The 138,960-nt window shown below is 45.7% G+C and overlaps 6 protein-coding genes and 1 long non-coding RNA gene across 9 annotated transcripts; 5 read left to right on the forward strand and 2 right to left on the reverse strand.

Moving 5' to 3' along the window:
- The first annotated feature begins 11,033 nt into the window (after positions 1-11,033).
- LOC116968186 (hydroxylysine kinase-like) lies at positions 11,034-32,456 on the forward strand. Its single transcript, XM_033014829.1, has 6 exons — positions 11,034-11,414; positions 13,594-13,731; positions 26,862-27,192; positions 27,354-27,493; positions 28,920-29,132; positions 32,124-32,456. The coding sequence occupies exons 1-6, from the start codon at positions 11,034-11,036 to the stop codon at positions 32,454-32,456; spliced, it is 1,536 nt and encodes a 511-aa protein (XP_032870720.1).
- Positions 32,457-38,286: 5,830 nt separating this feature from the next.
- LOC116968187 (hydroxylysine kinase-like) lies at positions 38,287-45,557 on the forward strand. The gene is made up of 5 exons (XM_033014830.1): positions 38,287-38,305; positions 40,060-40,396; positions 40,558-40,697; positions 42,021-42,204; positions 45,181-45,557. Exons 2-5 carry the CDS (start codon positions 40,060-40,062, stop codon positions 45,555-45,557), a joined length of 1,038 nt encoding a protein of 345 aa, XP_032870721.1. The 5' UTR covers positions 38,287-38,305.
- Positions 45,558-51,400: 5,843 nt separating this feature from the next.
- LOC116968285 (hydroxylysine kinase-like) lies at positions 51,401-59,187 on the forward strand. 2 transcript variants are annotated; one of them, XM_033014999.1, is made up of 5 exons: positions 51,401-51,418; positions 53,292-53,628; positions 53,790-53,929; positions 55,249-55,432; positions 58,356-59,187. In XM_033014999.1, the coding sequence occupies exons 2-5, from the start codon at positions 53,292-53,294 to the stop codon at positions 58,829-58,831; spliced, it is 1,137 nt and encodes a 378-aa protein (XP_032870890.1). In that variant the 5' UTR covers positions 51,401-51,418; the 3' UTR covers positions 58,832-59,187. The 2 variants fall into 2 exon arrangements, with proteins under 2 accessions (XP_032870890.1, XP_032870889.1); XM_033014998.1 differs by lacking the exon at positions 51,401-51,418 and having other exon boundaries at positions 53,236-53,628.
- A 4,812-nt stretch (positions 59,188-63,999) lies between these two features.
- LOC116968188 (hydroxylysine kinase-like) lies at positions 64,000-68,593 on the forward strand. The gene is made up of 4 exons (XM_033014831.1): positions 64,000-64,012; positions 66,574-66,910; positions 67,072-67,211; positions 68,531-68,593. The coding sequence occupies exons 2-4, from the start codon at positions 66,574-66,576 to the stop codon at positions 68,591-68,593; spliced, it is 540 nt and encodes a 179-aa protein (XP_032870722.1). The 5' UTR covers positions 64,000-64,012.
- Positions 68,594-69,789: 1,196 nt separating this feature from the next.
- On the reverse strand, positions 69,790-96,682 carry LOC116968282 (hydroxylysine kinase-like). Of its 2 annotated transcripts, none has more exons than XM_033014995.1 (5): positions 96,529-96,682; positions 77,850-78,343; positions 77,565-77,704; positions 74,972-75,155; positions 69,790-71,481 (listed from the first exon to the last, which is right to left on the reverse strand). In XM_033014995.1, the coding sequence occupies exons 1-5, from the start codon at positions 96,597-96,599 to the stop codon at positions 71,006-71,008; spliced, it is 1,365 nt and encodes a 454-aa protein (XP_032870886.1). In that variant the 5' UTR covers positions 96,600-96,682; the 3' UTR covers positions 69,790-71,005. The 2 variants fall into 2 exon arrangements, with proteins under 2 accessions (XP_032870886.1, XP_032870887.1); XM_033014996.1 differs by lacking the exon at positions 96,529-96,682 and adding an exon at positions 80,598-80,704 and having other exon boundaries at positions 69,791-71,481; positions 77,850-78,186.
- LOC116968288 lies at positions 78,648-97,713 on the forward strand. The gene is made up of 3 exons (XR_004410448.1): positions 78,648-78,661; positions 85,132-85,135; positions 97,540-97,713. It is a non-coding gene; the product is annotated as an uncharacterized LOC116968288 (long non-coding RNA).
- LOC116968284 (hydroxylysine kinase-like) lies at positions 92,354-99,265 on the reverse strand. Its single transcript, XM_033014997.1, has 5 exons — positions 99,254-99,265; positions 95,908-96,244; positions 95,607-95,746; positions 94,470-94,653; positions 92,354-92,980 (listed from the first exon to the last, which is right to left on the reverse strand). Exons 2-5 carry the CDS (start codon positions 96,242-96,244, stop codon positions 92,505-92,507), a joined length of 1,137 nt encoding a protein of 378 aa, XP_032870888.1. The 5' UTR covers positions 99,254-99,265; the 3' UTR covers positions 92,354-92,504.
- Between the last annotated feature and the right edge of the window lie 39,695 nt (positions 99,266-138,960).

Genomic DNA, 138,960 nt, shown 5'->3' on the forward strand with positions numbered 1-138,960 from the left:
AACAATCTAAGTTCTAAGATGGCGGATGTGCGGGAGTGAGCGCCGTCTGTGTATGGCAGCCTGCCCGCAGTCCGTCTCTACACCTTTTTTTATTTTGAGTCCTGTTGGAGAATGTTGGTGGAGGTCTTCTGTGTGGGGGGTGGGGGTGGGGAAGGGGGAAACTTTATTTCTTAGTCACCTACCTGGTCGGAGAGGCAGCATCCCTCCAAGCTGCTTCTTCGCCCCGTCCTCATGGCCTACCATCGAAAATGGAGCGGCGTTTCCTGTCGGAACCGGCCGGGACTACAGCTTCGGCGGCGGTGGCGCAGCGCTGGGATGCCAACACGGAGCGGGCGATTCCTTGCCGGGTCGCCGTGCGGTAGGCTCCGGAGCATTGTGGCTGTCGATCCCAACATCGCGGAGCTGGGGCTGCGGGCGTCCGGCCGCGGGCGGCGCTGGATTTGGAGCGCCGCAGAGCCAGGGATCGAGTTCACCGGGGTCGGAGCTCCGGCCGGCGCGGCCTGAGGACTACGAGTGCCCCGGTCTCCAGGGAGGAGGCAGCCGCTCCAGACTTCTCCAAGCCGCTGAGGAATGTTTCACCCGACGCTGAAGTTCCATCTTCGCGGCAAGAGGGCCCTGAAAATCGTCGGACTGGCTGCACGGCCACAGATGGGCCCCGGCCTCGGGTGTTTCACAGAGGAAGAGGACTTGACTTTCTGGTGCCTTTCCCCACAGTGGAAAGTTTTGATTCTGCTGTGGGGGGACGTTTGTGTTGAACTCTATAATGTGTTGTGTCCATTTTATTCATTTTTTTTTTAACCTTTTTCTATGGTTTGTAATGGAACTTATTATTTAATTTATGTAAAGCACTTTGGTGTCAATGCGAGTTGACTTAAAATGTGCTATATAAATAAAACTTACTTACTAAGTGCAAGACCATTGAAGTGTGAATATTGACAAGTCTTCACTTGCAACCTGGCAACTTTTAGCATTTCTTGTTGTAGCTGAGCTAGTTTCACCTTGTTCTTTCTTTTTAATTGAGGTGAAAATTCTCCCAAATCCTTGTTCTCTGTCATCCTCTCTCCATAGCTCACACTGACCTTTCTATCCTGGGCCTCCTCCATTGTCAGAGTGAGGCCTGAACTATTGTAGCTCATATTTTGCTTGGGCAGCTTCACCCCAGCAGTATGAATATTGACTTCTCAAACCTCAAGTAACCCTTGCCTTCCCTCTCTCTGCACCCATTCTCAGTCCTCCGACTAGTCTCATTGTCCTTGTTAACATTTTGTTTCTGTTTGTTTTGTTGCTACCTTCTTCTAGCTAACCATGATCTATTCCACATTTTCCTTGATCTCCATCCCCTTTGTCTCGTTTTCACACCTTATATTTTCTGATCTTTGTATCTCCCGCTCCCCTGACTCAGTCTGAAGAAGGGTCACAACCCGAAACGTCACCCATTCCTTCTCTCCAGAGATGCTGTCTGTCCCGCTGAGTTACTCCAGCATTTTGTGTGAATCATCACCATCTGCTCCCTGCATACCCCATCGCACTCTTTCCGCAAATACAACCTTCAACTCCCACCCTCATTCCACCTACTTCCCTCCAACTTCCAACACGAAACGATGGATTTCCAGTTTCCTGACAAAACGTCTTCAGCGTGTGTGTGTGAAAGGAAAGAGCTCCAATTGGCATCCAGTGTTGAGTGGTACACCTCAGGGCACAGTACTTGGCCCACACCTATTTTTGCTTTACATAAATGACATCCATGAAAAAGTCGCAAGTACGACCAGACTTTTCGCTGATGATTGTTTGCTGTACCGTCCAATTAAGTCAGCTGATGATGAAGATGCTCTCCAAAAGGATCTCGATACTATGGTTGAGTGGTCACAACAATGGCGCATGCAGTTCAACCCTTCCAAATGTGAAACTATGCGTGTCACCAGAAAGAGGAATCCAGGCGAAACATCTTACAATATACTTGGTGCCACCCTTGAAGAATCCAAACAAACCAAGTATCTTGGCATCAAATTGCAGAATGATCTGCGTTGGAATGGTCAGACTCATCATGCAACGGTGAAAGCAACAGGTGTCCTAAACTTTCTGAGGCGCAACTTTCATCATTGTTCAACTTCTGTCAAGGAGAAGCTATACTTCACCCTCGTTAGACCTCATTTGGACTACGTAGTTGCAGCAGGGACCCATACACAAATAAAAACATTTCTTCCATCGAACGTGTCCAAAGACAGGCAGCTCGATTTGTTACTAACACCAATGAGAGAGAAGCGAGTGTCACCAAACTTCTGAATTCTCTGGGGTGGAACCCTCTCCAAGACAGACGTGAAGCTCACCGTTTGACCTGTTTTTACAAAATGTTAAATGGCCAGCTCGACATGGACTACAAGACCTACACCAAACCCAAACCAGTTAGGAGCAGATGAGGGCATTCGATCCAATTTGTGATCCCAGCTACAAAGACAGATGTGTACAGCAATTCGTTCTTCCCCCGCACAAATAAAGCATGGAATAATCTCCACCCAACTATAGTTACCCAACCAGATGCAACTAAATTTAAAGTAGCTCTTTCTTCCCAATAACCCTTTCTGGCTTAAGCCCTCCCTCCACAACCTCCAGTTTAAATTCCATTTGGAATATTTTGGGGACCAAGAAACCAAGAACCAAGAACAAGAACTTACCACCAACTGCCCCCCCCCCATTCCACCCACACAGGCACAGCCTTGCTCTAACTATCCTCTACACCTTTCCACATCACAACTTCCCAACCTCCCCTCTCTCAGTCCAAAGAACAATAGAGGGGAAAACTAACGGATATCATACTGAAATCATTTGCACGCCAATGTTCTTCAGCATGTTATGAATTCCAAACAATCCTTTTGCAATAAGATTGAAGAGTGGCATCGTTAATTCAGTTCACTCGCAGAATTTTCAAATGGATCAAGATGGTGAAACAAAGAAGTGCAGATGCTGTTTAATACACAAAAGAACACAAAGTGCCGGAGTAACTCAGCAGATCACGCAGCCTCTCTGGAGAAGGTATCGACCCGAAACATGGAAGAAGGGTCTCGACCCGAAACGTCACCTATTTCCTTCGCTCCATAGATGCTGCCTCACCCGTTGAGTTTCTCCAGCATTTTTGTCTACCTTCATCTGCACCTGCAGTTCCTTCTTAAACAATCCAAAACATCACCTCACCTTGTTCTCCAGAGATGCTGCCTGACCCACTGAGTTACTCCAGCATTTTGTGTCCTCTTGTGGATCAAGATGATTGCTGGTGTAAACTCATCATTGCTCCATACAGACTTCAATAACTTAAATCCCATCTATTTTAGATGGGTGGGCTAGTTTAAAATTACCCTCTAAAATTCTCATTATTTTCAATTAACGAATAAAGAAGGGATAAATGCCCTTATATAAAGAATTAATAGCCCCTGTCTGTCTCTATGTATGGACTTTGCTATCTATCCACTGATTCAATGATCAATCTTTATTTATTAATTCTCGAGATTTAGTTTAATTTAGAGATACAGTGCGGAAACAGGCCCTTCGGCTCACAGGGTCTGCACCGACCAACGATCCCCGCACATTAACACTATCCTACACCCACTTGGGACAATTTTTATATTTACCAAGCCAATTAAGCTGCAAACCTGTACGTCTTTGGAGTGTGGGAGGAAACCGAAGATCTCAGAGAACACCCACGCAAATCACGGGGAGAACATACAAACTCCGTACAGACAGCACCCGTAGGCAGGATTGAACCCGGGTCTCCGGCGCTGCATTCGCTGTAAGGCAGCAACTCTACCGCTGCGCCACTGTGACCACCCTCTATGGTAGGGCTGAGGTCCCATTGCCTGGAGTGCGGTGAAGCAAGCAGGTAAGTACAGAGAATGGCTTCATACTTCTGACCAAGATCTATGATCTTTGCTTCTGACGTGCCCTGTAGGGGGTAGAAAGGCTTTGGGAATCAGATAGATCTTTCAAGTAGGAAGCTATTCCTCTAGTAGGAAGCTAAAACCTGAACTTCTTTTAATAGAAACATAGGAGGAGGCCATTCGGCCCTTCGAGCCAGCACTGCCATTCACTGTGATCATGGCTGATCGTCCCCAATCAATAACCCGTGCCTGCCTTCTCCCCATATCCCTTGATTTTACTAGCCCCTAGAGCTCTATCTAACTCTCTCTTAAATCCATCCAGTGATTTGGCCTCCACTGCCCTCTGTGGCAGGGAATTCCACAAAATGCCGGATTCAAGTACAAAATTCAGTACAGTACATTATGGAATACATCCAATAATGTTGTTAATTCTCATCTCAGTAAAGAATAGCTGAAAGTCCATTGCTATTAAACATCATAAAATCATCCTTACTCATAAACCACGATGACTGAAAATAAAAAGGCTTCTTTCAGCTGCTGCACACTTAACGGTTTCAGTTTACAGTTTAAGAATTCATTGATGCTGACAGCTCAGTTCAAACACTTGTGGGAACGCATTCATTACTGAGCAAATGCAGCAAGATGTTATCCAAGTGAGACGGCTGCTTGGTTCTTCCAATGCCCTGAAGCAGTGTGAACTCTACTGACAGTTATGCACTGTGTAGCGATGCATCTTTGTGCTGAAGCCCAGTGTCCTCACCTTTAAATCAGAGGGGCGAGAGATCGGGCTGCACTCCAGAAGTTGAGTTTAAACTCCTAGCTCTTGCTGGAGGATGTGCAGTGTTGTCAGTAGTCCAGTTGTTGGGATGGAACCTTAAAGTGAGAGAACATCAGCGTGAAGATTAAAAAATCCGACAGTGCCTTTGAAGAAGAACAGGAGGATCCTCACCAATCCTCATCCTCGCTCTATCCGGTGGCGCTGTTGAATGGCTGCCTCCGCCTACAGTCTGTTTGTCTTTTTATCTTTTTTATTTTTAGTATGTTTTTGGGGGATGTTTTTAAATATTTTATGTGGGGGAGAGGGGGTAGGGTAAGGGGCCTTTCCTGCCGGGACCGGACCAGAGCTTCAGCAGCGGCAGTGCAGCGCTGGATACATCGTGGAGCGGGCGATGCCTCACCTGGGTTCGCCGTTTGAAGCTCCGTAGTGTTGGGCCTGCTGCATCGACATTGCGGAGCTGTGGTTTGCGGAGCTCCCAACGCGGGCGGTGCTGACCAACATCGCGGAGTCCTGGGGCCCTTTGCCGGGGGCCACCAGCGTTGAATATCCGCCCAGCTCGGCCTGTGGACTTCGGGAGCCGCGGACTCCGGTTGGAGGTGGCCGATTCAGAGTTCCAGGCCGCTGAGGATGTTCTTCCGTTCGACGTCGGGGTTTTATCGAGAAGGCTTGAACATCGGGCTTGATAGTTCTTTCAAAGTGCTTGCAGCATTTGTAAGTGAACCTAAGTACATAAGTTATGGGAGTTAAGAATGATCCATTCTGCCCATCAAGTCTACTCATGGCTGGTCTATCTTTCCCTCTCAACCCCATTGTCCTGCCTTCTTTCCAATACCCTGACACCCACACTAATCAACAATCTGTCAATCTGCACCTTAAAAATATCTAATCACTTGGCCTCCATAGCCATCTGCGTCAATGAATTCCACAGATTCACCGCCATCTGACTAAAGAAATTCCTCCTCATCTCCTTTCTAAAGGTATGTCCCTTTTATTCCGAGGCTGTGCCCTCTGGTCTTAGACTCTCCCACTAGTGAAAACATCCTCACCACATCTACTCTATCCAGGCCTTCCACTATTCGGTACGTTTCAATGAGGTCCCCCCTCTTCTTCCAGCGAGTACAGGCCCAGTGCCCTCACATAACATAGAAACATAGAAATTAGGTGCAGGAGTAGGCCATTCGGCCCTTCGAGCCTGCACCGCCATTCAATATGATCATGGCTGATCATCCAACTCAGTATCCCGCACCTGCCTTCTCTCCATACCCTCTGATCCCCTTAGCCACAAGGGCCACATCTAACTCCCTCTTAAATATAGCCAATGAACTGGCCTCGACTACCCTCTGTGGCAGAGAGTTCCAGAGATTCACCACTCTCTGTGTGAAAAAAGTTCTTCTCATCTCGGTTTTAAAGGATTTCCCCCTTATCCTTAAGCTGTGACCCCTTGTCCTGGACTTCCCCAACATCGGGAACAATCTTCCTGCATCTAGCCTGTCCAACCCCTTAAGAATTTTGTAAGTTTCTATAAGATCCCCTCTCAATCTCCTAAATTCTAGAGAGTATAAACCAAGTCTATCCAGTCTTTCTTCATAAGACAGTCCTGACATCCCAGGAATCAGTCTGGTGAACCTTCTCTGCACTCCCTCTATGGCAATAATGTCCTTCCTCAGATTTGGAGACCAAAACTGTACGCAATACTCCAGGTGTGGTCTCACCAAGACCCTGTACAACTGCAGTAGAACCTCCCTGCTCCTATACTCAAATCCTTTTGCTATGAAAGCTAACATACCATTCGCTTTCTTCACTGCCTGCTGCACCTGCATGCCTACTTTCAATGACTGGTGTACCATGACACCCAGGTCTCGCTGCATCTCCCCTTTTCCTAGTCGGCCACCATTTAGATAATAGTCTGCTTTCCTGTTTTTGCCACCAAAATGGATAACCTCACATTTATCCACATTATACTGCATCAGCCAAACATTTGCCCACTCACCCAGCCTATCCAAGTCACCTTGCAGTCTCCTAGCATCCTCCTCACAGCTAACCCTGCCCCCCAGCTTAGTGTCATCTGCAAACTTGGAGATATTGCCTTCAATTCCCTCATCCAGATCATTAATATATATTGTAAATAGCTGGGGTCCCAGCACTGAGCCTTGCGGTACCCCACTAGTCACTGCCTGCCATTGTGAAAAGGACCCGTTTACTCCTACTCTTTGCTTCCTGTTTGCCAGCCAGTTCTCTATCCACATCAATACTGAACCCCCAATGCCATGTGCTTTAAGTTTGTATACTAATCTCTTATGTGGGACCTTGTCGAAAGCCTTCTGGAAGTCCAGATACACCACATCCACTGGTTCTCCCCTATCCACGCTACTAGTTACATCTTCGAAGAATTCTATAAGATTCGTCAGACATGATTTACCTTTCGTAAATCCATGCTGACTTTGTCCAATGATTTCACCACTTTCCAAATGTGCTGCTATCCCATCTTTAATAACTGACTCTAGCAGTTTCCCCACTACCGATGTTAGACTAACTGGTCTGTAATTCCCCGTTTTCTCTCTCCCTCCCTTCTTAAAAATTGGGGTTACGTTTGCTACCCGCCAATCCTCAGGAACTGCTCCAGAATCTAAAGAGTTTTGAAAGATTATTACTAATGCATCCACTATTTCTGGAGCTACATCCTTAAGTACTCTGGGATGCAGCCTATCTGGCCCTGGGGATTTATCGGCCTTTAATCCATTCAATTTACCCAACACCACTTCCCGGCTAACCTGGATTTCACTCAATTCCTCCAACTCCTTTGACCCACGGTCCCCTGCTATTTCCGGCAGATTATTTATGTCTTCCTTAGTGAAGACGGAACCAAAGTAGTTATTCAATTGGTCCGCCATATCCTTGTTCCCCATGATCGACTCACCTGTTTCTGACTGCAAGGGACCTACATTTGTTTTAACTAATCTCTTTCTTTTCACATATCTATAAAAACTTTTGCAGTCAGTTTTTATGTTCCCTGCCTGTTTTCTTTCATAATCTATTTTTCCTTTCCTAATTAAGCCCTTTGTCCTCCTCTGCTGGTCTCTGAATTTCTCCCAGTCCTCCGGTATGCTGCTTTTTCTGGCTAATTTGTACGCATCATCCTTCGCTTTGATACTATCCCTGATTTCCCTTGTTATCCACGGATGCACTATCTTCCCTGATTTATTCTTTTGCCAAACTGGGATGAACAATTTTTGAAGTTCATCCATGCAGTCTTTAAATGTCTTCCATTGCATATCCACCGTCAGCCCTTTTAGAATTAATTGCCAGTCAATCTTGGCCAATTCACGTCTCATACCCTCAAAGTTACCTTTCTTTAAGTTCAGAACCATTGTTTCTGAATTAACAATGTCACTCTCCATCCTAATGAAGAACTCAACCATATTATGGTCACTTGCCCAAGGGGGCACGTACAACAAGACTGCTAACTAACCCTTCCTCATTACTCAATACCCAGTCTAAAATAGCCTGCTCTCTTGTTGGTTCCTCTACATGTTGATTTAGATAACTATCCCGCATACATTCCAAGAAATCCTCTTCCTCAGCACCCCTGCCAATTTGATTCACCCAATCTATATGTAGATTGAAGTCACCCATTATAACTGTTTTGCCTTTGTCGCACGCATTTCTAATTTCCTGTTTGATACCATCTCCAACTTCACTACTACTGTTAAGTGGCCTGTACACAACACCCACCAGCGTTTTCTGCCCCTTAGTGTTTCGCAGCTCTACCCATACCGATTCCACATCTTCCAAACTAATGTCCTTCCTTTCCATTGCGTTAATCTCCTCTCTAATCAGCAACGCTACCCCACCTCCTTTTCCTTTCTCTCTATCCCTCCTGAATATTGAATATCCCTGGATGTTCAGCTCCCAGCCTTGGTCACCCTGGAGCCATGTCTCCGTGATCCCAACTATATCATAGTCATTAATAGCTATCTGCACATTCAACTCATCCACCTTATTACGAATGCTCCTTGCATTGAGACACAAAGCCTTCAGGCTTGTTTTTACAACACTCTTACCCCTTATGCAATTATGTTGAAAAGTGGCCCTTTCTGATTTTTGCCCTGGTTTTGTCTGCCTGCCACTTTTACTTTTCACCTTGCTACCTATTGCTTCTACCCTATTGCTTCTACCCTCATTTTACACATGATTGTTTTAATACTTATAAGCATTCTTTTCATGCAAATATGAAATTAGACTATTCAGGAAAGAACTGCAGATCCTGGTTTACACCGAAGAGAGACACAAAATGCTGGAGTAACTCAGCGGGACAGGCGGCATCTCTGGAGAGAAGGAATGGGTAATGTTTCGGGTCGAGACCCTCCTTCAGACCCTGGTCGAAACCCTTCTTCAGAATTAGACTATTCTTTTTTAGGACTGAGAGTATTTTAAATTTCCAACTATATATATCTGACCAGATGATGGCGCTGTAGTTCCCCTCCCTATCCTGATGCTGATGAAAATCAAAAGACTGCTTGCTAAAAATCTAAATAAAAAAATAAAAAAGCTGGAATCATTCAGCATGTCAGTCCGCATCTATGGACAAAGAGACAGTTAACTTTTCAGTTTGATGACCCTTCATACATCATTGGAACTAAGAACATATTTGTGAATATGTGACTATTTCCTTTCTTTCATTTGATGGAACATTTGATACAAAGAAATAAAACAAGAATATTACATTTGACGATTCAGGTTTCCTTACCTTATAGAAGTATTTCCATGGCATCGAGGACACTGATGATGCACGAATGATTGTACAATAAAATTCCTTTAATCCGGACTGCTCAAGACCTCAAGTGCTGTCCATGTGGTGAATCTCTGGAATTCTCTCCTGCAGATGGTAGTTGAGGCCAGTTCATTGGCTATATTTAAGAGGGAGTTAGATGTGGCCCTTGTGGCTAAAGGGATCAGGGGGTATGGAGAGAAGGCAGGTACAGGATACTGAGTTGGATGATCAGCCATGATCATATTGAATGGCGGTGCAGGCTCTAAGGGCCAAATGACCTACTCCTGCACCTATTTTCTATGTTTCTATGTGGAGTTTGTATGTTCTCCTTGTGACCACATGGGTTTCGGGTGCTCTGGTTTCTTCCCAAAGACGAGCGAGTTTTCAGGTTAATCGGCCTCTGTAAATGCCCAGAGCATGGGAGTGGATAAGTGGGAGTGGCCGGCATGGATGTGATGGACCTAAGGGCGTGTTTCCACTCTGTATCTCTAAACTAAACTAAATTACCCCACCACACATGTAATTCTATTTTTTTATAGTACCTGTACATGATTTTTTTTAGTGCATGTACTATCCAGTAAACTGTGGATATTTAAAGGGAACATGCAAACTGCCATCTCACTGTGTGGGAAGGAGAGTGACAATTATCATCTGATGAGCCAGATGTTAAATCATCAGGATATACAAATAGTCAGCGAGTGGATTATTAGACTTTCACTGTAATTTCTTTCTAGCCTTTCGTGTTCGTTTTCTAGGTCTGCACAAAACTTGATTTTACTTCGGAGTCACGTGAGTCACTACGTGAAGACCCCGCCAGCACGCATGCGCGACATAGCGTTTCACACAGTGCAACAGCGACGGGCGGGGGAAGAGCTCTCCCGCGGCAGAGTTTAAAACGGGACCTACAGGTAAGTTAAGCTTATTCTGAGGTTGTTTATTTCGAACCCTTGCTGTGTTCTGTGTTTCAGCGAACATGGACAAGGGAAGAAAACTAAAGAAGGTCGCGCCCCGTACAACTGTGGTGGACCAAGAGGGTTCCAGCAGTGGGGGGCGACCGGCGGCACCTGGACTGCACTCGCTGCGGTCCACAGTCACCGACTCAATCACTGCTCAGCCAAGCCCAACTCCGCAAGCTGCTCAGCTCCAACCACCGCAGCGGGTTGGAGGCAAGGCAAAGCAGAAGTCGGTCCGGCCGATAGACTCGGACGAGTCCGGTCAGGAGGACGCGCTGCCCGAGAGCGGCAAAGGTGACCGTTTATCCCGCATGGAGCGGTTGATAGAGCAGATGCTCCAGCGAGACTTGCTCCGGGAGATGGAGCAAGCTCGCCATGGGAGTGCTCGCACACCCACAACAGCACCGTATTCAGCGCTGTCCATCACATCTCCCTCGACAGAGGGGAGCGTTGGGGGCCAGGGCTGGGCTGGCCTGGAAGAGGGGCTCGTGACTGAAGATACCAGCAGTGTGCTAGGGTTGCAGGACCAGGAGGAGCTGCTGGGAGTGGTCAACAGGTTTGCGGTATCACCACGAGCGGGACAGCCGTTGCAGTCGAAACTGGCGGCCAGTATAGACTACCTGTCCTTCCACTCGCTGCAGGAACAGGTAGTCAATGAGACTATGGACAAGTATACATCTCCGGAGAACTGCATCTCGCTAAATGTACCGGCCTTTAACAGCCAAATCTGGGGGTACATTGGGCTGGGCATAAGGACCCAGGAGGTGAAGCTCCAGAAAGTATTAAAAATTCTGACGTCCGCAATAACGTCCTATGCTCGTTCAGTTGATGGGGTCGAAATGACCAATAACCAGCAGGACACACTGGCCCTACTGTGTAACACACAGTATGAAACAAACTGCCTACAGAAGGACGCCATCAGACCTGCCCTCAATCCCAAATTCGCAGGGTTGTGCAAAACTGCAACTGCACAACCACAAATACTGCTGTTTGGGAAAGACTTGTCGAAGCAAGTCAAAGATCTGGATGAAGAGTCGAAAGCCGTTGGGCTTATGAGGGCAGTTCCAGGAACGAATAAAACCACACACCCCAGGCAGCAGCACCCCTATGCATCCACCAGCAGGCGTCAACACCAGGGTGCTGGTGAAAGCATGGGGGCCGCACATCATCCCCGGAGGTCTTTTTTAGGCCAGGGCCCAGAGCGGCCCTCATGGAAGATGTGCCAACCCCACACTCCGGCGCCTCGACCAGTGAAGAAACAGAGGCAGAAGAAATGAACACACTACCGGTAACCATGGAGGTAGGTGGGTCTGGTTTCTTCCAGAACATAAAAGGTGTAGGGCCTGTACTAACAGGGGGAAGGTTACACTTGTTTTTGGAAGCATGGAGGACTATTACACTTGATAAATATATACTACAAAGTATTCAGGAATACAAAATTGATTTCATCCTAAAAAGTATGCCACCAGTTCAACATGTACCTCACAGGGATTTTGTACTCTCACAACAGGAAAAATGCGAGGGACATGCAGAACTGGAGAGGTTACATGCCAAAGGAGTCATAGAGAGAACGGAACTGGACTCGCTGGAATTTGTATTGAATATTTTTACAAAAACCAAGAAAGATCGTGGATGTCGCATCATCATTGACTTAACTATACTGAATACTTTTGTTAGGTATATACATTTCAAAATGGAAACATTTGTTACTGCCAAACAATTAGTTTCCAAAGGATACTTCATGGCATGCATCGATTTAAAAGATGCATACTATTCAGTACCTATTCATAAGGATCATCGTAGATACCTAAAGTTTAACTGGATGGGGCAACAATGGCAGTATAAAGCGTTATCTAATGGTTTAACATCAGCCCCAAGACTGTTTACCAAGATATTAAAACCAGCCTTGGCAATACTAAGAAAACAAAAACATATTGTTATGGCATATCTTGATGATATTTTGATTGTGGGGAAAACCCTGGAATTAGCTAAATCAGCGGTATTAGCTACCAAACATCTGTTTGAAACACTGGGGTTTGTCATACATCCAGATAAATCTAAGTTGACACGATCCACAACTATGGACTATCTGGGATTCACAATTAACTCTATCCACATGTCTGTAACATTGCCAAAGGACAAAGCAGCAGTATTAGTGGAAGCCTGCAACAAATTGATTGTTACTAATCAACCAACTATTCAACAGGTGGCAAAAGTGATTGGGAAATTAGTAGCAGCATTTCCAGCTACTCAACTTGGACCTTTGCATTACCAAAACTTACAAAGGGCAAAGGTGCAAGCGCTAAAACAACATGCAGGTCATTTTGATCGACCTATGCAATTACCAGCCAAAGCAATTTCAGAATTACAATGGTGGAAAGAAAACATTTGGCATATTTCCAGCCCCATCGTTATCAGAAACCCAGCATTCACATTACAAACGGATGCCAGTGCTCAGGGCTGGGGAGCAACTAACATTATATCTAGTACTGGTGGCAGATGGAACATACAAGAATCATCACTACTACAGACACTGGGTATAAATTATTTAGAAATGTTGGGTGCGTTTTATGGGCTAAAAGCTTACTGTTCAGCTATGCACCATTTGCATGTCTGCCTACAAATTGACAATACCACAGTGGTGGCTTATATTAACCATATGGGTGGAATAAAATCGATATTGTGTGACAATCTGGTCAACACAATCTGGCAATGGTGTGTTGACAGACATATTTGGCTATCAGCAACTTACCTACCAGGTAAGCTCAATACAGTGGCAGACACCAGGTCACGAAAATTTAATGACAACACCGAATGGATGTTGAACCACAAAGTATTTGCTGATATTACTATGCGGTATGGTACACCTGATATCGATCTCTTTGCATCCAGACTGAATCACCAGTTACCAACATATGTCGCTTGGGAACCAGACCCTGAGGCAGCAGCGATGAACGCTTTTTTGCTGAATTGGGGAAAATTGTTTTTCTATGCCTTTCCCCCCTTCTGCCTCATCAGTCAGGTCCTACGCAAAATACAAATGGACTCAGCTTCAGGTATTTTGGTAGTACCCGATTGGCCTACACAGCCATGGTTCCCTGTGGTCCTCGACATGATCTCTGAACCACTCATGACCATTTCCAAAAGACCAGATCTATTGGTCCATCCTGTTACGGGCGAAAGTCATCCGTGCCATGACAGGATAAATCTGTTGGCTTGCAGAATTTGAAACGGCCTTTGTTGGATCTGGGATTATCGGACAGGACCATGAACATGATCACGGTGGCCTACCGAGAATCGACTAAGAAGCAGTACCTCTCCAGCATTCGGAAGTGGGAAGCGTACTGCTCGAGGACTGGGGTAGCATACAGATCAGCTACAATTACTAACGTCCTGGAGTTCCTATCCGGCCTTCACTTTGATGAAGGACTGAGTTACAGCACAATAAACAGTGCCAGGAGTGCTCTGTCAGCGTATTTATGGCAGGCACCAGGACAGCAATCCATAGGATCTCACCCTCTGGTTGCCAAACTGATGAGGGGTATCTATAACACCAATCCTCCCAGACCAAGGTACACCCAGATCTGGGACATCAGTGTCATCCTGACATTACTAAGGGGTTGGTCACCAGCTAAGTCCCTGTCCCTGGAACAGCTCACACTAAAAACAGTCATGCTGATGGCCTTGGTCTCAGCTCAAAGGGTCCAGTCCCTATACAAATTAAGACTGGACAATATGGTAACATCAACTGACAATATAACATTCAGAATCTTGGAGCTGGTCAAACAGAGTAGACCAGGAACTTCGGGACTGAGTTTGGAATTCCAGGCATACCCACCTGACCCCCGTTTGTGTGTCATGACACACCTACTGCTTTATCTTAGGACAACAAAAGCCTTAAGAGGAAGCAAAATGGCATTATGGGTTAGCTTCAAACAGCCTCATGGTCGGGTGTCAGAACAGACCATCTCAAGATGGCTTAGACAGGTTCTGGGGGCTGCTGGAGTGGATACTGACATTTTAAAATCTCACTCCACCAGTGCAGCAGCAACATCGGCGGCCAGAATATGGAGGTACCAATGGACCATATTCTGGCAACAGCAGGATGGTCTACGGAAAGGACTTTCCAAATATTTTATAATAAGCCGATTGCCAAACCTGCATTGTTTGCAGAAAGAATTTTAAGTTCTGCAAATATATAATTTAGCGCGCGGGAGCATTATTTTCTTTGTTTAAAAAATAAATCGTTATTGTTTTAAAATTGATTCATGTTTAATTACGATAACATACTTCCTCCCTTGGATGACTTCAGCTGTGAGTGAAGCATGGATTGTTCCACGGCTTGAAATCACAGATCTTTAAAATCTTCACGTAGTCAATCACGTGACTCCAAAGTAAAATAGTAAGATTAAACGAGAACTTACCAGTTTGAAGTTTGACCTTTATTTTATGAGGAGTTACGATGAGGGATTACGTGCCCTCCACTCCCACCCTCTATTATAAAGGTCAACTGGTATCCTAGTTCTTCTTATCTTACTGTTTATTTCAATTACTATTACTGTGATACCACACCGCTGCTTTGAAGAATGCCGCGCATGCGTGCTGGCGGGGTCTTCTCGTAATCCCTCATCGTAACTCCTCATAAAATAAAGATCAAACTTCAAACTGGTAAGTTCTCGTTTAATCTTACTATATCCCAAACATTGCCCTGTGTAGCGCCACCTGCTAAACGGGAGGATCAACGGGTCCTCCCACCCCACATAGTCCACCAAACATCACAGGTCTTCTTACACAAGGGATGGTTTTCTTTTCATGAACAGAGAGCAACAAAGGATCATCGGACTGATTCTTGGGACAGCAAGGCTGAGGAAGGAGGAGACAATGGTTAGGTACATATTCATTGGAATGTGGAAGAAATGAGAGGAGAGGATTTCACAGAAAGTTTTGGTTCTACCAGCTGTGCCACTAAAAGTTGGAATTGTCCACCAGAGACGGCATTGGAGGTGAAGTCATTAAATATATTCAAGAAGGTTGTAGACATATTCCATGTGGAAACATATTCCTTAATGCAAAGAGAAAAACATGGGAATGTGGTACTGAAATGGATGTTGAACCATGATTGTGTTGAATGGTGAAGCAGGTCTGAAGAGCTGGATGCCCTACTTATATTCCTAGTTTGTATCCTTCTGTGCATTCTAAAGTGGCATAAATAGCTCTCTACATCAGAATCATTAGGTAAGGAAGAAAAACGTTGAGGTAGAGATCGCTATGATCTTATTGAATAGCAGGGCAAGCATGAGTGGCAGAATGGCCCTCTCCTGCCTAATCACTGTGTTTGTTATGAAGTGTCTTGTTGCCCTATCATGCTAACTGGGTTTTTGTTCTGATTTTCGTCCTCTCTTCTTCCTCGATGGTTGGAATTCCAGCCTCATCTTTCCATTTTATCAGAGTGTAGATCTGTTTTCATGCCTTTTCAATGTTGAGGCCAAAACTGCGCATCCAGGTCACAGATGATATGTTGAAGTAGCAGTTCATCTGACAATGTTATAAGGTATTTCCCTGAGGATGTGCAACATACCACATTGGACTGAGAAAGCATCCAGTGGTAAATTCTGTACTGCATCTTGGTGGAACCAGTCTGTTGAGGGTGAGCGGTCTTGTCCACCAGCTGGGAATTTAGTTTAGTTTAGTTTAGTTTAAAGATACAGGGCAGAAACAGTGGTGCATGCAAAAGGACTCTTAGCTATGGTAGAGGGGAAGCCATGGTTTAAGAAGGAAAAAATCTCAGAGGCACCTGTGCAGAAAATATTGTCAGAACAGCTTTGAAAGAAGCAGCGGAATGGAGGGAATGGTACAATGCATCTACGTTCAATTGTTAATTGAGGTGGTTGACAACAACAGCCTTGGTGGAGGGCTGGGTGGAATAAAACTACTGGATGTAGGAATCTTGCTGGTAATACAGAAACTCTACCAACAGGCAGCCATATCGGACGTCCCTGCTCCCTTCGGAAAGACATTTAGCATGCTGGTTCCCAAGAAGAGCAAGGTGACATGCCTCAACAATTACTGAACAGTGACACTCACACCATTGTGAACAAGGGTCTCGACCCAAAACGTCACCCATTCCTTCTATCCAGAGATGTGGCCTGTCCTACTTTTGTTATTTTGTGTCTATCTTCAGTGTAAACCAGCATCTGTAGTTCCTTCCTACACACGCATTGTGATGAAGTGCTTCGAGAGATTGGTTGTGGTACAAAATCAACTCCTGCCTCACTGTTGACCTGGACCCACTTCAATTTGCTTACTGCCACTCTCAGAATAGGACTGCAGATACCTCTCTGACTGTGAAGATTTCACATTCGGTGTTACAGCCCACTGGAATCCATGGGAAGGCAACACCACCCTCTTTAGAGGAGTAGAATGTAAAGCTGGAGGGAACGATGGAAGGGGAGAGAGGGAGGGGAAAATTGAACTTTTATGTATTCTAATTCTTTCAGTTACAAAACCTGAAAGTGCAGACATATTTCTCCCACCACCTATCACTCTGTTCCTTTCCCCTCCTCTGTACATTTATCTTCCACCCCTTCCATCTTCCCTATTTCTATTTGTTTATGGTGGGATGATGGCCAAGGGAAGAATCCTTCTCTGGGGGCGCTGACCTGGGCGCGGCTGCCCAGCCAGCAGCTGTCCGTCATTTCATCTTTTTTTTATTTTTAGTTAGTTAAAGTGTTTTTTTTTCTGGAGTTCTAGACTTTTTTATGTGGGGGTGGGGGGGGAGGGGGAAACTACCTTTCAGGGTCCCTACCTGGTCGGAGAGGCAGCTTTTCTCCAGGCTGCAGCTGCGACCCGTCCTCGCGGCCCACCAGCGGGCCTGGAGCGGCGTTTCCTGTCGGGGACCGCCCAGAACCACGGCTTCGGCAGCGGCACAACGCTGGAGCGCTATCGTGGAGCGGGCGATGCCTTGCCTGGGTCGCCGCGCTGGAGCTCCGGTGAGCTGAGACCACCGGGTAAAACATCGTGGAGCTGCGGGACTGTGGAGCGGCCAGCTGCGGGCGGCGGCGCTGACTTTACACCGGGAGCCTGGGATCTCGCGACGAGATCGCCAGTTGTGGAGCTCCAACCGGCGCGGCCTTGTCGGCTTCGGAAGCCGCGGCCTCCAGTACGGAAGCGGCCGTTCCAGGTGTCCCAAGCCGCTGTGAGGATTCTCCCGACGCCGGAGCAACATCACCCGGAGAGAACGGCCAGGAACATCGGGCCTCCGTAGAGGCAACTGTGGAGGCCTCAATAGGCCCGACTATGGGTGAACTGGGGTTGGGGACTGGACTTTGTGCCTTCCCTCATGGTGGGAACCATTGTGGGGGGATGTTCTTTATGTTTAAATCTCTTATTAATGTTATGTCTGTATTCTTTCTTTATGTGCTGCATTGGCAAGAAGCATTTCACTACACCTAGGTGTATGTGACCAATAAATAACCTTTGAACCTTTCACTTAAATGTTTGGTTATGAGTTGTCAGCTTTGTGACACTGAATTAAATTACTGAGCTGGGGCCTGTTTATACAACATTCATCATTCTGCACACCCTTTTTTTCTGCATTATTTATCTATCCATCACTCCCTGATGAAGCACACTGTGGCAACTGAAGGTATTGGAGAAACCTGTTCTTTAAATTGGACGTATCTGACTGCCGGCGGACAAAATAACTCCCTGAAGTTGTTCTGGTGTTGAACAGTCTGTTTCATCCCAGGTGTTAGTACCTGTTTTGTTGGTGCTGTGCTCTTTCCAGAAAAATAAAGTCCACAATTCTACCGAAGATTGAGTTTATGACTCCTAGATTCCTTAGCTAGGTCTGCTCAGAGGGCTGCTCTGTAAAAATGCAAATATAAGCTGCGGAAATTCCATGCAGTCACAGTACTAACCTGAGGTGAAGCAGAGAACAACACCCAGATACGGCTAAAGAGCTAATTAAGCAACCCCAGCCAAACATACATTCTAGGCAACTGTATCTTCAATTGGGCAGAGCTGGTATGTTATGATAGTAAAATAATAATAATAATAATAATAATAATAATATCTTTTATTGTCATTGCACATAAGCGCAACGAGATTTTGTATGCAGCTTCCATCCGATGTCATAACTTAAATAACTAATGAAATTTAGATTTAGATACCCCGAGAACATGTTTTGTAAAAAGAACAGTAAAATAGTCGAAACAGTTCAAACAGACTAAAGTGCAGATGTGTCTGTGCGACGTGACCATCCGAGGGACAGTCCATGGGGGGTGGGGGGCACTCAGCAGGGCCGGTTCAGAGCCGCTATAGTTCTGGGAATTAAGCAGTTCCTGAGTATGGAGGTTCGGGTGTGTTCTGGAGGTTCAGGAGGTGCATGTGTTTAAGATCTATCATTACAAAACCAGACATGCTTGAAGCATTCAGCAGGTTAGACAGCATTTTTTCATGCGGGTGGTAACATGTGTACTGAATGTATTTATTCTCGTTACTGTGGTATTTACAGGTTTTGAGTGCATGTTGATTTGCGCTCAGAGTAGGACTGCAGATTAAAGCACACGGCATTGGGGGTTCAGTATTGATGTGGATAGAGAACTGGGTGGCAAACAGGAAGCAAAGAGTAGGAATAAACGGGTCCTTTTCACAATGGCAGGCAGTGACTAGTGGGGTACCGCAAGGCTCAGTGCTGGGACCCCAGCTATTTACAATATATATTAATGATCTGGATGAGGGAATTGAAGGCAATATCTCCAAGTTTGCGGATTACACTAAGCTGGGGGGCAGGGTTAGCTGTGAGGAGGATGCTAGGAGACTGCAAGGTGACTTGGATAGGCTGGGTGAGTGGGCAAATGTTTGGCTGATGCAGTATAATGTGGATAAATGTGAGGTTATCCATTTTGGTGGCAAAAACAGGAAAGCAGACTATTATCGAAATGGTGGCCGACTAGGAAAAGGGGAGATGCAGCGAGACCTGGGTGTCATAGTACACCAGTCATTGAAAGTAGGCATGCAGGTGCAGCAGGCAGTGAAGAAAGCGAATGGTATGTTAGCTTTCATAGCAAAAGGATTTGAGTATAGGAGCAGGGAGGTTCTACTGCAGTTGTACAGGGTCTTGGTGAGACCACACCTGGAGTATTGCGTACAGTTTGGGTCTCCAAATCTGAGGAAGGACATTATTGCCATAGAGGGAGTGCAGAGAAGGTTCACCAGACTGATTCCTGGGATGTCAGGACTGTCTTATGAAGAAAGACTGGATAGACTTGGTTTATACTCTCTAGAATTTAGGAGATTGAGAGGGGATCTTATAGAAACGTACAAAATTCTTAAGGGGTTGGACAGGCTAGATGCAGGAAGATTGCTCCCGATGTTGGGGAAGTCCAGGACAAGGGGTCACAGCTTAAGGATAAGGGGGAAATCCTTTAAAACCGAGATGAGAAGAACTTTTTTCACACAGAGAGTGGTGAATCTCTGGAACTCTCTGCCACAGAGGGTAGTCGAGGCCAGTTCATTGGCTATATTTAAGAGGGAGTTAGATGTGGCCCTTGTGGCTAAGGGGATCAGAGGGTATGGAGAGAAGGCAGGTACGGGATACTGAGTTGGATGATCAGCCATGATCATATTGAATGGCGGTGCAGGCTCGAAGGGCCGAATGGCCTACTCCTGCACCTAATTTCTATGTTTCTATGTTTCTATTTCTACACCTGTCTGACTGTGAAGATTACACATTCTGTGCTGCGGACCACTGGAATCCATCGTAAGGCAACACCACCCTCTTTAGGGGAGTAAACCACCAGGTGGCCGCGATGGCAGCCTCGCCAACATTCTGTCTGTCCTTTTGTCTCTTTTTTTGTTATTTTTAGTGTGTTTTAAAAGTTTGTGTTAATGTTCGCTGGTTTGTTTTAAATGGGGGGTGGGGCAAACTATTTTTTAATATCTTACCTTGCGACTGTTTTCCGGGTTGTATCTCCGGTCGCTCTGCATCCTAACATCGTGGAGCTGGCAACCTGCTCGGGACTGACATTGAGCCGCAGCACGGGGCGTGGACTTACCTTCGAGGCACATCCCTTGCCTGGGATCAATGCTCCAACTGCGGCCTGCAGACGTTAAGCTCAAGGGCTCACAGTCTCGGGAGAGACTGAGTCGGGAGCTTCACAGTCGCAGAAGGTTTTTTTTGGGGTTTTTTAAAATTATTTTTATTAGAAGTACGGTAAATTACAATAATACACAACACATATATCTTAATACATTTTTTGTACCGCTTCATTTTTTTGAGCTTTAAGAAAAATATAGAAGTAAGGAAAGTAAAGAAAGTGCGCAAGAGAGTGTTGGGAAAAGAAAGCCCCTTAGTAAAGAAGTTAGAGAAGGAAGTAAAGTAAGAAAGTAGACCCTAGAAAAGAAAGAAAAAGAAAGTAGGAACAATCGCTCTATTATAACATTAAACTCCGCAGAAAGGGGACTACCAACCAAGTCTGTTTTTGTTGTTTTACCTCCCAATGCCAGGTCCTGATACCATTTATTTATTTATTTATTTTTAAAATTACTATTGCACCTCATGCTTGTAATAGGTCCATAAACGTAGACCATGTCTTTTGGAATTGGTCTGCTTTACCTGCTAAGAGGAATCTCATCTCTTCCAGATGTAATGTTTCAAACATATTTGATGTCCACATTTTTATTGTTGGTGTGGGCGCATTTTTCCAGAATTTGTAAGGGTGAGTAAGGGTGGGGGAGACAGCCTACCTGGGGGCATCAACAGCGGCCGGGCCTCTGGCACAAAGACCGGTCCTGTTGCTCAGAAGGGTAAGGAAAAGAAGAGGAGGGCAATTGTAATAGGGGACTCTATAGTCAGGGGGTCGGATAGGCGATTCTGTGGACGCAGACAGGAGTCCCGGATGGTAGTTTGCCTCCCTGGTGCCAGGGTCAGGGATGTGTCTGAACGTGTCCAAGAAATCCTGAAATGGGAGGGAGAGGAGCCTGAGGTTGTGGTGCATATAGGTACCAACGACATAGGTAAAAAAAGAGAAGAGGTCCTGAAAGAAGAATTTAGGGAGTTAGGTAGAGAGTTAAGGAGAAGGACTGGAAAGGTAACAATCTCAGGATTACTGCCTGTGCCACGCGACAGTGAGAGTAGGAATGGAGCGAGGTGGAGGATAAATGCGTGGATGAGAGACTGGTGCAGTGGGTATGGATTCAAGTTTCTGGATCATTGGGACCTCTTTTGGGGAAGGTGCGACCTGTACAGAAAGGACGGGTTGCACTTGAACTCAAGGGGGACCAATATCCTGGCGGGGAGATTTGCAAAGGCTACTGGGGAGACTTTAAACTAGTATGGTTGGGGGGAGGGACTCAAATTGGGAAAGCTAGCAGTCAGTGTGTGAAGCAGGGGGCAGAGAATGGTAGCACTCTGACCCAAAATGTAGGGGAGAGAGAAGAAAAAGAAAATAATCAGAGAATAAGAGAGGGTGGGTTTCTTAAATGTGTATATTTTAATGCTAGGAGCATTGTAAGAAAAGTGGATGAACTTAGAGCCTGGATTGACACCTGGAAGTATGATGTTGTGGCGATCAGTGAAACATGGTTGCAGGAGGGCTGTGATTGGAAACTAAATATTCCAGGATTTCATTGCTTCAGGTGTGATAGAATTGGAGGGGCAAGAGGTGGAGGTGTTGCATTGCTTATCAGGGAAGATATTACAGCAGTGCTTTGGCAGGATAGATTAGAGGGCTCGTCTAGGGAGGCTATTTGGGTGGAACTGATAAATGGGAAAGGGGTAGCAACACTTATAGGGGTGTATTATAGACCGCCAAATGGGGAGCGAGAATTGGAAGAGCAAATATGTAAGGAGATTGCAGATATTAGTAGTAAGCACAAGGTAGTGATTGTGGGAGATTTCAATTTTCCACACATAGACTGGGAAACACATTCTGTAAATGGGCTGGATGGGTTGGAGTTTGTAAAATGTGTGCAGGATAGTTTTTTGCAACAATACATAGAAGTACCTACTAGAGAAGGGGCGGTACTGGACCTCCTGTTAGGAAATGAGATGGGTCAGGTGGCAGAGGTATGCGTTGGGGAACAGTTCGGGTCCAGTGATCACAATACCATTAGTTTCAATATAATTATGGAGAGGGACAAAACTGGACCTAGGGTTGAGATTTTTGATTGGAGAAAGGCTAACTTTGAGGAGATGCGAAAGGATTTAAAAGGAGTAAATTGGGACAGTTTGTTTTATGGGAAAGATGTGGAAGAGAAATGGAGTACATTTAAAGGTGAAATTTTAAGAGTACAGAATCTTTATGTCCCTGTTCGGTTGAAAGGAAATCGTAAAAATTGTAAAGAGCCATGGTTTTCAAGGGAAATTGGACACTTGGTTCGGAAAAAGAGGGAGATCTACAATAGTTATAGGCAGCATGGAGTAAATGAGGTGCTGGAGGAGTATAAAGAATGTAAAAAGAATCTTAAGAAAGAAATTAGAAAAGCTAAAAGAAGATATGAGGTTGCTTTGGCAAGTAAGGTAAAAGTAAATCCGAAGGGTTTCTACCGCTATATTAATAGCAAAAGGATAACGAGGGATAAAATTGGTCCATTAGAGAGTCAGAGTGGCCAACTATCTGCAGAGCCAAAAGAGATGGGGGAGATATTGAACAGTTTCTTTTCTTCGGTATTCACCAAGGAGAAGGATATTGAATTATGTGAGGTAAGGGAAACAAGTAGAGTAGCTATGGAAACTATGAGGATCAAAGAAGAGGAAGTACTGACACTTTTGAGAAATATAAAAGTGGATAAGTCTCTAGGTCCGGACAGGATATTCCCTAGGACATTGAGGGAAGTTAGTGTAGAAATAGCAGGGGCTATGGCAGAAATATTTCAAATGTCATTAGAAACGGGAATAGTGCCGGAGGATTGGCGTACTGCGCATGTTGTTCCATTGTTTAAAAAGGGGTCTAAGAGTAAACCTAGCAATTATAGACCTGTTAGTTTGACGTCAGTGGTGGGCAAATTAATGGAAAGAATACTTAGAGATAATATATATAAGCATCTGGATAAACAGGGTCTGATTAGGAACAGTCAACATGGATTTGTGCCTGGAAGGTCATGTTTAACTAATCTTCTTGAATTTTTTGAAGATGTTACTCGGGAAATTGATGAGGGTAAAGCAGTGGATGTTGTGTATATGGACTTCAGTAAGGCCTTTGACAAGGTTCCTCATGGAAGGTTGGTTAAGAAGGTTCAATGGTTGGGTATTAATGGTGGAGTAGCAAGATGGATTCAACAGTGGCTGAATGGGAGATGCCAGAGAGTAATGGTGGATGGTTGTTTGTCAGGTTGGAGGCCAGTGACGAGTGGGGTGCCACAGGGATCTGTGTTGGGTCCACTGTTATTTGTCATGTACATCAATGATCTGGACGATGGTGTGGTAAATTGGATTAGTAAGTATGCAGATGATACTAAGATAGGTGGGGTTGCGGGTAATGAAGTAGAGTTTCAAAGTCTACAGAGAGATTTATGCCAGTTGGAAGAGTGGGCTGAAAGATGGCAGATGGAGTTTAATGCTGATAAGTGTGAGGTGCTACATCTTGGCAGGACAAATCAAAATAGGACGTACATGGTAAATGGTAGGGAATTGAAGAATGTAGGTGAACAGAGGGATCTGGGAATAACTGTGCACAGTTCCCTGAAAGTGGAATCTCATGTAGATAGGGTGGTAAAGAAAGCTTTTGGTGTGCTGGCCTTTATAAATCAGAGCATTGAGTATAGAAGTTGGGATGTAATGTTAAAATTGTACAAGGCATTGGTGAGGCCAATTCTGGAGTATGGTGTACAATTTTGGTCGCCTAATTATAGGAAGGATGTCAACAAAATAGAGAGAGTACAGAGGAGATTTACTAGAATGTTGCCTGGGTTTCAGCAACTAAGTTCAGCAAGTTACAGAGAAAGGTTGAACAAGTTAGGGCTTTATTCTTTGGAGCGCAGAAGGTTAAGGGGGGACTTGATAGAGGTTTTTTAAATGATGAGAGGGATAGACAGAGTTGACGTGGAAAAGCTTTTCCCACTGAGAGTAGGGAAGATTCAAACAAGGGGACATGACTTGAGAATTAAGGGACTGAAGTTTAGGGGTAACATGAGGGGGAACTTCTTTACTCAGAGAGTGGTAGCTGTGTGGAATGAGCTTCCAGTGAAGGTGGTGGAGGCAGGTTCGTTTTTATCATTTAAAAATAAATTGGATAGTTATATGGATGGGAAAGGAATGGAGGGTTATGGTCTGAGCGCAGGTATATGGGACTAGGGGAGATTATGTGTTCGGCACGGACTAGAGGGGTCGAGATGGCCTGTTTCCGTGCTGTAATTGTTATATGGTTATTATATGGTTATTTAAGTATGAGCTTTTTTCCCATTATTAGCCCGTAATTGAATAAATTCTTCTGATACTCGTTTAATTCAGGGATACCTTCCGATATTCCAAAAATGATCCATTCTGGTTTTGGTACCAGTTTTATTTTAATTAATTTTGAAAAAATATCAAATATTTCATACCAGAATTTTTGGATTTTTGTACAAAAAACAAAAGAATGCGCTATGGTAGCTACTTGACACAGACATTTATCACAGATTGGTGAAACATTAGGAAAGATTTTATTTAATTTAGTTTTTGAATAATATAGATGAGCGTATGTCGTACGTTGATCGAACATTTATGCACCTGTAGTAAATGATTATCCCAGCTCTCTTTTGAAATTTTTATAGCTAATTCTTGTTCCCAGTCTCTTCTAATTCCATCTGTTGTGGATATTTCTATGTTTAAAATGATATTATATAAGTACGATATTAGATTAGCTGATTCCGCCTTTGTCTTCATTGCTTCATCCAGTAAGTCGGAAGGCATATTATTGTCTTTTGTGTATTTTTTCAGATAATCACGAATTTGAAGATATTTAAAATATTGGTTATTTTTCAAATTATATTTCAGTTGTAGTTGTTGAAATGATAGTAATTTTCCCAATTCATACAGACTTCGAGCGTTTTGATTCCCATTCTTTCCCATTGTATAAATGATTTGTCTATGATTGATGGTTTAAACGATGGGTTATTGACTATTGGTATTGAGAGAGATAGGTTTCTTAATTTTAGATTCTGTTTTATTTGTTTCCATGTTCTAATTGTGCTATGTATAATTGGATTTTTATTATAATTTTTATTATTCAAATTTATTGGTGAGAGGATAATCGCTCCTATATTACTCGGGGAGCAGTCCCCTTTTTCCATTACAATCCAGTCCGCCTGCTGGGCAGAATTGTCCAGCAGGTGAATCATATTTTTAATATTTACTGCCCAATTATAATACATAAAGTTAGGGAGCGCTAGACCCCCCAACTCTTTTTGTTTATTAAGGTGTGCTCTTTGTATTCTATGGGATTTATAATCCCATATAAAATTTGTAATGTCTGAGTACAATTTTTTGAAAAACTTTTTTGGGAGATATATAGGTATTGATTGAAATAGGTATAGGATTTGTGGTAAGAAAATCATTTTTATAGCATTTATTCTGCCTATTAAGGACATCGGAAGTGTTTTCCAGAATTTAATCAAATTATTTAATTTCTTAAGTAAGGGATTATAATTGGCTTTAAACATATCCTGGTAATTTCTAGTAATTTCAATTCCCAAATATTTGAATTTTTCTGTAGCTATTTTAAAGGGGAATTTCCTGAGGTGTGTTGAGTCTTTTGGTTTTATCGACATAATTTCACTTTTGTTCCAATTTATTCTATATCATGAGAAGGATCCAAAGTCCTCAATTAAATTTAATATATTCGGTATACTAATTTGTGGTTTTGTGATGTACAGTAGTACATCATCGGCATATAGGGATATTTTGTTATTTGAATATTTTGTATTATACCCGTAAATATCCAGGTGTGTTCTTATTTTTTCAGCAAGGGGTTCAATTACCAAAGCAAATAACAGCGGTGATAATGAACATCCTTGTCTATTGCCCCTTGGTCGCAGAAGGTTTTGACCAGCCCCGACCCGTTGTCGATCGCCGGCGAGGGGGAGCTGACATCCACCTGATGCAGGAGGTTGAAACATTCGTCAGCGGCTTGGAAAGTCTGGAGCGGCTGCCTCCATCCCGGAGACCGGGGCACTCGTAGTCCTCAGGCCGCGCCGGTTGGAGCTCCGACCCCGGCGAACTCGATCCCAGGCTCCGCGGCGCTCCAAATCTAGCGCCACCCGCAGCCACAGCTCCGCGATGTTGGGAGTTGGCAGTCACAGCGCTCCAGAGCTTACCGCACGGCGACCCGGTAAGGCATCACCCGCTCCATGATGGTGTCCCAGTGCTGCGCCGCCGCCGAAGCTGTAGTCCCGGCCGGTGCCGACAGGAAACGCCGCTCCATTCTCGATGGTAGGCCGCGAGGACGAGGCGAAGAAGCAGCTCGGAGGGATGCTGCCTCTCCGACCAGGTAGGGGTCTAAGAAATAAAGTTTCCCCCTTCCCCTGCTGTAATCAGACCCTCACTGAGTGAGGCCCAGGTGGTGGAGTTGGTCGGACGGTTGTACGGTCTGAAGGTTTCAAAAGTCAAACCATTGCCCAGTTACATGGACCAGAACTTCCACATCCTGGTGTGCGAGACCCAGGAAGGTGGAGATCACGGGGAGAGCTACGTCCTCAAGGTTCTGAACACTGCCGAGAGCCAAGACACTGATTTGATGGAAGTACAAACGCGAGTCATGATGTTCCTAAACCAGAAAGGTTTTCCTACAGCCACACCAATCCCAACCATTGATGGCAAGATTCTGTCCCTGGAGACAATCAGTGAGTTTCATTCATTAGTTTCTCTGCATTTTCTGATGTTTGATAATTGTGCACATTTTCATAATTCTCCGAAAATACTAAAACTAATCAGAAACATAATTTCAGCTTCAGAAGGATAAGACAGAGTACATGGCAAGAAAACTGTGTTCTTTATATTGAAGGTTGTGGTGAAGAATATAAGAACTACATGGTACGCTTGTTGACCTACCTGCCAGGAACTCAACTACTGGGGATCCCTGCAGACCCACAGATCTTGTACAAAATTGGCCGAACACTTGCTCAGATTAACAAAGCTCTGACAGTAAGTCCATTTATTCAACTTCCAGCCATTCTGTGAATAAGCCGTGTCTGAAACCAGTTTGCTTGTGTTGTTCAAATTAAATCGCCATCTTGTGGTGACAGATCAGAACTATTTTGCACCTTGAAACAATCAGTACATTTTGAAGCAGTTTTTTAAAAAGGCTTCCTTCTTATTTACACAAAAGGTTACAAATTGCTGGAGTCATTCAGCAGATCAGGCAGTATCTTTAGAGAAGATGGAAAGGTGACGTTTCAGATCGAGACCCTTCTTCAGATATTATGGGGAGGGGGAGTGGAGAAGAAAGCTGGAAAAGGGGGAGAGACGGGACCAAGTGTGGCAGGTAATAGATGGACACAGAAATAGTTGGGAGTTCAGGTGGGTACTGAGGAGAGACGGGGCAGGGAATATTTAGGGTATTTGGGTATTTGGGTATTGCAAAGAGATATAAAACAGGAAATGCTGAAAAGCTCAGCAGGTCAGGCAGCATCTCCAGAAAAGGAAACATTGCAGGTCAACGACTTGTGTCAGGGATAGAGTTTTGAACATTTTAGTATTTACCTATATTTTGTTTGAAAGATATATGGAAATTGTTCAATTAACCCCACATTGCTTTGGTACCAGCTGGGTGGGACATCTCATTGTCTAGACACAAAATGCTGGAGTAACTCAGCGGGACAGCTGCATCTCTGGAGAGAGGGTACACAAAATTGCTGGAGGAACTCAGCGGGTGCAGCAGCATCTATGGAGCGAAGGAAATAGGCGACGTTTCGGGCCGAAACCCTTCTTCAGACGGGATGGGTGACGTCTCAGGTTGAGACACTTCTTCAGACCTATCAACCTGAAATGTCAACCATTCCTTCTATCCAGAGATGCTGCCTGTCCCGCTGAGTTACTCCAGCATTTTGTGTCTATCTTCAGTGTAAACCAGCATCTGCAGTTCCTTCCTACAAATGTAATTGTTAAACTTTAATAGTCCACCACAAGCTTTTGCCTTATAATAGCATGCCACAGTAGATGCAGATACCTAATAAATAGACAATAGACAATAGGTGCAGGAGTAAGCCATTCGGTGTTGCGAGCCAGCATCGCCATTCAATGTGATCATGGCTGATCAATGTTGGGCCTTTGGGAGAAAGGACTTGCCAGAGGTAGGTGGCTTCGTACATTGAATTGTGAACATTTGTATTGAACTTCTGGTTGTGTACAATGAGTTAACCTCACATTTCCCATTATCTAAAGTGCATTGGTCTGTTCATCTTGATCCAACTTTAGAGATCTATCCTCTAAACATGACTAACTTTGTTAGTATCTGACACTGGTTGGTATTAAGTTTTAATAGAAAGACAGAATTTCTTGACAATTCTCTTGAAGTTACCCAAAACTGCACTGGTGATGGTTGAGCGTAATGGACTTGTCCAATCGTTAGGAATTCAAGCACACCAACATTAAGAGTCTGCAGCGAGATTCCTACATCTGGAACCTTTCAAACACTCACCAGCTGCACAAGTACCTGTTCGTAGTGAAGAACACCAGCGATCGCCAAATTGTGGAGCAAATTATTCAGCAATTTATGAAGAAGATACTTCCAAATATCAACAACTTTCATAAAAATAAGTGCCTATCTTTCTTGATCATGAGGGTAACAGAATGACATTTCATATCAGGTGGAGAGTTGTGAACAAGTAGAGGTATAAGTGGACCATGGTACACCCGCTTCACCTTCTGACACATGGTGCACAATGGAATGGAATATTGGCTGTGGTGCTCATAGAGCTAGCTGGTCGGTCATTTCAATCAACAACCAATACCATTACTATTATTTTCAATCATAACAGATCCCACTTCAAGATATAAGAAGGCAAAGGGAACTTTCCACAGTTGGATCTTGCTTATTGATTGATGTGTATTTTAATCACAGTTGGGGTATGGTGGTGGCACAGCAGTTAAATTGCCAAACAAGTGATCCAGAGAATGGAGCCAAGTCTAACTCCCCATTTACTGTCCCCGCTCAACTGATGAATCAGTGCTCCTTCATGTTGAACAACACTTGGAGAAGCACAGAAAGTAACAAGGGAATGAGGGCCTCAATGTCTATGACCAGGGACGGATTTACGTATAAGCTTCACAAGAAGCTTAGGGCCTCGAGATCTAGGGGGGCTTCGTCAGGGCTGGATTTACCTGTAGGCTGTCATAGACTGAAGCCTAGGATCTCAAAAGCAAGGGGGCCTCCGGCCAAGGTATTTTTTCCCAGAGTAAGAAAGATCCAGAGGAAAAAAAAATTGGAGCGCTATCAGCGTTTCCACTTTGATGGAAATTACCCAAAATTCTGATTCCGGCCCTCTGGAAGTTTTGGGGAAAAAATTTGCGGCCATCCGGGCGACACAAAATGACGCTGTCTCTCTGTGCGTGCGCAGTGGGGCCCCCGGCGGGTTTAGGAAAAATCTCGCATGTTGCACTCCACGACAATCACCATCGATGCCTTGGTGTCTACACCAAAGGTCTAGGGTCTATTCTATTGGAGAATATTGCGTTCGGGAGTGCCCGTTTCTCCGGGCCGGGGGTCTTGGGCTGCGGTGTCTGCGGCGGACAGAGTCGGAGGCCTTGCTTGCGTGAGAGTGAGATAGATGAGGAGGAGAGAGAGCGGGTGATTTGCTAAGTTGAACGGTGGGTTTAGCCAGAGTGGGGAGAGAAAGGGAGGGGGGGGGGGGAGAGAGAGAGGGGAAGAGAGAGTGAGGACGGGGGTTATGTTTTTAGATACTTCTTTTTTCGTTTCTTTTTCTTTCTTGATTTATTTGGTGTGTGTTTTTGTACAGGGTCTTATCTGTAGGAGATTGCAAAAAATTAGGTAGATTTTAGAGAAATTATATTTTCTACTCCATATGAATACGATGGTTTAAGAATAAGGAGTAAGCCATTTAGAACAGAGACGAGGAAACGCTTTTTCTCACAGAGAGTGGTGAGTCTGGTATTCTCTGCCTCAGAGGGCAATGGAGGCAGGTTCTCTGGATGCTTTCAAGAGAGAGCTAGATAGGGCTCTTAAAAACAGCGGAGTCAGGGGATATGGGGAGAAGGCAGGAACGGGGTACTGATTGGGGATGATCAGCCATGATCACATTGAATGGCGGTGCTGGCTCGAAGGGCCAAATGGCCTACTCCTGCACCTATTGTCTATTGTCTAATAATATCAAACAATTGGAACAGCTTTCTTTTCCTTGATAACAATACTGAAAAATATGTATTCCATAGTTTGCGACTTTCATTTTGCGTCATATTTTTAATGTGTATACCCTAACACAGTCGAACAGTAACAGGCAATCAAATCAACACACAAAACATTTTCTAAAAAAATGGCTTAAACATTTATTTACTGCAAAAACTTACGTTTTTTTATTTGCAGTGTTTGCATGCTCCTTTATAACATTTTACATAAAATTTTACAGTACAACTTGATTATTAAAACAAGGACAGCTTCAATTCTTGATTTAAAAAAATTTATACAACAATGACTCCAATCATCCCATTCCAACCATTCATTACTCTTGACTCAACCAAAATTATTTCTGAAATAATGGTCATACATTTGGTGCAAAAATGGGTGGGGGGGGGGGGTGAAGGAGAAGGGTGTATGGGCGGGGGTGGGTTGGTGGGGGGACGTGGGGGGGGGGGGTGTGTGGGCGGGGGGGTTGTGGGGGGGAGGGGTGTGTGGGCGGGGGCTTGTGTGAGGGATAGGTGTATGGTGGGTGTTGTGCGGGGAGGGGAAGTGTGTGGGTGAAGAGCGGATTGTGGGAGGCAGGGGGGTATGTGGTCGGGGTGGTTTGTGGGGGGAGGGAGATGTTTGGGTGGGGGGGTTGTGGGGGGAGGAGTGTGTGTCAGCGGGGGGGGGGGAAGGTGGGGAGAGAGCTCGGAGAAAAGATGGCGAAGAGCCATGGCGGAGAGGGGGTATCATGGGGGAGAGGGGCAGGAGCCAGCGAGGGGGACCAGAGGGGTAGGGGCTGGAGCTGGCGATGCGATCTCACAGCGGGCGCTGGGCACTGGTCGCTGGTCATTCTCCTCCGCCGGGATCAGAGTCTACGTTTTCCGTTTGGCGACATTGGCAACATCGTCGACTCCGCGCTGGCCGTGCTGGGCCAGGCCGGGCACGTGCCGTGCCAGCGATGTGCTGGGCTGGGCCGGGCCATTTACGGTCCGTCCGAAATTGCGTCCGTTTGGAGACCTCCGCCGGCCATCCAGAGTGTGCCTCAGCTCCAGTAAAGACGCGATGGCGCAGGAAGGAGTGAACCGTACCGGGGAGTGACAGGAGAAGAGACTAATCCGCGTGGCGCTGACTGGCAGGAAAGGAGATCGATCTGCGCATGAGCAATTTTTAAGATTTTTAAACCTCGCTAACTTTTACATTATGCCACCGATTGGAACGGAACGGTACACTCACAGCACAGGAGAACGGTGAGTGAGTTGGCGAAAAATCGTAGCACTAACGCGTACCTTTTTTGTGCAAATAGAAAGACCATGCAAACCGGAAGATAACAAGATTAGAGTTTTAGTTGTGTATAGATGGTAAAATGTTGCAACATTTGTATGTCCAACAGGTATTATTCACGGGGACTTCACTCACACCAACATTCTTGTGCAGCCTCTTCATTCATCAGCTGATTGCTGCAACGTAGCAGGTCACATGCAGCAGGAGCTGGAGATTTCTGGCATCCTGGACTTTGGCGACACGGCTTGTGGTTACTATGTGTGTGACTTGGCCATCTGCATAATGTACCTCATGCTGGACAGCGAAGACCCCCTGCATGTTGGAGGCCATATTCTCGCAGGTTTCGAGAGTGTGATCCCTTTAACTCTCCAGGAAAGGGATGCCTTGTATTTGCTGGTTCTTTGCAAGTTTTCCCAGGCGCTGGTTTTCGGGACATATAATATTCTGCGTTACCCAGACAATGAAGAGTCACCCAGAGAGTTGTGAATTTGTGGAATTCCCTGCCACAGAGGGCAGTGGAGGCCAAATCACTGGATGGATTTAAGAGAATGTTAGATAGAGCTCTAGGGGCTGGTGGAATCAAGGGATATGGGGAGAAGTCAGGCACGGGTTATTGATTGGGGACGATCAGCCATGATCACAATGAATGGCGGTGCTGGCTTGAAGGGCCAAATGACTTCCTCCTGCACTTATTTTCTATGTTTCTAGAGTGATACAGTGTGGAAACAGGCCCTTCAGCCCAACTTGCCCACACCAGCCAACATGTCCCAGCCATACTGGTCCCACTTGCCTGAGCTTGGTCAATATCCCTTCAAACTTGTCCTATCCATATACCTGTCTAACTGTTTCTTAAACGTTGTGACAGTCCCAGCCTCAACTACCTCCTCTGGCAGCTTGTGCTATACACCCACCACCCTTTGTGTGAAAAGGTTATCCCTCAGATGCCTATTAAGTCTTTTCCCCTTCACCCTGAACCTATATCCTCTACTCCGCGATTCCCGTACTCTGGGCAAGAGATTCTGTGCATCTACCCGTTGCTGCTCCGACATTATGGAACACTCTACCTTTGCACATTAGACAGGCCCCTTCACTGTCCATTTTCAAAACTAGTCTTAAAACCCTTTTCTATTCCTTGGCTTTCGCCCCTGCATGAGACTTTGCTCTTGTTTTAGTGTTTCTATTATTGTTTTTTATTGTTTTTACTATCTTTTAATGTTTTTATTGTTTTGTTTTATGTTTATGATTAGTTATGTACAGCACTTTGTTGCAACAGTGGTTGTTTTTAACGTGCTCTATAAATAAAGTTCAGTTCAGTTCAGTTCAGTACCCAATTTATTCCTCTCATGATTTTATACACATGCAACATTTGCAGCATTTAAATGTGTGTTTTATATAATTATGGAGAGACATGGTGATGAGGCAGATATTGAGTGGATGAACATGGTCAATGGGGCATATGTGATCATGGGATGGATATGGTGAACGGATGTTATAATGATTTGATACTGTGAGGATATGGAAGCCTAGCGAGATGCAGTGCTCCTGGTGTTATGACCCAAAACCCTGAAAGATAAAAATATAAATATTCTGACGTGAATTGTGTTTCAATTTTATGCTGAAATTTTCCTCACACTGGTTATAAACTGGTTATAACGGAACTATGTATACATTAAAACTCTCAACATGAAAATATTTAACAGTGGGCTGCACAGTAGCGCAGCGGTAGAGTTGTGAGCATACAATGCCAGAGACCTGTGTTTGATCCTGACTACGGGTGCTGTCTGTATAGAGTTTGTACGTTCTCCCTGTGACCATATGGGTTTTCTCCAGGGGCTCGGGTTTCCACCCACATCTCAAAGATGTACAGGTTTGCAGGTTAATTGACTTTGGTAAGTTGTTCAATTGTCCCTAGTGTGCGTAGGGTAATGTACAGGATCGCTGGTCGGCACAAACCTGGTGGGCCATAGGGCCTGTTTCTGTGCAGTATCTCTAAACGTCTAAAGTTGCTGATTTTAAATACATGGGAATTACATTTCAAGAAAGACATAATTCAGGATATTAGTAGGAATTGCACAGAACCACTTTGGTGTTCAGGGCCATTTTTTTGTTTCACCCTTCAATCAGATCAACATTTATTAAATGACTAGACTAGAAGTTGACTCACGGCAAATTCAAGTTGGGTCCCAGCTTCACACGGGAGGGCTGGTCCCCCAACACAATATTCCACCTCCCCACCTCTCCACCAATTCCAATATTGGTGGCCAGTGGGGGGGGGGGGCTTTCTGGAGTGCTATTATGGGTGTTGTGGGCTGAAGGGACTGGTTTCCAGAGGGCTAGTATGGATACTCAAGCTGTTGTGCTGGCAGCTCACTCACTCACGGCTGGTGGGCTGGAAGTTGACACGGCTATCCCTTGAAATTCCATTTCAAGCAGGGTGCAAGGCCACCAAATTCAGGTGCAATTTCCTGCCACATTAAGCAGGGTGCAAGGCCACCAAATTCAAGTGCAGTTTCCTGCAACTTCAAGTAGGGTGCAAGGTCACCAAATTCAAGTGCAGTTTCCTGTCACTTCAAGCAGGGTGCAAGGCCACCGAATTCAAGTGCAGTGTCATGCCACTTCAAACAGGGTGCAAGGCCACCAAATTCAAGTGCAGTGTCATATCACTTCAAGCAGGGTGCAAGGCCACCAAATTCAAGTGCAGTTTCGTACCATTTCAAGCAGGGTGCAAGGTCACTAAAGACAGAGAGTCATGAACTCTCCCTCCCTCATCTTGCAGAGACCGGGCCACGCCCACACTTCTGGGTTTTATAGTCCTTCCCCTTCTCCCACCGGAAGGGGCGTGGCCTTCATGGCGTGATTGACAGGAGATGGAATCTCAACATTTCTTAAACACAAATAACTCTTTTATTTTTCATCGATGGGAAAAATCCTCTGCACCTGATGAGTGGAGGGGGGTCTGAGTAAGATGCCCAAAAATCACAGCCGTATGTGGTAGCATGTTATCTAAAATCAATATACAGAGCAAAGAGGAAGTGGTCAAGATTAGACTTTTAATTATATAGAAGGCAAGGCACTTTTCAATAAGGCAAGGCCACTTTTCAATAAGGTCAGGCCATTTTTCACTAAAGCAAGGCCACTTTTCAATAAGGCCAGGCCACTTTAGCATTTTCAAACCACAGGCAACTTTAGCAATTTCAAACCACAGGCAACTTTAGCATTTTCAAACCACAGGCAACTAACTTTATCATTTTCAAACCACAGGCAACTTTAGCATTTTCAAACCAAAACACGCTTTTGCATTTTCAAACTTATTTTTCAAGAGCACTGACAGGTCAGTAAAACCACTTACAGTTTAGTAGACATGTGTTCAGTTTTATTCACAGCTCAGACGGAGAGCTGCGAACTCTCCCTCCCCCATCTTGCAGAGAACTGAGGCACCTCCACACTTCCGGGTTTTACAGTCCTGTCCCTCCCATCAGAAGGGGCGTGGCCTTCATGGTGTGATTGACAGGGGAGAGAATTTCAACAATTTTTAAACATTAATGTCTTTTATTTTTCATCGATGGGAAAAATCCTCTGGCCCTGTGGAGCGGTGGGGGACTCTGAGTAAGATGGCCAAAAATCACAGCCGTAAGTGGTAGCGTTATTTCTAAAATCAATATGTAGTGCAACAGGAAGTGGTCAAGATCAGAGTTTTAATTATATAGATGCTGCAGAAATTCCATGCAGTCACATTACTAACCTCAGTTGAAGCAGAGAACAACACTCAGATATGGCTAAATAGCTAATTTAGCAATCCCAACCAAACAGTAGCAACAGTATCTTTAATTCGATAGAGCTGGTATGTTATGATAGTAAAATGCATGTTTAAGATCTATCATAACAAAACCAGACATGCTTGAAGCATTCAGCAGGTCAGACAGCATTTTTTCATGTGGGTGGTAACAGATGTACTGAATATATTTATTCGCGTTACTGTGGTATTCACAGGTTTTGAGCGCATGTTGATTTGCGCTCAGAGTAGGACTGCAGATTTCTACACCTGTCTGACTGTGAAGATCACACATTCTGTGCTGCGGACCACCGGAATCCATCGTAAGGCAACACCACCCTCTTTAGGAGAGTAAACCACCAGGTGGCCGCGATGGCAGCCTCGCCAACAGTCTGTCTGTCCTTTTGTCTCTTTTTTTTGTTATTTTTAGTGTGTTTTAAAAGTTTGTGTTAATGTTCTCTGGTTTGTTTTAAATGGGGGGGTGGGGCAAACTATTTTTTAATATCTTACCATGCGACTGTTTTTCGGGTTGTATCTCTGATCGCTCTGCATCCTAACATCGTGGAGCTGGAGACCTGCTCGGGACTGACTTTGAGCCCCAGCACGGGGCGTGGACTTACCTTCGGGGCACATCCCTTGCCTGGGATCGATGCTCCAACTGCGGCCTGCAGACTTTAAGCTCAAGGGCTCACAGTCTCGGGAGAGACTGAGTCGGGAGCTTCATAGTCGCAGAAGGTTTTGACCAGCCCTGACCCGGTGTCGATCACCGGCGTGGGGGAGCTGACATCCCACTGATGCAGGAGCTTGATCGATCCGACGCGGAGGGCTCGCTGCCGGTTACTGGAGTTAAAATTATCCCGTCAACGGAAGGCTCAAGGCCCCCAACCACGGGAGAACCAAAAGGGAAGAGATTGAACTTTTTTTCACCTTCCATCACAGTGAGGAATGTGGAGGAGTCACTGTGGTGGATGTTTATGTTAAAATGTATTTTGTGTGTTCTGTTGCTTTTTATTAGTATGACTGTAGCAAATCAAATTCCTCGTATGTTGCAAAACATACGTGGCTAGTAAAGTAAGTATGAATATATTAGAATGTAACGTCGTGGGGAGGGATATGGTTGGAAGGGAACGGGGTGAAATATGAAATGTTAGCTAAATTGCCAGTTGCTAAACACTTTAATTCTCCTTCCCATTCCCACACAGACCTTTCTGTCCTAGGTCTCCTCCATTGTCAGAGTGAGGCTAAACGCAAATTGGAGGAACAGCATCTCATATTTTGTTTGAGCAGCTTACAGCCCAGTAGTATGAGTATTGATTTCTCTAACTTCAAGTAACCCCTGCATTCCCTCTCTCTCCACCCCTCCCCCCTCCCAAATCACACCAGCTTTCATTCTCACCCAGCTACAGCTAACAATGGCCTGTTTTTTGACATGCTGATTTGAAATTAGTTTTGGTTGATGTGGGGATACCTGACTTTAAACATATTGAACATGCGTTGAACCGTACAGTACAAGGTTCAACACTTTACAACACTTTAATTCTCCTTCCCATTCCCACACAGACCTTTCTGTCCTAGGTCTCCTCCATTGTCAGAGTAAGTAAGTAAGTAAGTAAGTAAGTTTTATTTATATAGCACGTTTTAAGTCAACTCGCATTGACACCAAAGAGCTTTACATAAAATAAATAATAAGTTTCCATACAAACCATAGAAAAAGGTTAAAATTTTTTTTTTTAAATGGACACAACACATTATAGAGTTCAACACAAACGTCCCCCCACAGCAGAATCAAAAATTTCCACTGTGGGGAAAGGCACCAGAAAGTTAAGCCCTCTTCCTCTGTGAAACACCTGAGGTCGGGGCCCATTTGTGGCCTTGCAGCCAGTCCGATAATTTTCAGGGCCCTCTTGCCGCGAAGATGGAAATCCGGCGTCGGGTGAAACATTCCTCAGCAGCTTGGAAAGTCTGGAGCGGCTGCCTCCATCCCGGAGACCGGGGCACTCGTAGTCCTCAGGCCGCGCCGGTTGGAGCTCCGACCCCGGCGAACTCGATCCCAGGCTCTACGGCGCTCCAAATCTATCGCCGCCTGCAGCCGGACTCCCGCAGCCACAGCTCTGCGATGTTGGGAGTTGGCAGTCACAGCGCTCCAGAGCTTACCGCACGGTGACCCGGTAAGGCATCACCCGCTCCATGATGGTGTCCCAGCGCTGCGCCGCCGCCGAAGCTGTAGTCCCAGCCGGTACCGACAGGAAACGCCGCTCCATTCTAGATGGTAGGCCGCGAGGACGGGGCGAAGAAGCAGCTCGGAGGGATGCTGCCTCTCCGACCAGGTAGGGGTCTAAGAAATAAAGTTTCCCCCTTCCCCACCCCCACCCACCACATAAAAGACCTCCAACTAACATTTTTTGACAGGACTTAAAATAAAAAAAAGTTGAAGAGACGGACTGCGGGTAGGCTGCCATACACAGACGGTGCCCACTCCTGCACATCCGCCATCAGAGTGAGGCTAAACACAAATTGGAGGAACAGCATCTCATATTTTACTTGGGCAGCTTACAGTGCAGTGGTATGAGTATTGATTCCTTCACTTCAAGTAACCCCTGCACTCCCTCTCTCCATCCCTCAGACAAAGACAGACATAACACCACACATTTCCTCAAATGGCTTCCATACTTAACAAGTTAAAATACAAGTTAAAATACAAGTTAAAATACAATTAATTTAAAAAAAAGTGCAGTTATTTATGCGCATTATATAACCTTATAGCAGCTGGTAAACAGGACTTCCTATGTCTCTCAGTTTTGCACATTGGTGCAATCAGCCTCTGACCGAAGATGCTGCTCTTGATCACCTTCAGGGCATGGAGTGGGTGAGTGGGGTTGGTCATTATTGAACCCAGTTTGTTCAGAGTTCTGGCCTCTGCCACCTGCTGGACCGTTCGTTGCTCAGCCCCGACCACTGAGCCGGCCTTCCTGATTAGCTTGTCCAGTCTGTTTTTGTCCGCTATGCGGGCGCCATCTCCCCAACAGGCCACAGCAAAAAACAGAGCACTGGCCACCACTGAATGGTAGACACTGCACAGTAGGGGTTGGCAGATGTTAAATGACCTCAGCCTCCTTAAAAAATACAGTCGGCTTTGTCCCTTCCTGTACACCGCCTCCATATGACACTTCCAGTTCAGCTCACTGTCAAGCTGCACCCCAAGGTACCTGTGGTTAGCGACCACCTCCACCTCAGTGCCCTTAATGGTGATTGGTGTTGCTTGAGTCCTCCTCCTCCCCCTCCTGAAGTCCACAACTATCTCCTTGGTTTTTTTGGTGTTAAGATGGAGGTTATTGTGTGCACTCCACTCCACAAAGTTACTTATTATGTCTCTATACTCCTCCTCATTGCCCCCTTTAATGAGGCCGACAACAGCTGTGTCATCCGAAAACTTCTGCAAAAAGCAGCTGTTGGTGTTATATTGGAGATCCGCTGTGTAGATGGTAAACAGGAACGGAGCCAGCACAGTTCCTTGTGGAGCCCCTGTGCTGCTCAAGATGGTGCCCGAGACACTGTTCTGTAGGCGCACGTACTGTGGTCTGAGGGAAAGGTAATCCAAACACCACAGTACCAGTGATGGATCCATTTTCATCTTCTCCATCTTCTCCCCTAGCAGTCGGGGCTGAATTGTGTTGAAGGCGCTTGAGAAGTCAAAAAATGTAATCCTTACAGATGCATCAGTAGTGTCCAAATGTGTGTACACCCTCTGCAGCATGTAAATGAGGGCATCATCGACACTGATGTTAGGCTGATATGCAAACTGTAAAGGATCCATTTGATTTGACACACTAGTCCTGATGTAGGAAAGGACAAGTCTCTCAAATGTCTTCATTATATGTGAAGTGAGCGCTACTGGTCTGTAGTCATTGTGGAGAGTGGGATCGGTCTTCTTTGGGACAGGTACCAGGCAAGATGTTTTCCACAGCCTTCCACGCTGATTTGAAATTAGTTTTGGTTGATGTGGGGATACCTGACTTAAAAATATTGAACATGCGTTGAACCCGGTGCAGTACAAGGTTCTTGAGTCATCCTTTGATGTGCAGCCAGCTATAACAACACATGACAAGTCCTCGAAAGTTCTCTTTACTAAGATAAAATACAAATAGAGGATCGAATATCATGTTTAAGAAAGAACTGCAGATGCTGGAAAAATTGAAGGTGCTGGAGAAACTCAGCGGGTGAGGCAGCATGAATGATTGCCTAAAGGTTGTTGTGGTGCAGTTTCCACAGAGTGTGACATTCACTTATTTAATGTGTTTCATTCTTCTCCTCTTTCAGATGACTGACTCCGATGAAGCTGCTGTAATCAGACCCTCACTGAGTGAGGCCCAGGTGGTGGAGTTGGTCGGACGGTTGTACGGTCTGAAGGTTTCAAAAGTCAAACCACTGCCCAGCTACATGGACCAGAACTTCCACATCCTGGTGTGCGAGACCCAGGAAGGTGGAGATCACGGGGAGAGCTACGTCCTCAAGGTTCTGAACACTGCCGAGAGCCAAGACACTGATTTGGTGGAAGCACAAACGCGAGTCATGATGTTCCTAAACCAGAAAGGTTTTCCTACAGCCACACCAATCACAACCATTGATGGCAAGATTCTGTCCCTGGAGACAATCAGTGAGTTTCGTTCATTAGTTTCTCTGCATTTTCTGATGTTTGATAATTGTCCACATTTTCATAATTCTCCGAAAATACTAAAACTAATCAGAAACATCATTTCAGCTTCAGAAGGATAAGACAGAGTACATGGCAAGAAAACTGTGTTCTTTATATTGAAGGTTGTGGTGAAGAATATAAGAACTACATGGTCCGATTGTTGACCTACCTGCCAGGAACTCAACTACTGGGGATCCCTGCAGACCCACAGATCTTGTACAAAATTGGCCGAACACTTGCTCAGATTAACAAAGTTCTGACAGTAAGTCCATTTATTCAACTTCCAGCCATTCTGTGAATAAGCCGTGTCTGAAACCAGTTTGCTTGTGTTGTTCAAATTAAATCGCCATCTTGTGGTCACAGATCAGAACTACTTTGCATCTTGAAACAATCAGTACATTTTGAAGCAGTTTTTTTAAAAGGCTTCCTTCTTATTTACACAAAAGGTTACAAATTGCTGGAGTCATTCAGCAGATCAGGCAGTGTCTTTAGAGAAGATGGAAAGGTGACGTTTCAGATCGAGACCCTTCTTCAGATATTATGGGGAGGGGGAGTGGAGAAGAAAGCTGGAAAAGGGGGAGAGACGGGACTAAGTGTGGCAGGTAATAGATGGACACAGAAATAGTTGGGAGTTCAGGTGGGCACTGAGGAGAGACGGGGCAGGGAATATTTAGGGTATTTGGGTATTGCAAAGAGATATAAAACAGGAAATGCTGAAAAGCTCAGCAGGTCAGGCAGCATCTCCAGAAAAGGAAACATTTCAGGTCTACGACTTGTGTCAGGGATAGAGTTTTGAACATTTTAGTATTTACCTGTATTTTGTTTGAAAGATATATGGAAATTGTTCAATTAACCCCACATTGCTTTGGTACCAGCTGGGTGGGACATCTCATTGTCTAGACACAAAATGCTGGAGTAACTCAGCGGGACAGCAGCATCTCTGGAGAGAAGGGATGGGTGACGTTTCAGGTTGAGACGCTTCTTCACACCTATCAACCTGAAATGTCAACCATTCCTTCTATCCAGAGATGCTGCCTGTCCCGCTGAGTTACTCCAGCATTTTGTGTCTATCTTCAGTGTAAACCAGCATCTGCAGTTCCTTCCTACAAATGTAATTGTTAAACTTTTATAGTCCACCACAAGCTTTTGCTTTATAATAGCATGCCACAGTAAATGCAGATACCTAATAAATAGACAATAGACAATAGGTGCAGGAGTAAGCCATTCGGTGTTGCGAGCCAGCATCGCCATTCAATGTGATCATGGCTGATCAATGTTGGGCCTTTGGGAGAAAGGACTTGCCAGAGGTAGGTGACTTCGTACATTGAATTGTGAACATTTGTATTGAACTTCTGGTTGTGTACAATGAGTTAACCTCACATTTCCCATTATCTAAAGTGCATTGGTCTGTTCATCTTGATCCAACTTTAGAGATCTATCCTCTAAACATGACTAACTTTGTTAGTATCTGACACTGGTTGGTATTAAGTTTTAATAGAAAGACAGAATTTCTTGACAATTCTCTTGAAGTTACCCAAAACTGCACTGGTGATGGTTGAGCGTAATGGACTTGTCCAATCGTTAGGAATTCAAGCACCCCAACATTAAGAGTCTGCAGCGAGATTCCTACATCTGGAACCTTTCAAACACTCACCAGCTGCACAAGTACCTGTTCGCAGTGAAGAACACCAGCGATCGCCAAATTGTGGAGCAAATTATTCAGCAATTTATGAAGAAGATACTTCCAAATATCAACAACTTTCATAAAAGTAAGTGCCTATCTTTCTTGATCATGAGGGTAACAGAATGACATTTCATATCAGATGGAGAGTTGTGAACAAGTAGAGGTATAAGTGGACCATGGTACACCCGCTTCACCTTCTGACACATGGTGCACAATGGAATGGAATATTGGCTGTGGTGCTCATAGACTAACTAGTGGTGCTCATAGACTAACTAGTCGGTCATTTCAATCAACAACCAATACTATTACTATTATTTTCAATCATAACAGATCCCACTTCAAAATATAAGAAGGCAAAGGGAACTTTCCACAGTTGGATCTTGCTTATTGATTGATGTGTATTTTAATCACAGTTGGGGTATGGTGGTGGCACAGCAGTTAAATTGCCAAACAAGCAATCCAGAGAATGGAGCCAAGTCTAACTCCCCATTTACTGTCCCCGCTCAACTGATGAATCAGTGCTCCTTCATGTTGAACAACACTTGGAGCACAGAAAGTAACAAGGGAATGAGGGCCTCAATGTCCATGACCAGGGACGGATTTACGTATAAGCTTCACAAGAAGCTTAGGGCCTCGAGATCTAGGGGGGCTTCGTCAGGGCTGGATTTACCTGTAGGCTGTCATAGACTGAAGCCTAGGATCTCAAAATCAAGGGGGCCTCCGGCCAAGGTATTTTTTCCCAGAGTAAAAAAGATCCAGAGGAAAAAAAAATTGGAGCGTTATCAGCGTTTCCACTTTGATGGAAATTACCCAAAATTCTGATTCCGGCCCTCTGGAAGTTTTGGGGAAAAAATTTGCGGCCATCCGGGCGACACAAAATGACGCTGTCTCTCCGTGCGTGCGCAGTGGGCCCCGGCGGGTTTAGATCTCCATTTGCACTCCACACAATCACCTCGATGCCTTGTGTCTACCAAAGGTCCTAGGTGTCTATTCTAGTGGAATATTGCGTTACGGGAGTGCCCGTTTCTCCAGGCCGGGGGTCGTGGGGCTGCGGTGTCTGCGGCGCAGAGTCGGAGCCTTGCTGCGTGAGAGGGAGAGAGAGGGGGAGGGAGAGAGAGCGGGTGATGTGAGAGGGGGAAAGGGGGGGTTGAGACAGAGGGGGGAGAGAAAGGGAGGGGAGGGGGGGAGAGAGAGAGGGGAAGAGAGAGGGGAAGGGAGAGGGGGGAGAGAGAGATGGGGAGGGAGAGAGAGGTGGATGGAGAGGGAGGGGAGGGGGTGGGGGAAAGGGGGATTATCTTTAGTGAGATTGCAAAATTAAGGTAGATTTTAGAGAAATTATATTTTCTCCTCCATATGAATAATATGGTTTAAGAATAAAGAATAAGCCATTTAGAACAGAGACGAGGAAACACTTTTTCTCACAGAGAGTGGTGAGTCTGGTATTCTCTGCCTCAGAGGGCAATGGAGGCAGGTTCTCTGGATGCTTTCAAGAGAGAGCTAGATAGGGCTCTTAAAAACAGCGGAGTCAGGGGATATGGGGAGAAGGCAGGAACGGGGTACTGATTGGGGATGATCAGCCATGATCACATTGAATGGCGGTGCTGGCTCGAAGGGCCAAATGGCCTACTCCTGCACCTATTGTCTATTGTCTAATAATATCAAACAATTGGAACAGCTTTCTTTTCCTTGATAACAATACTGAAAAATATGTATTCCATAGTTTGCGACTTTCATTTTGCGTCATATTTTTAATGTGTATACACTAACACAGTCGAACAGTAACAGGCAATCAAATCAACACACAAAACATTTTCTAAAAAAATGGCTTAAACATTTATTTACTGCAAAAACTTACGTTTTTTTATTTGCAGTGTTTGCATGCTCCTTTATAACATTTTACATAAAATTTTACAGTACAACTTGATTATTAAAACAAGGACAGCTTCAATTCTTGATTTAAAAAAATTTATACAACAATGACTCCAATCATCCCATTCCAACCATTCATTACTCTTGACTCAACCAAAATTATTTCTGAAATAATGGTCATACATTTGGTGCAAAAATGGGTGGGGGGGGGTGGTGAAGGAGAAGGGTGTATGGGCGGGGGTGGGTTGGTGGGGGGACGTGGGGGGGGGGGGTGTGTGGGCGGGGGGGTTGTGGGGGGGAGGGGTGTGTGGGCGGGGGCTTGTGTGAGGGATAGGTGTATGGTGGGTGTTGTGCGGGGAGGGGAAGTGTGTGGGTGAAGAGCGGATTGTGGGAGGCAGGGGGGTATGTGGTCGGGGTGGTTTGTGGGGGGAGGGAGATGTTTGGGTGGGGGGGGTTGTGGGGGGAGGAGTGTGTGTCAGCGGGGGGGGGGGAAGGTGGGGAGAGAGCTCGGAGAAAAGATGGCGAAGAGCCATGGCGGAGAGGGGGTATCATGGGGGAGAGGGGCAGGAGCCAGCGAGGGGGACCAGAGGGGTAGGGGCTGGAGCTGGCGATGCGATCTCACAGCGGGCGCTGGGCACTGGTCGCTGGTCATTCTCCTCCGCCGGGATCAGAGTCTACGTTTTCCGTTTGGCGACATTGGCAACATCGTCGACTCCGCGCTGGCCGTGCTGGGCCAGGCCGGGCACGTGCCGTGCCAGCGATGTGCTGGGCTGGGCCGGGCCATTTACGGTCCGTCCGAAATTGCGTCCGTTTGGAGACCTCCGCCGGCCATCCAGAGTGTGCCTCAGCTCCAGTAAAGACGCGATGGCGCAGGAAGGAGTGAACCGTACCGGGGAGTGACAGGAGAAGAGACTAATCCGCGTGGCGCTGACTGGCAGGAAAGGAGATCGATCTGCGCATGAGCAATTTTTAAGATTTTTAAACCTCGCTAACTTTTACATTATGCCACCGATTGGAACGGAACGGTACACTCACAGCACAGGAGAACGGTGAGTGAGTTGGCGAAAAATCGTAGCACTAACGCGTGCCTTTTTTGTGCAAATAGAAAGACCATGTAAACCGGAAGATAACAAGATTAGAGTTTTAGTTGTGTATAGATGGTAAAATGTTGCAACATTTGTATGTCCAACAGGTATTATTCACGGGGACTTCACTCACACCAACATTCTTGTGCAGCCTCTTCATTCATCAGCTGATTGCTGCAACGTAGCAGGTCACATGCAGCAGGAGCTGGAGATTTCTGGCATCCTGGACTTTGGCGACACGGCTTGTGGTTACTATGTGTGTGACTTGGCCATCTGCATAATGTACCTCATGCTGGACAGCGAAGACCCCCTGCATGTTGGAGGCCATATTCTCGCAGGTTTCGAGAGTGTGATCCCTTTAACTCTCCAGGAAAGGGATGCCTTGTATTTGCTGGTTCTTTGCAAGTTTTCCCAGGCGCTGGTTTTCGGGACATATAATATTCTGCGTTACCCAGACAATGAAGAGTCACCCAGAGAGTTGTGAATTTGTGGAATTCCCTGCCACAGAGGGCAGTGGAGGCCAAATCACTGGATGGATTTAAGAGAATGTTAGATAGAGCTCTAGGGGCTGGTGGAATCAAGGGATATGGGGAGAAGTCAGGCACGGGTTATTGATTGGGGACGATCAGCCATGATCACAATGAATGGCGGTGCTGGCTTGAAGGGCCAAATGACTTCCTCCTGCACTTATTTTCTATGTTTCTAGAGTGATACAGTGTGGAAACAGGCCCTTCAGCCCAACTTGCCCACACCAGCCAACATGTCCCAGCCATACTGGTCCCACTTGCCTGAGCTTGGTCAATATCCCTTCAAACTTGTCCTATCCATATACCTGTCTAACTGTTTCTTAAACGTTGTGACAGTCCCAGCCTCAACTACCTCCTCTGGCAGCTTGTGCTATACACCCACCACCCTTTGTGTGAAAAGGTTATCCCTCAGATGCCTATTAAGTCTTTTCCCCTTCACCCTGAACCTATATCCTCTACTCCGCGATTCCCGTACTCTGGGCAAGAGATTCTGTGCATCTACCCGTTGCTGCTCCGACATTATGGAACACTCTACCTTTGCACATTAGACAGGCCCCTTCACTGTCCATTTTCAAAACTAGTCTTAAAACCCTTTTCTATTCCTTGGCTTTCGCCCCTGCATGAGACTTTGCTCTTGTTTTAGTGTTTCTATTATTGTTTTTTATTGTTTTTACTATCTTTTAATGTTTTTATTGTTTTGTTTTATGTTTATGATTAGTTATGTACAGCACTTTGTTGCAACAGTGGTTGTTTTTAACGTGCTCTATAAATAAAGTTCAGTTCAGTTCAGTTCAGTACCCAATTTATTCCTCTCATGATTTTATACACATGCAACATTTGCAGCATTTAAATGTGTGTTTTATATAATTATGGAGAGACATGGTGATGAGGCAGATATTGAGTGGATGAACATGGTCAATGGGGCATATGTGATCATGGGATGGATATGGTGAACGGATGTTATAATGATTTGATACTGTGAGGATATGGAAGCCTAGCGAGATGCAGTGCTCCTGGTGTTATGACCCAAAACCCTGAAAGATAAAAATATAAATATTCTGACGTGAATTGTGTTTCAATTTTATGCTGAAATTTTCCTCACACTGGTTATAAACTGGTTATAACGGAACTATGTATACATTAAAACTCTCAACATGAAAATATTTAACAGTGGGCTGCACAGTAGCGCAGCGGTAGAGTTGTGAGCATACAATGCCAGAGACCTGTGTTTGATCCTGACTACGGGTGCTGTCTGTATAGAGTTTGTACGTTCTCCCTGTGACCATATGGGTTTTCTCCAGGGGCTCGGGTTTCCACCCACATCTCAAAGATGTACAGGTTTGCAGGTTAATTGACTTTGGTAAGTTGTTCAATTGTCCCTAGTGTGCGTAGGGTAATGTACAGGATCGCTGGTCGGCACAAACCTGGTGGGCCATAGGGCCTGTTTCTGTGCAGTATCTCTAAACGTCTAAAGTTGCTGATTTTAAATACATGGGAATTACATTTCAAGAAAGACATAATTCAGGATATTAGTAGGAATTGCACAGAACCACTTTGGTGTTCAGGGCCATTTTTTTGTTTCACCCTTCAATCAGATCAACATTTATTAAATGACGAGACTAGAAGTTGACTCACGGCAAATTCAAGTTGGGTCCCAGCTTCACACGGGAGGGCTGGTCCCCCAACACAATATTCCACCTCCCCACCTCTCCACCAATTCCAATATTGGTGGCCAGTGGGGGGGGGGGGGCTTTCTGGAGTGCTATTATGGGTGTTGTGGGCTGAAGGGACTGGTTTCCAGAGGGCTAGTATGGATACTCAAGCTGTTGTGCTGGCAGCTCACTCACTCACGGCTGGTGGGCTGGAAGTTGACACGGCTATCCCTTGAAATTCCATTTCAAGCAGGGTGCAAGGCCACCAAATTCAGGTGCAATTTCCTGCCACATTAAGCAGGGTGCAAGGCCACCAAATTCAAGTGCAGTTTCCTGCAACTTCAAGTAGGGTGCAAGGTCACCAAATTCAAGTGCAGTTTCCTGTCACTTCAAGCAGGGTGCAAGGCCACCGAATTCAAGTGCAGTGTCATGCCACTTCAAACAGGGTGCAAGGCCACCAAATTCAAGTGCAGTGTCATATCACTTCAAGCAGGGTGCAAGGCCACCAAATTCAAGTGCAGTTTCGTACCATTTCAAGCAGGGTGCAAGGTCACTAAAGACAGAGAGTCATGAACTCTCCCTCCCTCATCTTGCAGAGACCGGGCCACGCCCACACTTCTGGGTTTTATAGTCCTTCCCCTTCTCCCACCGGAAGGGGCGTGGCCTTCATGGCGTGATTGACAGGAGATGGAATCTCAACATTTCTTAAACACAAATAACTCTTTTATTTTTCATCGATGGGAAAAATCCTCTGCACCTGATGAGTGGAGGGGGGTCTGAGTAAGATGCCCAAAAATCACAGCCGTATGTGGTAGCATGTTATCTAAAATCAATATACAGAGCAAAGAGGAAGTGGTCAAGATTAGACTTTTAATTATATAGAAGGCAAGGCACTTTTCAATAAGGCAAGGCCACTTTTCAATAAGGTCAGGCCATTTTTCACTAAAGCAAGGCCACTTTTCAATAAGGCCAGGCCACTTTAGCATTTTCAAACCACAGGCAACTTTAGCAATTTCAAACCACAGGCAACTTTAGCATTTTCAAACCACAGGCAACTAACTTTATCATTTTCAAACCACAGGCAACTTTAGCATTTTCAAACCAAAACACGCTTTTGCATTTTCAAACTTATTTTTCAAACCACATTAAGAGCACTGACAGGTCAGTAAAACCACTTACAGTTTAGTAGACATGTGTTCAGTTTTATTCACAGCTCAGACGGAGAGCTGCGAACTCTCCCTCCCCCATCTTGCAGAGAACTGAGGCACCTCCACACTTCCGGGTTTTACAGTCCTGTCCCTCCCATCAGAAGGGGCGTGGCCTTCATGGTGTGATTGACAGGGGAGAGAATTTCAACAATTTTTAAACATTAATGTCTTTTATTTTTCATCGATGGGAAAAATCCTCTGGCCCTGTGGAGCGGTGGGGGACTCTGAGTAAGATGGCCAAAAATCACAGCCGTAAGTGGTAGCGTTTTTTCTAAAATCAATATGTAGTGCAACAGGAAGTGGTCAAGATCAGAGTTTTAATTATATAGATGCTGCAGAAATTCCATGCAGTCACATTACTAACCTCAGTTGAAGCAGAGAACAACACTCAGATATGGCTAAATAGCTAATTTAGCAATCCCAACCAAACAGTAGCAACAGTATCTTTAATTCGATAGAGCTGGTATGTTATGATAGTAAAATGCATGTTTAAGATCTATCATAACAAAACCAGACATGCTTGAAGCATTCAGCAGGTCAGACAGCATTTTTTCATGTGGGTGGTAACAGATGTACTGAATATATTTATTCGCGTTACTGTGGTATTCACAGGTTTTGAGTGCATGTTGATTTGCGCTCAGAGTAGGACTGCAGATTTCTACACCTGTCTGACTGTGAAGATCACACATTCTGTGCTGCGGACCACCGGAATCCATCGTAAGGCAACACCACCCTCTTTAGGAGAGTAAACCACCAGGTGGCCGCGATGGCAGCCTCGCCAACAGTCTGTCTGTCCTTTTGTCTCTTTTTTTTGTTATTTTTAGTGTGTTTTAAAAGTTTGTGTTAATGTTCTCTGGTTTGTTTTAAATGGGGGGTGGGGCAAACTATTTTTTAATATCTTACCATGCGACTGTTTTTCGGGTTGTATCTCTGGTCGCTCTGCATCCTAACATCGTGGAGCTGGAGACCTGCTCGGGACTGACTTTGAGCCCCAGCACGGGGCGTGGACTTACCTTCGGGGCACATCCCTTGCCTGGGATCGATGCTCCAACTGCGGCCTGCAGACTTTAAGCTCAAGGGCTCACAGTCTCGGGAGAGACTGAGTCGGGAGCTTCATAGTCGCAGAAGGTTTTGACCAGCCCTGACCCGGTGTCGATCACCGGCGTGGGGGAGCTGACATCCCACTGATGCAGGAGCTTGATCGATCCGACGCGGAGGGCTCGCTGCCGGTTACTGGAGTTAAAATTATCCCGTCAACGGAAGGCTCAAGGCCCCCAACCACGGGAGAACCAAAAGGGAAGAGATTGAACTTTTTTTCACCTACCATCACAGTGAGGAATGTGGAGGAGTGACTGTGGTGGATGTTTATGTTAAAATGTATTTTGTGTGTTCTGTTGCTTTTTATTAGTATGACTGTATAGCAAATCAAATTCCTCGTATGTTGCAAAACATACGTGGCTAGTAAAGTAAGTATGAATATATTAGAATGTAACGTCGTGGGGAGGGATATGGTTGGAAGGGAACGGGGTGAAATATGAAATGTTAGCTAAATTGCCAGTTGCTAAACACTTTAATTCTCCTTCCCATTCCCACACAGACCTTTCTGTCCTAGGTCTCCTCCATTGTCAGAGTGAGGCTAAACGCAAATTGGAGGAACAGCATCTCATATTTTGTTTGAGCAGCTTACAGCCCAGTAGTATGAGTATTGATTTCTCTAACTTCAAGTAACCCCTGCATTCCCTCTCTCTCCACCCCTCCCCCCTCCCAAATCACACCAGCTTTCATTCTCACCCAGCTACAGCTAACAATGGCCTGTTTTTTGACATGCTGATTTGAAATTAGTTTTGGTTGATGTGGGGATACCTGACTTTAAACATATTGAACATGCGTTGAACCGTACAGTACAAGGTTCAACACTTTACAACACTTTAATTTTCCTTCCCATTCCCACACAGACCTTTCTGTCCTAGGTCTCCTCCATTGTCAGAGTAAGTAAGTAAGTAAGTAAGTAAGTTTTATTTATATAGCACGTTTTAAGTCAACTCGCATTGACACCAAAGAGCTTTACATAAAATAAATAATAAGTTTCCATACAAACCATAGAAAAAGGTTAAAAATTTTTTTTTTAAATGGACACAACACATTATAGAGTTCAACACAAACGTCCCCCCACAGCAGAATCAAAAATTTCCACTGTGGGGAAAGGCACCAGAAAGTTAAGCCCTCTTCCTCTGTGAAACACCTGAGGTCGGGGCCCATTTGTGGCCTTGCAGCCAGTCCGATAATTTTCAGGGCCCTCTTGCCGCGAAGATGGAAATCCGGCGTCGGGTGAAACATTCCTCAGCAGCTTGGAAAGTCTGGAGCGGCTGCCTCCATCCCGGAGACCGGGGCACTCGTAGTCCTCAGGCCGCGCCGGTTGGAGCTCCGACCCCGGCGAACTCGATCCCAGGCTCTACGGCGCTCCAAATCTATCGCCGCCTGCAGCCGGACTCCCGCAGCCACAGCTCCGCGATGTTGGGAGTTGGCAGTCACAGCGCTCCAGAGCTTACCGCACGGTGACCCGGTAAGGCATCACCCGCTCCATGATGGTGTCCCAGCGCTGCGCCGCCGCCGAAGCTGTAGTCCCAGCCGGTGCCGACAGGAAACGCCGCTCCATTCTAGATGGTAGGCCGCGAGGACGGGGCGAAGAAGCAGCTCGGAGGGATGCTGCCTCTCCGACCAGGTAGGGGTCTAAGAAATAAAGTTTCCCCCTTCCCCACCCCCACCCACCACATAAAAGACCTCCAACTAACATTTTTTGACAGGACTTAAAATAAAAAAAAGTTGAAGAGACGGACTGCGGGTAGGCTGCCATACACAGACGGTGCCCACTCCTGCACATCCGCCATCAGAGTGAGGCTAAACACAAATTGGAGGAACAGCATCTCATATTTTACTTGGGCAGCTTACAGTGCAGTGGTATGAGTATTGATTTCTCTCACTTCAAGTAACCCCTGCACTCCCTCTCTCCATCCCTCCCCCCTCCCAAATCACCAGCTTTCATTCTCACCCAGCTACAGCTAACAATGGCCTGTTTTTTGACATTGATTGATTATACCTTTAATAATCCTTTACAGGAAATTACAGTGCCACGACAGCTTCAAGACAGACATAACACCACACATTTCCTCAAATGGCTTCCATACTTAACAAGTTAAAATACAAGTTAAAATACAAGTTAAAATACAATTAATTTAAAAAAAAGTGCAGTTATTTATGCGCATTATATAACCTTATAGCAGCTGGTAAACAGGACTTCCTATGTCTCTCAGTTTTGCACATTGGTGCAATCAGCCTCTGACTGAAGATGCTGCTCTTGATCACCAGGGCATGGAGTGGGTGAGTGGGGTTGGTCATTATTGAACCCAGTTTGTTCAGAGTTCTGGCCTCTGCCACCTGCTGGACCGTTCGTTGCTCAGCCCCGACCACTGAGCCGGCCTTCCTGATTAGCTTGTCCAGTCTGTTTTTGTCCGCTATGCGGGCGCCATCTCCCCAACAGGCCACAGCAAAAAACAGAGCACTGGCCACCACTGAATGGTAGACACTGCACAGTAGGGGTTGGCAGATGTTAAATGACCTCAGCCTCCTTAAAAAATACAGTCGGCTTTGTCCCTTCCTGTACACCGCCTCCATATGACACTTCCAGTTCAGCTCACTGTCAAGCTGCACCCCAAGGTACCTGTGGTTAGCGACCACCTCCACCTCAGTGCCCTTAATGGTGATTGGTGTTGCTTGAGTCCTCCTCCTCCCCCTCCTGAAGTCCACAACTATCTCCTTGGTTTTTTTGGTGTTAAGATGGAGGTTATTGTGTGCACTCCACTCCACAAAGTTACTTATTATGTCTCTATACTCCTCCTCATTGCCCCCTTTAATGAGGCCGACAACAGCTGTGTCATCCGAAAACTTCTGCAAAAAGCAGCTGTTGGTGTTATATTGGAGATCCGCTGTGTAGATGGTAAACAGGAACGGAGCCAGCACAGTTCCTTGTGGAGCCCCTGTGCTGCTCAAGATGGTGCCCGAGACACTGTTCTGTAGGCGCACGTACTGTGGTCTGAGGGAAAGGTAATCCAAACACCACAGTACCAGTGATGGATCCATTTTCATCTTCTCCATCTTCTCCCCTAGCAGTCGGGGCTGAATTGTGTTGAAGGCGCTTGAGAAGTCAAAAAATGTAATCCTTACAGATGCATCAGTAGTGTCCAAATGTGTGTACACCCTCTGCAGCATGTAAATGAGGGCATCATCGACACTGATGTTAGGCTGATATGCAAACTGTAAAGGATCCATTTGATTTGACACACTAGTCCTGATGTAGGAAAGGACAAGTCTCTCAAATGTCTTCATTATATGTGAAGTGAGCGCTACTGGTCTGTAGTCATTGTGGAGAGTGGGATCGGTCTTCTTTGGGACAGGTACCAGGCAAGATGTTTTCCACAGCCTTCCACATGCTGATTTGAAATTAGTTTTGGTTGATGTGGGGATACCTGACTTAAAAATATTGAACATGCGTTGAACCCGGTGCAGTACAAGGTTCTTGAGTCATCCTTTGATGTGCAGCCAGCTATAACAACACATGACAAGTCCTCGAGAGTTCTCTTTACTAAGATTAAATACAAATAGAGGATCGAATATCATGTTTAAGAAAGAACTGCAGATGCTGGAAAAATTGAAGGTGCTGGAGAAACTCAGCGGGTGAGGCAGCATGAATGAATGCCTAAAGGTTGTTGTGGTGCAGTTTCCACAGAGTGTGACATTCACTTATTTAATGTGTTTCATTCTTCTCCTCTTTCAGATGACTGACTCCGATGAAGCTGCTGTAATCAGACCCTCACTGAGTGAGGCCCAGGTGGTGGAGTTGGTCGGACGGTTGTACGGTCTGAAGGTTTCAGAAGTCAAACCACTGCCCAGCTACATGGACCAGAACTTCCACATCCTGGTGTGCGAGACCCAGGAAGGTGGAGATCACGGGGAGAGCTACGTCCTCAAGGTTCTGAACACTGCCGAGAGCCAAGACACTGATTTGGTGGAAGTACAAACGCGAGTCATGATGTTCCTAAACCAGAAAGGTTTTCCTACAGCCACACCAATCACAACCATTGATGGCAAGATTCTGTCCCTGGAGACAATCAGTGAGTTTCGTTCATTAGTTTATCTGCATTTTCTGATGTTTGATAATTGTCCACATTTTCATAATTCTCCGAAAATACTAAAACTAATCAGAAACATCATTTCAGCTTCAGAAGGATAAGACAGAGTACATGACAAGAAAACTGTGTTCTTTATATTGAAGGTTGTGGTGAAGAATATAAGAACTACATGGTCCGATTGTTGACCTACCTGCCAGGAACTCAACTACTGGGGATCTCTGCAGACCCACAGATCTTGTACAAAATTGGCCGAACACTTGCTCAGATTAACAAAGTTCTGACAGTAAGTCCATTTATTCAACTTCCAGCCATTCTGTGAATAAGCCGTGTCTGAAACCAGTTTGCTTGTGTTGTTCAAATTAAATCGCCATCTTGTGGTGACAGATCAGAACTACTTTGCACCTTGAAACAATCAGTACATTTTGAAGCAGTTTTTTTAAAAGGCTTCCTTATTTACACAAAAGGTTACAAATTGCTGGAGTCATTCAGCAGATCAGGCAGTGTCTTTAGAGAAGATGGAAAGGTGACGTTTCAGATCGAGACCCTTCTTCAGATATTATGGGGAGGGGGAGTGGAGAAGAAAGCTGGAAAAGGGGGAGAGACGGGACTAAGTGTGGCAGGTAATAGATGGACACAGAAATAGTTGGGAGTTCAGGTGGGCACTGAGGAGAGACGAGGCAGGGAATATTTAGGGTATTTGGGTATTGCAAAGAGATATAAAACAGGAAATGCTGAAAAGCTCAGCAGGTCAGGCAGCATCTCCAGAAAAGGAAACATTTCAGGTCTACGACTTGTGTCAGGGATAGAGTTTTGAACATTTTAGTATTTACCTATATTTTGTTTGAAAGATATATGGAAATTGTTCAATTAACCCCACATTGCTTTGGTACCAGCTGGGTGGGACATCTCATTGTCTAGACACAAAATGCTGGAGTAACTCAGCGGGACAGCAGCATCTCTGGAGAGTAGGGATGGGTGACGTTTCAGGTTGAGACGCTTCTTCAGACCTATCAACCTGAAATGTCACCCATTCCTTCTATCCAGAGATGCTGCTGTCCCGCTGAGTTACTCCAGCATTTTGTGTCTATCTTCAGTGTAAACCAGCATCTGCAGTTCCTTCCTACAAATGTAATTGTTAAACTTTTATAGTCCACCACAAGCTTTTGCTTTATAATAGCATGCCACAGTAGATGCAGATACCTAATAAATAGACAATAGACAATAGGTGCAGGAGTAAGCCATTCGGTGTTGCGAGCCAGCATCGCCATTCAATGTGATCATGGCTGATCAATGTTGGGCCTTTGGGAGAAAGGACTTGCCAGAGGTAGGTGGCTTCGTACATTGAATTGTGAACATTTGTATTGAACTTCTGGTTGTGTACAATGAGTTAACCTCACATTTCGCATTATCTAAAGTGCATTGGTCTGTTCATCTTGATCCAACTTTAGAGATCTATCCTCTAAACATGACTAACTTTGTTAGTATCTGACACTGGTTGGTATTAAGTTTTAATAGAAAGACAGAATTTCTTGACAATTCTCTTGAAGTTACCCAAAACTGCACTGGTGATGGTTGAGCGTAACGGACTTGTCCAATCGTTAGGAATTCAAGCACCCCAACATTAAGAGTCTGCAGCGAGATTCCTACATCTGGAACCTTTCAAACACTCACCAGCTGCACAAGTACCTGTTCGCAGTGAAGAACACCAGCGATCGCCAAATTGTGGAGCAAATTATTCAGCAATTTATGAAGAAGATACTTCCAAATATCAACAACTTTCATAAAAGTAAGTGCCTATCTTTCTTGATCATGAGGGTAACAGAATGACATTTCATATCAGATGGAGAGTTGTGAACAAGTAGAGGTATAAGTGGACCATGGTACACCCGCTTCACCTTCTGACACATGGTGCACAATGGAATGGAATATTGGCTGTGGTGCTCATAGACTAACTAGTGGTGCTCATAGACTAACTAGTCGGTCATTTCAATCAACAACCAATACTATTACTATTATTTTCAATCATAACAGATCCCACTTCAAAATATAAGAAGGCAAAGGGAACTTTCCACAGTTGGATCTTGCTTATTGATTGATGTGTATTTTAATCACAGTTGGGGTATGGTGGTGGCACAGCAGTTAAATTGCCAAACAAGCAATCCAGAGAATGGAGCCAAGTCTAACTCCCCATTTACTGTCCCCGCTCAACTGATGAATCAGTGCTCCTTCATGTTGAACAACACTTGGAGCACAGAAAGTAACAAGGGAATGAGGGCCTCAATGTCCATGACCAGGGACGGATTTACGTATAAGCTTCACAAGAAGCTTAGGGCCTCGAGATCTAGGGGGGTTCGTCAGGGCTGGATTTACCTGTAGGCTGTCATAGACTGAAGCCTAGGATCTCAAAATCAAGGGGGCCTCCGGCCAAGGTATTTTTTCCCAGAGTAAAAAAGATCCAGAGGAAAAAAAAATTGGAGCGTTATCAGCGTTTCCACTTTGATGGAAATTACCCAAAATTCTGATTCCGGCCCTCTGGAAGTTTTGGGGAAAAAATTTGCGGCCATCCGGGCGACACAAAATGACGCTGTCTCTCCGTGCGTGCGCAGTGGGCCCCGGCGGGTTTAGATCTCCATTTGCACTCCACACAATCACCTCGATGCCTTGTGTCTACCAAAGGTCCTAGGTGTCTATTCTAGTGGAATATTGCGTTACGGGAGTGCCCGTTTCTCCGGGCTGGGGGTCGTGGGGCTGCGGTGTCTGCGGCGCAGTCGGAGCCTTGCTGCGTGAGAGAGAGAGGGGGAGGGAGAGAGAGCGGGTGATGTGAGAGGGGGAAAGGGGGGGTTGAGACAGAGGGGGGAGAGAAAGGGAGGGGAGCAGGGGAGAGAGAGAGGGGAAGAGAGAGGGGAAGGGAGAGGGGGGAGAGAGAGATGGGGAGGGAGAGAGAGGTGGATGGAGAGGGAGGGGAGGGGGTGGGGGAAAGGGGGATTATCTTTAGTGAGATTGCAAAATTAAGGTAGATTTTAGAGAAATTATATTTTCTCCTCCATATGAATAATATGGTTTAAGAATAAAGAATAAGCCATTTAGAACAGAGACGAGGAAACACTTTTTCTCACAGAGAGTGGTGAGTCTGGTATTCTCTGCCTCAGAGGGCAATGGAGGCAGGTTCTCTGGATGCTTTCAAGAGAGAGCTAGATAGAGCTCTTAAAAACAGCGGAGTCAGGGGATATGGGGAAAAGGCAGGAACGGGGTACTGATTGGGGATGATCAGCCATGATCACATTGAATGGCGGTGCTGGCTCGAAGGGCCAAATGGCCTACTCCTGCACCTATTGTCTATTGTCTAATAATATCAAACAATTGGAACTGCTTTCTTTTCCTTGATAACAATACTGAAAAATATGTATTCCATAGTTTGCGACTTTCATTTTGCATCATATTTTTAATGTGCACACACTAACACAGTCGAACAGTAACAGGCAATCAAATCAACACACAAAACATTTTCTAAAAAAAGGTTTTATTTACTGCAAAAACTTACGTTTTTTTATTTGCAGTGTTTGCATGCTCCTTTATAACATTTTACATAAAATTTTACAGTACAACTTGATTATTAAAACAAGGACAGCTTCAATTCTTGATTTTAAAAAATTTATCCAACAATGACTCGAATCATCCCATTCCAACCATTCATTACTCTTGACTCAACCAAAATTATTTCTGAAATAATGGTCATACATTTGGTGCAAAAATGGGTGGGGGGGGGGGGGGGTGAAGGAGAAGGGTGTATGGGCAGGGGTGGGTTGGTGGGGGGACATGGGGGGGAGGGGTGTGTGGGCGGGGGGGTTGTGGGGGGGAGGGTGTGTGGGCGGGGGCTTGTGTGAGGGATAGGTGTATGGGGGGTGTTGTGCGGGGAGGGGAAGTGTGTGGGTGAAGAGCGGATTGTGGGAGGCAGGGGGGTATGTGGTCGGGGTGGTTTGTGGGGGGAGGGAGATGTTTGGGTGGGGGGGTTGTGGGGGGAGGAGTGTGTGTCAGCGGGGGGGGGGAAGGTGGGGAGAGAGCTCGGAGAAAAGATGGCGAAGAGCCATGGCGGAGAGGGGGTATCATGGGGGAGGGGGCAGGAGCCAGCGAGGGGGACCAGAGGGGTTGGGGCTGGAGCTGGCGATGCGATCTCACAGCGGGCGCTGGGCACTGGTCGCTGGTCATTCTCCTCCGCCGGGATCAGAGTCTACGTTTTCCGTTTGGCGACATTGGCAACATCGTCGACTCCGCGCTGGCCGTGCTGGGCTGGGCCGGGCCATTTATGGTCCGTCCGAAATTGTGTCCGTTTGGAGACCTCCGCCGGCCATCCAGAGTGTGCCTCAGCTCCAGTAAAGACGCGATGGCACAGGAAGGAGCGAACCGTACCAGGGAGTGACAGGAGAAGAGACTAATCCGTGTGGCGCTGAATGGCAGGAAAGGAGATCGATCTGCGCATGCGCGATTTTAAAGATTTTTAAACCTCGCTAACTTTTACATTATGCCACCGGTTGGAATGGAACGGTACACTCACAGCACAGGAGAACGGTGAGTGAGTTGGCGAAAAATCGTAGCACTAACGCGTACCTTTTTTGTGCAAATAGAAAGACCATGCAAACCGGAAGATAACAAGATTAGAGTTTTAGTTGTGTATATATGGTAAAATGTTGCAACATTTGTATGTCCAACAGGTATTATTCACGGGGACTTCACTCACACCAACATTCTTGTGCAGCCTCTTCATTCATCAGCTGATTGCTGCAACGTAGCAGGTCACATGCAGCAGGAGCTGGAGATTTCTGGCATCCTGGACTTTGGCGACACGGCTTGTGGTTACTATGTGTGTGACTTGGCCATCTGCATAATGCACCTCATGCTGGACAGTGAAGACCCCCTGCATGTTGGAGGCCATATTCTTGCAGGTTTCGAGAGTGTGATCCCTTTAACTCTCCAGGAAAGGGATGCCTTGTATTTGCTGGTTCTTTGCAGGTTTTCCCAGTCGCTGGTTTTCGGGACATATAATATTTTGCGTTACCCAGACAATGAAGAGTACCTACAGATCACAACAAGAACTGGCTGGAAGCATTTACGCCAACATTGGGATCTAGGAAAAGAAGCAGTGGAGAAGATTTGGTTTGAGACGGCCAAGTCCTACCTCACTCTGTGAAACCTCTATTGGTTCTCAGTGCCGGAGTATCATTGCCTCTCCCACAACATCCATATTTGAAAGAAAGATTAAAACACAATCGAGCAATATTCCTACCATTTGAAATTATATCCAGATGGATGTTAAGCCATTTTTCACTGGCATCCTTTAGTTTAGTTTAGTTTAGTTTATTATCACCTATGCTGAGGTACAAATAGGTAGATAGGTGTTCAGCACTGCTCTCTGGTTTATGTTTTTCGCTGGCCACCTTTCATTCACATTTCCCACTGTAACTGAATCAACAGTCCAAGTGTGAACCTCTCTACAGTCACTGAGTCCCAGTCCAGAGCTTCCCTTGCATGGGCCTGAAATGGTGCAGCCAACCATCATGAGATGTGATGCCTGGTAAATACTCAGGTAAATGTGATGCCTGGTAAATGCCTGTCTGATTGTCCTGCACATACTGGAACCCAAATCTTGGAATTAATCTCCAAACCTCATATCATTCTCAATTACATAGTGGGTAATTTTCTGTCAGGTTTGTGTTTGTAAATGATCTGCAATCTGTACATGAATGGTATTGAAATTGCACCAAAATTCCTCCACATGTTGATTTACACTATTATTTACATTGTCAATAGCTGAGGTTTGGAGCAAGCAGCCAACAACTAGGATGCATCACCCATGGTCAGTCATGAGCGATGGGGCCTACCAACAGCTGAATCATCACCCAAAGATCTGTTGTGAAATGCTCTTTGAAGACCAGTTCACATATGATGTACACATTGCAAAGCAGTTAGGAGAATTTCTTCTTCATTGCCATTTGGGCACGTTTTTCCTTCCTCATGTAATGTCAGAGTTCATTCATCTCCTTGCACTTCAACTTCACGCAGGCACTTTTGTCGTGCACTATACTTTGCCAGTCTCTTCCAACAAGCCCCATCACCACTTCCATTGTTTACTTCTTGCTGTCTTCCATCCTTCACGACTTTCTCTGCAGTCTAAAACTTATTCCAACTTCCCATTTTCAATTTTTAACAAAAGATCACCGACCTGAAATGTTAACTCTTCTTCCCTCTACACAATAGGTGAGAATTAGTCATAGAGTCATTGTGTACAGTTTGGGTCTATTGTGTACAGTTTTCATCTCCAAATTTGAGGATGGACATCCTTTTGTTTAAGGTAGTGCAGTGTAGGTTCACGAGATTGATCCCTGAGATGGCGGGACTGTCATATGAGGAAAGATTGAAAAGACTTGGCTTGGATTCACTGGAGTTTAGAAGGATGAGGGGTAATCTTATAGAGACATATAAAATTATAAAAGGACTGGACAAGCTAGATGCAGGAAAAATGTCCAGCACCGCCATGATCACAATGAATGGCGGTGCTGGCTTGAAGGGCCAAATGGCTTCCTCCTACACCTATTTTCTATGTTTCTAGAGTGATACACTGTGGAAACAGGCCCTTCAGCCCAACTTGCCCACACCAGCCAACATGTCCCAGCCATACTATTCCCACTTGCCTGAGCTTGGTCAATATCCCTCCAAACTTGTTCTATCCATGTACCTGTCTAACTGTTCCTTAAACGTTGTGACAGTCCCAGCCTCAACTACCTCCTCTGGCAGCTTGTGCTATACACCCACCACCCTTTGTGTGAAAAAGTTATCCCTCAGATGCCTATTAAATCTTTTCCCCTTCACCCAGAACCTATATCCTCTGGTCCGCGATTCCCCTACTCTGGGCAAGAGATTCTGTGCACCTACCTGATTTATTCCTCTCGTGATTTTATACACATGCAACATTTGCAGCATTTTAAATGTGTGTTTTATATAATTATGGAGAGACATGGTGATGAGGCAGATATTGAGTGGATGAACATGGTCAATGGGGCATATGTGATCATGGGATGGATATGGTGAAGGGATGATATAATGATTTGATACTGTGAGGATATGGAAGCCTAGCGAGATGCAGTGCTCCTGGTGTTATGACCCAAAACCCTGAAAGATAAAAATATAAATATTCTGACATGTGAATTGTGTTTCAATTTTATGCTGAAATTGTCCTCACACTGGTTATAAACTGGTTATAACGGAACTATGTATACATTAAAACTCTCAACATGAAAATATTTAACAGTGGGCTGCACAGTAGCGCAGCGGTAGACTTGTGACCTTACAATGCCAGAGACCTGTGTTTGATCCTGACTACGGGTGCTGTCTGTACAGAGTTTGTACGTTCTCCCTGTGACCGTATGGGTTTTCTCCAGGGGCTCGGGTTTCCTCTCACATCCCAAAGATGTACAGGTTTACAGGTTAATTGGCTTTGGTAAGTTGTTCAATTGTCCCTAGTGTGCGTAGGGTAGAGAGCAGGATCGCTGGTCGGCGCAAACCTGGTGGGCCATAGGGCCTGTTTCTGTGCAGTATCTCTAAACGTCTAAAGTTGCTGATTTTAAATACATGGGAATTACATTTCAAGAACCAGACATAATTCAAGATATTAGTAGGAATTGCACAGAACCACTTTGGTGTTCAGGGCCATTTTTTTGTTTCACCCTTCAATCAGATCAACATTTATTAAATGACTAGACTAGAAGTTGACTCACGGCAAATTCAAGTTGGGTCCCAGCTTCACACGGGAGGGCTGGTCCCCCAACGCAATATTCCACCTCCCCACCTCTCCACCAATTCCAATATTGGTGGCCAGTGGGGGGGGGGGGGGGGGGGGGGTCTTCCTGGAGTGCTAGTATGGGTGTTGTGGGCTGAAGGGACTGGTTTCCAGAGGGCTAGTATGGATACTCAAGCTGTTGTGCTGGCAGCTCACTCACTCACGGCTGGTGGGCTGGAAGTTGACACGGCTATCCCTTGAAATTCCATTTCAAGCAGGGTGCAAGGCCACCAAATTCAGGTGCAATTTCCTGCCACATTAAGCAGGGTGCAAGGCCACCAAATTCAAGTGCAGTTTCCTGCAACTTCAAGCAGGGTGCAAGGCCACCAAATTCAAGTGCAGTGTCATATCACTTCAAGCAGGGTGCAAGGCCACCAAATTCAAGTGCAGTTTCGTACCATTTCAAGCAGGGTGCAAGGTCACTAAAGACAGAGAGTCATGACCTCTCCCTCCCTCATCTTGCAGAGACCGGGCCACGCCCACACTTCTGGGTTTTATAGTCCTTCCCCTTCTCCCACCGGAAGGGGCGTGGCCTTCATGGCGTGATTGACAGGAGATGGAATCTCAACATTTCTTAAACACAAATAACTCTTTTATTTTTCATCGATGGGAAACATCCTCTGCACCTGATGAGTGGAGGGGGATCTGAGTAAGATGCCCAAACATCACAGCCGTATGTGGTAGCATTTTATCTAAAATCAATATACAGAGCAAAGAGGAAGTGGTCAAGATTAGACTTTTAATTATATAGAAGGCAAGGCCACTTTTCAATAAGGCAAGGCCACTTTTCAATAAGGTCAGGCCATTTTTCACTAAAGCAAGGCCACTTTTCAATAAGGCCAGGCCACTTTAGCATTTTCAAACCACAGGCAACTTTAGCATTTTCAAACCACAGCCAACTTTAGCATTTTCAAACCACAGGCAACTAACTTTATCATTTTCAAACCACAGGCAACTTTAGCATTTTCAAACCAAAACACGCTTTTGCATTTTCAAACTTATTTTTCAAACCACATTAAGAGCACTGACAGGTCAGTAAAACCACTCACAGTTTAGTAGACATGTGTTCAGTTTTATTCACAGCTCAGACGGAGAGCTGCGAACTCTCCCTCCCCCATCTTGCAGAGAACTGAGGCACCTCCACACTTCCGGGTTTTACAGTCCTGTCCCTCCCATCAGAAGGGGCGTGGCCTTCATGGTGTGATTGGCAGGGGAGAATCTCAACAATTTTTAAACATTAATGTCTTTTATTTTTCATCGATGGGAAAAATCCTCTGGCCCTGTGGAGCGGTGGGGGACTCTGAGTAAGATGGCCAAAAATCACAGCCGTAAGTGGTAGCGTTTTTCTAAAATCAATATGAAGTGCAACAGGAAGTGGTCAAGATCAGAGTTTTAATTATATAGATGCTGCAGAAATTCCATGCAGTCACATTACTAACCTCAGTTGAAGCAGAGAACAACACTCAGATATGGCTAAATAGCTAATTTAGCAATCCCAACCAAACAGTAGCAACTATCTTTAATTCGATAGAGCTGGTATGTTATGATAGTAAAATGCATGTTTAAGATCTATAATTACAAAACGATACATGCTTGAAGCATTCAGCAGGACAGACAGCATTTTTCGATGTGAGTGGTAACAGATGTACTGAATATATTTATTTGCGTTACTGTGGAATTCACAGGTTTTGAGTGCATGTTGATTTGCGCTCAGAGTAGGACTGCAGATTTCTACACCTGTCTGACTGAAGATCACACATTCTGTGCTGCGGGCCACTGGAATCCATCGTAAGGCAACACCACCCTCTTTAGGAGAGTAAACCACTGGGTGACCGCGATGGCAGCCTCGCCAACAGTCTGTCTGTCCTTTTGTCTCTTTTTTTTGTTATTTTTAGTGTGTTTTAAAAGTTTGTGTTAATGTTCTTTGGTTTGTTTTAAATGGGGGGTGGGGCAAACTATTTTTTAATATCTTACCTTGCGACTGTTTTCCGGGTTGTATCTCTGATCGCTCTGCATCCTAACATCGTGGACCTGGAGACCTGCTCGGGACTGACTTTGAGCCCCAGCACAGGGCGTGGACTTACCTTCGGGGCACATCCCTTGCCTGGGATCGATGCTCCAACTGCGACCTGCAGACTTTAAGCTCAAGGGCTTGCAGTCTCGGGAGAGACTGAGTCGGGAACTTCATAGTCGCAGAAGGTTTTGACCAGCCCCGACCCAGTGTCGATCACCCGCGTGGGGGAGCTGACATCCCACTGATGCAGGAGATTGATCGATCCGATGCGGAGGGCTCGCTGCCGGTTACTGGAGTTAAGATCATCCCGTCAACGGAAGGCTGGTGGCCCCCAACCACGGGAGAACAAAAAGGGAAGAGATTGAACTTTTTTTCACCTTCCAACACAGTGAGGAATGTGGAGGAGTCACTGTGGTGGATGTTTATGTTAAAATGTATTTTGTGTGTTCTGTTGCTTTTTATTAGTATGACTATAGCAAATCAAATTCCTCGTATGTTGCAAAACATACTTGGCTAATAAAGTAAGTATGAATATATTAGAATGTAACGTCGTGGGGAGGGATATGGTTGGAAGGGAACGGGGTGAAATATAAGATGTTAGTTAAATTGCCAGTTGCTAAACACTTTAATTCTCCTTCCATTCCCACACAGACCTTTCTGTCCTAGGTCTGCTCCATTGTCAGAGTGAGGCAAACCGCAAATTGGAGGAACAGCATCTCATATTTTGCTTGAGCAGCTTACAGCCCAGTGGTATGATTATTGATTTCAAGTAACCCCTGCACTCCCTCTCTCTCCATCCCTCCCCCACCCAAATCACACCAGCTTTCATTCTCATCCAGCTACAGCTAACAATGGCCAGTTTTTTGACATGCTGATTTGAAATTAGTTTTGGTTGATGTGGGGATACCTGACTTTAAACATATTGAACATGCGTTGAACCGTACTGTACAAGGTTCTTGAGTCATCCTCTGATGTGCAGCCATCTGTAACAACACATGACAAGTCCTAGAGAGTTCTCTTTAATAAGAGTAAATACAAATATAGGATTGAATAGCATGTTTAAGAAAGAACTGCAGATGCTGGAAAAATTGAAGGTGCTGGAGAAAGTCAGCGGGTGAAGCAGCACCCGCTGTGGAACGAAGGAATAGGTGACATTTCGGACCAAGACCCTTCTTCGGACTCTGAATGTAATTTTTTTTAGTGTTTTTAAGATCCAATTGTGAATGGTGATAAGGAATTAGAAAGTGGACAAAACTTCAATCGATCAATATCTGTGTAAAGGCAGACATTTGCGAGCTGAATTTTAGAGCAGTGCGGAAACTGGACTGTGCTGCTCACCTTGGGCACAAGTAATTAAAGTGTGTCTGGGGAAAGAATGCAAATTGTCAGAGTCCAGTTGCATGGTGGTGACAATGGGACGAGCAAAAGATACCTTGGTCAGCAGAGATGAATTGGGCTGAAGGGCCTTTCCATGCTATGACTGTGACTGAGCCTGTGAAAATGTAAAATATTAATAATACCAGAGTAGTCCAACAATTTCCAAACCTCAAATTCCAAATTCTGATTTATTATAGGACTTGGATTATAAAAACGGATCCCCTGCGGATTGACGTGTACGCTGTTGAAGGGGTGCCCGTGCTTCATGTTTAACTAGGGGGACAGATGGGGCAGATCGATCTGCAAATTACAAATTGTAGGAGTTTGCAGAGAATTGATGGGGTTGGTTCACTCAAAAATTGGCTTAAATATCTGAAAATAAGTCCCTTGAATGCGGTAAAGAACAGCGTGCAAACTCAAGGCCACAGGCAACAAGATCCCAAACAGAACTGTGAAAATCCCTTTATGACATGGAAGCACTTGATACATCCTAATCATCCCACACATCCCACCCTATGCGTGTTTTCTCAGCAGTGTGTTCACTGTGTTCTGTGTGAAAGTTAGCAGTTGAATTCCATAGTTTTTGTTTTGTTAGTTCTATTATGTTCAGTTTTTAGTGAAAGTCTGCAGACCCTTCAATACTCCGCTCCGATACCACACAAATACTGTGCCTGAGTAAAAAGCTTGAAACACTACCAATTCATCATAACTAATTAATACTACAATATTAGTATTTGTCTCGAGATTCTAAACTCCATAATTTCTGTTTGTAGCTGTTAGCGTCCCCTTGGGGAGACTGGGCCATTTTAGTTACAATCATATTCATTCACACTCACACTGGACCCAGTGCACAGATAGCTAGTCAAAGACTGGAAGCTCGACTCTCATGGCTCTGACAGTACCTTGATCCTTAACCAAAGTACCCGTCGCAATTGCTGTTCCCTTTCTGGCGCCGCATCTCTCTCAGCAACGAATGTGATGGCGTAAGGGCCTGTCCCACTTGGCGTCATTTGCGCTTCACGCAGATGACGCGGAACGATTTTCTACATGCCAAAATCCCGGGGCACCGTGCGCGACTGCGCTTCACTGCCTATGTCACCACATACCATGCACGCGTAATGCGCACCATGCGTGCGTCACGTGCGCGTCATGTGTCGTGACGCGTAAATGATGTAGCGTAATTGACGCGCAAATGGTGTCCAAGTGGGACAGGGTCTGTACTTCAACTACTCTACTCAGGAAGAAATCTGCGTTCCAGCGAAATCAGTCGTTCTCCCGTATAGTGAAACTAAAGGTAAACCACCACACTTTATTTACTTGTACACAAGGAGAGCAGCGCTGTCCCAGTCACTGTACTCTGAAATTACAATCAGAACGGTTAACTTTTTATACAGATTTTGACCCTTGAAATTGGGCGCACTTTCTAGTTTCTTATCATCAATGACAATATGTTCTCAAAACATTGATATACAAATGCAATAACACTACTACAAGTAAACCTACATGCTATTTAATCCTTTATTTAATTTTCAATCCCAAAACATTGGGGTGCGTCAATGAGTACCTATCAGGGACATTGATGTTCGTCAATGAATGCTTAAAGGTTGTTGTGCTGCACAGCTATCCTAACATTGGTCATACTGCAGTTTCCACAGAGTCTGACATTCACTTATTTAATGTGTTTCATTCTTCTCCTGTCTTTCAGATGACTGACTCGGAGAAAACTGCTGTAATCAGACCCTCACTGAGTGAGGCCCAGGTGGTGGAGTTGGTCGGACGGTTGTACGGCCTGAAGGTTTCAAAAGTCAAACCACTGCCCAGCTACATGGACCAGAACTTCCACATCCTGGTGTGCGAGACCCAGGAAGGTGGAGATCACGGGGAGAGCTACGTCCTCAAGGTTCTGAACACTGCCGAGAGCCAAGACGCTGATTTGGTGGAAGCACAAACGCGAGTCATGATGTTCCTAAACCAGAAAGGTTTTCCTACAGCCACACCAATCACAACCATTGATGGCAAGATTCTGTCCCTGGAGACAATCAGTGAGTTTCATTCATTGGTTTCTCAGCATTTTCTGATGTTTGACAATTGCCCACATTTTCATAATTCTCTGAAAATACTAAAACTAATCAGAACCATCATTTCAGCTTCGGAAGGATAAGACAGGGTACATGACAAGAAAATTGTGTTCTTTATATTGAAGGTTGTGGTGAAAAATATAAGAACCACATGGTCCGCTTGTTGACCTACCTGCCAGGAACTCAACTACTGGGGATCCCTGCAGACCCACAGATCTTTTACAAAATTGGCCGAACACTTGCTCAGATTAACAAAGCTCTGACGGTAAGTCAGGGCCGGATTTACGTATAAACTAGACAAGCTTAAGCTTAGGGCCTTGAGATCTAGGGGGGTCTACTCACCTCGCTGCCCCACCGGGACCTCCTACTCTTTGCCCGCGGACCCTCGCCACTCCACCGCCCTCCAGCAGCCCGCAGCCATCGCCTTACCTGCAGCCTGTACTCAGCACCGGGCCTGAAGATTCCACGCTGTAGATTTCCACTCCCCTGGGTTTGAGTGCGCTGGGTCCTAGTGCTAGTGCCCCCAAACCTGGTAATCTCAGTGGCTGTTCCACTGGGTCTTCCCCATCCCCCTCAAACCATGTGACCCCAGCTCTTCCCCACCCACACTACAGTCCTCATACCCCCCAACCCCCTGACCTCCCACCATCCCTCCACCAGACATCGCCTCGGCCTCAGTCCACTCACCTGCCTTCCTCCGGCCGCAACCCCCATCCCTTCCACGTGTTCACCATCCCCCCTGACCTCCCCCTCTGAGATACCGAACGGTCGGTCCTCACATTTGTCCCCCTCCTTCCCCACCTCAATGAGTTCCGCGCCCGTCGCCTCCGCCTCACAGCCTTCTTCCATAGGAAGGAGTCCTCGCCCCCATTGATGATCCCTTTTCCTGGCTCCAACGGACCCCCTCCTCTTGGACCCCCCCTCATGGCCATTGGTACAATGAAATTTGGGGGTCACCATCCGATGTCGGAACGGGAGAACATTCTCAGCGGCTTGGACTTCCGAATCGGCCACTTCCTACCGGAGATCACGGCTCCCGAAGTCCACAGGCTGAGCTGGGTGGAGATTCACGCTGGCGGCCCTCGGCAAAGGGTTCCCAGGGCTCTGCGATATTAAAATCAGCGCGGCCCGAGGCTGGGAGCTCCGCAAACCACAGCTCCATGATGTTGAAGCAGCAGGCCCAACACTCCAGAGCTTCAAACGGCGATCCAGGTAAAGCATTACCTGCTCCGCGGTGAATCCAATATGTATTTTAAAACCAACTGTTTAATGACAACATACAGCAGGATCTAAAAGTGTCACACTGTCACTGTCGGGTAGTTATGGTCCTCTAGTCGTGGGGGTGGGGGAGTGGAAGGGGGGGGGCTCACAAGTGAAATAGCTTAGGGCCTCTCTTCATCCAAATCCGGCCCTGCGGTAAGTCCAGCCATTCTCTGAATAAGCCGTGTCTGAAACCAGTTTGCTTGTGTTGTTCAAGTTAAAGCGCCATCTTTTGGTGACAGATCAGAACTAATTTGCACCTTGAAACAATCAGTACATTTTGAAGCAGTTTTTTAAAAGGCTTCCTTCTTATTTACACAATAGGTTACAAATTGTTGGAGTCGCTCAGCAGATCAGGCAGTGTCTTTAGAGAAGATGGAAAGGTGACGTTTCGGATCGAGACCCTTCTTCAGACTGATTATGGGGAGGGGGGGGGGGTGTGGGTGGGAGAAGAAAGCTGGAAAAGGGGGAGAGAAGGGACTAAGTGTGGCAGGTAATAGGTGCCTGAGGTCATGAAGAAGATATTGAGACAGGTTTTTGAGGAAGACTGGATGGACAGCACTGACATTTACTACCTAGCAGGTGTGTTATTGTGTAACCAGACAATGGTGCAAACAACGTCTATGACCCAACTACAGAAGAAGGGTCTCCACCCGAAACGTCACCCATTCTTTCTCTCCAGAGATGCTGCCTGTCCTGCTGAGATACTCCAGCATTTTGTGTCTATATTAACAATCTAAACTGCTGCACTCTCTCCATTTCTCCCCACATCCCGACAAATTATTTCCATTCAGGTTCTTATCCAGCTCCCCATTGAATGGTGCAATTCAATCTGCCTCCACTGCAATGGTTAACCAGTAATACACACATCTTCAGCAACTTGGACATTTCAGGATCAAAGCTTCAAGCTAAATAATATTCATCAGCTTTCAGTAAGATTTTTCTGTCGCAGCCACTGCACAATAATTCTAAGAGAAAGAAAACAAGACTGTCGATAACTCCACAATATTGTTCATATGTTTTAATATTCAAGTGTGAGGAAAATTACAGCATAAAATTGAAACACTATTCACATGTCAGAATATTTATATTTTTATCTATCCGGGTTTTGGGTCATAACACCAGGAGCACTGCATCTCGCTAGGCTTCCATATCCTCACAGTATCAAATCATTATATCATCCCTTCACCATATCCATCCCATGATCACATATGCCCCATTTACCATGTTCATCCGCTCAATATCTGCCCCATCACCATATCTGTCCGTAATTATATTTAAAAAAACATTTAAAATGCTGCAAATGATGCTTGTGGATAAAATCGTGAGAGGAATAAATCGGGTAGATGCACAGAATCTCTTGCCCAGAGTAGGGGGATCGCGGACCAGAGGATATAGGTTCTAGGTGAAGGGGAAAAGATTTAATAGGAATCTGAGGGATAACTTTTTCACACAAAGGGTGGTGGGTGTAGAGCACAAGCTGCCAGAGGAGGTAGTTGAGGCTGGGACTATCACAACGTTTAAGGAACAGTTAGACAGGTACATGGATAGAACAAGTTTGGAGGGATATGAACCAAACGCAGGCAGGTGGAACTAGTATAGCTGGGACATGTTGGCCCGTGTGGGCAAGTGAAGGGCCTGTTTCCACACTGTATCACTCTATGACTAATTCTCACCTATTGTGTAGAGGGAAGAAGAGTTAACATTTCAGGTTGGTGATCTTTCGTTAGAAATGGAAAAAGGAAAGTTGGAATAAGTTTTAGATTGCAGAGCAAGTGGTGAAGGATGGAAGACAGCAAGAAGTAAACAATGGAAGTGGTGATGGGGGTTGTTGGAAGAGACTGGCAAAGGATAGTGCACGACAAAAGTGCCTGCATGGAGTTGAAGTGGAAGGAGATGAATGAACTCTGACATTACGTGAGGAAGGAAAAATGTGGCCAATTGGCAATGAAGAAGAAATTCTCCGAACTGCTTTGCAATGTGTACATCGTATGTGAACTGGTCTTCAAAGAGCATTTCACAACAGATCCTTAGGTGAAGATTCAGCTATTGACAATGTAAATAACAGTGTCAATCAACATGTGGAGGCGTTTTGGTGCAATTTCAATCCCATTCATGTACAATTTGTAGATCATTTACAAACACAAACCTGACAGAAAATTACCCACTATGTAATCGGGAATGGTATGAGGTTTGGAGATTAGTTCCAAGATTTGTGTTCCAGTATGTGCAGGACAATCAGACAGAGGATAATGAGACTATTTACCAGGCATCACATCTCATGATGGTTGGCTGCACCGTTCCAGGTCCATGCAGGGGAAGCTCTAGACTGGGACTCAGTGATTGTAGAGAGGTTCACACTTGGACTGTTGATTCAGTTACAGTGGGAAATGTGAATGAAAGATGGCCAGCGAAAACATAAACCAGAGAGCAGTGCTGACCAACCAGCTACCTCTTTGTTGATGCTCGGACTATCCTTAATTGGACTTTGCTGGCTTTACGTTGCACTAAACGTTATTCCCTTATCAAATATCTATACACTGTAAATGGGTCAATTGTAATCATGTATTGTCTTTCTGCTGACTAGTTAGCATGCAACAAAAGCTTTTCACTGTACCTCGGTATAGGTGACAATAAACTAAACTAAACTAAAGGATGCCAGTGAAAAATGGCTTAAAATCCATCTGGATATAATTTCAAATGGTTGGAATATTGCTTGATTGTGTTTTAATCTTTCTTTCAAATATGGATGTTGTGGGAGAGGCAATGATACTCCGGCACTGAGAACCAATGGAGGTTTCACAGAGTGAGGTAGTACTTGGCCGTCTCAAACCAAAGCTTCTCCACTGCTTCTTTTCCTAGCTTCCAGAGTTGGCGTAAATGCTTCCAGCCAGTTCTTGATGTGATCTGTAGGTACTCTTCATTGTCTGGGTAACGCAGAATATTATATGTCCCCATAACCAGCGACTGGGAAAACCTGCAAAGAACCAGCAAATACAAGGCATCCCTTTCCTGGAGAGTTAAAGGGATCACACTCTCGAAACCTGCGAGAATATGGCCTCCAACATGCAGGGGGTCTTCGCTGTCCAGCATGAGGTACATTATGCAGATGGCCAAGTCATACACATAGTAACCACAAGCCGTGTCGCCAAAGTCCAGGATGCCAGAAATCTCCAGTTCCTGCTGCATGTGACCTGCTGCATTGGAGCAATCAGCTGATGAATGAAGAGGCTGCACAAGAATGTTGGTGTGACTGAAGTCTCCGTGAATAATGCCTGTTGGACATCCAAATGTTGCGACATTTTACCATCTATACACAACTAAAACTCTGATCTTGTTATCTTCCGGTTTGCGCAGTCTTTCTATTTGCGTAAAAACGGTACACGATAACGCTACGCACACCATTCTCCTGAGCTGCGAATGTACCGTTTTATTCCGATCGGTGGCATAAAGTAAAAGTTAGCGAGGTTTAAAAATCTTAAAAATCGCGCATGCGCAGATCGATGTCCTCTCCTGCCAGTCAACGCCGCGCGGATTAGTCTCTTCTCCTGTGTAATGAACCGGATTTGATAAAGGACCTCGAGGTTAATGTGCCATTAGGAGGTAGTGACCATAACATGGTCAGGTTTAATCTACAATTGGAGAGGGAGAAGGGTAGATTGGAGGTGTTAGTGTTACAGTTGAATAATGGGGACTATGGGGCCATGAGGGAGGAGCTGGCCAAAGTTGACTGGAAAGATACCCTAGCAGGGATGACAGTGGAACAACAATGGCAGGTATTTCTAGGAATAATACAGAAGGTGCAGGATCAGCTCATTCCTAGGAGGAAGAAAGATTCCAAGGGGAGAAAGGGACGACCATGGCTAACAAGGGACGTCACGAACAGTATAAAAATTAAAGCGAAGAAGTACAACGTAGCAAAGATGAGCAGGAAGCAAGAGGATTGGGTAATGTTTAAAGAACAACAGAAGATAACTAAAAAAACAATACGGGGAGAAAAGATTAGTTACGAAGGTAAGCTAGCCAAGAATATAAAGCAGGATAGTAAAAGCTTCTTTAGGTATGTGAAGAGGAAACAATTAGTTAAGACCAAAGTTGGACCCTTGAAGACCGAAAAAGGTGAATTTATTATGGGGAACAAGGAAATGGCAGATGAGTTGAACAGGTACTTTGGATCTGTCTTCACTAAGGAGGACACAAACAATCTTCCTGATATAGTAGTGGCCAGAGGATCTGGGGTGACGGAGGAACTGAAGGAAATCCACATTAGGCAGGAAATGGTGTTGGATAGACTGATGGGACTGAAGGCTGATAAATCCCCAGGGCCTGATGGTCTGCATCCCAGGGTATTTAAGGAAGTGGCTCTAGAAATCGTGGATACATTGGTGATAATTATAGACTCAGGATCAGTTCCTTGACTAATCTTCTGGAATTCTTTGAAGATGTAACTAGGAAAATGGACAAAGGAGAGCCAGTGGATGTAGTGTACCTGGACTTTCAGAAAGCATTTGATAAGGTCCCACATAGGAGATTAGTGGTCAAAATTAGGGCACATGGTATTGGCGGTAGAGTGCTGACATGGATAGAGAATTGGTTGGCAGACAGGAAACAAAGAGTAGGGATTAGCAGGTCCCTTTCAGAATGGCAGGCAGTGACTGGTGGGGCACTGCAAGGCTCTGGGCTGGGACCGCAGCTATTTACAATATACATCAATGATTTGGATGAAGGGATAGAAAGTAACATTAGCAAATTTGTAGATGACACAAAGCTGGATGGCAGTGTGAACTGTGAGGAGGATGCTATGAAAATGCAGGGTGACTTGGACAGGTTGGGGGAATGGGCAGATGCATGGCAGATGAAGTTTATGAGAGGTTATCCACTTTGGTAGCAAAAACAGGAAGGCAGATTACTATCTAAATGGCGTCAAGTTGGGAAAAGGGGAAGTGCAACGGGATCTGCGGGTCTTTGTTCATCAGTCTGTGAAAGTAAGCATGCAGGTGCAGCAGGCAGTAAAGAAAGCGAATGGCATGTTGGCCTTTATAACAAGAGGAGTCGAGTAAAGGAGCAAAGTGGTCCTTCTGCAGTTGTACAGAGCCCTAGTGAGACCACACCTGGAGTAGTGTGTGCAGTTTTGGTCCCCTAATTTGAGGAAGGACATTCTTGCTATTGAGGGAGTGCAGCGTAGGTTTACAAGGTTAATTCCCGGGATGGCGGGGCTGTCATATGCTGAGAGAATGGAGCAGCTGGGCTTGTACACGCTGGAGTTTAGAAGGATGAGAGGATATCTCATTGAAACATATAAGATTTTTAAGGTTTTGGACACGCTAGAGGCAGGAAACATGTTCACAATGTTGGGGGAGTCCAGAACCAGGGGCCACAGTTTAAGAATAAGGAGTAAGCCATTTATATGGTTATATGGTTACCGAAAATGGTTATATGGTTAAAATACTATATAAAAATGACACAATAAATTTAGAACGGAGACGACGAAACACTGTTTCACACAGAGAGTTGTGAGTCTGTGGAATTCTCTGCCTCAGAGGGCTGTGGAGGCAGGTTCTCTGGATGCTTTCAAGAGAGAGCTAGATAGGGCTCTTATAAATAGCGGAGTCAGGGGATATGGGGAGAAGGCAGGAACGGGGTACTGATTGGGGATGATTAGCCATGATCACATTGAATGGCGGTGCTGGCTCGAAGGGCCGAATGGCCTACTCCTGCACCTATTGTATATTGTCCTGTCACTCCCCGGGAAGGTCCGCCTCATCCTGCGCCATCGCATCTTTACTGGAGCTGATGGACGCTCTGGATGGCCGGCGGAGGTCTCTAACCGGACGCAATTTTGGAGGAACCGAAAATGGCCCGGCCCAGCTCAGCCCGGCCCGGCTCTCTCCCCCACGCACCCCCCTCCGCCAACAACCACCCCCGGCCACACAACCCCTCCCTCCACAACCCCCCTGCCCACACACACCTCCCCCCACAACCCCGCCCACACCCCCCTCCCCGCACAAACCCCCCCACACACCCATCACTCCCACAACCCCCCCCACCCACACATCCCTCCCCCCGACAACCCCCCTCCGCCCACATACACCCCCTGCCCGCAAATACCTCCCTCCCCCACACACCCCCCCTCCCCCTAACATATCCCTGCTCCTCCGCTCCCACACCCCTCCCACACACATACACACCTCCCCTCCCACCCCAGACCACATCCCCCCTCCCCCACACCAACCTCATACACCTCCCCACCCACACACAACCTCCCTCCCCTCCTACCCCACAACCCGCCTGCCACACACCCCACCCACTTCCCTCCCCCGTCCCCTCCTCTCCTCCCACACATGAAGAGGAGGGGGAGGGAGTGCTCGTGGATGAGGGGAAATGAGCCGTGCCTGCGCAGTTAGGGGCTATGGGTGAGTGGTGGAATATTGCATTGGAGGAACGGGTTGCGTTGGGGGAAGGGGTGAGTGGTGGAATATTGCGTTGGGGAATGGGTTGCGTTGGGTGAGCAGGGTGACTGAGACCCAACGGATCCCACCTAGTCTAGTTCATCCCTAAAAGGTAATATGTACTCCTCACTGTATCAGGGTTGATCCTCTGGTTGGATTTTAATGATAGAGTGAGGAATATGCCAGACCATGAGGTTACAAAGTATAGGCACAAAATGTTGGAGTAACTATGCCGGACAGGCAGCATCTCTTAACTCTCCATCTAATCTGAAATGTCATTCTGTTACCCTCATGATCAAGAAAGAGAGGCACTTACTTTTATGAAAGTTGTTGATATTTGGACGTATCTTCTTCACAAATTGCTGAATAATTTGCTCCACAATTTGGCGATCACTAGTGTTCTTCACTGCGGACAGGTACGTGTGCAGCTGGTGAGTGTTTGAAAGGTTCCAGATGCCAGAATCTCTCTGCAGGCTCTTAATGTTGGGGTGCTTGAATTCCTAATGATTGGACAAGTCCGTTATGCTCAACCATCACCAGTGCAGTTTTGAGGTAACGTCAAGAGAATTGTCAAGAAATAGTCAAGAAATTCTGTCTTTCTGTTAAAACCTAATACCAACCAGGGTTAGATACTGACAAAGTTCGTCATGTTTAGAGGATAGATCTTTAAAGTTGGATCACGATGAACAGACCAATGCACTTTAGATAATGGATATGTGAGGTTAACTCATTGTAAACAACCAGAAGTTCAATACAAATGTTCACAACACAATGTACGAAGCCACCTACCTCTGGCTAGTCCTTTCTCCCAAAGGCCCAACATTAATTAGGTGTCTGCATCTACTGTGGCATTGTATTATAAGGCAAAAGCTTGTGGTGGACTATAAAAGTTACACAATGAAATGTGTAGGAAGGAACTGCAGATGCTGGTTTACACTGAAGATAGACGCAAAATGCTGGAGTAACTCAGCGGGACAGGCAGCATCTCTAGATAGAAGGAATGGGTGACATTTCAGGTTGAGAAGTCGGAAGAACAGTCACGACCTGAAACGTCACCCATCCCTTCTCTCCAGAGATGCTGCTGTCTCGCTGAGTTACTCCTGCATTTTGTGTCTACACAATGAAATGTCCCACCCAGCTGGTACCAAAGCAATGTAGGGTTAATTGAACAATTTACATATATCTTTCAAACAAAATATAGGAAAATACTAAAATGTTCAAAACTCTACCAATTTCAATTATTAGACAATGACTGTCTGACACAAGTCGTTCAAGTTCAAGTTCAAGTGAGTTTATTGTCATGTGTCCCTGTATAGGACAATGAAATTCTTGCTTTGCTTAAGCACACAGAAAATAGTAGGCATTTACTACAAAACAGATAAATGTGTCCATATACCATGATATAAATATATACACACATGAATAAATAAACTGGTAAAGTGCAATAACAGAAAGTGGTTATTAATAATAAGAGTTTTGTCCGAGCCAGGTTTAATAGCTTGATGGCTGTGGGAAAGTAGCTATTCCTGAACCTGGTTATTGCAGCCTTCAGGCTCCTGTACCTTCTACCTGAAGGTAGCAGGGAGATGAGTGTGTGGCCAGGATGGTGTGGGTCTTTGATGATACTGCCAGCCTTTTTGAGGCAGCGACTGCGATAAATCCCCTCGATGGAAGGAAGGTCAGAGCCGATGATGGACTGGGCAGTGTTTACTACTTTTTGTAGTCTTTTCCTCCACAGGGCGCTCAAATTGCCGAACCAAGCCACGATGCAACCGGTCAGTATGCTCTCGACTGTGCACCTGTAGAGGTTAGAGAGAGTCTTCCTTGACAATCCGACTCTCAGTAATCTTCTCAGTCTTTGACCTGAAATGTTAATTCTGTTTCCTTTTCTGGAGATACTGTCTGACCTCCTGAGCTAAATTGCAATACCTAAAAGCCCTGTCCCACGGTACGAGTTCATTCCAAGAGCTCTCCCGAATTTAAAAAAAATCAAACTTGTGGTAAGCACGGAGAATGAACGTAGCGGGCACGTCGGAGCTCGGGGACGTCTCTTAGCGGCTCGTAACGCTAACGGCAGGTACTCGGGAAGACTCGCTAACGGCAGGTAAGCACGGGAAGACACGTGAAGATTTTTCAACATGTTGAAAAATGTCCACGAGAGCCCCGAGTACCGACGAGTGGCCATTACCGTAAATCTCCGAGTTCGAATCAGGGCAAACTCGGGAGAGCTCTTGGAATGAACTCGTACCATAAGACAGGTCTTTAAATTCCCTAACTGTACAAGTTCATTCAAGAGTTCTCCCGAGTTTGCCCTGATTCAAACCCGGAGATTTACGGTAATGGCGGCTCGTAGGTAATCGGGGCTCTCGTGGACATTTTTCAACATGTTGAAAAATCTTAACGAGTCTTCCCGATCTTACCGCGTTTCCCGAGTACCTGCCGTTAGCGTTACGAGCCGCTAAGTGACGTCCCCGAGCTCCGACGTACCCGCTACGCACATTCTACGTGCTTCCACGAGTTCGATTTTTTTTTTAAACTCGGGAGAGCTCTTGAATGATCTCGTACAGTAGGACAGGGCTTTTAGTCCCGTCTCTCCCCCTTTTCCAGCTTTCTTCTCCTCCCGCCTCTCCATAATCAGTCTGAAGAAGGGTCTCGATCCGAAACGTCACCTTTCCATCTTCTCTAAAGACACTGCCTGTTCTGCTGAACGACTCCAGCAATTTGTAACCTTTTGTGTAAATAAGGAAGCCTTTTAAAAAAACTGCTTCAAAATGTACTGATTGTTTCAAGATGCAAAGTAGTTCTGATCTGTCACCACATGGTGGCGTTTTAATTTGAACAACACAAGCAAACTGGTTTCAGACACGGCTTATTCACAGAATGGCTGGAAGTTGAATAAATGGACTTACTGTCAGAGCTTTGTTAATCTGAGCAAGTGTTCGGCCAATTTTGTACAAGATCTGTGGGTCTGCAGGGATCCCCAGTAGTTGAGTTCCTGGCAGGTAGGTCAACAAGCAGACCATGTAGTTCTTATATTCTTCACCACAACCTTCAATATAAAAAGAACACAATTTTCTTGTCATGTACTCTGTCTTATCCTTCCGAAGCTGAAATTATGTTTCTGATTAGTTTTAATATTTTAAGAGAATTGTCAAACATCAGAAAATGCAGAGAAACCAATGAATGAAACTCACTGATTGTCTCCAGGGACAGAATCTTGCCATCAATGGTTGTGATTGGTGTGGCTGTAGGAAAACCTTTCTGGTTTAGGAACATCATGACTCGCGTTTGTACTTCCATCAAATCAGTGTCTTGGCTCTCGGCAGTGTTCAGAACCTTGAGGACGTAGCTCTCCCCGTGATCTCCACCTTCCTGGGTCTCGCACACCAGGATGTGGAAGTTCTGGTCCATGTAGCTGGGCAGTGGTTTGACTTTTGAAACCTTCAGACCGTACAACCGTCCGACCAACTCCACCACCTGGGCCTCACTCAATGAGGGTCTGATTACAGCAGTTTCATCGGAGTCAGTCATCTGAAAGACAGGAGAAGAATGAAACACATTAAATAAGTGAATGTCACACTCTGTGGAAACTGCAGTATGACCAAGGTTAGGATAGCTGTGCAGCACAACAACCTTTAGGTATTCATTGATGAACATCAATGTCCCTGATAGGTACTCATTGACGTACCCCAACCATACTACATGGTTCTTGATATTGAAAAGTAAATAAAGGATTAAATAGAATGTAGGTTTACTTGTATTAGTGTTACTGCATTTGTATATCAATGTTTTGAGAACGTATTGTTATTGATGATAAGAAATTAGAAAGTGCGTACAATTCCAAGGGTCAAAATCTGTATTAAAATTTAAATGTTCTGATTGTAATTTCAGAGTACAGTGACAGGGACAGCGCTGCTCTCCTTGTATACAAGTAAATGTTGCCGAGAGGGATATGGGGGGCAATTGCGGCACCAAACAGGGAATAGCAATTGCGACGGGTGGTTTGGTTAAGGATCAAGGTCCTGTCAGAGCCGCGAGCGTCGAGGTTGCAGTCTTTGACTAGCTATCTGTGCGCTGGGTCCTGTGAATGAATATGATTGTAACTAAAATGGCCCTACTCCCCAAGGGGACGCTAACAGCTACAAACAGAAATTATGGAGTTTAGAATCTCGAGACAAATTCTAATATTGTAGTATTAATTAGTTATGCTGAATTGGTAGCGTTTCAAGCTATTTACTCAGGCACAGTGTTTGTGTGGTATCGGAGCGGAGTATTGAAGGGTACTACAGACTTTCACTAAAAACTGCACATATGAGAACTAACAAACCAAAACAAAAACTATGGAATTCAACTGACAACTTTCACACAGACTTTCACAGTTCTATTTGGGATCTTGTTGCCTGTGGCCTTGAGTTTGCACGCTGTTCTTTACCACTGTGTTCAACTGACTTATTTCCAGACATTTAACCACTTTGAGTGAACTGACCCCATCAATTCTCTGCAAACTCCTACAATTTGTAATTTGCAGATGGATCTGCCCCCTAGCTGAACATGAAGCACGGGCACCCCTTCTACAACGTACACGTCAATCCGCAGGGGAACATATTTTATAATCTAAGTCCTATAATAAATCAGAATTTGGAATTTGAGGTTTGGAAATTGTTGGACTACTCTGGCATTTTTAATATTTTACATTTTCGCAGGCTCAGTCACAGTCATAGCATGGAAAGGCCCTTCAGCCCAATTCATCTCTGCCGACCAAGGTATCTTTTGCTCGTCCCATTGTCGTCACCATGCAACTCGACTCTGACAATTTGCATTCTTTCCCCAAACACACTTTAATTACCTGTGCCCAAGGTGAGCAGCACAGTCCAGTTTCCGCACTGCTCTAAAATTCAGCTCGCAAACATCTGCCTTTACACAGATATTGACCGATTTAAATGTTGTCCACTTTCTAATTCCTTATCGCCAATCACAATAAGTTCTTAAAAACACTAATATAAAAAAAAACTATTCAGAGTCCGAAGAAGTGTCTTGACCTGAAAAGTCACCTATTCCTTCGTTCCATAGATGCTGCTTCACCCGTTGAGTTTCTCCAGCACCTTCAATTTTTCCAGCATCTGCAGTTCTTTCTTAAACATGATATTCAATATTCTATTTGTATTTAATCTTAGTAAAGAGAACTCTCTAGGGCTTGTCATGTGTTGTTACAGCTGGCTGCGCTTCAAAGGAACTTCTTCTTCTTTCATGTGGCGTGCACAGCCTAAAGTTGTTGGACAATTTGTTCTATTTGATCTTCCGTTTGTGCACGTCGAGTTGATTGCATTAGTCGAAACAGGGCGGACCACGTGAAGGTTGCAATCTTCCACCCCACATCAAAGGATGACAAGAGAGCGCTGGAGGGAAAATAACAGCGGAAGTTGTTGGCCGTGCAGATATAAAGATCGAAAATATCGGGAATTATCGCGTTTGCTCACTGCATTTCATCAAAACTAAGGCGTTATTGATGGTTTGATGAAATGCAGCGAGCAAACGCGATAAAATCCCGATATTTTCGATCTTTATATCTGCACGGCCAACAACTTCCGCTGTTATTTTCCCTCCAGCGCTCTCTTGTCTTTACCTTCGTTTTTCTTTATCTTCTGGACTCTAAAGTAAGATAACTGTGGGGCTCAAAGTCAGTCCCGAGCAGGTCTCCAGCTCCACGATGTTAGGATGCAGAGCGACCGGCGATACAACCCGGAAAACAGTCACAAGGTAAGATATTAAAACATAGTTTGCCCCACCCCCCATTTAAAACAAACCAGACAACATTAACACAAACTTTTAAAACAAACTCAAAATAACAAAACAAGAGACAAAAGGACAGACAGACTGTTGGCGAGGCTGCCATCGCGGCCACCTGGTGGTTTACTCCCCTAAAGAGGGTGGTGTTGCCTTACGATGGATTCCGGTGGTCCGCAGCACAGAATGTGTAATCTTCACAGTCAGACAGGTGTAGAAATCTGCAGTCCTACTCTGAGCGCAAATCAACATGCACTCAAAACCTATGAATACCACAGTAACGCAAATAAATATAATCAGTACATCTGTTACCACCCACATGAAAAAATGCTGTCTAACCTGCTGAATGCTTCAAGCATGTCTGGTTTTGTTATGATAGATCTTAAACACATGCATTTTACTGTCATAACATACCAGCTCTGTCCGGTTGAAGGTACAGTTGCCTAGGATGTATGTTTGGCAGGGGTTGCTAAATTAGCTCTTTAGCCGTATCTGAGTGTTGTTCTCTGCTTCAACTCAGGTTAGTACTGTGACTGCAGAGGAATTTCCACAGCATACATTTTATTTGTAAAGAGCAGCCCTCTGAGCAGACCTGAGCTAAGGAATCTAGGAGTCATAAATAAGAGCACAGTACCAACAAATCAGGTACTAACACCTGAGATGGAACAGACAGTTCAACACCAGAACAACTTCAGGGAGTTATTTTGTCCTCCAGCAAACAGCCAGATAGTCCAATTTCTCCAACACATTCAGTTGCCACACAGCGTGCTTCATCAGGGAGTGTTGGATAGATAAATAATGCAGAAAAAAAGGGTGTGCAGAATGACAAAGGTTGTATAAACAGGCCCCGGGTCAGTAATTTAATTCAGTCACAAAGCTGACAACTCATAACCAAACGTTTAAGTGAAGCATTCGTTCCTTGGCCATCACCCCCACCATAAACAAATAGAAATAGGGAAGATGGAAGGGGTGGAAGATAAATGTACAGAGGAGGGGAAAGGAACAGTGATGGGTGGTGGGAGAAATGTGTCTGCACTTTCAGGTTTTGTAACACTGAAAGAATTAGAATACATCAAAGTTCAATGTTTCCCTCCCTCTCTCCCCTTCCATCGCTCCCTCCAGCTTTACATTCTACTCAGGGCCAGCCTTAAGCCGATTGGACCGATTGCCCCCAATTGGGCCCCACGCCTAAGGGGGGCCCCGCACTAGAGTAATCCAAAGCTCCGCTCTAGGATCTTTGGAGTAATGTACTCTCGGCTCGGGTAGATCTACCCCGGGTGGAGGGGGGAGAGACGGGTGGAGAGAGAGTAGAGGGGTGGAAGGGGAAGAAAGGGGTAGACAGGGAGGGCGGAGTACGGGGGAATGGAGAAGGGAGAGAGGGGGCGGTCTCTCACGGTCCCAGGGCAGCGCTACCACCCCTCCAGTCGCCGTGCTTCACGCACACAGCCCCGGCTCCACCCCTCTCTCTCCCCGGGGAGACACGGTGAACAATACAGGGAGGGCTGGACCGGGGTTTGGAGTAACGTTTACAAACCTCGGCCTCAGCCACATGCGTTCGCCCTGACCCCGGCATCCGCTCCCACCACCGGCCCTCTCCTCCTCTTCCCTTCCCTCCCTTCCCTTCTTCCCTCCCTCACTTCTTTCTTTCCCTCCCTCCTTCCTCTCTCTTTTCCCTTCTCACCTTCCCTCCCTCCCTTCTCTCCTTCCCTCCCTCCCTTCTTTCTCTCCTTCCTCCCTTCTCTCCCTGCCTCCCTTCTCTCCTTCCCTCCCACACACACATACATCACGCACAGACAACTAACATACACACACACACAACTAAGTTAGGGTGGGGTAGAAGCCTAAAGGGTAGGATGGGGCTGAAGCCCAAAACTTAATGCCTGGACTAGTTTGCCAGGATCTAGTTAATTAAAAAAATTTTTGTTTCATTTTACAGTCACTAAAACAAGTGATATTGTAACTATGTACTTTTCAGAGGTGAGCTACACATTTTGTTTGTTACTTGTAGGCTTACATGTATGCAATTTTATATTAAAATGTAGCTTAGATCTGTTTGGTCCATTAACTCGCAGGCACTTTTTAAGCGCACATTTTGATTACTATCCATTCTACCATAGAGATATAAAGTCTATAATAGACTTTATTTGTATTTCTATGATTCTACAGACCTTGGCTGGGAACCTGGGGCTCACCAAAATTGTTCCCAATTGGGCCCCGCAATCCTAAGGTCGGCCCGGATTCTACTCCTCTAAAGAGGGTGGTGTTGCCTTCCCATGGATTCCAGTGGGCTGTAACACAGAACGTGTAATCTTCACAGTCAGAGAGGTGTCTGCAGTCCTATTCTGAGAGTAAATCCTCTATTATCCCAGTAGTCAGCGCAGAATGGAAAGCCAGCAGGATTCCAGTCATTATTCCATTCCATTATTGTCATGTGTCCTATCTGGGCCACATGACAATAAACTCTCTTGAATCTTGAATCACTATTGATCTGCTGTGGCAGTAAGCAAATTGAAGTGGGTCCAGGTCAACACTGAGGCAGGAGTTGATTTTGTACCACAACCAATCTCTCGAAGTACTTCATCACAATGCATGTGTAGGAAGGAACTGCAGATGCTGGTTTACACTGAAGATAGACACAAATTAACTCAGCGGGACTGGCAGCATCTCTGGATAGAAGGTTTTGGGTCGAGACCCTTCTTCACAATGGTGTGAGTGTCACTGTTCAGTGGTTGTTGAGGCATGTCACCTTGCTCTTCTTGGGAACCAGCATGCTAAATGTCTTTCCGAAGGGAGCAGGGACGTCCGGTATGGCTGCCTGTTGGTAGAGTTTCTGTATTACCAGCAAGATTCCTACATCCAGTAGTTTTATTCCACCCAGCCCTCCACCGAGGCTGTTGTTGTCAACCACCTCAATTAACAATTGAACGTAGATGCATTGTACCATTCCCTCCATTCCGCTGCTTCATTCAAAGCTGTTCTGACAATATTTTCGGCACAGGTGCCTCTGAGATTTTTTCCTTCTTAAACCATGGCTTCTCCTCTACCATAGCTAAGAGTCCTTTTGCATGCACCACTGTTTCTGCCCTGTATCTCTAAACTAAACTAAACTAAACTAAATTCCCAGCTGGTGGACAAGACCGCTCACCCCCAACAGACTGGTTCCACCAAGATGCAGTACAGAATTTACCACTGGATGCTTTTTCTGTCCAATGCGTGTCTGGCAGGGCATTCAGCAACTCACAAACTACAAGGGCAAGGGGGGGGCCGATCATCTGCAGCAGTAACAACTCGCTAGCTGAGGAGCTCAACCACTTTTTCGCCCGTTTTGAGCTGAATGAGGCGGAGCCTGCACCTGCAGCCGCACCCAGCACTGACAACCCGCCACTCACTGTGAGTACGGAGGACATCAGAAGAGCACTCCGCAGGGTCAACCCCAGGAAGGCTGCTGGACCAGATGGCATCCCAGGGAGAGTATTGCGGGACTGTGCAGACCAATTAGCGGAGGTTTTTAGCGACATCTTTAACCTCTCTCTGTCAACGTGCACTGTCCCTAAATGCTTTAAGACTGCTACCATCGTGCCTGTACCCAAAAAAAATCCATTACCAGCTTGAATGACTATAGACCTGTTGCTCTCACTTCAACGGTGATGAAGTGTTTTGAACGGCAGGACCTGGCCCACATTAAGTCCTCACTCCCATCCACCCTGGATCAGCATCAGTTTGCGTATAGAGCTAATAGGTCAACAGAAGATGCCATCAACATAGCTCTACATTCTGCAGTGACACATCTGGAGCATCCTGGCTCATATGTGAGGATGTTATTTGTAGATTTTAGTTCTGCATTTAATGAAATCATCCCCAGCAGAATGGTGGACAAACTGTCTGATCTGGGTGTTAATGCAAACACATGCGGATGGATTAAGGACTTTTTAACAGATCGCCCACAGACTCTCAGGATGGGGTCCAATTACTCCCCAGTCCTGACGCTTAGCACAGGAGCGCCACAAGGATGTGTGCTGAGTCCCATCTTGTATACAATATACACTTATGACTGTATACCAACACACAATACAAACAGGATCATCAAGTTTGCGGACGACACGACTGTGGTGGGACTGATAAACAACAACGACGAGTCTGCCTACAGGGATGAAGTCCAAAAACTGACTGTCTAGTGTACCAAAAACAACCTGGTACTCAATCCATCAAAGATAAAAGAACTGGTCGTTGACTTCAGGAGGAAGAGGAGAGAGGAACCTGCTCCCTTATACATCAAAGGAGACATGGTGGAGAGAGTCACTGGCTTTAAGTTCCTGGGAATAAACATCTCCCAGGACCTCAAATGGCAAATGAACACCGTCACTCTCGTGAAGAAGTCACATCAGCGGCTGTATTTCCTGAGGTCTCTGCGGAGAGCAAACGTCTCACAGCCGCTGCTGTTGTCCTTCTACCGATGCGCCATGGAAAGTATCCTCTCCTATGGAATCCTGGTGTGGTTTGCTAGCTGTACTGTGGCTGAGTGGAGGGCGCTGCAGGGAATTATAAAAACTGCGCAGAACATTACAAACGCTAACCTGCCCTCCTTGGATGACATATATAGGGCCCGATGCTTGCGCCGGGCCACAAATATCAAGCAGGACACATCCCACCCTGCCAACCACCTTTTCACTCTGCTACCCTCTGGGAGGCGAGTCAGGTCTCTGAAGGCTCGCACCGGTAGACTAAAGAATAGTTTCTACCCACGTGCGATAAAAGAGCTAAATTCCAACAGAGAATGCTGGGGAAGCAAAATGTCATTCCAAGAAATGCCGACAAATTCTTTTTAATTCTTTTCAAATACATATTTATTATTTTACTAGTAGGTGTACATATGTGTTAATGGTTGTCGTGTTTGTATTTATTTATTTTTTTTATTTTTTTATTTTTTTTAGCCGGAGCATTCATTCATTCATTCATTCATATGTTGCACATCCTCAGGGAAATACCTTATAACATTGTCAGATGAACTGCTACTTCAACATATCATCTGTGACCTGGATGCGCAGTTTCGGCCTCAACATTGAAAAGGCAGGCAAACAGATCTACACTCTGATAAAATGGAAAGATGAGGCTGGAATTCCAACCGTCGAGGAAGAAGAGAGGACGAAAATCAGAACAAAAACCCAGTTAGCATGCTAGGGCAACAAGACACTTCATAACAAACACAGTGATTAGGCAGGAGAGGGCCATTCTGCCACTCAAGCTTGCCCTGCTATTCAATAAGATCATAGCGATCTCTACCTCAACGTTTTTCTGCCTGAAGGGCCTGTCCCACTTGGGCGACCTAATCCACGAGTTCTGGCGAGTTTGTCAATTCAATTCAATTCAATTCAATTCAATTTATTTGTCATTTGGACCCCTTGAGGTCCAAACGAAATGTCGTTTCTGCAGCCATACATTACAAACAAATAGACCCAAGACACAACATAATTTACATAAACACCCATCACATTGCTGTGATGGAAGGCCAAAAAAACTTATCTCTCCACTGCACTCCCCCCCCCGATGTCAGAGTCAAAGTCAAAGCCCCCGGCTGGCGATGGCGATTGTCCCGCGGCCATTAAAGCCACGCCGGGTGATGCAAGGTCGCACACCGGGTCTTGGTGTTAGAGCCCCCGGCGTGCGCTCGCAGGCCCGCAGCCATTCCAAGCCGCGCGGGGCGGTGATGTAGGCCCCGCTCCAGGAGCTCTTCAACTCCGCAACTCGGGCGGGAGAAGTCGCCGTAGCGGAAGCCCCGAAAAGCGGTCTCCCTTTAGGGACCCACGGGCTCCCGGTGTCACTGTCCGCCAAACCCGCAGTTGCAGCCACCGAATCTCCGGAGGTCGGGCCGCAGCAGCATCCACCACAGCTCCACCCGCTCTGGACTCGGCCAGCTCCACGACGGTGAGGTGAGTAGTCGGCACCAGAGCCCCCGGTCTTCCTGTTGGAGGCCGCTCCTCGTTGCAGCCCCAACGACAACGGAGACCCGACAAAGAAAAGGTCGGGTCTCCCGTGCAGGGAGAGATTTAAAAGTTACCCCCTCCCCCCCACACCACCCCCACCCCCCCACACACATACCCCAACAAAAAATAACAAAAACTACATAAAAACATAGACATCAAATAATAAAAACGCAGACGGACTGCAGAGGCCGCTGCTGACGAAAGTCGCGCCGCCCACCTTGACTCATACTCGCAGCATGGTCATCACGAGGTCATGGGAGGTCTTCGTAACTCTCCTTCATGCTCGAGAGTGGTCTCGGCGTACTTGAGGCCTCAGCTAGGTCGCGGCATTTTTTCAATATGTTAAAAAATGCTCACGAGTAAAAAAAGGTCACCATGGAAAAAAATCAATACTTTTTTTACTCATAGGCTTAGTTGTTGTAGATCGTAGTAGGTCGGCATGTTAGTCGTAGGTAATTGAGGGCAGTCGAAGGTGATCGAAGGTAGTGGTAGATAGTCTTCATCATAGTAGAAGGGAGGTCGAAGGAGGTCGTCTTCACATAAGTAGGGCATCCATTTCAGTACCACTTTCTCATGTTTTTAAGGAATATATGTAAAGATAAACACAAAGTGTTGGAGCAACTCAGCGGGTCAGGCAGCATCTCTAAAGTAAACTGAAGGGTCCTGACCCAAAACGATACCCATCCATTATCTTCAGAGATGTAACCTGACCCGCTGAGTTTTTCCAGCACTTTGTGTCTAACGTTCGTCTAAACCAGTATCTGCAGTTCTTTGTTTCCACATGGAATATGTCTACAACCTTATTGAATATATTTAATGACTTCACCTCCAATGCCGTCTCTGGTGGACAATTCCAACTTTCAGTGGCACAGCTGGTAGAACCAAATCTTTCTGTGAAATCCCCTCCTCTCATTTCTTCCACATTCCAATGAATATGTACCTAACCAACTCATTGTCTCCTCCTTGCTCAGCCTTGCTGTCCCAAGGTAGACAAAAGTGCTGGAGAAACTCAGTTGTTGTGGCAGCATCTTTGGGCTGAAACCCTTCTTCAGTCTGAAAGCCTGAAACGTTGCCTATTTCCTTCGCTCCATAGATGCTGCCGCACGGTGGCGCAGGTACAGCACCCGAGACTCGGGTTTAATCCTGACTATGGGTGCTGTCTGTACGGAGTTTGTACGTTCTCCCCGTGACCTGTGTGGGTTTTCTCCGAGATCTTCAGTTTCCTCCCACACTCCAAAGACGTACAGGTTTGTAGGTTAATTGTAAATTGTCCCTAGTGCGTTTAGGATTGCGTTAGTGTGCGGGGATCACTGGTCGGTGCGGACTCGGTGGGCCGAAGGGCCTGTTTCCGTGCTGTATCTCTAAACTAAACTAAAGTTTGCTTTCAACAACTGCTGCACAAATACAGCCAGATTATGATGCATCTTCCCATTTCCATTTAGATAATAACCTTGCTTTTATAATCAACATTTAGCAACGTTAAATATTTGCCATGCATTTTCCCAATCACACAACTAGTCTATATAACTTTGAGCCTCTTTGCATCCTACTCACGGCTCAGGTGCCCTCTCCAGCTTTGAGTTGTCGGCAAACTTGAATTCAATTCCCTCATCCAAACCATTGATGTACAGTATGAGATACTGTGGTGTAAACACTAATCACTGCAGAAAGATGGCATCTGCAGAGTTTGAGCTATGAGGAGAGGCTGGATAGGTACGGTTTTTTTCTTGAGGCTGAGGAAGCTGAGGGGAGACCTTGCAGTGATTTTTAAAGTAATGTGAGGCATAGCTGAGTTACTCCAGCATTTTGTGTCTATCCTTGCTTAGTTGTTGGCCATGAACTGTGTACAAGGCTAGAAAGAAACTAGAGTGAAAGACTCGCTGACTATTTGTATATCCTGATGATTTAACATCTGGCTCATCAGATGATATTTGCCACTCTCCTTCCCTCACAGTGAGATGGCAGTTCGCATATTCCCTTTAAATATCCTCAGTTTACTGGAGAGTACATTACGGTATCATGCAATATTAAAAAAAAATTAAATGTGTGGTGGGGTAATTTAGTTTAGTTTAGAGATACAGAGTGGAAACAGGCCCTTGGGTCCATCACGTCCACGCCAGCCATCGATCACCCGTTCACACTAGTTCTATGTTATCCCACTTTCTTATCCACTCCCTACACACTCGGGGCAATTTACAGAGGCCAATTAACCTGAAAACCCGCTCGTCTTTGGGAAGAAACCAGAGCACCCGGAAACCCATGTGGTCACAGGGAGAACATACAAACTCCACATGGACAGCACTTGAGGTCAGGATCGAACTGGGTCTCTGGTGCTGTGAGGTAGCAGCACTACCAGCTGCACCACTGTGCTACCGAATAGAATAACCTACAAGAATCCAGAAAATCTGCAAATGCAGAACCACCTGAGTCGTGAGCAGGCCAGATTAATGGAATTTTATTGAACAATCATTTGTACATCATCAGAATGTCCTCGATGCCATGGAAATACTTCTATAAGGTAAGAAATCCTACATCGCCAAATGTAATATTGCTGTTTGTAATAATAAAATGTAATATTTCTTTGTATCAAATGTTCCATCAAACACATTAGTGACACACACACACACACAGTGACACACTCACAGTGACACACTGCCCAGTGATGCACCTCCCAGTGACACACTCACAGTGACACACTCACAGTGGCACATCGTCCAGTGACACACTCAGTGAGACACTCACAGTGGTACACTCACAGTGACACACTCACAGTGACACACTCACAGTGACACACTCACAGTGACACTCACAGTGACACAGCCAGTTATCTTGAATATATTAACTGCGTTGTGTAATTGCAATAGTCAAACTATCATGATTGGAGAGAAATTGTATGAGGAAAGGAAGAAGTGTTGGGTCAAGCGTTCTTTAACATAAGAAAGTTTGATGAGCGGTTTTAGTAGGTCTCTAAAGGCAGCAGGTTGTGCCTTACTGTCTAGGCAAGGCCAGGCAACATTTGCTCTCGAATTAACAAGGAAAAGATGATCCAGACTCAATAATTTTGCACAGATTATGCACTTCAATCAATTAAATTAGTACCTCTAGAGTGGGTTTATCTGGCATAGTAGTCCGAACAAGACCACTTGAATAAAGCCAAAGTTGGGAAAACCCGCACGTCTTTGGGATGTGGGAAGAAACGGGAGGAACCAGTCCCAGGGAGAACATGCAAATACCTGCCATTATCTGTCACACAGACTGCACCCAAGGTCTGGATCAAACCCAGATCATGGTGCTGTGAGGCAGCAGTCCTATCAGATGTGCCACTGTGCAGCCCCTTGTATTTCTTCATTTGTTAAATTTTATCCATACAGAAATGGGAAAAGTAGTAGAGATGGAAGATTTTATCACAGACATTGAGAGCATTTAAAAAAAAAAGACTTGACTACTGTGAAGAAATTTTAGTGATAAAATGCAGCCTGAATCCAAGTGTAGTTTGTTTGCATCCGTTCCCTTCCCTGGAATTGAAAACATCTTTGTGTGCTCACATTTCCAGTTCTGATAAAGATCATTCATGTATAGTGTTAACCCTATTTCTCTCTCCACGGATGCTGCCTGAGCTACTAAGTATCTTCAGTGTTTTCTATTTTCATTCTATGTTACGTTATGGTATAAGTTTTTTAAAAAAATAGAATTACAGTGAGAAGTTCCGCCTTGCATCACACAGGTTAAATTAAAATGAATGTGACAAATATTTTTATCAATTTTATTTTTTAGTTGCATGTGATAAAGTTGCTCATAGAAATAATATCAACATGGTGTAATTTACAGGGCTTTTTGCAAGGTTGTACTCGGTATTTATTTTATGTTACTTTATCATTTCATAAATGTTGATCTGATTGAAGGGTGAAAGGAAAAAAAGGCCCTGAACTCCACAGTGGTTCTGTGCAATTCCTATTAATATCCAGAGTTATGTCTGGTTCTTGAAATGTCATTCCCATGTATTCAAAACCAGCAACTTTAGACGTTTAGAGATACTGCACGGAAGCAGGCCCTTCGGCCCACCAGGTTTGCGCCGACCAGCGATCCTGCTCTCTACCCAACACACACTAGGGACAATTGAACAACTTACCAAAGTCAATTAACCTGTAAACCTGTACATCTTAGGGATGTGGGAGGAAACCCGAGCCCCTGGAGAAAACCCATACGGTCACAGGGAGAACGTACAAACTCTGTACAGACAGCACCTGTAGTCAGGATCAAACACAGGTCTCTGGCATTGTAAGGTCACAACTCTACCGCTGCGCTACTTTGCAGCCCACTGTTAAATATTTTCATGTTGAGAGTTTTAATGTATACATAGTTCCGTTATAATCAGTTTATAACCAGTGTGAGGAAAATTTCAGCATAAAATTGAAACACAATTCACATGTCAGAATATTTATATTTTTATCTTTCCGGGTTTTGGGTCATAACACCAGGAGCACTGCATCTCGCTAGGCTTCCATATCCTCACAGTATCAAATCATTATATCATCCCTTCACCATATCCATCCATAATTATATAAAACACACATTTAAAATGCTGCAAATGTTGCATGTGTATAAAATCACGAGAGGAATAAATCAGGTAGGTGCACAGAATCTCTTGCCCAGAGTAGGGGGATCGCGGACCAGAGGATATAGGTTCTGGGTGAAGGGGAAAAGATTTGATAGGAATCTGAGGGATAACTTTTTCACACAAAGGGTGGTGGGTGTATAGCACAAGCTGCCAGAGGAGGTAGTTGAGGCTGGGACTGTCACAACGTTTAAGGAACAGTTAGACAGGTACATGGATAGAACAAGTTTGGAGGGATATGAACCAAACGCAGGCAGGTGGAACTAGTATAGCTGGGACATGTTGGCCCGTGTGGGCAAGTGAAGGGCCTGTTTCCACACTGTATCACTCTATAAATAATTCTCACCTATTGTGTAGAGGGAAGAAGAGTTAACATTTCAGTTTGGTGATCTTTCGTTAGAAATGGAAAAAGGAAAGTTGGTACAAGTTTTCGATTGCAGAGCAAGTGGTGAAGGATGGAAGACAGCAAGAATTAAACAATGGAAGTGGTGATGGGGGTTGTTGGAAGAGACTGGCAAAGGATAGTGCACGACAAAAGTGCCTGCATGGAGTTGAAGTGGAAGGAGATGAATGAACTCTGACATTACATGAGGAAAGAAAAACGTGGCCAAATGGCAATGAAGAAGAAATTCTCCGAACTGCTTTGCAATGTGTACATGGTATGTGAACTGGTCTTCAAAGAGCGTTTCACAACAGATCCTTGGGTGAAGATTCAGCTATTGACAATGTAAATAACAGTGTCAATCAACATGTGGAGGCGTTTTGGTGCAATTTCAATCCCATTCATGTACAAATTGTAGATCATTTACAAACACAAACCTGACAGAACATTACCCACTATGTAATCGGGAATGGTGTGAGGTTTGGAGATTAGTTCCAAGATTTGTGTTCCAGTATGTGCAGGACAATCAGACAGAGGATAGTGAGACTATTTACCAGGCATCACATCTCATGATGGTTGGCTGCACCGTTTCAGGTCCACGCAGGGGAAGCTCTAGACTGGGACTCAGTGATTGTAGAGAGGTTCACACTTGGAATGTTGATTCAGTTACAGTGGGAAATGTGAATGAAAGATGGCCAGCGAAAACATAAACCAGAGAGCAGTGCTGACCAACTATATACCTCTTTGTTGATGCTCGGACTATCCTTGATTGGACTTTGCTGGCTTTACGTTGCACTAAACGTTATTCCCTTATCAAGTATCTATACACTGTAAATGGGTCAATTGTAATCATGTATTGTCTTTCTGCTGACTAGTTAGCATGCAACAAAAGCTTTTCACTGTACCTCGGTATAGGTGACAATAAACTAAACTAAACTAGAGGATGCCAGTGAAAAATGGCTTAAAATCCATCTGGATATAATTTCAAATGGTAGGAATATTGCTCGATTGTGTTTTAATCTTTCTTTCAAATATGGATGTTGTGGGAGAGGCAATGATACTCCGGCACTGAGAACCAATGGAGGTTTCACAGAGTGAGGTAGTACTTGGCCGTCTCAAACCAAAGCTTCTCCACTGCTTCTTTTCCTAGCTCCCAGTGTTGGTGTAAATGCTTCCAGCCAGTTCTTGTTGTGATCTGTAGGTACTCTTCATTGTCTGGGTAACGCAGAATATTATATGTCCCTAAAACCAGCGCCTGGGAAAACCTGCAAAGAACCAGCAAATACAAGGCATCCCTTTCCTGGAGAGTTAAAGGGATCACACTCTCGAAACCTGCGAGAATATGGCCTCCAACATGCAGGGGGTCTTCGCTGTCCAGCATGAGGTGCATTATGCAGATGGCCAAGTCATACACATAGTAACCACAAGCCGTGTCGCCAAAGTCCAGGATGCCAGAAATCTCCAGTTCCTGCTGCATGTGACCTGCTACGTTGCAGCAATCAGCTGATGAATGAAGAGGCTGCACAAGAATGTTGGTGTGACTGAAGTCCCCGTGAATAATGCCTGTTGGACATACAAATGTTGCAACATTTTACCATGTATACACAACTAAAACTCTAATCTTCATATCTTCCGGTTTGCACGGTTTGTCTATTTGCGCAAAAAATGTACGCGATAGTGCTACGATTTTTTGCCAACTCACTCACCGTTCTCCTGTGCTGTGAGTGTACCGTTCCGTTCCAATCGGTGGCATAATGTAAAAGTTAGTGAGGTTTAAAATCGCGCATGCGCAGATCGATCTCCTCTCCTGCCAGTCAGCGTGGCGCAGATTAGTCTCTTTTACTGTCACTCCCCGGGATGGTCCGCCCCTTCCTGCGCCATCGCATCTTTACTTGAGCTGAGGGACGCTCTGATTGGCCGACAGAGGTCTCCAACCAGATGCAATTTCGGACAGACCGATAATGGCCCGGCCCAGCCCAGCCCGGCTGGCACAGAGTCGGCGATATTGCCGATGTCGTCAAATGGAAAGCGTAGACTCTGATCCCGGCAGAGGAGAACGACCAGTGACCAGCACCCGCTGTGAGTCCCCATTGCATCGCCAGCTCCAGCCCCTACCCCTCTGGTCCCCCTCGCTGGCTCCTGCCCCCCTCCCCCGTGATACTCCTTCTCCGCCATGGCTCTTCCCCGTCTTTTCTCCAAGCTCTCTCCCTGCCTTCCACACACGCCGACACACCCCTCTCCCCCGATAACTCCACCGTTAACACCCCCACAACCACCCCACCCACACACCTATCCTCCCCACAACTTCCCCCGCCCACATACCTCCTCCCCCCCACACCTCCCCTCACAACCCCTCCGCTCCCACAACCCCCCCATGAAGAATTGTTGATTGTGAAGCTAGATGATGGAAAGGGGTGTAGATTAGTGAGAATGAGATCATCCATCGGTAGTTTGGTTCACTCGCCACTTACCACAGACTTAATCGGGCAGCAATGTGCCTCAGGGTCCAACCAGCTCCATCAATGATGATGCTGTCAAGCCACTCTTAGTCATGGACATTGAGGCCCTCACCCAGAACACATCCTGTGCCCTTGTTACTTTCTGTGCTTCTCCAAGTGTTGTTCAACATGAAGGAGCACGGATTCATCAGTTGAGCGAGGACAGTAAATGGGGAGTTAGACTTGGCTCCATTCCCTGGATCACTTGTTTGGCAATTTAACTGCTGTGCCACCACCATACCCCAACTGTGATTAAAATACACATCAATCAATAAGCAAGATCCAACTGTGGAAAGTTCCCTTTGCCTTCTTATATCTTGAAGTGGGATCTGTTATGATTGAAAATAATAGTAATGGTATTGGTTGTTGATTGAAATGACCAACCAGCTAGCTCTATGAGCACCACAGCCAATATTCCATTCCATTGTGCACCATGTGTCAGAAGGTGAAGCGGGTGTACCATGGTCCACTTATACCTCTACTTGTTCACAACTCTCCACCTGATCTGAAATGTCATTCTGTTACCCTCATGATCAAGAAAGAGAGGCACTTACTTTTATGAAAGTTGTTGATATTTGGAAGTATCTTCTTCATAAATTGCTGAATAATTTGCTCCACAATTTGGCGATCGCTGGTGTTCTTCACTGCGAACAGGTACTTGTGCAGCTGGTGAGTGTTTGAAAGGTTCCAGGTGTCAGAATCTCGCTGCAGACTCTTAATGTTGGTGTGCTTGAATTCCTAATGATTGGACAAGTCCGTTACGCTCAACCATCACCAGTGCAGTTTTGAGGTAACGTCAAGAGAATTGTCAGGAAAATTTGTCTTTCTATTAAAACTTAACACCAACCAGGGTCAGATACTGACAGTTATGCCCCTGTCCCACTTAGGAAACCTGAACGGAAACCTCTGGAGACTTTGCGCCCCACCCAAGGTTTCCGTGCAGTTCCCGGAGGTTTTTGTCAGTCTCCCTACCAGCTTCCACTACGTGCAACCTCCGGCAACCACCTGCAACCTCCGGGAACCGCACGGAAACCTTGGGTGGTGCGCAAAGTCTCCAGAGATTTCCGTTCAGGTTTCCTAAGTGGGACAGGGGCATTAGTCATGTTTAGAGGATAGATCTTTAAAGTTGGATCAAGATGAACAGATCAATGCACTTTAGATAATGGGGAATGTGAGGTTAACTCATTGTACACATGAACTCCCAACTATTTCTCCCTTCCCCACCCCCTATTACTTTCCATCCTCTAGCTTCACAATCTGCAACTCTTCAACCCTGTCTCTCATCTGCTTTTCTCTGGCCTTTGTTCCAACCATCTGCCCATCAAAACCCCCCCTGGCCTGTGTCCATCTATTAGTTGCCACATAGTCCCGTCTCTCCCCCTTTTCTAGCTTTCTTCTCCCCCCCTTCCCATAATCAGTCTGAAGAAGGGTCTCGATCTGAAACGTCACCTTTCCATCTTCTCTAAAGACGATCCCTGTTCTGCTGAGCGAATCCAGCAACTTGTAACCTTTTGTGTAAATAAGAAGGAAGCCTTTTAAAAAACTACTTCAAAATGTACTGATTGTTTCAAGGTGCAAAGTAGTTCTGATCTGTCACCACAAGATGGCGCTTTAATTTGACCAACACAAGCAAACTGGTTTCAGACACGGCTTATTCACAGAATGGCTGGAAGTTGAATAAATGGACTTACTGTCAGAGCTTTGTTAATCTGAGCAAGTGTTCGGCCAATTTTGTACAAGATCTGTGGGTCTGCAGAGATCCCCAGTAGTTGAGTTCCTGGCAGGTAGGTCAACAAGCGGACCATGTAGTTCTTATATTCTTCACCACAACCTTCAATATAAAGAACACAGTTTTCTTGTCATGTACTCTGTCTTATCCTTCTGAAGCTGAAATTATGTTTCTGATTAGTTTTAATATTTTAAGAGAATTATGAAAATGTGGACAATTATCAAACATCAGAAAATGCAGAGAAACCAATGAATGAAACTCACTGATTGTCTCCAGGGACAGAATCTTGCCATCAATGGTTGGGATTGGTGTGGCTGTAGGAAAACCTTTCTGGTTTAGGAACATCATGACTCGCGTTTGTACTTCCACCAAATCAGTGTCTTGGCTCTCGGCAGTGTTCAGAACCTTGAGGACGTAGCTCTCCCCGTGATCTCCACCTTCCTGGGTCTCGCACACCAGGATGTGGAAGTTCTGGTCCATGTAACTGGGCAGTGGTTTGACTTTTGAAACCTTCAGACCGTACAACCGTCCGACCAACCCTACCACCTGGGCCTCACTCAGTGAGGGTCTGATTACAGCAGCTTTCTCCGAGTCAGTCATCTGAAAGACAGGAGAAGAATAAAACACATTAAATAAGTGAATGTCACACTCTGTGGAAACTGCAGTATGACCAAGGTTAGGATAGCTGTGCAGCACAACAACCTTTAGGTATTTAAGAAGGAACTGCAGATGTTGGTCTGAAGAAGGGTTTCGGCCCGAAACGTTGCCTATTTCCTTCGCTCCATAGATGCTGCTGCACCCGCTGAGTTTCTCCAGCTTTTTTGTGAACCTTTATGCATTCATTGACACACATCAATGTCCCTGATAAGTATTCACTGACGTACCCCAATGTTTTGGGATTGACGCGCACTTGATATTCTTGATATTGAAAATTAAATAAAGGATTAAATAGCATGTAGGTTTACTTGTATTAGTGTTATTGCATTTGTATATCAATGTTTTGAGAACATATTGTTATTGATGATAAGAAACTAGAAAATGCGCATATTCCAAGGGTCAAAATCTGTGTAAAAAGTTAACCGTTCTGATTGTAATTTCAGAGTACAGTGACTGGGACAGCGCTGCTCTCCTTGTATACAAGTAAATAAAGTGTGGTGGCTAACCTTTAGTTCCACTATACGGGAGAACGACGGAACCTGTCGCTGGAACGCAGATTTCTTCCTGTGTAGAGTAGTTGAAGTACGCCATCACATTCGTTGCTGAGAGAGATATTGGGGACAATTGCGGCGCCAGGCAGGGAAGAGCAATTGCGATGGGTGGTTTGGTTAAGGGCTTGACTACTTGGACGACCTCATCCACGAGTTAAGAAGACCCTAGACGAGTTTAAAAAAATGTCAAGGTCGTGTTGACTCACCAAAGTAAAAGACCTCCTACGACCCCCTTCGACCTCAGTCTTCCACACCTAAGACCAACTACGACTAGCTACGAGTGGAAAATGATCACATGATAAAATGATGTCATGTTTGCATTTTTTTTCTCGGGCCAGTTAATGACCTACGACTATCTCCGACTACCTATGACTACCATCACGACCTACTACGACCCACTACGACCTACCCACGACCTACCTACAACCTATCAACGAGTAAAAAGCATCAATTTTTTCCATGCTGACCTTTTGTTTACTCGTGGACATTTTTTATCAGGATGTAAAAACTGCCGCGACCTACTTTAGGCCACGAGTACGCGGAGACCACTCACGAGCATGAGGAAGAGTTACGAAGACCTCCAACGACCTCCTACGGCCTCGTGGCGACCAAGCGGCGAGTATGAGTCAAGGGCAAACTCGGCAGAGGTCGCCAATTAGGTCGTGAAAGTGGGACAGGGCCTTTAAGGATCAAGGTCCTGTCAGAGCCGCGAGCGTCGAGGTTCCAGTCTTTGACTAGCTATCTGTGCGCTGTGTCCAGTGTGAGTGTGAATGAATATGATTGTAACTAAAATGGCCCAGTCTCCCCAAGGGGACGCTAACAGCTACAAACAGAAATTGTGGAGTTTAGAATCTTGAGACAAATTCTCATATTGTGGTATTAATTTGTTATGATGAATTGGTAGTGTTTCAAGCTTTTTACTCAGGCACAGTGTTTGTGTGGTATTGGAGCGGAGTATTGAAGGGCCTGCAGACTTTCACTAAAAACTGAACATATGAGAACTAACAAAATAAAACAAAACAAAAACTATGGAATTCAACTAACAGCTTACACACAGAACACAGTGAACACACTGCTGAGAAAACACACTTCCTTATAAGTGTGGGATGATTAGGATGTATCAAGTGCTTCCATGTCATAAAGGGATTTTCACAGTTCTGTTTGGGATCTTGTTGCCTGTGGCCTTGAGTTTGCACGCTGTTCTTTACCACCGTGTTCAACTGACTTATTTTCAGACGTTTAACCACTTTTTGAGTGAACTAATCCCATCAATTCTCTGCAAACTCCTACAATTTGTAATTTGCAGATCGATCTACTCCATCTGTCCCCCTAGTTGAACATGAAGCACGGGCACCCCTTCAACAGCGTACACGTCAATCCGCAGGGGATCCGTTTTTATAATCCAAGTCCAATAATAAATCAGAATTTGGAATTGTGGTTTGGAAATTGTTGGACTACTCTGGCATTTTTAATATTTTACATTTTCACAGGCTCAGTCACAGTCATAGCATGGAAAGGCCCTTCAGCCCAATTCATCAATGCTGACCAAGGTATCTTTTGCTCGTCCCATTGTCGTCACCATACAACTGAACTCTTACAATTTGCATTCTTTCCCCAAACACACTTTAATTACCTGTGCCCAAGGTGAGCAGCACAGTCCAGTTTCCGCATTGCTCTAAAATTCAGCTCGCAAACATCTGCCTTTACACAGATATTGACCGATTTAAATTTTGTCCACTTTCTAATTCCTTATCGCCAATCACAATAAGTTCTTAAAAACACTAATATCTAAAAAAAACTACTTTCAGAGTCCGAAGAAGTGTCTTGACCTGAAAAGTCACCTATTCCTTCGTTCCATAGATGCTGCTTCACCCGTTGAGTTTCTCCAGCACCTTCAATTTTTCCAGCATCTGCAGTTCTTTCTTAAACATGATATTCAATACTCTATTTGTATTTAATCTTGGTAAAGAGAACTCTCTAGGGCTTGTCATGTGTTGTTACAGCTGGCTGCGCTTCAAAGGAACTTCTTCTTCTTTCATGTGGCGTGCACAGCCTAAAGTTGTTAGACAATTTGTTCTATTTGATCTTCCGTTTGTGCACGTCGAGTTGATTGCATTAGTCGAAACATGGCGGACCACGTGAAGGTTGCAATCTTCCACCCCACATCAAAGGATGACTCTCAAGAACCTTGTACTGTACGGTTCAACGCATGTTCAATATGTTTAAAGTCAGGTATCCCCACATCAACCAAAACTAATTTCAAATCAGCATGTCAAAAAACAGGCCATTGTTAGCTGTAGCTGGGTGAGAATGAAAGCTGGTGATTTGGGGGGGGGGGGGGGGGGGGGGAGAGAGAGGGAATGCAGGGGTTACTTGAAGTTAGAGAAATCAATAATCATACCACTGGGCTGTAAGCTGCCCAATCAAAATATGAGATGCTGTTCCTCCAATTTGCGTTTAGCCTCACTCTGACAATGGAGGAGACCTAGGACAGAAAGGTCTATGCGGTAATGGGAAGGAGAATTAAAGTGTTTAGCAACTGGCAATTTAGCTAACATTTCATAATTCACCCTGTTCCCTTCCAACCATATCCCCCCCCACGACGTTACATTCTAATATATTCATACTTACTTTATTAGCCTAGTATGTTTTGCAACATACGAGGAATTTGATTTGCTACACAGTCATACTAATAAAAAGCAACAGAACACACAAAATACATTTTAACATAAACTTCCACCCGAGTGACTCCTCCACATTCCTCACTGTGATGGAAGGTGAAAAAAAGTTCAATCTCTTCCCTTTTTGTTCTCCCGTGGTTGGGGGCCACCAGCCTTCCGTTGACGGGATGATCTTAACTCCAGTAACCGGCAGCGAGCCCTCCGCATCGGATCGATCAATCTCCTGCATCAGGTGGATGTCAGCTCCCCCACGCGGGTGATCGACACCGGGTCGGGGCTGGTCAAAACCTTCTGCGACTGTGAAGCTCCTGACTCAGTCTCTCCCGAGACTGCGAGCCCTTGAGCTTAAAGTCTGCAGGCCGCAGTTGGAGCATCGATCCCAGGCAAGGGATGTGCCCCGAAGGTAAGTCCACGCCCTGTGGTGGGGCTCAAAGTCAGTCCCGAGCAGGTCTCCAGCTCCACGATGTTAGGATGCAGAGCGACCAGAGATACAACCCGGAAAACAGTCACAAGGTAAGATATTAAAAAATAGTTTGCCCCACCCCCCATTTAAAACAAACCAGCGAACATTAACACAAACTTTTAAAACAAACTCAAAATAACAAAACAAGAGACAAAAGGACAGACAGACTGTTGGCGAGACTGCCATCGCGGCCACCTGGTGGTTTACTCCCCTAAAGAGGGTGGTGTTGCCTTACGATGGATTCCGGTGGTCCGCAGCACAGAATGTGTAATCTTCACAGTCAGACAGGTGTAGAAATCTGCAGTCCTACTCTGAGCGCAAATCAACAAGCACTCAAAACCTATGAATACCACAGTAACGCAAATAAATATAATCAGTACATCTGTTACCACCCACATGAACAAAAGCTGTCTAACCTGCTGAATGCTTCAAGCATGTCTGGTTTTGTTATGATAGATCTTAAACACGCATTTTACTGTCATAACATACCAGCTCTGTCCAGTTGAAGGTACAGTTGCCTAGGATGTATGTTTGGCTGGGGTTGTTAAATTAGCTCTTTAGCCGTATCTGAGTGTTGTTCTCTGCTTCAACTCAGGTTAATACTGTGACTGCAAAGGAATTTCCACAGCATACATTTTATTTGTAAAGAGCAGCCCTCTGAGCAGACCTGAGCTAAGGAATCTAGGAGTCATAAATAAGAGCACAGCACCAACAAATCATGTACTAACACCTGAGATGAAACAGACAGTTCAACACCAGAACAACTTCAGGGAGTTATTTTGTCCTCCAGCAAACAGCCAGATACGTCCAATTTCTCCAACACATTCAGTTGCCACACAGTGTGCTTCATCAGGGAGTGTTGGATAGATAAATAATGCAGAAAAAAAGGGTGTGCAGAATGACAAAAGTTGTATAAACAGGCCCCGGGTCAGTAATTTAATTCAGTTTTACAAAGCTGACAACCCATAACCAAACGTTTAAGTGAAGCATTCGTTCCTTGGCCATCACCCCCACCATAAACAAATAGAAATAGGGAAGATGGAAGGGGTGGAAGATAAATGTACAGAGGAGGGGAAAGGAACAGTGATGGGTGGTGGGAGAAATGTGTCTGCACTTTCAGGTTTTGTAACACTGAAAGAATTAGAATACATCAAATGTCAATGTTTCCCTCCCTCTCTCCCCTTCCATCGCTCCCTCCAGCTTTACATTCTACTCAGGGCCAGCCTTAAGCCGATTGGACCGATTGCCCCCAATTGGGCCCCGCGCCTAAGGGGGGCCCCGCACTAGAGTAATCCAAAGCAAAGATCCTATAGCGGAGCAAGATAGGCTACTCCTGCGAAATACAATGGGTTGATGTGTAGTACGCTACGGAGGGAATCCTGGGCGTTTTTCTCCTCCCATATTAGTAACCTGATCCTACCGACCCGACCCGACTCGCAATGTAATCTTATAGCAGAGTTATAGGATCTTTGGATGTAATTCTTTTAGTTGTCACCTCTGTTAATTCTTGTCAAGAATAAAATTTGACTCTGGTAATAGTGTTTTTTTAAATGTTTTTTAAATAATTTCTTTTTAAATGGTTCATAGGCTGTGTTTGAGTAGATTTTGTGTAAAGCGGTACCTAGCCGACCCGACCAGACTCGCAGGGTAATCAACGTTGCGGGGAAGTTTTTGTGTGTGACATATGGTTAGATTCATAATTATGTTAGTTCATAATTCTCTTAATTCTTGTTAAAGAAAAAAATGTTTATAAATTTTGCCTCTGGTAATTTTCTTTTTTAATGTTTTTAAAATCAGTTCTTTTGAATGGCTCATATGCTGTGTTGATTTTGTATTACACTTGCACTCTGTATTTCATTCACTAATCACAGTAATGTAATCACACTGTTCACATCTGCACTATTTGGGAAAATAATAGCAATATGAAGATTACAGTTGCTCTAGCCCTGAAATGTTACTTAAAGTTTGTGCTTATTTTCTTTTTTCTATGGAGTTGTTTCTCCACAATAAATAGCAATGTTACAAAATTTTGAGATTTTAAAAATCAAGTCTGTAATTTATCCCATCAGATAAAGCATAAAAATAAGTTTAATTTGACACCTAATTCACTTTCATATCTCAAGTATTTAAAAAGATATGGCCATTTTCATATTGGGAAATGAGCATCTTGTTCCCTATTGATTTTCTATGGACATAACAAAAAAGCTGTGATCGTGAACAGTCAAAAGCCCATAACTTTCTTAAAAATTAAGAGAACTGAATGAAATTTTCAGTTATCATAGATTGAAGCATTCTGAAACAAATATAAAATAATCTTACTTGGATGACCTGAAATTAAAGCATATAATTAGTTAGTTACCTAATTGTAGCTAATTTCAGACTTCAATTACTAGATCTAAACATCTATCCATTTCTTAATAAATGATTAACATTTTTAAATAGCCTAAATGGCCAAATAATATTCACAAATAATTCACAATAAAACATGATTTTTAAATCTCATTTACATTAATTTATAGGCCAAATGGAAGGAATTTAGTGTTCAATTGCTGTAAATAAATGCCTATTTAAATCAGCTTTCCAGTGGGTCCCTGTGGAACGCGCTGGTTTAGAACGTTCACATTGCGGTAGATTTGTGCCCCCAAATGCCCAGAAAATACTGCGGGATATAATGGGCCCAAAATGAGCTACTCGCAATATTAAACTTTTTATAAAGGGATCTTTAGAAGCCCTTTTTAATGTAAAAATATGCAGCCTACCTTCAATTATTTGCTTTATGAGACCTTGCTGGTGGTCGCGGGTTTAGAGATTGATTTTTAAACTACTATAACTATTATACGAGGCCTTTAAAACTAATAATAGCTTTTGCGACGGGGTCTTTCAGCGGTTTTTCGTTAATAATTAACTAGGCTGAACATCTTCGATTTGAACAGCCTAGAGAAAATCGCGTTTTAAACCCGCCCCCCTCTAAACGGCGCCAAAATCGCGCACACCCGCAGCGACAGATTTTCAGCGACGCTTCAGGTAGGCTTTGCAACAGACCTACAATAAACGGGGTCTGGTCTTCCCAATAACCAGAGAGTGGAATGAGATCGGTCTGTAATGGTGGGGCTATCTAATTGTAGAATTTCATAAAATTAAATTTGTTTAAGCAAGATTTATAAATGATGTATAACTTAAGGATGGTTTTATTCAGCGAGCATACAACAGACTAGATTGTGCTGGAAGGAACACACATACATGAATGTGATATAGATGTATGTAATCATGTAACACACAAAATTATATTTATTCTGGTTTTTATATCCAATGTTGAACTTTATTTCAGACCAAACAAGGTACATTAAATAATAAACATTGTAAAAAATTGTAACCCTCCCCGCAGCTTGACTCTGGTGTTTTGGCCGGGCTGATCCGGGTCAGGCTCCCCCGCACGCTGTGGAAGGAACATAGGCATCTTTTCGCTTTTATTGTGATTTATTTGTCTTTTTAACACGGAATATCTGATAACGACACATTAGCAGCACATGGAACCAACATTGCACTAACCCACTCAATTTAATAATTCAAAGGCAAGATCCATAAACAAGGATAACAACTTTCATTCTGTCATACATGGTGAGATTTTAATGTGAATATCTCATAACGGCACATCAGCAGTATATTGCACCAACCCACTCAATTTTAAATAATTCATAATACTAATCAATGGTCAACACTTCATTTCTGACATTTCATCAATAAATAATTTGACATCATGTACTTTACTTATGCGTCACTTTTAGAACTTTCTTACACTTCCTTTTAATGGTCAGGTCCTGCAAGTCTCTATTCTTGAATTTGAGTCCATAATGTATGCGGGCACTGACAAAGATCGCTACAATTCGCCCCTTGACTCTCTGGCAGCATAAGTTCATGTCCTTGTATTCCTTAGTATTGTGTATCGCTGTATTTATTAGATTGGAGATGTTGTTCCTGGTCATGTTAGCATTGTCGAATTCTGTGTGGAACACTTTCTCGCACACCTGACAGAACGCGAGAAACTGTTCTGAAGGCACCATCAGGGAGCCGAAGTCTGATGTCGATGTGTCATATGCCTTATGGTGGATGAATATGAGGGCAGGATCAACTAAGGTCGTATCAGGTCGTAGCAGAACCTCTCTGCATATGTGACATTTTGAGATCAGTTCATGTGGGGTGAGGAATCTATGGCAGATGTAGCCTGCGATCCCTTTAGCCACAAGGGCCACATCTAACTCCCTCTTAAATATAGCCAATGAACTGGCCTCAACTACCTTCTGTGGCAGAGAATTCCACAGATTCACCACTCTCTGTGTGAAAAATGTTTTTCTCATCTCGGTTCTAAAGGACTTCCCCCCTTTAGCCTGAAGGCTATATGGGGAGCAGAGAAGACTGCCCAAGGGTGCTACAGTGGCACAGCTGGTAGAGCTGTCATCTTGAAGTGCCAAAGACCTGGGTTGTACCTTCAAGCCTTGCAGTTTGTATGCTGTGGATGAAGTCAGCAGGAGGATGCTGCTTATTTATATACATGTCTTTCTCCTGGCTCGCTGCTCTCTATTTCTTCCATTTTCCTGCTGCTTTGTAAAAAAACATTATTTTTTGTTTTCAACCAAATTTGCGTCTCCCGCCGTTGGATCTTTGTCACCGTGTGATCGAGTGAAACTGCATGTTTGCAACAGCCTGAGGCTGAGAACCGTAGCCACGCCCCAGCCTTCATTTCCTAGGCACATCGTGCATATTTTGCTCAAGATAAACTAGTTTGGGGCAGGCTGTTTGTACCCGGAGGAGTAGGAGGTATGTAGACGATAATTATCTCAGGATTGCACAGTGGCGCAGCAGTAGGGTTGCTGCCTTACAGTGCCGAGACCACGGGTTCATCCCTGACTGGGTGCTGTCTGTGTGGAGTTTGTACGTTTTCACTGTCACCACATGGGCTTTTCCAGGGTGATACGGTTTCCTCCCACACTCCAAGGACGCACAGGTTTGTAGGTTAATTGGCTTCGGTAAACTTGTAAATTGTCTCTAGTGTGCAGGATAGCGCTAGTGTACGGGGTGATTGCTGGTCGGTGCGGACTCGATAGCCGAAGGGCCTGTTCCCATGCTGTATGTCCAAAGTCTGAAATCTAATCTCACAATTTAGCGCAATGATACAAATCTGATCACTGCTTGGCACTTACGGTTGAAAAGAACAATGAGCTATTTTTGGACTGAGAAAGAGAACTCTAGTTTAAGCATGACTCCTCTAACCAGGTTTAAATTCTGACCAGGGCCAGGCTTCTTGAGGCCAAAGGCCATGTGTACTTTCAGATACAGATTAACCTTTGAGTGTTTTCAACGTGTGTCCAGTTCAGCTTGTGTGGGCATACAGAGACACTCCAGTTGTTAAAACCAGGCAGTTTCAGATAGTGGACCGATGTTTCTGATATTGCCTCACTAATCAGACCAGAAATTACCCTTTGCTTGTACCAGTTTTTTTGAAATGGGAAGTGAGAATTTGACTTCATTTTGTAATATAATTCCAGTTGTTTCCCTTAACTTCACGCAATATTTTCCATCCCACTTGTAATTTACTCACATCCTTGTTGTTCGCCTGGTTAGTTGTCTCCTCTGCATCAGTTACAATGCATGTGTGTACATCTGTGACAATAAACTCTCTTGATTTGACTTCTTGACATCTCGGTAACCCATAGCACAGGCAAGAAATGGGTTTGGTGGCCGGTTGTTTTGCTGAACACCTTCGCTCAGTCTGCCTCAGCCTACCTGATCTTCCGGTTGCCAAACACTTTAACTCGCCTTTCCATTCCCAGACTGACCTTTCCTGAGCCTCCTCCACTGTCAGTGAGGCCACAAGCAAATTGGAGAAACAGCACCCCATATTTCACTCGGGCAGCTTGCAACCCAGTGGTGTGAATATTGACTTCTCTAATTTCAAGTCACCCCTGCATGTCCCCCCTCTCTCTCTCTCTCTCCCTCCCCCATCCCAGTCATCGTGCTAGTTCCATTGTTTGCATCCATATATCTCTTCGTTATTACCTCTTCCACAGCCAACTATGGCCCTTCGTGGGCTCCACCTTTCCTTGATCATCTGTGCTGGCTCTGATTTGACCTATATCTTTTCATACCTCTCCCCACACTCTCAGTCCGAAAAATGGTCTCGACCCGAAATGTCACCTATTCCTTTTCTCTGGAGATGTTGCCTGACCCGCTGTGTCTATCATTGGTGTAAACCAGCAACTGCAGTTCCTTCCTACACCTTTGGTGTGTGTGTGTGTGTGTGTGTGTGTCTTTGCATCCCTGATATGGGACAGGGTGATGGCTACCAAAGTTGAATAGACTGGCAGCATCCTACTAGCACTGCAGGTGCGGAGCAGCTGGACAAACCTGCACCTTCTTAGGAACTGTAATGACGGAATCTCTGTCCATCATCAGGACTTTTTATCTTGAGACTTAGATAAAGAACACCCATTTATTTAGTGCATTTTGCCACCAAAACGTGTTGCAGCACAGTCCAGTTTCCGCATTGCTCTAAAATTCAGCTCGCAAACGTCTGCCTTTACACAGATATTGACCGATTGAAATTTTGTCCACTTTCTAATTCCTTAGGTATAAGGAAAATTATGAGATGCTGTTCCTCCAATTTGCGTTTAGCCTCACTCTGAAAATGGAGGAGGCCTAGGACAGAAAGGTCTGTGTAGGATGTCAGGGTTATGGAGAGAAGACAGGACAATGGGGTTGAGAGGGAAAGATAGACCAGCCGTGAGTAGATTTGATGGGCAGAATGGCCTAATTCTGCTCCCATAACTTATGTACTTGGGTTCACTGTCAAATACTGCAAGCTCTTTGAAAGAACTATCTGATCATTCCCACTCTTAAACTTTCTCCAAATATCACTGTAAATATTAATGTTGATTTGCATCAGAAAGAAATACATGCTGTCACGTAGCTGATAGTAGAAGCTCAGGATATCTCAAACTGTTTTACAGACAACAGCCAATAATGTACTTCTTAAGTGTTGTTATTTTGTAGAATGGGGTGTGTCGCTGTGAGTGTGTCACTGAGTGTGTCACTGTGAGTGTGTCACTGAGTGTGTCACTGTGAGTGTGTCACTGGTTGTGTCACAGAATGTGTCACTGAGTGTGTCACTGTGAGTGTATCACTGTAAGTGTGTCACTGTGAGTGTGTCACTGAGTGTATCACTGTGAGTGTATCACTGGGTGGTGCATCACCGAGCGTTGTGTCACTGAGTGGGGTACAGTGCAGAATGGGGTACAGTAGCTGTGTGTGTCACTTAGCGGGCAGGTTGCAATCGGACGTCCTCACTCCACCAGTTAGCTCTCTGATGAAACGCCCCCTTCTGCACGCTCACAAATGTAACATGAGACCAGGTGCTTTAACGGAACCGAATAAACCAGTTAGCTGGTTACTGTTATGCTGCCTTTAGTAGAGTTACTTCTCTTTTTCTCTTAGATCAGCCTGTGGTGTCTTAAAAGTCACTTTGCGGAGCCAGAAGCAGCTAACCTGAAATGGGGCCGTGCGTTTGGTTGGTGGCTCTGTTCCTCCTCTCCTGCTGTATAACAGGTGAGAATGATGCCAGTGTATTATTCACAGCTTCTGGCTGCATCTCTGTGAGGGAGTGTAAAACCTGAACAATATTATTTGTATTTTGATGTTGCAGTTTAATTGTGGGCAATTGGTTAAAAATTGGCACAGGTGAGGTTATAGTTTTTAGTTCTTTATAAGATGTTATATTTTTTTAGTTTAGTTTAGTTTATTGTTTGCAGTGAGAAGCTCTTTTGTTGCGTGCTATCCAGCTAGTGGATAGACTATGTGGAAAGACCACAGTGTACTGATACAGGATAAAGGGAATAATGTTTAGTGCAAGATAAAGTCCAGTAAAGTCCGATTAAAGATAGTCCTAGGGTCTCCAATGAGGTGCGTTTTCACACTTCTGTACCTCTTGACTGAGGTGAGACTGGTCCTTGATTATGTTGCTGGCCTTGCCGAGGCAGCGTGAGGTGTAGAAGGAGTCAATGGAATGGAGGTTGGATGTGATTTTGTCACAGTCAATGGTTGAGGTATTTTTGAAAGGACGATAGTGTTAAAATATATATTCTCATTCCATATGAGATTATGAGATTTCATAATCATTGATAGATTATCTACCTAGATCTTTTAAAAAAAATATGTGTTAAAAAGTATGTGTTAGTGTTCCTTGGTTTGTTTTATGTGGGGGGTGGGGTGGGGATGGAGGAAACATTTTCTTCAATCTCTTACCTCGACGGAGATGCGATTCTTTTCCGTTTTGTATCTCTGTCCGTACTGCGGCCTAACATCGCGGAGTTGGCGGCCTTTCCTGGAGACCGATCCGACGCTCCACGCCGCGGGAGTCTGCGGGACTTTAACATCGCGGAGCTTGCGATCCCTTTGCCGGGGATCGAGGTTCCAACCGCAGGGCCTGTGGACTTTAACATCATGAAGCCCGCGGTCTCTGGTAAGAAGAGGCCGACTCGGGAGCTCCATGCCGCGGAGAGAGTTTCAACCGCCCCGACGTGGGAGTTTCGATCACCCCGACGGGGGCTTCGACCGCCGGCTACGGGGGCTTTGATCGCCCCGACTGCGGATGGTTTGACTGCCCCGACCGCGGGAGAACAAAGAGGAAGATGATTGCCTTCCATCACAGTGAGGAATGTGGAATCCACTGTGGTGGATGTTTATGTTAACTTTTATGTGGTTGTGTGTCTTGTTGCTTTTCACTTAGTATGGCTGGATGGCTACAGTCAAATTTCACTGTACCTTAACTGGTTCATGTGGCAATAAACTGACTTTGAAACCTTGAAATCTTGAATCGAATCTACATGGAGATTGGTGTGTACATGAGTAGGGGATAGAGTCTTTAGAGGAAGCAGGGTGGGAAGAAGTGTAGTCTAGATAGCTGTGGGAGTCAGTGGGTTTATAATAGATGTCAGTTGATAGTCTATCTTCTGTGATGGATGGATGGACTGCTCTAAATCGACGTCGAGGTGAGATTGATCCCTGCTGCTAGAGTCTGAGAGAAGGCTCTGGTCTGTGTGGTGTGTGGGTGCCCGACCAATGCGGGTTCCTCCCTGCACTGTGGAATGCTGGCACAGCTGCCCACAACTTCCTCGCTGTGAAGCTGAGAACACAATAGCACAAGGACCAAAGTTCCTCTCAAGCAGGATTGTCAACCTCAAAAAAAACAAGTTCCTGTTATTCACAGAAACAAGGAACTACAGATCTCCATCCCCTTTGCCCTGTTTTCACACCTTCACACCTCCTTATCTATCTAAGGTACACAAAAGAGCTGGAGAAACTCAGCGGGTGCAGCAGCATCTATGGAGCAAAGGAAATAGGCAACGTTTCGGGCCGAAACCCTTCTTCAGACTGATCGGGGGTGGGGGGGGTGGGGCGGGGACAAGAAAGGAAAAAGGAGGAGGAGCCCGAAGGCTGGGGGATGGGAGGAGACAGCAGGGGGACTGAGGAAGGGGAGGAGATGGCAAGGACTAACAACATTTGGAGAATTCGATGTTCATGCCCCCAGGATGCAGACTCCCCAAGCGGAATATGAGGTGCTGTTCCTCCAATTTCCGGTGTTGCTCGCTGTGGCCATGGAGCTCTCTCTCTCTATCGCATCGATCTCTACAAAGCTGAGGCCACGCGCCAACTCTCGGACACCTCCTCCTACTTACCCCTGGACCATGACCCCACTGACGAGCACCAGGCCACCATCTCCAGCACCATCACCGATTTCATCAACTCCAATGCCCTACCCGACCGAGCCTCCAACCTCATCGTTCCCCAGCCCCGCACGGCCCGATTTTACCTTCTCCCCAAAATCCACAAACCTGACTGTCCCGGAAGACCCATTGTCTCTGCCTGTTCGTGCCCCACCGAACTCATTTCCAAATACCTTGACTCCATCCTATCCCCCTTGGTTAATTCCTTCCCACCTATGTTCAAGACACCTCAGACACTCTCCGTCGTCTCCGCGCATTCCATTCTCTAGGCCCACACCCCCTCATCTTCACCATGGACTCCAGTCACTCTACACCTCCATCCCCCACCAGGATGGTCTCAAAGCCATCCGGTTCTTACTCGACCAGAGAAGCAACCTATACCCGGCCACTGACACTCTCCTCCGCCTAGCGGAGCTGGTCCTTACCCTCAATAACTTCACGTTTGACTCCTCCCATTTCCTCCAAATACAAGGCGTAGCTATGGGCACACGCATGGGCCCCAGCTACGCCTGCCTATTTGTCGGTTACGTCGAGCAATCCTTGTTCAATACGTACCAGGGCCCCATCCTCGACCTCTGCCTCCGCTACATCGACGACTGATTTGGTGCCACCTCTTGCACCCGCACACAACTGACTGACTTCATCCACTTCACTACTAACTTCCATCCGGCACTCAAATACACCTGGACCATTTCCGACACTTCCCTACCATTCCTTGACCTCACTATCTCCATTGCAGGTGATAGACTTCTGACCGACATCCACTATAAAACCACTGACTCCCATGGCTATCTGGTCTACACTTCTTCCCACCCTGCTTCCTATAAGGACTCCATCCCCTACTCCCAATTCCTCCGTCTATGCCGCATCTGCTCCACGGATGAGTCGTTCCACACCAGGGCATCTGAAATGTCCTCATTATTCAGGGAACGGGGGTTCCCCTCCTCCACCATAGATGAGGCTCGCACCAGGGTCTCTTCCATACCCCGCAACACTGCTCTCTCTCCCCATCCCCCCACTCGCAACAAGGGCAGAGTCCCCCTAGTCCTCACCTTTCACCCCACCAGCCGTCACATACAACAAGTAATCCTCCGTCAGTTTCGCCACCTCCAACGTGACCCCACCACTCGCCACATCTTCCCATCTCCCCCCATATCTGCCTTCCGCAAAGACGGCTCCCTCCATAACTCCCTTGTTAATTCTTCCCTTCCCTCTCGTACCACCCCCTCCCCGGGCACTTTCCCTTGCAACCGCAAGAGATGCAACACTTGTCCCTTTACCTCCCCCCTCGACTCCGTTCAAGGACCCAAGCAGTCGTTCCAGGTGCGACAGAGGTTTACCTGTATCTCCTCCAACCTCATCTACTGCATCCGCTGCTCTAGATGTCAGCAGATCTATATCGGTGAGACTAAGCGGAGGTTGGGCTATCGTTTCGCCGAACACCTCCGCTCAGTCCGCAATAACCAAGCTGACCGAGCGGTGGCTCAGCACTTCAACTCCCCCTCCCAATCCGTCTCCGACCTCTCTGTCCTGGGTCTCCTCCATGGCCACAGCGAGCAACACCGGAAATTGGAGGAACAGCACCTCATATTCCGCTTGGGGAGTCTGCATCCTGGGGGCATGAACATCGAATTCTCCCAATTTTGTTAGTCCTTGCTATCTCCTCCCCTTCCTCAGTCCCCCTGCTGTCTCCTCCCATCCCCCAGCCTTCGGGCTCCTCCTCCTTTTTCCTTTCTTGTCCCCCCCCCCCACCCCCGATCAGTCTGAAGAAGGGTTTCGGCCCGAAACGTTGCCTATTTCCTTCGCTCCATAGATGCTGCTGCACCCGCTGAGTTTCTTCATCTTTTTTGTGTACCCTCGATTTTCCAGCATCTGCAGTTCCTTCTTAAACTCCTTATCTATCTATCTCCCTCCCCATTGACGTCATTCTGAAGAAGAGTTTTGACCCGAAATGTCACCCATTACTTCTCTCCAGAGATACTGCCTGCCCCGCTGAGTTACTCCAGCATTTTGTGTCTATCTTTGGTTTAAACTAGCATCTGCAGTTCCTTCCTACACATTCCATGACTGCCTGTTTGGAAAGAGGAACCGATACCAAGTGGGTGAGGTTGAAGGAAACCCAGGGTTCCCTCAAGGAAACACTTACGGGTAGCAACTGGCGCAGCAGGTAGAGCTGCTGTCTCGATGCACCAGAGACCCCGGGTTTCATCCTGACCTCGGGTGCTGTCTGTGTGGAGTTTGCAGCTTATCCCTGTGACTGCATGGGTTTCCTCCTGGTGCTCCAGTTTCCACCCACATCACAAACACGTATGTTACTTGTAGGTTAATTGGTCTCTGTAAATTGCCCCGAATTACATAGGGATTGGTTGAGAATGTGGGATAACATAGAACTAGGGTGATCAATGGTCGGCGTGGACTTGATGGGCTGAAGGGCCTGCTTCCATGCTGTATCTATAGATTAAACTAAAGGTCAGGTAATGGGATATCTCCATCCAGTGTGTGATGGGTGGACAGGTGCTTCTGCCCAGTCTCTGCACCAGAGGGGGCAGCTCCCTGCCTGGGTTGTTGTTTCCAATCAGTTTGTGGTATTGGTAACTCCAGTTAAATGCTGCATACTGTGTCCAGGCTGTTCTGCTGTAACTGGGAAATGTGTTCTATGCTCGGGCCCTGTAACTGGGAATAAAAATCACAAATCTGCAATGGCAGAAAATTGAAATAAAAAACAGAAAATACTGGAAACACTCAACAGGTCGGGCAGTATCTGTGGAAGGGAAAGCAAAATGCTGCCTGACCTGCTAAGTGTTTCCAACGGTTTCTCAACGACTTTTCCCGCCCGAGTTGCGGGGTTGAGGATGACCTGGAGCGGGACCTTACATCGCCCGGCGCGACTTTAATGGCCGCGGGACTTGCTAGCGCCCGCCGGGGGGGCTTCAACATCATGACCTGGAGCGTGGCCTTGCATCGCCCGGCGCGGCTTTAATGGCCGCGGGACTTATTTACCATCGCCCGCCGGGGGCTTTGACTTTGACATCGGGAGGAGAATGGGGAGAGCAGGGGAGAGATAAGACTTTGCCTTCCATCACAGTGAGGAGGAGATTCACTGTGATGGATGTTTGTGTAAATTGTGTTGTGTCTTGGTTCTTCTACTTGTTTGTATGACTGCAGAAACCAAATTTAGTTTGAACCTCAATGAGGTTCAAATGACAACAAATAAATTGTATCATTGTATCATTAATGTAACAGGGGTTCAGACTGCTCACTTGCAGTTTTGTCTAGAGACTGTAGAGACTGTAGAGACTCTGCCATTATGGACCTCTGTATCAAGCTGTATGCGAATGTAACTCCTGTCCCCAGACCTCTGAGCCCCACTTACTCACCGTGTGGGTGCAGGCAGCAGATAGTTAGCAAAGTGTGGAATGTGCCAGTGAGTGGTTGTGTATAAGGTCACAAGTGATAGGAGCAGAATTAGGCCATTTGGCCCATCAGGTCTACTCCTCCATTCAATCATGGCTGATCTATCTCTTCCTTCTAACCATGGTGCCAGAGGCCTCAGCTAATTGTCCAGCGTGGGGAAAGTATACACATATTACATGGTGCACGACCCAGGGGAGTGCAAAGATTGCAAGCATTTCTCTGTTGTTGCTAGCAGTTGATTCAGAGACACACAAAATCACGGTGAACTTGTAACAGCTGATAGAGCCAAAGCCTCACTGGTGCATCAGAGACCTAGGTTCAACCCTGACCTTGAATGCTGCATGTGTGGATAATAATTGGAGTGACATCCAAAAGGTCTGGAAAAAACATTGGTCTGGCATTACCAAATGTACAAGGGTGCCAGATTATTAAAGTTTTAGTGTAGTCCCCATTTCACTTGGGCAGAGAAGACACCAGCCATATACCGGCACCGAATGATGAAGATGTGTAAAGAAATACATTGAATGGAGATTACTGTGCAATTGTAGGGAAGGATGATCACATTACATTGAAGGCCACCTTGTTCATTGGGAAATGGAGAATGTTGACCAACATGTCCTAGAACAGGATATACATTTGGACGTATCTCAAACGCTTTCCCTTGAGGTGAAGATAAATAGTGCTGGCTACCTATGTACAATAGGCTGATGAGTTAGAGGCTGCTGGGCTGAAATGCCATGGATCCAGTTATCTATCATGATGATGGACTGGATGGTTACAGCACAGAAGGAGGCCTTTTTGCTCATCTCATCCCTACTAGAGCAACCTATTAGTTCCATGCAATGGTTCTTTAGTTTAGTTTTGTTTCGTTTATTGCCACATGTATCAAGGTACGGTGAAAAGCTTTTGTTCCGTGCTAACCAGTCAGTGGAAAGACAGTACATGATTACAATCGTGCCATTTACAGTGTACAGATAGATGTTACAGGGAATAACGTTTAGTGCAAGCTAAAGTCCAGTAAAGTCCAATCCAAAATAGTCAGAGGGTCTCCAATGAGGTAGATAGTAGCTCAGGATCGCTCTCTAGTTGTTGGTAGGATAGTTGAGATGCCTGATAACTGCTGGGAGGGAACTGGCCCTGAATCTGGAGGTGTGAGCTTTCACACTTTTATACCTTTTGCCCAATGATAAGAGGGAGGATGTGAGAGTGGCCGGGGTGTGACTTGTCCATGATTATGCTGGTGGTCTTGGCGAGACAGCTTGGGGTGTAAACAGAGTGAATGGAAGGGAGGTTGGTTTGTGAGATGGCCAGGGCTACGTCCATAATTCTCTGCAATTTCTTGCCGTATTGGATGGAGCTGTTCCCAATCCATGCTGTGATGCATCCCGATAAAATGCTTCCTACGGCACCTCTGTAGTTGGTGAGAGTTGTTGGGGACATGCCGAACTAAGGAAGAAGAGGCGCTTTTTCTGTAGCCTCACAAATATGGCAACTTCCCTCAAAGAACATAAAAGAACCACATGTTCCTGACTCCAATCAAATGCTGCAATTTGTTTTATCCATGTGCCACTTAATTCTCTTCCTCTTTCCTTTAAACCTATAACCTCTAGTCCTCGCCCCTTACATCTAGTAATGCTCTTCCATTCGCCAGTGTGTGCTGATCCATATCAACATCTGTCAAAGCTCCCCTCAGTTTTCTCTTCTCCATAGAAAACAGTCCAGCCTCTGTATTCAGTCCTTGTAACTAGACCCTCAACTTAGGAATCAATATTGTAAATCGTCTCTGAACTTCTCCCTAACTTCTTACCAACTTCTTGTTGTGACCAAAATTGAACACAATACTCTGGTTGAGTCCAGCTGCGTTTTATACTTCTGCTTTTATACTCTGCCTTTTTTGATGAAGCCCAGATTTTTACCCCCTGTCCTCCTGCCCAGCCACATTTCAGTGACATACACCATACTCACTCCAGCACTTTGTGTCCTTTTGTGTATTAACCAGAATCTGCTGTCCCTGCTTTCCGCAAGAGAACATGCAAATTTTACTTCGGAGTCACGTGAGTGACTACGTGAAGAAGAACCCCGCCAGGACGCATGCGTTAATATCGCTACACGCATTGCAACGAGTCACAGCAGGTGGAACGACGTTCCCCTTAGCGGCAGAATTTGAAAGCCGGGAACAGCAGGTAAGGAGACTCTGCGTTCCTTCCACTTACCTTACAGGTGGAGACATGGACCAGATCCACGAAGGCTGCGAAAAAGCTGGCGGGGGAGAACCGCGGAGTTGCGGGCAGCCAGCAGCAGCAGCCAACGGCACGCCAAACTCCCGTAATGGGAACAGCTGTGCCCGACTTCGCTCCTGCACCGGCCACGGCCGGGTGGTAGAGCAAAGCCAAAAACTAACAGAGTCGTTGACTCCGATGAGTCCGACTCTGAATAGCTGCGAGCGGCCAGTGGAACGGCCAGTGCCCGTGTGCATTGGGGCCGTTTGGAGCGGCTTCAGGAGCAGCCGCGAGCGGCCAGTGCCCGTGAGCATTGGAGCCGGTTGGAGCGGCTGGGAGCGGGGAACAAGAGCAGCCGCGACGGCCAGTGCCGTGAGCATTGGAGCCGGTTGGAGCGGCTGCAGGAACTGGGGCAGGAGCGACTTCAGGAGCAGCCGCGACGGCCAGTGCCCGTGAGCATTGGAGCCGGTTGGAGCGGCTGCAGGAACTGGAGCAGTCGCGAGTGGCCAGTGCCCGAGAGCATTGGAGCCAGTTGGAGCGGCTGTTGGAGCAAATACTCCAAAGTGACAGGCTCCGGGAGATGGAGACTGATCACAGTGGGCAGCTAGTAAGTCCTACAGCAGTACCTCTTGTAGGGCTACACAGTGTTTCTCCCTCATCAGAGGGGAGTACAGGGGGTCAATTCTGGGCTGACCCTGAAGAGGGGTGTGCAGAACATACCCCTAGTGCACATGGGGTGCAAGAAAACATATTGGATATGGTGTCCCAGTTTATTCAACCCGACCAAACTGGCCAAAACCTGGAACCTAAAATAGCTGCAAGTATCAACTACTTGTCATTCAACCAGCTATAAGGACAGGCATTATTGGACACCATAGCAAGACACTTACCACCAGGGAACTGCAAATCACTGAATGTTCCCAGTGTCAACCAGTGTATTTGAAAACATGTCGGAGCCTCAATCAGAGCCAGGGACTTGAAACTACAGAAAGTTCTGAAAGTCCTAACAGCGGGAATTACGGTTTTCGCCCGCACAATAAACAAAAAAGACATGACACAAGATCACCAGGATGCACTGGCTTTATTTTGCAACTACCAATACGAGTAAACAGCATTAGGAAGAAGTGTCATCCAACCGGCTTTAGACCCTAATTTGCAGGCCTATGCAAACCTGGAACCTCCAAACCACCAATATTACTATTTGGAGGCAACTTATCAAAACAGGTAAAAGAACTTGACGAAGAGGGTAAAACCCTGGGGCTCATTAAAGCAACGTCTAAAAACTACTTCGGCCAGAAAAAAGCACCCCTACGCACCACTAGTCGGCCAAGACAAACTGGTGAAAGCTCAAAGGCCAGGAACACTCAACATCGGTCTTTTTAGGCCATGGCCCAGACCGGCCTTCCTGGGGAATGCGCTAACCCTCAACACCGACCCAACTACAGATCCAGACACCGGCGCCTCAACGTCCACGGAGGATGCCGAAAAAGTAACAAACCTACCAATAGTAACCATGGAGGTAGGTGGGTCTGGTTCCTTACGAGGTTGGTGGGAGATTACAATTCTATCTGGATGCATGGAATAAATTAACTACCGACACTTATATTTTCAGAAGTATAGGGTTATACCATAGAATTTATACAAAAACATAATCCTCCAGTTCAGCATGTATCGAACCGATTGTTGAATTGAATTGAATTGAATCCCTTTATTGTCATTCAGACCTACGGTCTGAACGAAATTTCGTGCCTGCAGTCATACATACATCATACAATAATATACAACAGTAAACACAAATTAACACCACCACAGTGAGTCCACCAAGCACCTCCTCACTGTGGTGGAGGCAAAAAAATATTAGGGTTACTGTCTCTTCCCTCCTCTTCTCCCTCTGCGCTGAGGCGATTCCCCACCGGGCGATGGCACAACAGTCCCGCGGCTCACCGAACCCTGCAACGGGCCGGCTCAAACACCGCGGCCCGGGGGTGGTCGAAGCTGCCGCCCTCCAGTCCAGCACACGCAGCCGCTGGCCCGCGGCTGAACCCAGGACTCAGGTCACCGCCGCCAGAACGCCGTCCCAGCCCCGAGCCGGATCGCCCTCACGTGAGTGCCACTCCTCCCTCGAGCTGGGCCACTCCGACGGGAGTGCCGTTCTCCCTCGGGCTGGGCTACTCCGACGGGAGTGCCGTTCCTCCCTCGGGCTGGGCCACTCCAACGGGAGCGCCATTCCTCCCTCGGGCTGGGCCACTCCGACGGGAGCGCCATTCCTCCCTCGAGCTGGGCCACTCCAACGGGAGCGCCATTCCTCCCTCGGGCTGGGCCACTCCGACGGGAGCGCCGTTCCTCCCTCGGGCTGGGCCACTCCGACGGGAGCGCCGTTCCTCCCTCGGGCTGGGCCACTCCGACGGGAGTGCCACAGCCCCTCGCGGGAGAGTCTCGGCCCCTCGCCAGGCCGTCCTCACGGGAGCGCAGTTCCAGCCCCGAGCTGGGCCGCCCTCACGGGAGCGAGCCCAGGGCGAGTCCTGACAGGCTGCCTCCGGAATCCCGAGGTCGCCAGCTCCGCCATTAGGCCTCAGCGCAGACGGAGGCAGAGAGGGGGGATACGACGAAAAAGTCGTATTCCCCCAAGGGAGAGACAGCAAACCCCATTTCAACCCCCCAACCCCCCCCCCCCACATAAACACAACCTAAAAACCAAAAACGCAACTACACAAAACGAAAAAAAACAACACAAAAAAGTAAAGACAAACAGACTGCAGGCGAGCCGCAGCCGTTCCCAGCGCCGCCACTTCCGGTCATGCTTACAGGCAAAGAAAAATCAAAAGCGTATGCTGAACTACTGTGGCCATATAAAAAAAAGGAGTAATGGAGGAAACCCAACACGAATCACATGAATTCGAGTCCAAAATCTTTATCATAAACAAGATGGTGGTTGCCGCATCATCATAGATTTGACTAATTTGAATACTTTCGTACTATATATTCATTACTAGATGGAAACCTTTGTTACTGCTAAGCAATTGATTTCCAAAGGTTACTACATGGCAAGCATCGATTTAAAAGATGCTTACTATACAGTACCCATAAGAGGTGACCACAGATGTTATTTAACACAATGGATCATCTGGGGTTCACCCTTAACTCAGTTCACATGTCAGTGACTTTGCCGAAAGAAAAGGTTACAGCCTTAATGGAGGCTTGCAGCAAAACCATTGACATCACAAAACCATCCATCAGACTGGTAGCAAGAATAATTGGCATTATAGTGGCTGCGTTTCCAGCCACACAAATCGGACCTTTACTTTATCAAAAATTACAGAGGGCTAAAATACGAGCACTCAAAAATTATGGTGGTCATTTTGACAGACCAATGAAGCTACCAACAGAGGCCATAATGGAACTAAAATGGTGGAAAGATAACATTAGGCATTATTCCAATCCAAACATTATCAGCTACCCGTCTATGGAACTACAAACTGATGCCAGTGCACTTGGATGGGGTGCTACCAATTCCATCTCCAGCTGTGGGGGAGATGGAATGCACAAGAGGCATCATTATTACAAACACTGGGCATAAACTACCTGGGAATGTTAAGTGCATTCCATGGCCTTAAGTCATATTGTTCTGGGTTATATCACCAGCACGTTAGACTACAAATTGACAACATAGAAACATAGAAACATAGAAAATAGGTGCAGGAGTAGGCCATTCGGCCCTTCGAGCCTGCACCGCCATTCGATATGATCATGGCTGATCATCCAACTCAGTATCCCATCCCTGCCTTCTCTCCATACCCCCTGATCCCTTTAGCCACAAGGGCCACATTTAACTCCCTTTTAAATATAGCCAATGAACTGTGGCCTCAACTACCTTCTGTGGCAGAGAATTCCACAGATTCACCACTCGCTGTGTAAAAAATGATTTTCTCATCTCAGTCCTAAAAGACTTCCCTCTTATCCTTAAACTGTGACCCCTAGTTCTGGACTTCCCCAACATTGGGAATAATCTTCCTGCATCTAGCCTGTCCAATCTCTTAAGAATTTTGTAAGTTTCTATCAGATCCCCCCTCAATCTTCGAAATTCTAGCGAGTACAAGCCGAGTCTATCCAGTCTTTCTTCATATTAAAGTCCTGACATCCCAGGAATCAGTCTTGTGAACCTTCTCTGTACTGCCTCTATGGCAAGAATGTCTTTCCTCAGATTAGGAGACCAAAACTGTACGCAATACTCCAGATATATACTTCCCAACTTCTATATTCAATACTCTGACTGATGAAGGCCAAAGTGCCAAAAGCCTTATTGATCACTTTATCTACCTGCGACTCGACCTTCAAGGAACCATGCACCTGTACTCCTAGTTCCCTCTGCTCTATAACACTACCCAGAGGCCTAGCATTTACTGTGTAGGTCCTGCTCTTGTCCGACATCCCAAAATGCGACACCTCACACTTCTCTGTATTAAATTCCATCAACCATTCCTCCGCCCACCTGGCCAATCGATCCAGATCCTGCTGCAATCGTACACAACCATCTTCACTAACTGGAAAACCACTAACTTTTGTACCATCAGCAAACTTGCTAATATACCCTGTATGTTCTCATCCAAATCATTGATGTAGATGACAAACAGTAACGGGCCCAGCACCGAACCCTGAGGCCCACCACTAGTCCAGTCCGAGAAGCAACCTTCCACCATCACCCTCTGCTTCCTTCCATGGAGCCAATTTGCTATCCATTCACCTATCTCTCCTTGAATCCTATGCGATCTAACATTCCAGAGCAGCCTACCATGTAGAAACTTGTCCAATGCCTTACTGAAGTCCATGTACACAACATCTACAACTCTGCCCTCATCCACCTTCTTGGTCACGTCTTCAAAAAAAATCAATCAGATTTGTGAGACACGACCTCGCTCGGTAAAGACAGAGGAGAAATACTCATTGAGGACCTTGCCCATCTCCTGTGGCTCCGCACAGAGGTGACCGCTATGGGTCAGTGGTGGAATATTGCCTTGGGGAAACAGACCCAACGGGTCTGCACTTGGTCTAGTATATAACTAAAACACTTATCTTGTTTGTTTGTATGCGTGCGTGCGTATGTGTGCGTGATGTCCCAATACCCCACCAAAACGGTACACTATAGTGCTACAATTTTTGGCCCTCCTTACTCACCATTTTCCTGTGATGTAAATGAAACAAGTTTCATTCAGATTGATGGTATATTTTACAAGTTATTGACGTTTTAAACTTTACAAGACTCACTTTTCAAACCACGTTTCCACTTGCCCTGCCCGTCAACCGCATCACAATGGGAATCCGAATCTCATTTACATAATAGATCGAAGGGCTAATGCAGAGTGAGAATGTGATGCGATCCCTCAGTAACGTCTCCTTCTGTTTATTCACAGGTGAACGGACACCCGAAGAAGACCAAGAAGGTCAGGACTAATTCACCACCCCTCCCTCCCTCCCTCCCTCCCTCCCTCCCTCCCTCCCTCCCTCCCTCCCTCCCACAGTGCGCCCTCCATCGTACATCTGGGAAGTTTGGGTGGGAATGGATTGTGGATTGGAGGGTGGGAATATAAAATGGAGACGTTTTCACTGGAGTGGACGGAATAGAGTCATAGAGTGATACAGTGTGGAAACAGGCCCTTCGGCCCAACTCACCCACACCGGCCAACAATGTCCCAGATACCCGATCTATTCCTCTCATGATTTTGTATACCACTATAAGATCTCCCTTCATCCTCCTGCGCTCCATGGAATAGAGACCCAGCCTACTCAACCTCTCCCTATAGCTCACACCCACTAGTCCTGGCAACATCCTTGTAAATATTTTCTGAACCCTTTCAAGCTTGACAATATCTTTCCTATAACATGGTGCCCGGAACTGAACACAATATTCTAAATGCGGTCTCACCAACGTCTTGTACAACTGCAACATAGAAACATAGAAAATAGGTGCAGGAGTAGGCCATTCGGCCCTTCGAGCCTGCACCGCCATTCGATATGATCATGGCTGATCATCCAACTCAGTATCCCATCCCTGCCTTCTCTCCATACCCCCTGATCCCTTTAGCCACAAGGGCCACATATAACTCCATCTTAAATATAGCCAATGAACTGTGGCCTCAACTACCTTCTGTGGCAGAGAATTCCACAGATTCACCACTCGCTGTGTAAAAAAATGATTTTCTCATCTCGGTCCTAAAAGACTTCCCTCTTATCCTTAAACTGTGACCCCTAGTTCTGGACTTCCCCAACATTGGGAATAATCTTCCTGCATCTAGCCTGTCCAACCTCTTAAGAATTTTGTAAGTTTCTATAAGATCCCCTCTCAATCTTCAAAATTCTAGCGAGTACAAGCCGAGTCTATCCAGTCTTTCTTCATATGAAAGTCCTGACATCCCTGGAATCAGTCTGGTGAACCTTCTCTGTACTACCTCTATGGCAAGAATGTCTTTCCTCAGATTAGGAGACCAAAACTGTACGCAATACTCCAGATATATACTTCCCAACTTCTATATTCAATACTCTGACTGATGAAGGCCAAAGTGCCAAAAGTCTTATTGATCACTTTATCTATCTGCGACTCGACCTTCAAGGAACCATGCACCTGTACTCCTAGTTCCCTCTGCTCTATAACACTACCCAGAGGCCTAGCATTTACTGTGTAGGTCCTGCTCTTGTCCGACATCCCAAAATGCGACACCTCACACTTCTCTGTATTAAATTCCATCAACCATTCCGCCGCCCACCTGGCCAATCGATCCAGATCCTGCTGCAATCGTACACAACCATCTTCACTAACTGGAAAACCACTAACTTTTGTACCATCAGCAAACTTGCTAATATACCCTGTATGTTCTCATCCAAATCATTGATGTAGATGACAAACAGTAACGGGCCCAGCACTGAACCCTGAGGCCCACCACTAGTCCAGTCCGAGAAGCAACCTTCCACCATCACCCTCTGCTTCCTTCCATGGAGCCAATTTGCTATCCATTCACCTATCTCTCCTTGAATCCTATGCGATCTAACATTCCAGAGCAGCCTACCATGTAGAAACTTGTCCAATGCCTTACTGAAGTCCATGTACACAACATCTACAGCTCTGCCCTCATCCACCTTCTTGGTCACGTCTTCAAAAAAAATCAATCAGATTTGTGAGACACGACCTCGCTCGGTAAAGACAGAGGAGAAATACTCATTGAGGACCTTGCCCATCTCCTGTGGCTCCGCACAGAGGTGACCGCTATGGGTCAGTGGTGGAATATTGCCTTGGGGAAACAGACCCAACGGGTCTGCACTTGGTCTAGTATATAACTAAAACACTTATCTTGTTTGTTTGTATGCGTGCGTGATGTCCCAATACCCCACCAAAACGGTACACTATAGTGCTACAATTTTTGGCCCTCCTTACTCACCATTTTCCTGTGATGTAAATGAAACAAGTTTCATTCAGATTGATGGTATATTTTACAAGTTATTGACGTTTTAAACTTTACAAGACACACTTTTCAAACCACGTTTCCACTTGCCCTGCCCGTCAGCCGCATCACAATGGGAATCCGAATCTCATTTACATAAAAGATCGAAGGGCTAATGCAGAGTGAGAATGTGATGCGATCCCTCAGTAACGTCTCCTTCTGTTAATTCACAGGTGAACTGACACCCGAAGAAGACCAAGAAGGTCAGGACTAATTCACCACCCCTCCCTCCCTCCCTCCCTCCCTCCCTCCCACAGTGCGTCCTCCATCCCAGATCTGGGAAGTTTGGGTGGGAATGGATTGTGGATTGGAGGGTGGGAATATAACATGGAGACGTTTTCACTGGACAAGTGGGGCAGCGCAAGTCCCGGTGCGGGGACCAGCAGTGACTAGTGGGGCAGCGCAAGGCCCGGTGCGGGGACCAGCAGTGACTAGTGGGGCAGCGCAAGGCCCGGTGCGGGGACCAGCAGTGGTTAGTGGGGCAGCGCAAGGCCCGGTGCGGGGACCAGCAGTGACTAGTTGGGCAGCGCAAGGCTCGGTGCGAGGACCAGCAATGGCTAGTGGGGCAGCGCAAGGCCCGGTGCGGGGAGCAGCAGTGGCTAGTGGGGCAGCGCAAGGCCCGGTGCGGGGACCAGCAGTGACTAGTGGGGCAGCGCAAGGCCCGGTGCGGGGACCAGCAGTGACTAGTTGGGCAGCGCAAGGCTCGGTGCGAGGACCAGCAGTGGCTAGTGGGGCAGCAGAGAATGTGATGCGATCCCTCGGTAACATCTCCTTCTGTTTATTCACAGCTCAATATCCACCCGACAATGACCGATTGACTGGACCCAAAGGTCAGGACTAATTCACCGCCCCTCCCCCCCCTCCCTCCCCCCCTCCCTCAGTGTGCGCTTCATCCCACATCTGGGAAGTTTGGGTGGGAATGGATTGTGGATTGAAGGATGGGAATATAAGATGGAGATGTTTTCACTGGACTGGATGGAACAGAGTCATAGAGTGATACAGTGTGGAAACAGGCCCTTCGGCCCAACTCACCCACACCGCCCAACAATGTCCCAGCTACACCAGTCCCACTTGCTTGCGCTTGGTCCATATCACCTCCAAACCCATCCTATCCATGTACCTGTCCACCTGTTTCTCAAACGATGGGATAGTCCCAGCCTAAACTACCTCCTCTGGCAGCTCATTCCATACACCCACCACCCTCTGTGTGAAAAAGTTAACCCTCAGATTCCTATTAAATCTTTTCCCCTTCACCTTGAACCTATGTCCTCTGGTCCTCAATTCCCCTACTCTGGTTAAAAGACTCCGCCAAAACGGCACACGATAGCGCTACAAGTTTTGGCCCTCCTTACTCACCATTGTCCCGGGATGTATATGAAACAAGTCTCATTCAGATTGATGTTATATTTATATTTGATGTTTTAAACTTCACAAAACTCACTTTTCCACTTGCCCTGTCCGTCAGCCATGTTACACTGACGTTACAATGGGAATCCGAATCTCAATTACATTTATAAATCGCAATTTTCAAAACAACTCTGTTTTAACCAAATTCTTCAGCTTTCATTAACAGCTAACATTGTGTTTAGGTTATTTTGGAGACAAATCTCGATTTTCATTGTGTGGTGGGGGTGGGATAGGGGGAGGTGAGGAGTGGGGGAGCATGGGGATAGAGGGAGAGGATGGGGGAGGGAGGGAGAGGGAGGGGAAAGTGGGGGAGGTGAGGAGAGAGAGAAGATTGATGGGGGGATCTTATAGAAACTTACAAAATTCTTAAGGGGTTGGACAGGCTAGATGCAGGAAGCTTGTTCCCGATGTTGGGGAAGTCCAGAACAAGGGGCCACACACAGTTTAAGGATAAGGGGAAGGAAATCTTTTAGGACCGAGATGAGAAAAACATTTTTCACACAGAGAATGGTGAATCTGTGGAATTCTCTGCCACAGAAGGTAGTTGAGGCCACAGTTCATTGGCTATATTTAAGAGGGAGTTAGATGTGGCCCTTGTGGCTAAAGGGATCAGGGGGTATGGAGAGAAGGCAGGGATGGGATACTGAGTTGGATGATCAGCCATGATCATATTGAATGGCGAATGGTGCAGGCTCGAAGGGCCGAATGGCCTCTACTCCTGCACCTATTTTCTATGTTTCTATGATAGGGGGGAGGTGAGGAGCTGGGGAGCAGGAAGGTAGAGGGAGAGGAAGGGAAGAAGGGTTATGGGGGGAGTGAAGGGGTGGAGAGGGGAGAAGGGTTATGGAGGGAGTGACTGAGGGTAGGGGAAAGGAGAGGGAGGGAGTGGGTGAGGGGAGGGGAAGGAAGAGGGAGGGTGGAGAGGAGGGGGAGGGGGGATGAGGGGGACTGGAGGAGGATAGGGGTAGGAAGAGGGACGGCGAGGCGCAGTTGGGGGAGGGTTGCCGTGACTCGCGTCACAACGGGGATCTCTGGCGCCACAACGGGAACCCGTCAGCCGTGCCCGCGCAGTTGGGGCTATGGGTGAGTGGTGGAATATTCCCTTGGGGAGCAGGACCCAACGGGTCCTCACCTGGTCTAGTGTATTGATAGCATCTTTTGGGATTGTCTTTTACGCTGCCCGCCAGAGCTATCTCCTGGCCCCTTTTTGCCCTTCTCATCTCCTTTTTCAGTTTGTTCGTTAGTTCCCGAAACTCCTCCAGGGATGTGAAGGGTTAATGCGGAGTGAGAATGTGATGCGATCCCTCGGTAACATCTCCTTCTGTTTATTCACAGCTCAATATCCACCCGACACTGGACCCAAAGGTCAGGACTAATTCACCGCCCCTCCCCCCCCTCACCCCCTCCCCCCCTCAGTCCTCCCTCCCCCTCCCTCAGTGTGCGCTTCATCCCGCATCTGGGAAGTTTGGGTGGGAATGGATTGTGGATTGAAGGATGGGAATATAAGATGGAGATGTTTTCACTGGACTGGATGGAACAGAGTCATAGAGTGATACAGTGTGGAAACAGGCCCTTCGGCCCAACTCACCCACACCGCCCAACAATGTCCCAGCTACACTAGTCCCACTTGCCTGCGCTTGGTCCATATCACCTCCAAACCTGTCCTTTCCATGTACCTGTCCACCTGTTTCTCAATCGATTGGGATAGTCCCTGCCTCAACTACCTCCTCTGGCAGCTCGTTCCATACACCCACCACCCTCTGTGTGAAAAAGTTAACCCTCAGATTCCTATTAAATCTTTTCCCCTTCACCTTGAACCTATGTCCTCTGGTCCTCAATTCCCCTACTCTGGTTAAAAGACTCCGCCAAAACGGCACACGATAGCGCTACAAGTTTTGGCCCTCCTTACTCACCATTGTCCCGGGATGTATATGAAACAAGTCTCCTTCAGATTGATGTTATATTTATATTTGACGTTTTAAACTTCACAAAACTCACTTTTCCACTTGCCCTGTCCGTCAGCCATGTTACACTGACGTTACAATGGGAATCCGAATCTCAATTACATTTATAAATCGCAATTTTCAAAACAACTCTGTTTTAACCAAATTCTTCCTTTTCATTAACAGCTAACATTGTGTTTACATTATTTTGAAGACAAATCTCGATTTTCATTGTGTGGTGGGGGTGGGATAGGGGGAGGTGAGGAGTGGGGGAGCATGGGGATAGAGGGAGAGGATGGGGGGAGGGAGGGAGAGGGAGGGGAAAGTGGGGGAGGTGAGGAGAGAGAGAAGATTGATGGGGGGATCTTATAGAAACTTACAACATTCTTAAGGGGTTGGACAGGCTAGATTCAGGAAGATTGTTCCCGATGTTGGGGAAGTCCAGAACAAGGGGCCACACACAGTTTAAGGATAAGGGGAAGGAAATCTTTTACACCGTGGTAGCATATATCAACCATATGGGTGAAAACAAATCGACATTATGTGACAATCTGGCCAACACAATTTGGCAATAGTGTATCCAGAGAGAGATATTTGGATATAGCTACCTACTTACCAGGTAAACTAAATTTAGTGGCAGACAACAGGTCACGCAAATTAAATGAAAACACTGAATGGATGTTGGATAAAAATGTATTTGCTGAAATTACAGCACGGTATGGAACACCAGATATCGACCTATTCGCATCCAGGCTCACACCAGCTATCGAATTATGTTCATGGGAACCAGAACCTGGGGCAGTGGCAACAGATGCATTTTCGCTGCATTGGGGGATTGTTTATTTATGCATTCCCTCCTTTCTGCCTCATCAGTCGGGTATTTAGGAATATACAGCAAGACTCCGCGTCTGGTATTTTGATAGTATTTTGGCCTACTCAACCATGGGTCCCGGTGATACTCGACATGGTATTAGAACCATGCATCACCATCCATCATAGACCTAATTTACTGGTTCATCCCGCAACAAGGGGAAGTTACCCATGTCATAATTATATAAACCTATTAATTTGTAGAGTTTGAAAGCACCTCTACTACACCTGGGACTGACGAACCGAACAGTGGATATTATTTCAGCGGCCCACAGACAGTCCACCAAAAAACAGTACTTGGTGTCATCAAGAAATGGGAAGTACTGTCACAACAATAAACATCACCCACAGATCTATGAACATCCCGTCTGTTCTGGAATTCCTGGCAAGCCTCCATTACGATGAGAGGCTCAGTCATAGTGCCATCAACTGCGCCAGAAGTGCTCTGTCAACATACCTGTGGCAAGGAACAGAGCGGCATTCTGTTGGGACACACCCTGGTAACCAAACTCATGAGGAGCATTTTTTATGTTAATCCCCCAAGAACCAGGTACTCCCAAATATGGGATGTGAGCATTGTACTGACCATGTTAAGAAACTGGTCTCCAGCTACAGCTCTGTCCCTACAGAAACTGACTATGAAAACAGTCATGCTGATGGCCTTGGTCATGGCACAAAGGGTCCAGTCACTACAGAAACTAAGGCTGGACAACATGACTATTTCATCTGGAAATTTAACTTTTCACATCAATGAATTAGTCAAACAAAACAGACAGGGGTCAGCAGGCCTAAAAACAGAATTCAGGGCCTACCCGACAGATGATCGTCTCTGTATTGTAACACACTTACTATTATATATGGAGTATACTAAGATCATCAGAGGGAAAGAAATTTCACTTTTAATCAGCTACAAACAGCCACTCAAAACAGTGACAGTCCAGACCATCTCTAGATGGCTAAAACAGGTCCTAATAAAGGCTGGAGTAGACACTAGCATTTTAAAATCTCACTCCACCAGGGCTGCAGCTACATCGGCAGCTATGAAGTTGGATGTTCCTATGGACCAAATCCTCAAGACAGCAGGATGGTCAACGGAGAAAACTTTCCAATGATTTTATAACAAACCAGTCATTGAACCTGGAACATTTGCAGAAACAATTTTAAGTTCTGTAATATAATTTACCCCATAAATAGGGGCTATAATTTGGTGTTAATATATTTATCGTTGGGTTTTCAATATCGTATTGATGTCTAATGATGTTAATACTATTCTCCCCATAATCAAGGCAGATGTGATGCATGGACTCGTTTCCATGGCATGAAATCACAGAGCTTTAAAATCTTCACGTAGTCACTCACGTGACTCCGAAGTAAAATAGTAAGATTAAACGAGAACTTAACAGTTTGAAGTTTGATCGTTATTTTATGAGGAGTAACGTTGAGGGATTACGTGCCCTCCGCTCCCACCCTTGATCATATACTCAACTGGCATCTCTTCTCTAATCTTACTATGTTTAGTCATTACAGTTATCTGTGATTTCACACCGCTGCTTTGAAGAATGACACACATGCGTCCTGGCGGGATTCTTCTTCACGTAATCCCTCAACGTTACTCCTCATAAAATAACGATCAAACTTCAAACTGGTAAGTTCTCGTTTAATCTTACTATCCTATATAGTTACAGTATTACAGGATTGAACCCGAGTCACTGTGAGGCAGCACCACGAATGCTGTGCCACTTTACATAAACATACACCAGTACAGGAACAGGCTTCTGATTTCTATCGTGAATGGATCTCTCTGCAAACAATACCCTTTTCTATCCATGTGCGTGTCAAATATTTTGTATCGCATTAACATTCACAGCTAATCTTTCATTTCTTATATTAATTTTACTTCCCCTCCGACTCTTCTATAAAGAATCTGGTGTTTGCAACCCGACATTTGTCACGACTAACTAGCCTTCTCTCCCGACTCTGGCGGGGAGCAGGCACCACCGACTGTGGGCATGGATTGGATTGACTGAGGTGTTGTTTAGTTTAGTTTAGTTTAGTTTAGAAATAGAGAATAGGCACTACGAGTCCGTGCCGACTGGCGATCCCCGCACACTTACACCATCCGACATGTCTTTGGAGTGTGGAAGGAAACCGGAGATCCCGGAGAAAACCCATGCAGGTCACGGGGAGAACGTACAAACTCCGTACAGACAAGATCATCCTTCAGCCTCCTGTTGATGTCCTAGCCTGCCCAATCTCTCCCTAGAACTCAGACCCTACAGTGCTGGCAACACCCTTATATTTCAGAGATAAATTTCCACGGGTCGGATTGAACCCGGGTGCTGTGTGGCAGCAGCTCTACCAGTTGCGCTATTGTGCTGGCCTTTTTAAGACTATTTCCCTGGAGCGAAGGACGCTATGGGGTTGACTTTATAGAAGTGTGTAGGAAGGAACTGCAGATGCTGGTTCACAAAAAGCTGGAGTAACTCAGCGGGACAGGCAGCATCCCTGGAGAGATGGAATGGGTGACGGTTCGAGAAACGCTGAGTTACTCCAGCTTTTTGTGTCTATCTTCGGTGACCTTATAGAGGTTTATAAAATCACAAGGTGAATAGCCACAGTTTTCTTTCTCCAGGGTAGAGAAGTCTAGAATCATCGGGCTTAGGTTTAAGGTAAGAACGGAAAAATGTAAACGGAACCCGAGGGGCAACTTTTTCACAGAGGATTGTGAAAGAGGAACTGATAGAGGTGAGTACAAATATAACATTTAAAATATATTTAGAAAGGTACATGGATAGGAAAGGTTTAGAGGGAAATGGGCCTATTGCTGGCAAATGGGATAAGCATGGATTGGCATCTTGGTTGCTATAGGTGAGTTGGGCTGAAGGCCATGTTTTCATGTTGTATCATTCTATCAATCTATGAATCCACAAATGTCAGACTGTGATCCAAGCTCTCCTTGTCTGTCTAACCTTCCATCCCTGGACTCAGGCTGGTGAACCCTGCCAGAGCAAGAACATACTTCCTCAGATACGGAGACCAAAATTGCACACAGTACTCACAGCAGTTCCCACCAAGGCCCTGTATCATCTCCCTGTGCCTGTACTCAAGTGGTCTCAGTATGGCCAGTGTACAGCTTACCTTCTTAATCACCTGCTGCATGTGTGCATCTTAAGCAACTAATGCACAAGCACACGCAAGTCTTGTTGCACCTCCCATTTCTTAATCATTTAGATATTAATCTCCCTTCTTATTTTTGTGCCACCAAATTTACCTCACATTGATCTACATTTCACCGCAACTCGCTCATATTTGCCCGGTCACTCTGCCTGTCCAACGCACACTGGAGTTGAGCTGCATCCACTTCACAGCTCCCCCTCTGACCCCTCAACTGCAAATGTGGAGATATTATGCTGTATTCCCTCATGTAAATCATTAATATATCTAATTATCTAAGAGCTGGGGACCTAGCACTTACATCACCAGTCACTGTGATGTAACTCACAGGAGAACCTATTTATTCCTACTTGTTCCTTCCTGTCTGCCAACCAGCTCTCCTTCCACATCAGTCCCATCTGCTGTAATTTGGCACAGTAATCTCTTACATGCCACTTTATCAAAAGCTTTCTGAAAGCTCATATATGCTACATCTATTCTAAAAATGCCCAGTAACATTGTCAAACATGATCTCCCCTTTGTGCAGATCATCAACTAACTCCATGTACCTATTGCCTTCATCAGCAGTTGATCTATAGCTTACTGCACCTTATCACAGAACCAAAGTAATTGTTCAATTATTCTGCCATTTGTCGTTACCCATTATAAATCCCTCTGCTTCCGACTGGAAGGGAATTGTCTTCAAGAACCTGTTTGGTCTCCATTTATTAATGGAAACATTTATGATCAGTTAGTACCTTTTCTCCAAGCTTACACTATTTTCCCTGCGTTACTTAATCCCTTGGTTCTTGTTTGCTGAGTTCCAAATTGTTCTTAGTCCACACCCACTCAAGCCAGCACCGCCATTCAATGTGATCATGGCTGATCATCCAAAATCAGTTCCTGCTTTCTCCTCATATCCCTTGATTCCGTTGCTCCATGAGCTATCTAACTCTCTCTTAAAAACATCCAGTGAATTGGCCTCCACTGCCTTCTGTGGCAGAGAATTCCACAGATTCACAACTCTTTGGGTGAAAATCTCAGTCCTAAATGGCCTACCCCTTATTCTTAAACTGTGACCCCTGGTTCTGGACTCCCCCAACGTCAGGAACATTTTTTCTGCACCTTGCCTGTCCAATCCCTTAAGAATTGTATATGTTTCTATAACACACCCTCTCATCCTTCTATTTCTGTCGCAGACAATGTTTGTCATTGCTTATCCACTGTCATTCCCCAATTTACCGTAGCTAACTCTTGTCCCACATAGTTGAGTGAATAGCGACAAGTCTGAGTACAGTAGGGAGATCGATAACCTGTTTGAATGTTGCCAGAATAACAATCTTACTCCTGATAGCAAGACCAAGGGGCTGATAGTTGACTTCAGGAAGGGGAAACCGAGGGTCTAGCTGTCTTCATCAGTGAGACAGTGACATAGAGAGTCAACAGCTTGCACATCTCTGAAGATCTGTCTTGGGCCCAGGACATTGATGCAATCACAAAGAATTAGCAATGCTCCACTTCCTCAGAAGCGGCACGGTGGCGCAGAGGTAGAGTTGCTGCCTTACAGAGCTTACAGCGCCAGAGACCCGGGTTCGATCCCGACTACGGGTGGTGTCTGTACGGAGTTTATACATTCTTCCCCTGACCTGCGTGGGTTTTCTTCGGAAAATGGTAAATTGGCTTGGTAAATGTGAAAATTGTCCCCAGTGTGTGTAGGAGAGTGTTAATATGTGGGGATTGCTGATCGGTGTGGACCCGAAGGGCCTGTTTCCGCGGTGTATCTCTAAACTAAACTAAAACGTAATTTGGCAGAGTTGCCGAATACTCTTATGAAGCATCTACAGGTGCACAGTGGAGTGTACACTGAATCACGGCCTGATTCAGTAACTCGAAAGCACGAGAACAAAGGAGTTGGTGGGTATTGCCCAGACCATCATGGGTATTGCTATCCTCACCACTGAAGAGATCTACAGGAAGCACTGCCTGAAGAATGCAGCTATTGTTATAAAAGACCTACACCATCTAGGCCTCCCTCTCATCTCACTGCTCCTATCAGGAAGAAGGTGCAGGAGTCAGAGAACTGTGACCTCCAGCTACAGGAACAGCTTCTCCCCTGTACACATCAGCCTCTTGAACCACACTGCTCAACATGATGTCCAACACTACCTCAGCAAAGAACCTGTTGCAGGTTGCACAATGTATTCCAGCTTGAACTATAATTGTCTGGTCACCTAGTGTAACTGATATTTTATTGGGTATTGTTATTTATTGTATATTTATTGTTTTGTTGTGCTAATGTACCCATAAAGCTGGAGCAAGTAAGAATTTCATTGTTCCATTCCTAGCGCCAATGACAACTAAACACTCTTGACTCTTGAGAGAGATTCACAACCTTGCCTCAGAGCCAACCACCATCACTCTCCACCTGAACGAAGAGTTAGAGTCAGAGTCATACATGGTGGAAACAGGTTCTTCAGCCCAACTTGCCCCCAACTAGTCCCACCTGTGTACGTTTAGCCCATACCCCTCTAAACCGTTCCTATCCATGTACCTGTCTATTTTTTTCTTGAACGTTGTGATGTTCCTTGCCTCAACTACTTCCTCTGGCAACTCATTCCATTTGTGTGGAAAAGTTACCGGTCAGATTCCTAGTAAATCTTTTCCCCTTCACCTTAAACCTTGCTTCTTCATATTGGCCCATGAACAATAATATACAATACTCAGTCCAGGATGGCCTGCATTCCAGATTAGTTCCTCAATATATTGATCCGTAAAACAATCCTAAATACATTCCAGGAATTCCTTATTCCTTCAGGTATAGCATCAAAGTTCATAATCATAATCGTAATTTATTAGCCAAGTGTGTTTTGCAACATACGAGGAATTTGGTTTGCCATACAGTCAAAACAAAAAAGCAACAAGACACACAACTATATAAAAAATTGACATGAACCTCCACCACAGCGGCTCCTCCACATTCCCCACTGTGATGGAAGCATTAAAGTCTTATCTTCTTTCCTCCTTTCCTCCCGCGGTCGGGGGAGTCGAACCATCCGCAGCCAGCGATCGAGCTCCCGCATCGGGACGGCCACAACTCCTGTGGCTTGGAGTTCCTGAAATCGGTCCCTAACCAGGTACAGTGAGCTTCACGATGTTAAAGTCCGCAGGCTCCGGCGGTTGGAGCTCTAGAAGTCCCAGCAAGAGGCCGCCAACTCCACGATGTTAGGCCGCAGTGCAGACGGAGATACAACACGGAAAACGTCGCATCCCTGTCGAGGAAAGAGATCAGGGCTGGATTTAGATGAAGAGAGGCCCTATGCTATTCCACTTGTGAGGCCCCTCCCAATCCCCTATGTAAGGCCCCTCCCAATCAGCCTATAGGTGAATCTGGCCCTGCCGAGGCCCCCCTAGATCTCGAGGCCCTAAACTTAAGCTTGTGAAGCTTATACGTAAATCCGGCCCTGAAAGAGATTTAATCCCCCCCCACCACCCATCCCCTCTACAAATACAAAAACTAAAGATAAGCTATGTTACGACTCCCGAATGCAGGTACTTCAGAGCCGCGTAACATAATTCAAAAACCAGGTTCAAGTTCAAAATTCTTTTAATTATTCAATGGAACACAAACCCAAACCTGATTTAAACAACCCAGTCATGGATATGGATGGACTAACAAACAATTAAACAGTGCTCCAGCCAGCCACGTAATGGACCGTCGAACCAGAGACTCTAAAACCTGCCTAAAGAGATATAACCCTGAAACAAAATACACGAAAACACTAAGGTCAGCCCTTATCCGTCCCAATTCAATATTTGTTAACAAGTAATGGTGAAAGTACACAAAGTTCTATGCCATGTGGCCAGGCCTTCCGCACCTCACACCAGCAGTCTGCTCACAAGTCAGGGTCGACGAAGAAGAGAGAGAATCCTGGGAGACTCTGGTATTTAAGCTTCAGATGAGTCACCCGTCACCTGACGCAGCTTGGCCAATCGGGTACAGGAGCCTTTTAACCCCTTGATTCCAGACTCACAGCCACGAGGCCTGCACTCGGGAGAGAAACAGAGAAAGGTAAGTACATAGCATTCACCAGGGGGGGGGGGGGGGGGGGAGCGCCTAACAAGCTAAAACATACATTTTACAACAAACTAAAAACACAAAGAATGAAAAAGACAAAGACAGACCGTTGGCGAGGCAGCCATCGTGCAAGTTGATCCATTGATTACATTTTTACCCTTATTTCATACATCTCTAATTTCCCACGTAATGCCATTACCACTACAGGTACTTTTTTGGGATCTGTATTTAACTTCCAGTAACATTCTGTATTTCTTGGTTTAACCCATCCATATTCAGGGTGACAAATCACATTCACAGTTGCACTAATCTCCTCTTTAATCAACAATAGCAGCTCACCTTCCATTTCAGAACCTGCCCTCCCCACAGATCTGAATAATCTTTCTTCCAATGTTGCCTTTTTTTTCCAGGGGAACTCACTACCCAAGAGGACAACGGAGGGAAACAATGCCACAATTACAATCCCGCTAAATGCAAGAAAGCAAAACCTGTGCTAAATATTTCAGCTGAGCTTTCGTCTTTGCAACAGGAACTACATGCGCGGATGGTTCAGCATCCCTGTGAATCCCCAGGCTGCCAATTCTGTGTCCAGCTAACGTGTAGAAATCATCTTTTGTCTCTCTTAATAAAGAAGAATGGTACGTGACCATGGGAAATGTCAGGAGAGGTATCGAGCTTCAGAGGGTGATGGCAGGAAGGATTGGTGGAGAACGGGCAGGAGATTTAGAGAAGGTCGCAGGTTTAGAGAAGGTGCAGACTGATTTCCGGGATGGTTTCTGGCTGGGCAAGTCTCACGGATTGGGAAATAATAACGGAAGCTTTCAGAGAAGTATGTGGAGAATCAATATGAACAGAGAGTAAAGGGCGGTACCTGGGATATTTTCACAAGGACTCGTGGAACAATACAGCATGGTTGTTCAGCCCGACTGGTACACGTTGACCAAGATGTCCACCTGAGAGAGCTAGTATCCTTTGCTTGTGTTTAGCTCATATCCTCTCAACCATATACCCTGTCCAAATGTCTTTGAAACATTGTAATTGTACTGACCTGTACAGCTTCCTTGGCAGCTCCTTCCATAGACCCTCTGTGTGAAGTTGCCCCTTAGATCCCTTTAAATCTTTCCCCTCTGTGGTAATCTCTGGATTATCCGAGCAGCTGAATCTTTGCCTCTGTGTGTGTGTGTGGCTGCAGTCCCTCATGTCCGTGGGCTGGAAGAAGTCTTAGCCTGAAACTACTTGATTAGTGCAGGTGTCAAGGGTTATGGGGCGAAGGCAGGAGAATGGGGTTAGGAGGGAGAGATAGATCAGCCTCGATTGAACAGAGTTGATACAGAACAGAACAGCCGTAGACTTGATGGGCCGAATGGCCTAATTCTGTTCCTATTACTTATGCCCTTATGACACGTCTGTTAAATTCCATCAGGTGAGGTATAATAGATATTAAAATGATATTTTAAAGCAGTCAGTGGGAAAATGTTACAGTCTTTAGCATGGAATTACCACTCTTGCCGATAAATAGGAACTAGTGAGAAATGAGAAGTGGCCAGTTGAATATCAAGGGAGATGTCGGTGCTCACAGATTATTGAGACGGTAACAGGATATATACAGTGGATGTATAACTCCTCGACAGTAGCCCAGTGCTGATTAGTATTGTCATAACTATTTTTTCCCTCTCGTGTACGATTCATGTCAATTTTCTTCTAAACCATTTATAACAGGAAAACAGAATGAGGTTCGACTGTGCGGTTGTAAGAGAAAAGCAGGACAAAGCACTCCACAATGGAACGAGTGTCTGTGTTCTGAAGGTGATAGCGGTAGGTCACCAACATGCTGCTGTGTGTCAACATCAGAAAGCTCAGAAAATAACGGTGACTCAGACGAGCAGAACAAAAATTCTTGCCACTCGGACACACTGGAGGATGTTCATTGTGATGGCAAAAACCGTCAGCTTTTAAAAACTGTAGCATGCAACTCCCTTATCCGGCTGCAGCAAGGTGGAGAATCTATGTTCAACTCCGGATCAACACCAAGTCCAACAAATGGCGGTAAGCATGAATAAAAGATTCAATCACAAAGTGAGCAGGTGCATCCATTATAATTTGATTCAATATCCTTCACTCTTGTCCCATTCCAGATTCCAACTTGCCCAGAGACCAGGGACTATAAATATTTATTTAAGTTTATTTTGTCACGTGTACCAAGGTAACAGTGAAAAGTTTTTGTTAGCGTGCTATCCCGTCAAAGATACATGATTACAATCAAGCCGTCCACAGTCCACAAATAAAGGGAACTGTAGTGGCACCTAGTGGTGGCCTGGGTAATGTCAAACCCTCGCTATTGGCTGGCGCAGTCACATGAGCGCGGGAGCGATTTTCACGGGTTTTTTGGCAAACCATTCATTCGAGCTCCACGCGGTTCGAGTGAGCTTCGTTAATTTTGGCTGTGTTATATCGACTCGGGTAATCGCTTTATTTTCGTTTAAAAATAAAGAACTTTGTTACACCTGACTGTCTCGACTCACCAAAGTACATTGGAATCCGATAAAGTTTAGTTTAGTTTAGAGATACAGCGTAGATGCAGGCCCTTCGGCCCAGCAAGTCCACACTGGCTAACGATCAACCATTCACACTAGTTCTATCCTACACACTGGGGACAATTTACAGAGGCCAATTAACCTCCAAACCCACACGTGTTTGGAATATGGGAGGAAACCGGAGCACCCGGAGGAAATCCACACAGCCACAGGGAGAACGTACAAACTCTGTACAGACAGCACCCGCAGTCAGAATCGAACCTGGGTCCGTGGTGTTGTAATGCCCCTGTCCCACTTAGGAAACCTGAACGGAAACCTCTGGAGACTTTGCGCCCCACCCAAGGTTTCCGTGCGGTTCCCGGAGGTTCCTGGAGGTTTTTGTCAGTCTCCCTAATGGTCGATGCTAGTTGCAGGTGGTTGCCGGAGGTTGCATGTAAGACCTTCCACTACCTGCAACCTCCGGCAACCACCTTCAACTAGCATCGCAACCGGCTTCGACTAAAAAATTACCGATTTTTTAAACGGCAACCTATTTTTAGTCGCGGCCGGTTTTGAATTTTTTGAATTAATCGACGGAACCTAGAAGAAGCGGAAACCACTTTCGACCATTAGTGAGACTGACAAAAATCTCCGGGAACCGCACGGAAACCTTGGGTGGGGCGCAAAGTCTCCAGAGGTTTCCGTTCAGGTTTCCTAAGTGGGACAGGGGCATAAGGCAGCAACTCTACTGCTGCACCACTGTGTCGCTCCAAGCATGACTAAAGATAGTTTAACGATCTCCAATGAGGTAGAGGGGTTGTCAGGACTGTACTCTAGCTGATGTGAGGATTTGTGTAGCTGCCTGATAACGGCTGGGTAGAAAGGCTGGGAGTTGTTGTGAACTGAACCTGACGTTAACTCTGTTCTGCAGAATGGAAACAATCATCATCTCACATGATCATAATAATCTGTGTGGTTGTGCCAATTTGCATTCTTGGGCTGGTTTGCATTGTCGCTAGAATTTGCAAAGTCAAAAGGAAAAGAGATAGGAAATCGAAAGAAACCAAAGGTAAGGAAGAGTGTAGCATTTCTGTTTTATGTTTAGAAAATTGTGTTTAAGGGCAGGTTCCTTACAAAGATTTCAAAATGTATCTCTCCTATCTCATTGCATGGATTGTGGTGGACTCAAAGCCCCGGACCCAAGGTAGGGATCACCTTCACTCACTTTTGTGCAGTTTTTGTCTGCTTTTGCTCATTTTGATGAAGTGTTCACAAGTTGCATTCCTTCAACTCCAGGGCTGCTGATGTCCCAGAGATGGCAGAGACTGAGGGTAAGTCAAAAAACATTTCGACCTGCTTTTCTGAGTTGGTCTAGTAATTTGAATCTAAACGCACGTTGTCCTCTCGGTTCTTGGTCTAGTTGCTGTGTATAATGCGATACCCGGGAGGAAAGAGGAAGACAACGGCCATGTGGCATACTCAGTGACAAAGGTTCAGGTAGAAAGGCCTGGCGAAGGGAGAGTCAGCATTTACTCTGCGGAGCATGTGTACTGCTACATCAAAGATCCAGTGGCAACAGGGTAAGGAGCAAGGCAGTGTTCACGGCCAAAAACCCTCAACTCTTAACGCTTCTTTTTGACATCGAGTATTATAAAGTTATTAATGGGATGGAGAATATTGGTATCTCCATCGTGGGTTCTCCAAAGTAGAAGGCAACTCGGGTTTCTACTTTGGCTATCAGATCATGGAGGTTGAAGGGAGACCTAAGAAGAGTATATGACATTATGAGAAATATAGATAGGATAGACAGTCAGAACCTTTTTCCCAGGGTGGAAACGTCACAGACTGGAGGGTAAGGCTTTAAAGTAAGAGCAGCAATGTTTAAAGTTGATGGGCAGGGCAAGTTTTTTTGCAAGGAGTGGAGGATGTCCAGAACATGCTGCCAGGAATGGTGATGGAGGCAGATATGATAGAGGCATTTAAGGGGCTTTCAGATAGGCACATGGATATGCAGGGAAAAGAGGGATATATTGTAGGTCACGTGCAGGCAGAACAGGTCAGTTTAAATGCTTCATGTTCGGCACTGACAATGTGCAGAAAAGAA

The sequence above is a fragment of the Amblyraja radiata genome, chromosome X (assembly GCF_010909765.2).
Source record: "Amblyraja radiata isolate CabotCenter1 chromosome X, sAmbRad1.1.pri, whole genome shotgun sequence".
Lineage (NCBI taxonomy): Eukaryota > Metazoa > Chordata > Chondrichthyes > Rajiformes > Rajidae > Amblyraja > Amblyraja radiata.

Coding starts and splice junctions, on each gene's coding strand:
- LOC116968186 (XM_033014829.1), top strand. CDS start 11,034: ATGGACAAGTATACATCTCCGGAGAACTGCATCTCGCTAAATGTACCG. Junction 11,415..13,593: donor TGGATGAAGAGTCGAAAGCC/GTTGGGCTTATG, acceptor GTTGGCTTGCAG/AATTTGAAACGGCCTTTGTT. Junction 27,193..27,353: donor TCTGTCCCTGGAGACAATCA/GTGAGTTTCATT, acceptor TTTATATTGAAG/GTTGTGGTGAAGAATATAAG.
- LOC116968187 (XM_033014830.1), top strand. CDS start 40,060: ATGACTGACTCCGATGAAGCTGCTGTAATCAGACCCTCACTGAGTGAG. Junction 40,698..42,020: donor AGATTAACAAAGTTCTGACA/GTAAGTCCATTT, acceptor TCCAATCGTTAG/GAATTCAAGCACCCCAACAT. Junction 42,205..45,180: donor TATCAACAACTTTCATAAAA/GTAAGTGCCTAT, acceptor TATGTCCAACAG/GTATTATTCACGGGGACTTC.
- LOC116968285 (XM_033014998.1), top strand. CDS start 53,265: ATGTGTTTCATTCTTCTCCTCTTTCAGATGACTGACTCCGATGAAGCT. Junction 53,930..55,248: donor AGATTAACAAAGTTCTGACA/GTAAGTCCATTT, acceptor TCCAATCGTTAG/GAATTCAAGCACCCCAACAT. Junction 55,433..58,355: donor TATCAACAACTTTCATAAAA/GTAAGTGCCTAT, acceptor TATGTCCAACAG/GTATTATTCACGGGGACTTC.
- LOC116968188 (XM_033014831.1), top strand. CDS start 66,574: ATGACTGACTCGGAGAAAACTGCTGTAATCAGACCCTCACTGAGTGAG. Junction 66,911..67,071: donor TCTGTCCCTGGAGACAATCA/GTGAGTTTCATT, acceptor TTTATATTGAAG/GTTGTGGTGAAAAATATAAG. Junction 67,212..68,530: donor AGATTAACAAAGCTCTGACG/GTAAGTCAGGGC, acceptor TTTACACAATAG/GTTACAAATTGTTGGAGTCG.
- LOC116968284 (XM_033014997.1), bottom strand. CDS start 96,244: ATGACTGACTCGGAGAAAGCTGCTGTAATCAGACCCTCACTGAGTGAG. Junction 94,654..95,606: donor AGATTAACAAAGCTCTGACA/GTAAGTCCATTT, acceptor TCCAATCATTAG/GAATTCAAGCACACCAACAT. Junction 92,981..94,469: donor TATCAACAACTTTCATAAAA/GTAAGTGCCTCT, acceptor TATGTCCAACAG/GCATTATTCACGGGGACTTC.
- LOC116968282 (XM_033014995.1), bottom strand. CDS start 96,599: ATGCTATTTAATCCTTTATTTAATTTTCAATATCAAGAATATCAAGTG. Junction 78,344..96,528: donor GTCAATCCCAAAACATTGGG/GTACGTCAGTGA, acceptor AGTATGGTTGGG/GTACGTCAATGAGTACCTAT. Junction 77,705..77,849: donor TCTGTCCCTGGAGACAATCA/GTGAGTTTCATT, acceptor TTTATATTGAAG/GTTGTGGTGAAGAATATAAG.